This window comes from Podarcis cretensis (assembly GCF_951804945.1).
Source record: "Podarcis cretensis genome assembly, chromosome: 1".
NCBI classification, from domain to species: Eukaryota; Metazoa; Chordata; class Lepidosauria; order Squamata; family Lacertidae; genus Podarcis; species Podarcis cretensis.
Window position 1 is genome coordinate 43888532 of NC_137170.1, and position 121896 is coordinate 44010427.

General features: G+C 43.3%; 6 protein-coding genes across 19 annotated transcripts in view; 4 read left to right on the forward strand and 2 right to left on the reverse strand.

Annotated features, from left to right (window-relative positions):
* The window catches only part of LOC307209680 (prolactin-releasing peptide receptor-like), a 24845-nt gene extending 1908 nt beyond the window's left edge, over positions 1 to 22937 (reverse strand). Inside the window, exons 1-4 of one of the 9 annotated variants that reach the window (XM_079965005.1) lie at positions 22584 to 22937; positions 20775 to 20835; positions 3327 to 3392; positions 1 to 1156 (exon numbers count right to left, since the gene is read on the reverse strand). The exon at positions 1 to 1156 is cut by the window's left edge and continues 1908 nt beyond it. In XM_079965005.1, coding sequence (XP_079821131.1) covers positions 9 to 1130 — 1122 coding nt within the window. In that variant the 5' untranslated portion in view covers positions 1131 to 1156; positions 3327 to 3392; positions 20775 to 20835; positions 22584 to 22937 and the 3' untranslated portion in view covers positions 1 to 8. Of the gene's footprint in view, positions 1157 to 3326; positions 3393 to 20774; positions 21194 to 22381; positions 22420 to 22583 lie in introns of those variants that run through there. The other 8 variants (XM_079965008.1, XM_079965003.1, XM_079965002.1 and 5 more) reach the window with 8 other exon arrangements.
* A 21022-nt stretch (positions 22938 to 43959) lies between these two features.
* Positions 43960 to 53949, reverse strand: CCDC32 (coiled-coil domain containing 32). The gene is made up of 4 exons (XM_079965263.1): positions 53806 to 53949; positions 49400 to 49655; positions 47605 to 47761; positions 43960 to 46101 (listed from the first exon to the last, which is right to left on the reverse strand). Exons 2-4 carry the CDS (start codon positions 49641 to 49643, stop codon positions 45960 to 45962), a joined length of 543 nt encoding a protein of 180 aa, XP_079821389.1. The 5' UTR covers positions 49644 to 49655; positions 53806 to 53949; the 3' UTR covers positions 43960 to 45959.
* Positions 53950 to 54313: 364 nt separating this feature from the next.
* Positions 54314 to 66269, forward strand: LOC307209764 (protein-L-isoaspartate(D-aspartate) O-methyltransferase-like). Of its 4 annotated transcripts, none has more exons than XM_079965135.1 (9): positions 54314 to 54494; positions 56562 to 56703; positions 59052 to 59156; positions 60199 to 60230; positions 61085 to 61189; positions 61879 to 61999; positions 63409 to 63494; positions 63977 to 64146; positions 65755 to 66269. In XM_079965135.1, exons 2-9 carry the CDS (start codon positions 56592 to 56594, stop codon positions 65765 to 65767), a joined length of 744 nt encoding a protein of 247 aa, XP_079821261.1. In that variant the 5' UTR covers positions 54314 to 54494; positions 56562 to 56591; the 3' UTR covers positions 65768 to 66269. The 4 variants fall into 4 exon arrangements, with proteins under 4 accessions (XP_079821261.1, XP_079821259.1, XP_079821260.1 ...); XM_079965133.1 differs by lacking the exon at positions 54314 to 54494 and adding an exon at positions 54539 to 54947; XM_079965134.1 differs by lacking the exon at positions 54314 to 54494 and adding an exon at positions 54539 to 54932.
* Positions 66270 to 67767: 1498 nt separating this feature from the next.
* On the forward strand, positions 67768 to 73606 carry RPUSD2 (RNA pseudouridine synthase domain containing 2). The gene is made up of 3 exons (XM_079964844.1): positions 67768 to 68315; positions 69525 to 69821; positions 70572 to 73606. Exons 1-3 carry the CDS (start codon positions 67797 to 67799, stop codon positions 71319 to 71321), a joined length of 1566 nt encoding a protein of 521 aa, XP_079820970.1. The 5' UTR covers positions 67768 to 67796; the 3' UTR covers positions 71322 to 73606.
* Positions 73607 to 75899: 2293 nt separating this feature from the next.
* Positions 75900 to 107804, forward strand: KNL1 (kinetochore scaffold 1). Its single transcript, XM_079970561.1, has 26 exons — positions 75900 to 76549; positions 79663 to 79714; positions 79993 to 80032; positions 82075 to 82134; positions 83274 to 83335; positions 84490 to 84536; positions 84646 to 84682; positions 85505 to 85542; positions 87959 to 88011; positions 89439 to 92378; positions 92726 to 92864; positions 94824 to 94891; positions 95222 to 95317; positions 95740 to 95855; positions 97996 to 98086; positions 99219 to 99335; positions 100289 to 100376; positions 101030 to 101113; positions 101593 to 101632; positions 101747 to 101848; positions 102408 to 102508; positions 103605 to 103673; positions 104008 to 104117; positions 105112 to 105230; positions 106932 to 107054; positions 107161 to 107804. The coding sequence occupies exons 2-26, from the start codon at positions 79680 to 79682 to the stop codon at positions 107273 to 107275; spliced, it is 4890 nt and encodes a 1629-aa protein (XP_079826687.1). The 5' UTR covers positions 75900 to 76549; positions 79663 to 79679; the 3' UTR covers positions 107276 to 107804.
* Positions 107805 to 111252: 3448 nt separating this feature from the next.
* Positions 111253 to 121436, forward strand: RAD51 (RAD51 recombinase). 3 transcript variants are annotated; one of them, XM_079988483.1, is made up of 10 exons: positions 111253 to 111405; positions 112026 to 112139; positions 112652 to 112789; positions 113017 to 113134; positions 113801 to 113892; positions 114720 to 114814; positions 115666 to 115779; positions 118057 to 118186; positions 118347 to 118468; positions 120647 to 121436. In XM_079988483.1, exons 2-10 carry the CDS (start codon positions 112038 to 112040, stop codon positions 120768 to 120770), a joined length of 1035 nt encoding a protein of 344 aa, XP_079844609.1. In that variant the 5' UTR covers positions 111253 to 111405; positions 112026 to 112037; the 3' UTR covers positions 120771 to 121436. The 3 variants fall into 3 exon arrangements, with proteins under 3 accessions (XP_079844609.1, XP_079844608.1, XP_079844610.1); XM_079988482.1 differs by having other exon boundaries at positions 111260 to 111405; positions 112007 to 112139; XM_079988484.1 differs by having other exon boundaries at positions 111267 to 111405; positions 112029 to 112139.
* Positions 121437 to 121896: the final 460 nt, after the last annotated feature.

Here is a 121896-nt window from a genome sequence, read left to right on the forward strand (position 1 = left end):
GGCTCTTTTTACATTTGTAGGGCTGCTGGGTTTGAGCTAAAAGGAAACTTCTCTTGCAGTGCTATTTTTTCACTGTGGCCCACAGGATGATCTGCCAAAGTGGAGCAGGTATTCAGCCGGGAAGCCTTGCGGCACATGGTGCTTGACCTCTTCCTTTGATGAAAGTAGTTGCTAATGTGGAGTCGGAACTTGTTGTGGAGGGAGGCATAGATGAACGGATTGAAGCACGCAGAACTCATGGCGACCACATGACAGGACACTTGAATGACGTTGACATATCTCTTGTCTAGGACGACAAACTCCTCGTCTATATCTATGATCAGATTAACCACCTGAAGAGGGAGCCAGCAACAAGCAAAGCACATGACAGAGATGACGAGGATCCGGAAAGTCTTTTGCTTCTTTTTAGTCCATTTCTCTTGGCCGTGGTAGGCAGCCCCTGGGACGCTCCTGTTCCGGAGGCGATAAGTAATGGCGCAGTAGGAGATGGAGACGGCAGAGAGCGGGAGCATGTAGGACAAGAGGAGCATCAAGCAAGAGTACAGCCACCTCTCGGTCTTGTGGTGCTTCCAGAATTCTTCGCAGATGATCATGTCGTGGCCAATGCTGTTGAGATCCAGGTAATGGGTGTGCATGGATGTGGGGACTGAGACCACGATAGAGAGCAACCAAATGAAGGCCACAATGTAGGCACAGGACTTGCATCTGACCCTTTTGCGAATGGGGTAAGCGACGACAATATACCGGTCCACAGCGATAGCAGTGAGGGAGAGGACGGACACAAACACTGTGGCCACTTGCATGAGGGTGACAAAGTAGCACATGAACATCCCAAAGAGCCAGCCACGAATCTCAAACGCGTACGAGGCAGTCAGCGGGACACAGAAAATGCACATGATCAGATCGGCGGCTGCCAAGTTCCCAATGAGGAAATTGGTGGTGCAGTGCAACTTTTTGGTGGTACCAATGAGGAGGAGGAGGAGAAAGTTCCCCGTGCAGGCCACCGTCACCAGGATGGCGTAGAGAGGAATGAAGAGTGGCTTCAGTTCAAAGAGAAGGTCCAGGCCTGTGAAAACGGGAGCTGAGCTATTGGAGCAGGAGTCGTTGAGGAGCTGGTTTTCCACTGCCATGTTGGTTTTCCCTTGTGACAATGCTTCTGCAATAAGATAGAAAGGAAAGTTAGGTGGGAGGGAGAATTTATGAGATGTGGGGGACTGTTACATTCAGAGCCAATCTGCACACAGAATTCTTCTCCCCACAGTTCCCAATATGTTAAATATCACTGGGGAATGGGGATAAGTTGTAGGTAAAGGTATAGGTAGAGCAGCCTTCCTCAGTCTGGTGCCCCCCAGACATTCTGGAGTAAAACTCCCATCAGAGCATGCAAAACGTCTGTATAACACCAAGTTTGGGAAGACTGTAGCAGCATGTGGCAAAGGGATGTGAATGCCATGCCTAAACTTCCAGTCCCTATCTTTAAAATCCCTGCACATCTTAGCCTTCATCTTCTATCACCCGTAGCACCTCCCACTCTTCATAATACATCCCTTAGAAGTCCTGAGCAGATCACATTTCATTGCGCCTCTTCTAAGTTTATTCCCTGCTCCTCAGGCATCTTTACCTTAAGCACTTTTTCTCCCAAAGCTATGGAGTCCTTCGGGAATTCTTATTTGCAACTGTAAAAGTGTCCTTAACTTCTGTCTCTCCTCATCTTCTTTCTCCCGCCTACCATCTCCAATGGCTAATCCTGTGTTGCAAATCAATTTCAGGTTGAGACTTGTTTTGTATTTTATGTTTGAACGGTGATGGGCATCACAGCTGGTCTTTTAAAAATAAACACTAAATTGCAGGATTACTCCCATGATGGCAAATTAGAAAGTGGCACCCTTTCATGTCTTATTTGTAAAGCCTTATGTCATTTTATCTTTGCAGCAGCTTGCAGATACTGTTTGTCAGCTCCAGTAGTTCTTTAAGAGCGCTTATCCCATGTCCTTCCTTATCTGAGCATTCACAGCATTGCATTGTAGCACCTCCGGTCCATCCACTCTCAGGACTTTAATCTCCTTTCTGCTATTCAGAACATGACCCTGGTCTTTTATTTGCCATGCTCTTCGGCTATGTCATGGTCGTGCATAGTTTACAACTGGGAGAATAAGAAGAAATGAACATAGGCTAATGCAAAGAGCATTTTCATTTGGCAGTGGCTGATGTCCACTGATGACATAGAATCTCTTGAGGCAAGAAACGTGTTGGCTGGAAAGAGCTTTCTTCATTAGTCCCACCACCCCCTGCCATCCTTGATACAGTGTGTCTTTTTTAAAGGAAGTTCACATGGTGCCTACTGTGATGCAATTTAGCCACCAGTCAAGGGTATTTTAGTTTCCCCAGGCTTCTATTCCACTTGAACTTCTCCCTTTTTAAACAGTTGAACTCAGCTGTTGTTGCTGTGTTTGATGCATTTTGCGGGTGCTAGCTCTGTGTGCATGTGTGTGTGATAGTTATGTTACATATTCATATTATTTGTCATCTTAGGAACTCTTGGGAGTTGAAGGTGCAGGGTACAAATGTATTAAAGTCAATAAGTACTGGTTTCAAGATATTGCTGAAGAGCAGTGTTAGAAACTGAGATATGAAAGCTAGGAGCTAAAATGCCAGCTTAAACCTAGGTTATGGGCACAACAACGGAATGTCTAGGCACACTTTTTTAATATAACAATAATACAAAGCAGAAAATGAATGAACTGCAGCTAAAATATTATGTTAATTTTTCACATTGTCCGGTCCTTCCCCTGCCCACTCCCCTAATATTCTTAAGAGGGTCTCTTCTCCAGTCTTCAGTAACTGGAAGTGGGGAGGCAGAAAAAGGTCCTCGTTTCCTTCCACTCTGCAGTTTTAATCTGAAATCTTAGGTGCAGTACTGCGCCCAGAGCTCAGAAACTGCTCATACTAATGAAATTCCCTGTTGCAAAATGCACCTAGAACAATGGGAGTTTCGAACACTGCTGAAGAACTACCTGACCTGTGCTCCCAATTTCTCCATGTCTTCTGTACCACGTTCAGATGCTCTGTAGTTAGCCATCATGTTGCTGCAGCACAACCCCCCTGTCTAGCTTTTAAAAGCTCTCTTCAGCCAATTCCATTGTGCCTTCTTCTCCCATATCCTGAAAGTCTCTTGCTCTCCAAAAAAACCCCTGCTCATTTCCACTTGCTGATGCATGTGCCTGAAATCCCCTTCTCAGCATAACACCTCCCTCCCTCTCTCTCTCCCTCCCTCCCTCCTTCCCTCTCTCCCTCCCCGCCAGGTCAAACCCTTTCTTAATACTCACCTTTTCCTATGAAGCCTTTGGCTTAACCCCTTGGTCTTCATTAAATGTGCATTCATACATGATGGCCTGTGTGCACATAAACAAATGACACCAGCAATGTCAATAGTGTCACTTGTATGGATTTAACAAGAATTAGACTGAATTTACAAAGGCTGCTTCTCCCCAATGACAACCTTCCATTTCCAGTTAATGTTACAACTATTCTACTGCCATCCAATATAAAATGAACTCTGCAATATGTAAAATAAAGGCATACACATCATCCTCATCCCATTTAACTGTATTGCTTATTCCCCCCCCCCCTTGTTTCAACTACAATCAGTACACCATTATGGGTACAGAACAGACTCACAGAGAAACAAGGAGGGGCTGCCTTTGCACCATCCTAGTCCTTGCCTGGTCTGCTCTCCCAAGTCAGCAAGTGTGTGTGTGTGTGTGTGTGTGTGTGTGTGTACTGCAACTATTGCTTGTGTAGCATCTGGTTACAGGTAAGGGTGTCTGTCCCCTTCATGGATCACTGCCTTGCCGTGGCGAAGGGGCTTGAAGAACTCAGAGAAGCTATGAACTATGCCAAGCAGGGCACCCAAGATGAACAGGTCATAGTGGAGAGTTTTGACCAAACGTGATCCACCTGGAGGAGGAACCGGCAAGCCACTCCAGTATCCCTGCCAAGAAAACTCCATGGACAAAGACAACAGGCATATAAAAGTTATGACGCTGGAAGATGAGCCCCTCAGGTTGGAAGGTGTCCAACATGCTACTGGGGAAGAGCGGAGGACAAATACAAGTAGATCCAGAGCTGATGAAGCGGCTGGGCTAAAGCCGAAAGGATGCTCATTTGCGGATATGCCTGGAAGTGAAAGGAATGTCCAATGCTGTAAAGAAAAATATTGCATAGGAACCTGGAATGTAAGAACCATGAACCTGGGTAAGTTGGATGTGGTCAAAAATGAGATGGCAAGAATAAATATTGACATCCTGGGCATCAGTGAACTAAAATGGATAGGAATGGGCGAATTCAGTTCGGATGACCATCATATCTACTACTGTGGGCAAGAAACCCCGCAAAAGAAATGGAGTGGCCCTCATAGCCAACAAAAGAGTGGCAAAAGCTGTACTGGGATGCAATCTCAAAAATGAATGAATGATCTCGATACGAATCCAAGGCAGACCTTTTAACATAACAGTAATCCAAGTTTATGCACCAACTACTGGTGCTGAAGAAACTGAAATTGACCAATTTTATGAAGACTTACAACACCTTATTGAAGTGACACCAAAGAAGGATGTTCTTCTCATTATAGGGGATTGGAATGCTAAAGTAGGGAATCAAGAGATAAAAGGAACAACTGGCAAGTTTGGCCTTGGGGAGCAAAACGAAGCAGGGCAAAGGCTAATAGAGTTCTGTCAAGAGAACAAGCTGGTCATCACAAACACGCTTTTCCAACAACACAAGAGACGACTCTACACGTGGACATCACCAGATGGGCAGCATCGAAATCAGATTGATTATATTCTCTGCAGCCAAAGATGGAGAAGCTCTATACAGTCAGCAAAAACAAGACCTGGAGCTGACTGTGGCTCAGATCATCAGCTTCTTATAGCAAAATTCAAGCTTAAACTGAAGAAAGTAAGAAAAACCACTGGGCCGGTAAGATACAATCTAAATCAAATCCCTTATGAATACACAGTGGAAGTGAGGAACAGGTTTAAGGATTTAGATTTGCTGGACAGAGAGCCTGAAGAACTATGGATGGAGGCTCGCAACATTATACAGGAGGCAGCAACAAAAACCATCCCAATGAAAAGGAAATGCAAGAAAGCAAAGTGGCTGTCCAATGAGGCCTTACAAATAGCAGGGGAAAGAAGGCAAGCAAAATGCGAGGGAGATAGAGAAAGATACAGGAAATTGAATGCAGATTTCCAAAAAATAGCAAGGAGAGACAAGAAGGCCTTCTTAAACGAGCAATGCAAAGAAATAGAGGAAAACAACAGAATGGGAAGAACCATGGACTGGTAGAAGATCAAATCTATCCATTCTTAAGGAAATCAACCCTGAGTGCTCACTGGAAGGACAGATCGTGAAGCTGAGGCTCCAATACTTTGGCCACCTCATGAGAAGAGAAGACTCCTTGGAAAAGACCCTGATGTTGGGAAAGATGGAGGGCACAAGGAGAAGGGGACGACAGAGGATGAGATGGTTGGATAGTGTCTTTGAAGCTACAAACATGAGTCTGACCAAACTGCGGGAGGCAGTGGAAAACAGGAGTGCCTGGCGTGCTTGGTCCATGGGGTCATGAAGAGTTGGACACGACTAAATGACTAAACAAAAACAAAAGTGTTTGTGCTATTTGTAACGGAAGTTACTGTTTAATTTCTGCCACTGGGGTTGAGGTGTGGTCCACTGCCCACCTTACTATAACAACAGGCCGAGGGCTGACCCCCCCCAAAGGGGCTGACCCCAAAGGAAATCCTGGGCCAGGGGTGCACAATGCTGCCAGTCAGGCTATAGAAGTGTAGGCCAAGCACTGCATGGGACACTTTGGATTGGGACAACTATCGGGCAGTTGCTTTGGCGGGAAGGTATTGAAGAGGGCCATGGCGGGGCAGCTGCAAGCATTCTTGGAGGACACAGATTATTTAGATCCATTCAAATCTGGGGTCAGGACTGACCATGGAACTGAGTCAACCTTGGCTGCCTTGATAGATGACCTTTGCAGATAGTGGGACGGGTGTGTGTGTGTGTGTGACCTTGCTCCTCCTTCTTGATCTCTCCTTGACATTTGATAGCCATTGTTTGTGGTCTCCTCTTCGACCAGCTCTGGGGAACAGGACTCGGGGACACCGTATTGCAGTGGTTCCAATCCTATTTTCCGGACCGAATCCAGAGAGTAGCATTGGGAGAGCTTCTATATTTTGTTTACGAGTGATCCTTGCATCAGGCGAAACTGTTTCCTTGAGTGGTTTAGGAGTTGGGACACTAATATACCAGAACTATAAGGGAAGAGGGTTATATATCCACAGTTTCCCACACCTGGTGAATAATACGTTCCTGTTGATACTCTTTTAAAATATTACTATCAGCTGGGAACATAAGGCATTCACCTGCCTTCCACTGAGTCAGCCCATTGGTTCCTCTACTCCAGCATTGTCTACCCAGACCTTCTGATGTCTCAAACAAGAGTACTGGTATTTCCTAGCTCCACCTGGAGTTTCCAGGGATTGAACCCAAAGTTCAGCAAAGTTCTTCTGAAGCTCTGCAAACTACATCAAGAGATCTATCATTCGCTCAGTTGGCCACTTCTGTCTTCAGTATGATTTCTCCTTTTATAACATTATTCAAGACATGTTTTTATGTATGTCTTTACTCAATAGGGGCTCCATCCATAATGATCTAGGGTAGCCTGCTGTGTAGAAATGGGTGACAGATTGTATGGCCTCACCTTTGGAGCTCTGGCACCTTTTCATTTTGGTGTTAATTGGATTTGGCAATTAGCAGGATATAAATTGTACAAAGGCTTGAGGTCAAAAACCAGGAGGAAGTGTAAACCAGCTTATCCTGACAGAGTTTTATCCTACGGAAGGACTATCTAATAATCTCTAGTTAGGAACAGCTCTTGGTTCAAAACAAACCAGATCAGTAGTTGGCATAACCAGAGCAATCTTCAGGGGCATCATTTCAGTTTTCAACTTGGGAGGGAAGATATTTCAATAGGGGGACAATATTCACAGCCAGCTTTAAATGTCTCTTTCACTATATTCAATTTTAAACTGCAAATAAAAATCAGTGCATTTTGAGATTGTGTTGTAATTTCCATTTACATCTTGTCTGAGAAACAATCACACATGGACAAATAAAGCTGCCCTCCCTCCGTCTCTCCACACATAGCACGTTGTACCACTTCAAGATTGGTGCCATACCACAGAACCAGTAACATAGAAATTGGGGGTGATAGCATTCATTGTTAGGTTCCAGGGACAGGGAAGGGGATACACAAATGGTGTGCTTTGGAGTGATGGTGAAAGCAGGGTGCTGATTCCTAGCACTGGCATTGTTGGCCAGCTTGGAAGTGTCCTGCATGAATGACAAATTACCCCAGTCGGGGGTACAGCATGGGGATGGGGCTGCGGGGTGATGGCCCCAGGCACATTTTTCTTGGGAGAGCTGCTCATGCCGCCCTGTCAGCCCTGTGTCGCTTTGCGAGGCAGAGATCTGATCTGAACGATTCCCTGCCAGCTTCACTGATGTACTGGAGACCAGACATGAGCATATGGTGTAGGTAAGATCCTCCACTTTATAATTGTCAGCTTTATAATTGCCTCATTTTACAGCAGTTACATTGAAAACGGCTTATGCTGAACCTCAGATCCAATTACACTCTGATTGATGGCAACTCCTCTCTTCTCTTTCTCTCTCAAACCTCTTGGTGCTTTTTCGGAGTGGTTTAGATTTTATTTCCCTTCTCTGGAAAAAAAAGGAAGTTGTTGTTTTGACACTGAAAATCTTCTAGCATTTTTCATTTCTATGAAAAATTGTGTTCTTTGTCTTCCATTCACCAGAGATTGCAAGAAAATTTGCAGTTATCATCCCTATGAAATTGGCAAAATGCCCATACTCTTAAGATGAGCTGCTGAAATTGAAGATTTATCGGCAAGCTGTTGGTAGGTTTGAGAGTAAACCTATACTTATAGAATGGCTGTTGTATGGAAATTGGAGAGTAAATTAAGTTTAGAGCCAGTTTCTATAGTATAGTACAACCACCACCACTAGGAATATGGATTGCTTCCTCCTCCTTGATGATCACTTGTAGCTGAGTAAGATTGTCTTCCATGAACATGGTCTTAACAGTGAGTCGATAAGTGACTGTGGAGGCCAATTCTGGATCCACACGTCCTTCCACAGTGAAGACATAGGTTTCCAGGCAGGAGTTGATCTTGGTGAAGGTTTGCCAAACCTGCCTTCCTTTTAGCATGTCTCTCCCTTTCGTCCTGAGTCTGAGCATCTTCAAAGTCCGTGATACCTTTGGTAAAGGCTGTTCTCCAATTGGAGCACTCGCAGGCCAGTGTTCCCAATTGTCAGTCTTTATACTACAATTTTTGGGATTTGCCTTGAGAGAGTCTTTAAGCCTCTTTTGTTGACCACCAGCATTACGCGTTTCATTTTTAAGTTCGGAATAGAGTAGTTGCTTTGGAAGACAATAATCAGGCATCCGAGCAACATGACCAGTCCAACGAAGTTGATGTTGAAGAATCATTGCTTCAACACTGGTGATCTTTGCTTCTTCCAGTACACTGGCATTAGTTCGCCTGTCTTCCCAAGTGATGTGTAATTTTTTTCACAGACACCGTTGATGGAATCTTTCAAGGGGGTGGAGATGGCGTTTATAAGTGGTCCATGTTTTCACTTCATCAAAGACATGGTCACAAGCTCAAAATATTAAAAAAAAGAAGTTGTGGGGCATCCAAAGTCTGGTAGCATTGTGCAATTGTCCCACTCACCACCAGGGTCCAATCCCAGCATTTGCTTTTCATTCAGACAGGGCAGGGACGTCCAACCAGTAGATCATGATCTACAGGTAGATCCCTGGCTGATCCTGGTAGTTCGTGGGATCCTTATGTACAAAAAGTTACAGGGAAAAAGCAAAAAAAAAAAAAACTCTGTGCAATTCTTCTCCAAAAAAGCTCAACAACTCTGGGCAATCCACCCACCCCACGCCCACTCCTCCCCCCTCCAATGACAATGGGTAGATCATTGCCAGTTTTTTTTATACTGGGAGAAGATCACAGTCTGTTGGGAGTTGGATATGCCTGAATAGGGCATAGTCAGATGATGAGCTTAGTCTCCAAACCTGTCAAGCCCTGCATGACACAAGAGGGTTATCCTGATTGAACAATGCATAGTCTATTCAATACCAGAGGGTTAAAGGTGGGGGAACACATTGTGAGTGCTTAACACTGGGATATTTAAAGGTCTAGCAACCTATATTTCCCCTGCTTTGCAAATGCTACATGTATTTCAGTTTTAAACTCTGCTGGAGGTTCTTTTGGCTAGAGAGTGAGTCAACCCCACACTTTTGGAATTCAGGCAGTCTGCTGTTTTGTTTAATAGTTTCTCACACACAAAGGACTTCAGAATTTATTGGTATTCACCAGTTCTTTCCCAACACCCCTAAACTACTCTACTGCCTTCAGGTTTTGTGAAGGACACTATCCCATTACCAGTTTTGAAGAAAGATCTGACGGCCATTGTGGTTGGCACCTGTTTGGGGAATGGGGATGGGTGGAAGGTATCTTGTTCTTTTCCTCACAGACAGCGGCATTCCCCCCCATCTGTTGGGAAACTGTGTACATGCAGCTACTCACACAGTCTCAATTAAGGTTTAGCAGACAGCCAGAAGGCAATCTGAAGGAGTAAGTCTGCCTGGTGATAACAAAGGCATGGAGACATCTCCCTGATTGGTCAAGCTCTTTCAAAGGAGTGATAATTAATGGCCTACTGACTGGAATGTGTTAGTTCAGAGTTCAGTAGTTCAGTTGTTCTGTGTCAGTGTAGGAGTTGTGAGTCGTGTATCAGAGAGCTAGCTAAAGATCCGTGTTCTGTTCCTGTAAATAGTCCACTGTATATAAAGGTAAAGGTACCCCTGCCCGTACGGGCCAGTCTTGACAGACTCTGGGGTTGTGCGCCCATCTCACTTAAGAGGCCAGGGGCCAGCGCTGTCCGGAGACACTTCCGGGTCACGTGGCCAGCATGACATCGCTGCTCTGGCCAGAGCCAGAGCCAGAGCCAGAGCCGCACACGGAAACGCCGTTTACCTTCCCGCTGGTAAGCGGTCCCTATTTATCTACTTGCACCCGGAGGTGCTTTCGAACTGCTAGGTTGGCAGGTGCTGGGACCGAGCAGCGGGAGCGCACCCCGCCGCAGGGATTCGAACCGCCGACCTTTCGATCGGCAAGCCCTAGGCGCTGAGGCTTTAACCCACAGCGCCACCTGCGCCCACTGTATATAATAAACACCTAACTACAAGTTCCTGGTTCCTGCTTTGTCTATCCTGTCTGCAGCCAAGTTGCCAATTGCTTCCGTGGATTCTGCATTTACTCTGCTAGGTCTGGCTAAGGTCCTGCAACTAGTCAGAAAGTTGCGAAACACCAAATAGGTTTTACCAGTACCTTCTTGAGCAAAACTGTCTTCCAAGCCATCTGGGAGGCTACTGGGAGGCAGTCCTGTTTAGGGAAGTTTTTAATGTTTGATGCTGTATTGTTTTTAATATTCAGTTGGAAGCCTCCCGGAGTGGCTGGGGAACCCAGCACATGGGTGGGGTATAAATAATAAATTATTATTATTATTACTGTGTCACACTGAGAATTTGGAAAGCACAGCCTTCAGCATAACCAATGGATTAAAGGGGGAGGGGACACAGCAATCCCAACAGCAGTCGATTCAAGAATAACATTTCCCACCTACAAAATATTGTGACCTGAATGAGAATCCTCACAGCGGAAACCTGTATAGAGCCAAAATAAGGGTCTAGCACCACAAATGAAGAACCACCATGTACGTTTATGGGGGTGGGGGAGAGAATTATTGCGTAAATAAAGCCATCAATAAAGCAACCACACACACACCCATCCCTGTGTGACTAGTTACCCTTTGAATAATAGCTTGTAAAATTCAGGTTTTAGATTCCACATGATAAATGCCAGAATGCTTTTTTGGTGGGTAAAGGTAAAGGTGCCCCTGACCATTAGGTCCAGTCGTGGATGACTCTGGGGTTGCAGCGTTCATCTCACTCTATAGGCCGAGGGAGCCGGCGTTTGTCCGCAGACAGCTTCCAGGTCATGTGGCCAACATGACTAAGCTGCTTCTGGCAAACCAGAGCAGTGCACGGAAACGCCATTTACCTTCCCACTGGAGCGGTACCTATTTATCTACTTGCACTTTGATGTGCTTTCAAACTGCTAGGTTGGTAGGAGCTAGGATCGAACAACGGGAGCTCACCCCGTTGCGGGGATTCAAACTGCCGACCTTCCGATCGGCAAGCCCTAGGCTCTGTGGTTTGGACCACAGTGCCACCTATGTCCTTTCTTGGTGGGTAAACTCTGCTGGTACCCCTGACCGTTAGGTCCAGTCACGTACAACTCTGGCGTTGTGTGCTCACCTCGCTCTATAGGCCAAGGGAGCCGGCATTTGTCTGCAGACAGCTTCCAGGTCATGTGGCCAGCATGACTAAGCTGCTTCTGGTGAACCAGAGCAGCGCATGGAAACGCCGTTTACCTTCCCGCTGGAGCAGTACCTATTTATCTACTTGCACTTTGACATGCTTTCGAATTGCTAGGTTGGCAGGAGCTGGGACCGAGCAACAGGTAGGTGTAAGCAAAACAGGAAAAAACAAATTGCCTCAGAAAACAGCAGTGAGGTTGTCATCCTAAATCCATTTGCATCATTTCTCTGTATGTGACTGGACTCCAGGGACTGACTACAACTCAGATTAGTAGCTCTCTGCCAAGAAGGTACAATATGAAACAAAGCTGAGGATCTGCCAATGGATAATTTGGAGTATTTCATATCTTGCCACAAGGAGGAGCAAAATGCCCACTGAAAGAAAAGCACTGGGGAACTGATTCTTTTCACAGGGAATAGTGAGTTGTATTCACTATCCAAAGCTTTGCAGAGGAAGAAAACTCCCAGTCTATGCCAATGAATTATGCATTATGCTGATGTTTTCCATCTGGGGGGAAATTGGAAATGTGTGAATGGTTTTTAATAGGCACTCTAATAAGCAGTGGCTTCTTTACATAGCTAGGGATAGCATGAATCCCATAATAGATCTGCTTGTCGGCTCCTTCCGAATCTTCCCCCCATCCCACTCCTGATGTCAGCACTCTGCTCCTGGGGGTGGTGAGTGCAACACTGGAAGGGGATCAGACCAAGTCTGCAAAGTGAAGCAGAAGAGGGTCTGATTGTAAGAGGGGCTTGTGGAAGGAATTCCACATGGAAACAGTTCCAATAAAGGGTGAGGGATTGGTGAAATGTGGGGAGGACTTCTATGAGGGAAGAGCATGAGCATGGCCAATAAGCACACATGTTGTGGGAGGGAGAGATTATCCATGCATGTGAGTGAGAAATCAAACCTTTGTTTTCTTCACTGCTATACATTTTCTTAACATTCTTTGCTGTTTCCTACATCCAGACTGGTCCTGTTCAGTAGTGAATTCTGAGCAGATTGACTGAATGAGGATGACAAGAGTTTACAGTGCAATCCTAAGCATGTTCACTCAGAAGAAGCTCCTGCTGAGTTCAATAGGACTTACTTTCTAGAAAGAATGCTTGGGATTGTATTTTCCATGGGTAAGTCCTACATTTGTGTTGACGACATGCTAATGTCAGCAAAACCCAATCTAACATCTCTACTGGCTTAAATGTGCAGTTTTACTTCCATGTTCCATCCGGCATCGGTGATGTTCTCACATTCCACATCAGCAACAATCAGTACATCAATGTGAGATGCTTTTGGATATCTGGTGTGGAAACACTATAAGGAGCATGCCTCCTCTTGTAAGCAGCTTAGTTCATTTCTTTTTCTTCCCTCAGTCAAGCAGAAACATGAGTGTGTTAGCTCCTGTGTTTGAATGGGAAACGGTTTTTGCAGGGAGTTCTCCTGGTATCTGCTTACGTAGGATCAATAAAATGTGTGTTGCTATTACTTCTGTTGTCCTGTGTGCTGCAAAATGCACAAGGAATCAAAGAAGCTGCCAAAGCAGATTTGCTTCATGTGTTATATTCAAATTATGCATGGAAGCGGGTTTGATGAGGCCCTAAGCTACTGAAGGTAATGGGGCCCTTTATATGTCCAGCTGTCCTTTGTCAACAACAAATTGTAGCTGTTTTTTGTGTTGAATATATGCTATATGGTAATTTATGAACTTAATAGGTCTCTAAAGCCATTTGCACATAACAAAATATATATATTATCATAAAATACATATTTTATGTAGGCACCCTATATATAGAAATGAGCAAACCAGTGATATTTTAGGGAGCAGGCTAGCAGGTGGGGCCCATTACTTGCATCACAGGAGCCTACACAACACAAAACACTATTGCTGTATGTGGGTTTTATTTTATTTGTTTTTTATCTTATATTTTGGAAATGTACATCCAGGTGTTTTTTCCTTTAATTCTTTTTTGGGGGGCCCCAAGAGAATGGGGCCCTAAGCTATAGCTTGTTTAGCTTATACATAAATCTGGCACTGAATGGAAGATACTGTACATAGGAACTAACACCCAAACTGCACATGCACTATAATCCGACATGTGAGGGCTTTAAAAATGTGTATGTGTCAGGGGTTCAGGAGCAGAAGCACAGGGAAGAGGGGAGATGGAGAGCGAAGGGGAAGAATCTGAGGGCAGCGTAGGAGAAGATGACAGTGGCCCGAGAGATTCCATGAGCCTCTCCAGCGAATCGGAAGATTCACAGAAGGGGGCGCCGGTGGCCAGGGCAAAGGGGGTCCCAAGGGGGACACCCCAGAAGCAAGGGGCCAGCAGGGACTCCCAGAGCAGCAGTTGGAAATCAGGACCAACTTCCCCACCGGAGCATAGTGGGGGGGAAGAGTCACAGGTATCGGGAGTAGCGTCTCCCCCAGCAGGGAGAGGAGAGGAGTCAGGGCTGACCACGCCTCCATCGGAGAGTCAGGCAACGGAGGGGAGGTCAGATCCGGCCAGTATCCCGGAAGAGGGAAGCAGTGACAGAAGTAGTGTAACGGTCAGGAGGAAGGTCACTGGGTTGGCGCGAGAGGCAAGTTCAAATGTACAGGAGCGTGGGACAGCAGAGAATGAGGATTGGGAACCGGGTCCTAAAGCCCGCCGGAGGCAGGGGGAGGAGCTGAGCGACTCAGCGTCTGAGGAGTCCAGAAAGGGGAATGCCCCAGCGGGCAGGAGGACCCAGAGGAGAAGAGAGCAGCGGAAAAGGTGGAGCAGGGCTAGGATCTTAAACTGGTGTCATAGGGGAGGAGACTCAGACAGGACTTCGCCGGTCTAAGGTTTAAGACGTAGAGCTGCGCGCTTTGAAATGGAAACTGAACCTCAATAAAGACTTTTGTACATAACGACAACCTCGCGTTGGTCCTCTGTGAGCTAGGACCTAGGGGCAGCTCTGACAGTAAGTCCTGTCTCTCTAAAAACCTCGCAACGTGAGTGGACGCAGCGAGGGGCGAAGATTGGTACTTCGCGAGCTCACGAAAGCAGCACAAGATGACTACCGAAGAACAAATGGCAGCCCTGCAAAACGCAGTGACACAACTTAACGCAGAAATACTAGCGTCCAGGAGGAGAGAAGAGGAAGCAGCTGCTGTCTGCAAGGATCTGCAAGCCAGGTTGGAAATGTTGACTAAACAGGGGCTACCGGGAGCCAGACCAGAGGGGATTGGGCTGGGAAAGAGAGGAGGCAGCCTTGTGTCTCATTTCGATGGGAGTCTGCAGCACTATCCTAACTTCAGAGCAGACGTGGTTTTTGCGCTAAAGTTACTGGAGAAGGAGATGAGCAGGAGAAAGTAGGCTTCATACTAACGCATCTCCATGGAGAAGCTAAAGCGTGGTTGCGCAATCTGTGGAGAGATAATGATCCAGCCCTCCAAAACGCGAATGCCTTCATTAAGGCAATGGATGCTTGTTTTTTATCAGCGATAGATGTAGATGTCGCCAGAAAAGAGATACATGGATTGAAACAAGGCAGAGCCACTGTGAGGCAATATCACTCCCGCTTTTTTGCATTGGTCAATGCGCTGGGATGGGAAAAAGATTCAGCGGCCGTCAGGGACCTGTTCTGGGAGGGGCTGAACGGGGCTGTGAAAGACGAAATCGCAAGGGGGGAGAGACCCCAGAGCACTCAAGAAGTTGTCCAGAGAGCGCTGACGATTGGGGTGCATCTGGAAGAACGTCCCTGGAGCCAAGATGAAGGGCGTTGGGGACGCACACCAGCGAGAGCACCTCCCTTCTTTCCCAGGGACTCAGCGCGCGCTCAATCCACGCCTCCACTGGGAGGGGGAGAGGAGCCGATGGAGATAGGTGGTGCCAAGGCTCAGTCAGCAACCAGAGCGCTAACACCAGGAGCAGCCAAAGCGAAGCCTCCTAGAGGGAACAGGAAGTGTTACATCTGCGACAGTGCTCAGCAAATGGCAAAAGAGTGCCCCCAGAGGCTCCACAAGCACACTGCAGCCTCAGCAACAGTAACAGAAGCAGTTCAGCAGAGAGAACCACAGCAGGGAAACGACAAAGTCTGGCTGGAAGCAGAGCCACTGGGGCCCAGCCAGACGAGTCAGTGAAGCAGTCCCCAGGCATCTTACAGCCCACAGACCCCCTCTCGCCCAAACCAGTGGTGCAGCTCACCGCAGCACTCCAGCTTCCCAATGGGCTCACCATGGAAGTCCCTATTACCATTGACTCTGGTAGCAATGCAGACTTTATAGGAGTGGATTTCATCAAGCAACATAGCATAGCGCTCCTGCCTGCCACGATGCCCCTGAAAGTAGTGACAGTCGCTGGAAGAGAATTGCTGGGGGGACAGGTGGTACAGCAAACGCCGCCAATGGTGATGCGGATTGGAAATCACCGGGAAGTCATCAGCTTCAATGTCACCCGCCTGTCAGACACGCCCATAGTATTGAGCATGAGCTGGTTGGACAGGCACAGCCCGGCACTGGCATGGTACCAGCATAAATTGACCTTCTGCTCCTCCTACTGCGCAGAACATTGCATCATGACTAACCAGGAAGACGAGGGGCAAGAGGATGACCCACAGCTACAACTGGGCATGCTGCAAGCGGTACCAGACAAGTACAAGGTGTTATTGGAGGTCTTCTGCGAGAAGGAAGCAGACAAGCTGCCTCCCCACAGACCCTACGACTGCAAGATTGACCTCCTGCCGGGGGCAACGCTGCCGACTGGAAAACTGTATTCCATGTCTGAAGACGAACTGCAAGAGCTCAGGGAGTTCATAGATCACAACTTGAAGCGGGGATTCATCCGGGAATCCAAAGCAGTGGGGAGCAGTCCTGTGTTCTTCATGAAGAAAAAAGACACGCCCCAAAAGAGGTTGATAGTTGATTTCAGAATCTTGAACTCGAAAACCAAGCCCACGGCTTTCCCGATGCCCAAGATCGACGACTTGCTCGCGACGGTGAGGAAGGGACGCATCTTCACCAAGTTGGATCTACGAGGGGCGTACAATCTTATACGGATGCGGGAGGGCGACGAGTGGAAGACGGCCATGTTTACGCCCTTGGGCACCTATGAATATAGGGTTATGCCGTTCGGTTTACAAAATGGCTCCCACTGCTTCCAAGCCTTCATGCATCACGTGTTAGTGGGGCTCCTCTACAAGAAGTGCGTCTGCTTCCTGGACGACATTCTGATCTTCTCGGAATCGCAGGAGGCTCACGAGAGAGATGTCAAGGAGGTCCTGCAAAGACTACGGGAGCACAGACTTTACGCCAAACTGGAGAAGTGCCAGTTCGACATGACGGAGGTGGATTTCCTGGGCTACAAGCTGTCCGACAAGGGAATCGCCATGGACAGCGCCAAGGTACGCTCGGTACTGGACTGGAAAAGCCCGCGCAATCGGAAGGAGGTCCAGAAGTTTGTCGGCTTTGCCAACTTTTATCGCAAGTTTATCAAGGGTTTCGCTATGCAGACGGCGGCCATCACGGACACCCTCAGCTCCAAGAAGAAGAAGTTCATCTGGACGGAGCAGGCGGAGCAGTCCTTTCAGAAACTCAAGCGTCTCTTCGCTTCCGAAGAACAACTGCTACATGTGAACCCCAGCAGACCTATGAGGGTTGAGACAGATGCCTCCGACAGAGCCGTGGGGGCAGTCCTGTTGCAGCAAGACCCGCAAGGGGATTGGAGGCCGTGCGCTTTCTACTCCAGGAAACTCAGCAAGTCGGAGCAGAACTACACCATCTGGGACAGAGAGTTGCTGGCCATTCATGCAGGCTTCAAGGCGTGGCGGCACTTCCTCATCGGAGCCAAACACACAGTGCAAGTTCGCACGGACCATAAGAACCTGGAATACTGGCGCACGGCGCGGTTCCTGAACCAGAGACACATCCGCTGGGCGGAGTTCTTTGCGGATTTCGACTTCAAGATAGAATATATCCCCGGAGACAACAACATCATGGCTGATGCGCTATCCAGGAAGCCGCAGTATCTGGAGGAAGCAGCACCGGTAGTGGCCAAACACATTTTCGCACCTAAGGCGTGGGCATGCGCTTCGGCCACCGTGGACCTGGAAGCAATACGGCGTGAGCTTCGAACAGATTCCTTCGCACGATCCAAGATGGAGGAGGTGCGCAGTGGCACAGCGAAGGACGACGAGTTCCAGATACGCGACAGACTGCTCCTCCGCAAAGGGGCGATCTACGTGCCGGGAGATGAACTCCGCGCGAGAGTACTACAACAGCTACACGACGCACTCAGCGCCGGACATTTCGGCAAGGACAAGACGGTGGAATTAGTAGCCAGAGACTTTTGGTGGCCCAAGATGCGGGGAGAAGTCGCGGATTATGTCACGAGGTGCGACACATGCCAAAGGGCCAAGCCAGTACACAGACCGCCGGCGGGACTGTTGGAACCGTTACAGACACCGTCCGAACCGTGGGAGAGGGTGGCCTTGGACTTTGTCACTGACCTGCCCAGCTCGAGGGGCAAAACAGCAGTACTCGTGGTAGTCGACATGTTCACCAAGATGGCGCACTTCATTCCTTGCGCGAAGGTGGCCACAGCGGAACAGACAGCCAAGCTGTTCATAGACCACGTGTTCAAGGTGCACGGCCTGCCACGGTCTATCCTGTCCGACCAGGGACGCCAGTTCATCTCGAGTTTCTGGCAGAAGCTGATGGGAATCCTGAACGTCAAGGTCAACCTAGCGTCGGCAAGACACCCGCAGACCAACGGACAAGCGGAGAGGGTCAACGCCATCATGCAGCAGTACCTGAGATGCTACGCGAACCAGCAGCCCTCGACCTGGGTGGACTACCTACCGCTGGCCGAGTTTGCCTACAACAACACGAAACACGTGTCCACGGGGGTGACACCGTTTTTCGCCAACAATGGGCGACATCCCAGGACCTTCCCGGGCTTAGAGAAAGAGAGGGAAGGGGAGCCGCAGGGAGCAGAGGCATTGGCAGAGGAGTTACAGGAGGTCCACGAACAGCTCCGAAGGCAGTTGGAGCTAGCAAAACACGTGTACAAGATGCAGGCAGACAGACACAGGAGAGTTGGGGAGGACATACGGGTAGGGGACTGGGTCTGGTTAGCAGCCCAGGCAGTGCCGGCCAGATCCTTAGCTAAGAAGAAGCTCGGACACAAGCAGCTAGGCCCTTACCTAGTCGAGGCACAGATCAACCCAGTGGCCTTCCGGTTGACACTACCGGAGGGCTCCAGAATGCACCCGGTCTTTCATAGATCGGTGCTCACGCCCTACAAGGCACCTCACAGGTTTCAGGCGCCAGGGACAGCTCCTAGCCCACTTAGAGACACACCCACGACAGGGGGGGTCACCGAGGGCGGAGCCGCTCAACGAGGTCACGGAGATTTTGGACTCAAGATGGGGGGAAGAGGGGGTTGAATATCTCCTCGCAAGGGAAGGTACCCCGGCCAGCGCCAACAGCTGGGTACCGTACTATGCGGTGGAGGAGCACTACCTCAAAGATGAGTTCCACGCACTCTTCCCACACAGGCCCATGCCGTAGGATTATTTCGACGAATATCTTTTCACACCCACACTTTCAGCCAGCACGTTCCGGGGTTTCTCTTCAGCTGAGGACACGGCGCCGGAGACTAGCTCCCCAGAGGGGTCCCTCTCAGGGTTTGGCACAGGCGACTCATATTGGTGGGAAGATCAACCTGAGGTGGGGTGGCGCAGGGGGGAGAGGGGGTCATGGACGTGTTGGGGGAGGATCCAGGGTTCGAACACACTGGCAGAGAGATGGAAGCAGAGGAGATCGACGTCGACGAGCCCATTGAGGACTGGCCGGATCCAGCCGGCTGGCTGCACACCACGGGGGAAGAACTGTATCCTGCACTCACCCCCACAATACTGGAGCACCCAGAACCCACACCAGAAGAGGGGGAGGGGGGAAGGGGGGGCTTCGAGGGGGGATGGATGTCAGGGATTCAGGAGCAGAAGCACAGGGAAGAGGGGAGATGGAGAGCGAAGGGGAAGAATCTGAGGGCAGCGTAGGAGAAGATGACAGTGGCCCGAGAGATTCCATGAGCCTCTCCAGCGAATCGGAAGATTCACAGAAGGGGGCGCCGGTGGCCAGGGCAAGGGGGGTCCCAAGGGGGACACCCCAGAAGCAAGGGGCCAGCGGGGACTCCCAGAGCAGCAGTTGGAAATCAGGACCAGCTTCCCCACCGGAGCATAGTGGGGGGGAAGAGTCACAGGTATCGGGAGTAGCGTCTCCCCCAGCAGGGAGAGGAGAGGAGTCAGGGCTGACCACGCCTCCATCGGAGAGTCAGACAACGGAGGGGAGGTCAGATCCAGCCAGTATCCCGGAAGAGGGAAGCAGTGACAGAAGTAGTGTAACGGTCAGGAGGAAGGTCACTGGGTTGGCGCGAGAGGCAAGTTCAAATGTACAGGAGCGTGGGACAGCAGAGAATGAGGATTGGGAACCGGGTCCTAAAGCCCGCCGGAGGCAGGGGGAGGAGCTAAGCGACTCAGTGTCTGAGGAGTCCAGAAAGGGGAATGCCCCAGCGGGCAGGAGGACCCAGAGGAGAAGAGAGCAGCGGAAAAGGTGGAGCAGGGCTAGGATCTTAAACTGGTGTCATAGGGGAGGAGACTCAGACAGGACTTCGCCGGTCTAAGGTTTAAGACGTAGAGCTGCGCGCTGCGGCTTTGAAATGGAAACTGAACCTCAATAAAGACTTTTGTACATAACGACAGCCTCGCGTTGGTCCTCTGTGAGCTAGGACCTAGGGGCAGCTCTGACAGTATGTATTGGAAGTCATAGCTGCATGGCAGGCAAACAATCTATATCTATATACCAAGATAGGACTATCACATGCTAATATCTACAGATATGTTTCATAGTTATTCCTACTTGGAAGTACTTTCTGTGCAGGAATTGTGTGACTATCAAAGTGGCCCTGAGTTCCATTAATTATTTGCTCACAGTTGAAGTTGCTTGCAAGGATTACTCTTGCGTCTGTAGGAATCTAACCAAACTACACAAATCCTCTTAAGGTACTGACTAAGATGAATGCTTCAAACATGACACCAATGTTGCCTTGAGCTCCTTTGTCAGGAAAGGTTGGTTATAAACGTAATAGATAAAATAAACATAAATGTGATCAAATAGTGTTTTGCCCTGATTTTAATCCCCCTCAGATTGCAGGTGGGTGTGATTGCAGAAAGGAAAAAAAAATGATGATTTGCCAACAAGAGGATGGGCCACCTTGTTTCTGCTTCCCAGCCTGGTTCATCAGGATTCTCTTCCAGGTGGTGTGTACAGCAACCTGCAAACATTTTACTTACATATGACCAAGGCAGAGTTCACTCAGCCTTCCATCAGTAAAACCAACTTTGTAGTCTTACCACGTTGCTTGACCATTTCAAGGGCACTTGCAACAAAGATTGTGCTGTCTGTTAATAGATCCTGGATTGGAGCATATCTCTTTCCCTTCTGATTCACTGCTAGGGAGACTTAAGGCAGCCTCATGTCATTCACACACACACTTTGTCACCTGACGATAGAAAGCTGCTGGGTAATTGCCCTTCTCATTTCAAAAGGTAGTGTGCCAGCAGCATGACAAAAGAGGGCACAAAACCTATCAGGATCTGTAGAATGTTAATTAACATCACGACTTTTCCCAGTGCACTTTTTCTATAGAGAAAGCACTTCAGCTATAAGAGAAAGCAGGTAACCCACATGAGGTTTGGCTAATTCCAGCTGCTTAGCATGCAAGACACAGCTGCTTAGTAGCAAGACACAACATGACAATAGGCACTTTCCTCCTGCATGGTAGTGTTTTCTGTGGAGGGAAAGTGTAAGGTGTGGTACAGCTCTTCACCCTTCACTCCCCAGCCCTCGCCACCAACGGGTGGGTACTTGTGCACTTGGCACAGAGGGCATGCAATAGGGATCTCCACAGGGGGTGCCTGGTTCTGTGCACCTGGGGCAACAGCCCCCTGCCCCCCCCCCCACTATGCCACTGCTTGGAGGATTCAAAATACTTCATGCTGGTGTAGCATAGTAGCTTGTACAAAAACAAGTGGGGCAGTGGCTCAGAGGCTGAGGCTGCATATACATGCCATACCTTTAAAGCACACTCAAAGCACACATATATGCAGGGCTTTTTTCAGCCAGAACTCACTGGAACTCAGTTCTGGCACCTCTCAGGTGGCTTCCATTGACACTCTTAAGAGAACAAGGAAAGTGTTCATGGTGAATTCTGGCACCTCTTTTAAAAGGGTGGTGTGTGTCTTTAGCTACATTCAAGAGGTGCCAGACTCTAATCTTTCCTCTTCCGTGAACTCACTAGGCGGCTGTAGTCAAGCCACACACTCACCAGCCTCATCAACCCCCCACAAAAACAACTACAGTATGGGGAATAATAATATTGACAAACCAGTGGTGAGAACAGGGCAATTTGCTTCTGTTCTAATAAGATGCTTGGCAATTCCCACCCACAGAATCCATTATTTTACTACAGATCTGACAGTCTATGATTCAGACTTCACCTCTGCCATGAACTCACCAGGTGGCCTTAGGCAACCTACTCTTTAACCCAGTAACGTCTCAGTCTGCAATATGGAGAATACTGACCTACCCTATTGGGGATTACAACTAGATAAGGCAAGTGACGTAAGCACAATTAATAATTATCATCTATTATTGTTATTGTTACTATTGAGGGATTTTGGGAGAGAGAGATGTGTTTGAACCCCTCTCCCCTGCTCCCAAATAGGTGACTCCAAGGAACTTGAAACAGGCAACTTGAAAGAATGAAGAGAGAATAGCTAAATGCCCCAGAGAGCCCCGGGAGAATTCAGGGCACTCACATTTGTTTGCTCTCTGAACTTCTGTGGTCTTCAGCGATAGTCTCACACACACCCAACCCTGCCGCGTTGCTCACTACTCACTTGCCGCTTTAATGAATCCCGGACACTTATCCCGATCCTCAGTCTAAGCTCAGGGCTGAGATTTTTGCGCACAGAGTCACGCTAGGGGAAAATAAGTTATAAAAAAGTAAATTTCCCAAACCTTTTCCTCCTGCCTTTAGGCTGCTGGCTCTTGCTTCTCCGCGAAGGAACACTTTAAATCCCCTTGAAGTAGAAGGAGAGCCACAAGTGGCTTTCGGCAGGCGGTTAAGTGTCTTCTGTAGATCAGTCTGGAGCTGCTGCGAAGACGCGGTTTCTTAACAGTGTGTTGGCTGCTCCTCTCTCTGCTCCCCTTGTCTTTCCGCTAGATGTTTCAGAGAAGATTCAATAGCCTTCCTGGGCTCTGGGCTCGTCCCTTTGCTCCGCAGCATCGTCCAGGCTGGACCAAGAGAGCCCCACGGGGAGCTGTCCGCGCCTGGTGGTGCTGAAGCAACGCGCGCACTGGCTCTGGCTTGCAGAGCGAGCCGCAGAAGCAGACCCTCGCCCCCCTCCGACCGCCGTCTTTTATTCAAATCAGCGAGCTCCTCTTCTCCTCCCACTTCATCCCCTTGCATCAAATTTTATTCCGCCCTTACCGGAGAAGAAGGGTGCTCTGATGACTTCTTCCTCCTGATCCACCAGCATTCACCTTAAATGACCTCGGTGGCTTTCCATCTATGCAGATATTCCAAACGAAGCCTGAAAGCTCTTTCACGCCTAAAGCATCGAGATTTTAAACCCCACTGGTTTCTTTCTTAAAAAAAAAGTTTTTATTTATGAAAAACAACCAAAGCACAAAATTGCAAAACGTAGGAGCAGAGCAGTACAGAAGCCATGTTTTCCAAATAAGTAGAGAGCAGATATTGTGGAAAGATGCGAGCTGCAAAACACACGGTAAAAGCCAAATTTTGCAATTTGGTGGGGGAAGAGAGCTTTGTATATCTGTATTTGACACGTAAGAAATGCAATCTCACCAAATGGTATAGGAACGTTCTGGGTCTTCCCTACTCTTAGAAACACATAATATGTGAGTTACAGATAGGTAGCCGTGTTGGTCTGCCATAGTCAAAACAAAAAAAATTCCTTCCAGTAGCACCTTAAAGACCAACTAAGTTAGTTCTTGGTATGAGCTTTCGTGTGCATGCACACTTCTTCAGATAATATGTGAGTTATTTTCTCAGCAATAGTCAGAGTCCACATATTCTTATACCACAACGAGAGTCTTGAAGCATCTTTGACTTCTGAGCCAAATAAGTTCTTGCTGCAGTCTGCATCCATGTAAGATGTTCCTTACAGTGGAAAACATTTTTTTCAATCACCCCACAAGTTCAAAGGACCAAGTTGTGGGGAGGCTTAAATGGGGCATTTAATTAAAACAATAATAATTTCAGAATCATCAGCCCAAAATGTGGATGCCAAAGAGCATTCCCACCATTAAGTGGGAAAATTGCCCCCTGCTACCACAACTATGCTAACAATCCTATAGTATGGGTTATTTAATAGCTTATTAGAAAGCTGCAAAGCTTTGTGGTACTACCTGTACATAACTTTTAAGGAATATTCCATTCCATAAAATGAGGTGATTTATAGGGCTTAGACCCCCAAAAGTCTTTCCACTTACATTCATCTATTTTCAGTTGTGAGTTCTTCTCCCAGGTAAGTTTAAGATCTTCTAATGAAACATAACCAAAAGTTGTTGTTGTTTTTTAAAAAATAAAGCACAAATATTAATACTCTGCCCCAATGACCCAGATTTTATTTTTATTTTTTATTTTTTTTAAAGAATTTATAAAATTCCAGTGTCATCCATACTCATGAGCCTTTATACATGTTTTGCATATAATCTCCAAATTCCAAAGTTAAGGCCAAGGGATCATTGCCATGGAAACATAATATGGAAGACATTTTTTAAATCCTTCAGATTTAGTAAGGAGTCCAGCAGTGTATGCCTTAAAGACAGAATTAGCCAATAAATGTTGAAACTGACAGATATGCAGCCAATTTAGCCCTGGGTCTCCTACAACTAGTCTGACTTGTTCAGTAGAAATTGAAGCATCATTGTTATAAAAGTTTCATAACCTGAATAAGTTCTCCCAATATAAAATGATATACTGCAAGCTCATATCCCCGATCTGTGGGTGGTAGTTTGTGGCATGAGTGCTGAACAAACTGGAGAAAGATGGTGCTGCCATTTCCCCCCATATCCTCAGTGTATAGATTGTAATGCAGAAGGAGTTAGATTAAGAAATGGCAAGACCCATACATCTTTTTCTTGTGACCTACCCTATTCTAATGAAATTCATTTCTTATTAACCTTCCTAATAATAAAACAAAGCTGTCCTATTTGAAATGTGTCTTAATATCACAACAGATATGAAAGCTTCATCCCCTTCCATCTGGCCTATAACAATAATTATAAATTAGATTTTGTCAATTTTTAAGAACGCCAGGATGGAGGGTATGGAGAGAATCTGAAAGAAATACCCAAAAAAAATTGTATTATTACAATTTGGCCTAACAAAGACAATTGGGGACTGTTCCATTGACCAGTATCATTTAAAACAACCACAACAAGAACAGCCGTTGGGAATAAAATTTACGGTATACAAGTTGTTTATATTTTGTGGAATTTGAACTTGTAAAATTTATTGCCGTTTGGAATATCGGCTGCTTCTTTTAGCTTTGATTGCATACCTGGGGCTACATTAAAATACACGATTCGGGATTTGTGAAGGCTAATAGGAAGACCTGCCATCTGTTCAGCTTGAAGAAGCTCCCTTGAACTAGGCAGAGCCTCTTGTGGGTTACTTACCATGCAGATCATGTTGTCTAAAAGTTTAAAAGATGCTCTTCTGCCTCTCTCCAGGACTCCTTTATATTGGGGTTAGAACAGAAAGTGATAGCTAATGGCTCCAGGGAGAAGTCAAAGAGCAGTGGAAACAAGGAGCAACAGGTGGATGCCCCTGTTGATAGATATGGGGCTTGCTTCAAAGGGAAAAGAATTCCAGAGAACTGTTGCCACAACGCTAAAAGCATCTGCTCACACTAGAGTGTTTCTGACCACAGAGGTGTGTGGCACCATTACTTCAGATGGAGTCCCCAGTCAGAATATATGCTATCTCAGCTTCCTGTTATTTTTTTAAAAAAATCAGAAATGATGTCAGTGTCTGACAATACCTGGTGCTTTGTGCCACTTCCATTTTTCGCTCCCTCAGGTGATTTGATGATTATTTCCTAAGGAACACGTTGCTAAGGAGCACAGACTTACTTTGACTGGCTTCAGGACGTTCCCAGAGCCAAATGCAGGGAAATGCAACTGTTCGATTCTTAAGGGGGGGGGGCTCTCTTAAAAAATAATAAGAATCAAGGCAGCCTGAAGCTGTCAGAGGAAAAAAATTTCCCAGAAAGATCAATATGCTTTCAATGCACCATGCTGAGATGTATTAATTATTTCCTGAGGTTAGACTCTGCAGTGAGTTGCTACACAGATTATACAATGGCAACAATACTGAGAACTTGAGCAAAAGCCTACTGTTTCAGCTGCCATGTATTTATTTGGGAAGCCCTGGATTTTGTATTTTGTGCATGTAGATTGATAACAGATAATATTGTTTCTGGGAAATACTGAATAGCTTTCACCCAATAAACTGTACTCCAGGATGATAGCAAGCCACCAAGTTGCTATCCCCATGCATTAAAAATTGCTATGGACCAAGCTTTTCCTGGTGCTACTAATATACCACATTTCCTACCCTCTGGTGATCAGTGTTGTTGATTTTATTTATGTTATTATTATTATTATTATTACGGCTATTAGCCCATAAAATATATACAAACATAAAAGCACAGAAGCATAAAAAACCAATACATCTAACAACAAAAGGGAAACACCACGATGCAAGGGTGGGTCATTGAGCAGTGACAAATAACAGCTTGGGGCCCGGAAAGATCCAAGGGACGGTTCACAGAAGGGACGGTTCTTGATGTTGTTGGGTTCTTATAACAACCAGCTTAGATGGCAACAGCTCAGTGAGAGAAGAAACCTAAAACATCTGCAGAAAGGAAAACTGGAGGCGAGATCCGTCATGCACTCTCATCATAACTGTCCGATTAGTTTAGTTGTTGTTGTTGTTTGGTGGTTTTTGTGTGTGAAATAACCGCATTCAGGAATCTCGCCACCTGCAGAGTTACAGAAGGGTCTGTGTCCTGCAAAAGCAGTGCGGCATGTGACTCAACAGGCCTGCCAACCAAGCGCAGTAAAGCAGGACCCAGGAATTTAGTCCTGGCTATGCTATGTAAGGGACAGTTGAACATTATATGTGGAAGAGATTCAACTGTTTTCCCGTCACACTCGCATAGCGGAGACACCAAACCCTTGGAAAATCTGTGGCTCAGCAGGTTCAATGGGAAAACATTGAACCTTGCACGAATAAATGCAAGTCGGTGTGGTACAGATGAAAGAGATGACATGTATGATGGAAGGCCAAGTGGTGGGGTTATTCCGTGATACTTGGGGGAGCAGATACTCCCACCCCTGGAGAGGTTGTGTTGATTTTCAATGTCTGCTAATCTTTGCTCGATAAGGCTTTTGGCTGAGCGTAGGTTCATCTTTAAAGAGTCCGCTGGGGAAATTCCGATGCTCAGAAGTTTGGCATGGATTTTTCCTACCCACGGGTTAACAAAGTCATCCCACCAGAGACACTGAAAGAGGTAATGGTCGGGAAGCCTATGCCAGCTGGACAGCCAATAGCCAAAGACTCGCTTCCAGATGACAGTCTCCAATGATGCAATCCTTAACTCCAGATGTATGGCTGCATTGCTCACACACATGGGGAGTTTCAGGAGGCGACGGAGAAACTGATTCTGCAATGTCCCCAATGATGTTAAATTGGACCCTGGGGCCCAGAGCGGGGCAGCATAACAGAGGGTGGAAACCACTTTTGTGTGGTACACCTTCAATGCAGAAGGGATGTGGGAGGCTCCGTCGACCGTGAAAAATTGGAGTAGAGTGTAAAGTATTGTTTTCCCTTTGTTCAGTAAATACTGTATCTGTGGCTTCCAGCTTAGGTTGTAGTGAAAAAAGACTCCCAGGTATTTAAATTTGAAAACCTGTTCTAATTGGACTCCATCTAACTTCCAGCTGTGAGTTTTCCGAGACCTGGTAAAGACCAGTACTTTAAATTTTCCATGATTAATTGTCAGATGGTTGAGTTTGCAATAAGCCGCAAAAATCTTTAGAGCTCTGCATAAACCGACTCTAGAGTAGGAAAGGATCACTGCATCGTCAGCATATAAGAGCAGAGGGCAGCGAAAATCAGCTAGGCGGGGGGCATGAATGTTGGCTTGAGACTCACTCAGAAAGAGCTTCATGTCGCTAATAAACAAGTTGAAGAGGAGTGGGGCCAAAATGCAGCCTTGGCGCACACCTCTATTTATTGGGACCTCATTGGATAGGTTTCCCGCCGGTGTGAGTCTCACTCTAGCTGACGACCCGTGGTGTAATTGGGTTATAAGCCATAACAGCCTTCTATCTATGCCCCATCTCTCTAATTTCTTCCATAGACAGTTTCTTGGGATACTGTCGAAGGCGGCCTTTAAGTCTATGAAAGCGACACATAGGCGCCCCCGACTCGGGGCAGAATATTTTCTGGCAAGATGATACATAATTACCATATGGTCAGTGGTTGAATAATTGTTCCTAAAGCCCGCTTGCTAGTGGCCAATCAAATTTGAGTCGTATGCCCAATGGGACAGCTTAGACAGCAAAAATTTTGCATAGATTTTCCCGATGATAGACAAAAGGCTGATGTTCCGATAGTTCTCTGGGTCAGCAGGGGGACCCTTTTTATGGACTGGTACGATCACGGCCTCCTTCCATGACCTAGGGATAAGCCCCGTAGAATTAATTGCATCAAAGACTTTGGCCAGAATTTCAGCCCACCACCTCGGTTGTGCAACAATAGCCTCAGCAGGGACTAGATCCGGCCCAGGGGCTTTGCCCGTTTTCAGATCTAGTATCAAGTCCATTATCAGTTCTGGGTCGGTAGAGGGCCACAAAGGTAGATGGTCGGCTCAGAAGCCCAGAATTAAGTTCAAGATACTAACTGATGCGAAAGAAAGAGGGGGCTTTGCCCTGCCAGACCTAAAGTTGTATTATGAAGCCGCAGCCTTTTGCTGGCTAAAAGACTGGCTACTTCTGGAGGACACTGACGTATTGGACTTGGAAGGGTTTAACAATGCCTTTGGTTGGCATGCATATCTATGGTACGATAAGGTTAAGATTAATAAGGTCTTTAAGAACCATATTGTCAGGAAAGCAGTTTTTAAAGTCTGGACAAAATACAAAGACTTATTGGAAAATAAAACTCCGAGGTGGCTTTCACCTCTGGAAGCTAAGGCCCGAAAAAGACTCAATATGGAGGCCAACTGGCCAAAATATTGGGAAATATTAGAAAAAGACGGAGACAATTGGAAATTGCAGAGTTTGGAGAAAATGAAGGATAAAGTGCGAGACTGGTTACATTACGCTCAGATTAAAGAAGTTTTTAAAAATGACAAAAAGCTAGGGTTCCAGGTGGAGAAATCGAAGTTGGAAACAGAATTGTTAGAACCAAAAACTAAGGTTTTATCAAGAATGTATAACTTGCTGCTGAAATGGAATACACAAGACGAAATGGTTAAATCGGTTATGATAAAGTGGGCTCAGGATATTGGGCATAATATTATGTTTGAGGACTGGGAAAGGTTGTGGACCACTGGGCTGAACTTCACTGCATGTAATGCTTTGAAGGAAAATGTAATGAAAATGATATATAGATGGTACATGACCCCAGTTAAACTTGCCAAAATATACCATTTGTCTGATAATAAATGTTGGAAATGTAAAGAACACGAAGGAACATTCTTTCACCTCTGGTGGACTTGCCCTAGAGTGAAGGCCTTCTGGGAAATGATTTATAATGAGTTGAAAAAGGTATTTAAGTATACATTCACTAAGAAACCAGAGGCCTTCCTTCTGGGCATTGTCGGCCAGAAGGTGTTAAAGAAGGACCGAACATTTTTTATGTATGCAACAACGGCAGCAAGGATACTCATTGCCAAGAGTTGGAAAACTCAAGATCTACCCACACTGGAAGAGTAGCAGATGCAGCTGATGGACTATATGCAACTGGCCGAGATGACTGGCAGAATCCGAGACCTGGGAGAAGAGAGGGTTGAAGAAGACTGGAAGAAATTCAAGATTTATCTACAAAAGTATTGTAATTTGGTTGAAGGCTAAGAAGGATGCTAGATCATAAATAATTGCCTACCACTGAATTAGATTTGAAATTGACGATAAGTGAGATTGAGGGAAATATAAAATTTGTGGAGAATAGATCAAATTAATTGAACAAAATTTAAGAATATAAACAAGATGATAAATTGCTGGGAAAAATTTATAACGATGTAAGTGGGAGTGGGAGACGTGAGGGAGTCCAAAGAAGTTCTGAAAAATGTGTTATGATCCATGTTATATTGTTTATTATTTTTGCATTTTGTATTTTAAAAAATCTTAATAAATACTTATAAAAAAAAAAAAAAACAGAATTCCGTGGGTGAGTTGGATTCCTCTGCCAGAGAGAAATATTTACTCAAGAATTGTTCCCATGTGGGCGCAGGGATAATCGCCAGTGGGTACTTCCTTCCTCTTTTGTTTATCAGAGCCCAAAATTCCTGTGGTCTGCGGGATCTAGAGGCCGCAATCAAGGCTCGCCAACGCTTTTGGTACCACTCGCGTTTGGCCAGCTTTAAAGTCTGTTTGTAAGCTCTTTTGGCTTGTAAATAGGAGGGTGGTAGAGCCTGGGCGTTAGAGTTTTTGTATTCATTGTAGATAGAATGAAGAAGGGATCTTGCTTGTTTGCAAGAGGTGTTAAACCAAGGGGCCCCAGTACTGCAATGCGCCACTTTTGCCTTTTGAGGAGATGATGTAAAAAAAGTGGTAAGGTTTGTTATAAGAAGGTTAAAAAGTTTCAAAACCGAATTGAAATCTTGTAAATCAGTAGTTATTTGAGGTAGATAGGCAATGATTTCCCTATGAAAAAATTCCTGGTATTTTTGGGCCACAGCCTCCGACCATTTGATCCCTCTTATTTTGGTCGATGATGAGGTTTCCAGATGGACTGAGTGTTTATAGTCCTTCTGGCACCGGAACAATGACAAAGTGGTCACTATTGGAAGGTGATCACTAAAATGTTGGTTTTCAACTTGGAAGGAAAGTACATTAACGGCCAAATTTGCAGAGATCAAGAAGTAATCGATAACACTGTTGGATGCTAGTCCCAGGTGAGTGAACTCCCCCGGTATGTCGGGGGGGAAGGTGCCGTTCAAGAAGACTAGATTCAAGCGAATGGCCATTTGGTAAAGGGTCACTCCTGCTTTGTTTACTCTGTTGTCCTTTGAAGTTCTAATTCTGGCATATTCCAAGTCAAAGTTGTCCAAGCATGGGGGAATCCACCATTTGGACTTGGTTAGTAGGTCCCAATTTGTGGCAATACGGGCATTAAAGTCTCCCCCAATTAGGGAGTACGAGTTAGGGCATTTGGTATGACATGACAATAGGTGATTTTCAAATAATTCCCATCTCCAATCAAAATCAGGTGCAGAGCCTTCAGGGGGGAGATAGACATTAGTAATTAGTAATGAGAACTTCCCTTCTGCGATCAGTCCAGATAGAGCAAAAGGCGGGGAAGCCCGTACCAGAGTGAATTTGGCGTGAAGTAGGAGTGAGATCCCAATCAGAAGACCCCCTTTGGGGCGACCACCTTTCAAGGAAGGAGAGGCCGGAAGAGTTAGAAGATCGAAGCCGTCTATGGTAATCTCTTCCTCATCCCATGTTTCTTGGAATAAAATGATATTAAATGAATTTATGTACTTCCTGAATTCGGGGTCTGATTTTTTGGTTCTCCAACCAACAATATTCCAGCTAAGTATTGATAATGTCAGATCCTTGTGCTGTCCCGGTAATTGTCACTTTGAGTTGTTTAATAGGTTCTTGGAGGTAGAAGGAGGACCCATAAAGAAATCAGTAATTTTAGTTTGTGCGGGTAAGGTCTTCCTCTGTGTTGATCGAATCCAAGATTTAGTAACATTAACAGGCAGGGAGGGCTTTGCCGGGGAGGGGGAATTAAGCAGAGTTGGTGAGGTCGGATGCTGTTCATTGAGGTGAGTAGTAGTAGGTCTTTGATGGGCTATACTAGTATATCCGTCAGAGTTGTCAGTCTTAACCAGGGTAGCGCTAAGAAGTGTTCCAGCCATCACTTGTAGTTGCTGCGCAGATGGAGAAGAATTATCACGCAGATGTATAGAAGGACGTGAACGTGGGGATGGTGCATGCATAATCATTTCCTGGTGATCTTCAGACAGGGTAGATTCTAGCTCTGGCATTGAAGCAAAGGATTCATCAACTTCCATATTTTGATTGGACATAAGGTCTGAGACGGGAGTGTTGAGTTTATCGACTTCCTCCACGGTAGAATGGTGCTGTTGGTCAACAGGTGACTGCTGGTTCAAATCAGTAGGGGGTAACAAAGTAGCGGGTTGAACACCCAGGATGAGATAGTCAAATCAGCCATGATAAAATGGGCTCAGGATATTGGGTACAACATTATGTTAGAAGACTGGGAAAGGTTATGGACCACTGGAATGAAATTCACGGCATGTAATGCCCTGAAGGAAAATATTATGAAAATGATATATAGATGGTACATGACCCCAGTCAAACTTGCAAAAATATATCATCGGTCTGATAATAAATGTTGGAAATGTAAGGAGGCTGAAGGGACATTCTTTCATCTTTGGTGGACTTGTCCAAAAGTGAAGGCCTTCTGGGAAATGATTTATAATGAGTTAAAAAAGGTGTTTAGATACACCTTCCCTAAGAAACCAGAGGCCTTCCTCCTGGGCATTGTGGACCAAAAGGTGTTAAAGAAGGATAGAACTTTTTTTATGTATGCAACTACAGCAGCAAGAATACTCATTGCAAAATATTGGAAGATACAAGACCTTCCCACGCTGGAAGAGTGGCAGACGCAGTTGATGGACTATATGGAACTGGCTGAAATGACTAGCAGAATCCGAGATCTGGGAGAAGAGACAATGGAAGAGGACTGGAAGAAATTTAAGGACTATTTACAAAAACATTATAAGTTGTATGAATGTTAAGAATCTGCATGACTTGGAAATTTTAGCTCCTGCAATTAGATTAGGAAAATAGAAAGTTAAGTTATAAGTAAAAAAAAGTTGAAATTTAATGTTATTTTATGTATTATCTTAAGGTATAAATATTTGACAAAAGGTACTTTAAATTTAGAAGTAAAACACTCTGAAAGATATAAATAAGATACGAAACAAGGTAATAATTTGCTGATATGTTTATTGTAAAGAACGCAGGGTGAGGGAGATGTGGGGAAGTCCAGTTAGTAACCTAAAAATGTATTTTGAAAGTTGGATTGTTTTTCTTTCTTTCTTTTTTCTGGTTTGTCCTTCTTTTTCTTTTCTGTAAACTGAAAATGTAATAAAAATTTTAATAATAAAAAAAAAACAAAGTAGCGGGTTGAAAGCTTATCAAGGCATTTGATGGAGACGCCTTGTGGGACGTGGAGCGCCTGCTCTCCTCTCTCGTCGGCATAGAGGGGTCCCCTTGCGATAGGAGTCGTTGTTTGAGTAGATCCAATCTGTCGAGAATAGCCTGCTGTTCTTCTGAAGGGAGTTTTCCATAAGAGGAGATAAGATTTCTCTCTTCAGGGATATTCCAATCTCCGCTTGCAATTGGATCATTCCTCAGCGTAACTAAATGTACACTTGGGATCGCAGGTGGAACAGGGGGTACCCGGCTAGGTGTTTTTTCCTTTATTATAGGAACAGAAGGAGGTAACGAGCATTCATTGCCGGTTAAGATGTTGGCAAAAAGAGGTTTGACACTCGTGTCCTTAAAGACTCTTGTTGTTACAATCTCCCAGGCTGCCAGCCAGTCTTTTTGTCTTGCTAGAAGATGTGGGATCCTTGCAGACTGGAAGGAGAGCATAAATTTCCTTGGCCAGGGCGTGACATTTAGGGGTACTACAGATATAAGATCTATCTGGAAAAAAGGGATACTTAGCAGATCACGTAGGTACCCTTTAGCCATCCTCAGGTTATTCCACCTAAGTCTGGGGGCGTCACGGGAAAAAATGGATAGACATATTTTATTAGGTTGAAAAATCAAGGATTGCTTGTTCCTTTGGGGCAGTGGCAGCCTGCTTCTAGAACCCTTAAGGTGAGATTTCTGGTCATGTTGTCTCTTTAAGGCACTTACAAGCTGCACAGGAGATTGATGCAAATTAGCTAGCTCAGTTGAGGAAGATGGATGAGTCAGAAGGGCTTGTGAAAGTTTATTCAAAGATAAAGAAATCCCTTTCGATTCCTTGAAAATGAAGCTTAAAGTCCTGATTACTAGTTGTATTTGTTCAGGTACTGATTCATGGGCAGTTTGCCCTGATGCGTCCTGTTTTAGTGACAGCGAAGGTGTAATTAAGGTGTCAGGGAGGAGGGCTTCCCTATGGCTTCCATCCCCCCCTGGATCAACTGGCTTTTCCAGCTCCCCTTGACCATACAGGGGCCAAAAGCGGTTGTATGTTTCGACCGCAGAAACAATTGCTTGCTCTGTTTGGCTGTTATTGTTAGTAGGCGGTGAGGGAGATTCAAGCTTTGGCTGCTCTACTCTTGGAGGTGAACCACCTTTCTCAGCAGATCTTGGTCGCTTGCCATGACCCATTGGTCACTGTTTCACTGACTACGGAGGTTAAAAGTAGAGATAAACGGAGTTAAAGGAGAACTTATCTTTTGTGGACACAACTCCTCTGCTACTCCTCCTCCACTGCTCAACATAACCCAGTCTTCAAGGCGGCGTTTCTAATCAGCAGCAGGCTTTCTCAGCAGAAGGTTTGAATATCCTTGTTAGTACGTATATTGGCCACGACTGGCCAACAGTAGAGATAAAACGGTTAAAACTTCTAACAGAGGTAAAATAATTAAAAGACTAATAAAAACAGCTGTAAAAACGTCTATAAAAGGCTGTAAAAGGCTGTAAAAGGTTTGTAATCTAGAGAGTTCACGGAGGAGAAGTTGTTACAGCCGCCATCTTGAGGGAGTATCTATTTATGTATTTTACCTGCCCCATTTGTACAGTTTGGATTGTTAATTTGTGTTTTATTGCTGCTAGGTAATTTTGAGCACCTTTTGATGGAAAGGAGAGATTCAAAGTTAACAACCAAACAGCCAAACATTAAGACTAGGTATGTGCGTGTAGAATTAGAATTTAAAGACAACCTGAAGTGTTGGGACGTCTTCATTTTGGAAATGGCAGCTGAAAGCAGGTAGGCTTCTTATAGTGGCTCAGATTCAAATGAACACACAGTGTTTTGAACCTGGAGCTTCACACTAGGAAGTGGGAGCTCTGTTGCGGCAAGTCACATCCCAGACCATCTCTGAGCCTAGCTATGTTAATTGCAGGCAAGCAAGAATATCAAGATTGTCAGCAGAAAGCAAACCACCGTTACAGCCTCACCCCCTTGAGGCTGTCCGGGTACATCCCTTTTAAAATGCACAACAGTATTAGGAAAATTTGTAACTTTTCCTTTGTTTGTCTCACTCCTATCCTTCCCTTCATCAGTTCATGATCTAGGGGTAGTGAGGATAACCTTTTTCTCCCTTGAAAACAATGCAGAGCTGAAGGAAGAAGTTGGAAGAATAGGCCACTTTCCCACTTCTTTCAGTCCTAGGTACTTGTCAAAGTTCAGATAATTCTAGAGGCTCTGAGTTTTACACAGGTCTCTGGAAAAGTGAAGGGGTGTGGGTGTTTTCTCTCTGCCTACTCAAACATCCAAATGACCCATAGACCTGAAGAAGGTTGGCAGCCCCTGAACTAAAACATACATGCATCTCACTTGTTAACAGAACAGCAGTGTTAGTATTAATTTAGAGCTGGCTGGGCTCTAAATTACATCTTCATGTACATCTTCAACTCTTGCAAAAAAAAAAAAAAAAAAATCAGTACCAGGGGCAGCTGCATGCCAGAGTGGAAGGCCTCACTGAGATAAAGAATGTCCCTTTACTTATCGTCAACAGGTTTACCACACCTATCAGCCAATCACCCATTCCCACCACCCTTTTGAGTAATACCCCTCCCCACCCTCTCACTATATATAAGGGTCTGGTGACTTCTGTTTCAGTGTATCTGAAGAAGTGTGCATGCACACGAAAGCTCATACCAAGAACGAACTTAGTTGGTCTCTAAGGTGCTACTGGACAATTTTTATTATTTTTTATATATATTCCTTTACCTATGTGTCTCTCTTTCTGCACTATGTCCACTGAGAAGTCCCACTGTCTTCACTTGGGCTTACACCCTAATATGTGTGCTTAAGAATGCAGTTTTAAAATACATTTCTATTTTGTATGCTTTTTTATTCATTTTGCTTTTTTCATTTTTAACCGCTGCACCTGCTTCTCTCTCCCTCTTTGTCTTTCCTACTACAAACATACGTTACAAAGATTGGACACCAGCCAATCTCTGCTGACTGGTAGCAAGATTCCAGGAGGTTCCAAGCACTCACCTGGGGTCTGTGTTCCTTTGAGAATCAAGAGGTAGCTTTAAGAAATATGATTTCACAGATCAGATCAGAAGAATCTTTATTTGCATCAGCCACTACCCATAGCAATAAAATAAAATAAAATGTATTGAAGGTAGAGGTAAAAACTTAACTATACAAAATACATTTTGGAGGTTTACATCAATAATCAAATAATAGAGATTTATTCACATATTTACACCTGAATTAAGATGGAGTGAGTGACCATCTTATGACATGGTCATCTCAAGAGGGGCTTGCTCCTCACAGCGATGCAGCACTGAAATCCAAGACATCTCTCCCAGTCTCCCTTCAGCCAGCCTGCCAAGATCTGTTCTGTCTTAGTTCTCCTCCTTCTTCCTCTCACCCAAACAACTCCTTCCCTTCCATTTCCTATCCCAAGCATAGTTTTGTAGAAGCACATTTTTCCTGTGAACGCAGCCTGCCTGCTCCCCATCACCTTGGTAATCCCACAGTCCTGAGACCCTTCCTTAGATGTCCAAATGACCAGTAATTAGCACTTTTGTCTGTTAGTGGCTTTGCTCTTAACTAGCCCTGCCAATATGGTTTGCATAAGCCAGCTCAGGGATTCCTTGTCTGGTACAGTTCTGCAGCTTGTATTTTTCATTCATATTCCAAATAATAAAAATCCTACCATTTGTTAATTTCTTAGGTTTAGGGGATCCCCCTCAATTTATAACAATACCAGCCCTCCAGCTATTAACTGGGTTGTTCTCCGTGGGGACTGCAGGAACAGCTAGTATTTCAAGTCTATAGCTTCCATTAGAACTGCAGTCTGTTATTCAAAAAATTCTGTAATTATTTGTGAAGTTTGTACAATTCAAAGGCACAAAGAGTTAGGGCAGGCATAGGCAAACTCGGCCCTCCAGATGTTTTGGGACTACAACTCCCATCATCCCTAGCTAACAGGACCAGTGGTCAGGGATGATGGGAGTTGTAGTCCCAAAACACCTGGAGGGCCAAGTTTGCCTATGCCTGAGTTAGGGCTTATCTCCATACCTGTGGTGCAACAGATAGTCCATTAGCACCTTCTAACCAAAGCACCAATCCCCTTCTGCTTTGCTTCTTGCGTGTACCAGTGCAAATTCCATTTCTAAAGCAGTTTTCTATGACATAACTTAAACATGAGTCATTTTGGGGTTGCAGCTGAATTACTTGTATTAATACTATGACATTAAGGTGCACATGTGATGTTTGCCTTCTAAGACAATCAGATGAAGGTGGCCCTGTGGTCTAAACCATTAAGCTTCTTGGGCTTGCTGATCAGAAGGAGGGTAGTTCAAATCCCCATGATGGAGTGAGTTCCTGTTGCTCTGTCCCAGCTCCTGCCAACCTAGCAATTCGAAAGCACACTAGTGCAAGCAGATAAATAGGTACCATTTCAGTGGGAAGGTAAATGGCATTTCCATGCACTCTGGCCTCTGTCACGGTGTTCTGTTGGGCCAAAAGCAGTTTAGTCATGATGGTCACATGACCCAGAAAGCTGTCTATGGACAAATGCCGGCTCCCTTGGCCTGCAAAGCGAGATGAGCGCCGCAACCCTATAGTCGCCTTTGACTGGAGTTAACCATCCTGGGGTCCTTACATGTGGTGTTTTCCTTCTAAGGCAATCAGCACTTAATTTTGAGTGCTCTTGTTCAGACATACTCAGCACGACACAAAACAGTCTCTCCTAAAACCATAATTTAAATTACCATTATGTCTGGAGACTCCAAGTGTGTTATTCAACATAATTATTCCATATTCGTGTAATTGGCTATTCATGGGGAATCAGGACTAAGTCTTGCTGTCTGAATTTCACTGCCAGATACATCTTGTGTGCTAACTTCCTTTGTTGCCTTTGGAGAAAAACAAGTGGGTCCTGCAACAAAATGTTGCAGCATGGGCTGCCTGTGTTCATTGTTCTAATAAGACAGCCATGTCCTCCTCCAGGATCATCCTTTCCAAGCCCTGCTTAAAATGACCATGCTGTAAGATTCGGATTCCCTCTGTGGTGTCAATATGTGAATAAATCATACTTCTCAAAGCTCCAACAGTCACTGTCACGCCTTCAGTTCTCTAAAGGAGCACAAGCCCTGGGTGAGCACCTTGAAACCCCTGGAATCTTGCTACCACTGGGCAGAGAGTGAGGATGGCGCCCAACTTTTTAAACATGTTTACTCAGAAGTAAGTCACATTGAGTTCAATGGGACCAACTCCCAGGACAGTATGTATAGAATTGCATCCCAGCTCTCCAGTTGAATTTGGTGGAGTATGAGCAGCTTGTGGATCTAACATATAGAATAAGAGAACAAGAAGAACATTCCTTTAAAGAAGATTGGAAAATGTTTATTGAATATATGATAAATTCAACAGTGTAAATAAGTTTTGATGGAAGTAATAATCGACTACTGAATGGTTTAGTTGATATAAAATATGCCGGGATTTATGCTATGCAAAATGAACCATTGAAAGAGAAGAAAGGAAGTCATTGATATGTTAAGGTTGTATAAATGAATATTCTAAATTGTAAAATAGAAAATTTAATTAAAATTATATTTATATATGTATATATATAGAGAGAGAATTTGGTGGAGTCTAATAGTGTCCAATCTGCATTTGAATTTATTTTTTTCAGTCATGTTCCTTGAGTACAATACATTAATGTCCAAAACAGAAGACCAAGAAGAGGAAGTTGAACAATCTTTTCTAAAAATAATATAACAGATTCCTCAAATTATTCCAGGAACATTCTCAATGTTCTTTCATCTCCCTACCTCCACACCAAATTAACATACAAAGAGATGGCAGATAAACTATACAAAAATAAAACAGAGTCAAAATCAAAACATGCCTTTCAATTAAATATGTCATTTGTGTGGTCTTTAGAAGTCAGTGGTTACCATGGCAATCCATATCCTTTAAAAGCACTCAGCACTGCAAATCTCCTCCTTCATACAATAATGTTGTGGAAGGAAACTGAGGCTTTATAAGTCTACGCTGCTTTGGAAATGCCAATTTTTATAGTAGTGAAAGAAAATGCAAAAGATAAACACTGTTATTTCACAAAGCAGCTATAATTTCATTGAATAGGGAAAAGAAAAGGAACAGATTCTGTTTTTCTGCAGATTTCATTTGTAGGCAAAGCATGTCTCCATCATCACCAATGAGGTGACAATAGGTATTAAATAGAAATATGAGGTCCCTGAAGACTGGAGATAGGCAAATGTTGTCCCCATCTTCAAAAGAGGGGGGGACCCAGATAACTACCAAATGGATACTAGGAAAGGTCTTAGATAAAAGCTTTAGATTACAGTCCTGTACCCACTTACCTGTGAGTAAGCTCCATTGAACTCATTGTGCCTTACATCTCAGTAGACATGTATAGGATTGTGCTATTACATCTCTGTCATTGAAAAAAATGAGAACTAAATATACTAGAGTTTAGCAACAATCTGCTCTAAGTTTTTTAGTTATATATTTCTGGTTGCTACACATAATTCTCCCCCTGAGACTTCAGGGGGAAAGCTGACAGAAAATGCAAATAAATAGATAAATTCATCGCATGGCCCCTTTGTATTCAGGAAAGATTCACAGGAACACTTTATGAAAAATGCAATGGAAGAAGCAGGTTTCTGATACATAAACATAGGATACCATAAAGTGGCATTTATGCTCATTAACCTCAGTGGAAATTCTTAAATCTACAAGAGGGAGTGCCAATATGATCAGACAGGAGATAATATTTAAATACAGCATTCTACATTACCAGTGCCAGGCAATGCTGTAATTACATTCTTACCCATTTTTAGAAGATCCTATCTAAATTTCTCTTTCTCACTGATGCATACTATTCCTTGAGGAGGTGCAGGGGGGAATTGAGTAACAATATGTTTGACCCTTTTGATGCTTTTGAATTATGGTGATGAAGGAGACTCTTGAGAGTCCCATGGACTGCTAGAAGATCAAACGTATCCATTCTTAAGGAAATCAGCCCTGAGTGCTCACTGGAAGGACAGAGCCTGAAGCTGAGACTCCAATACTTTGGCCACCTCATGAGAAGAGAAGACTCCCTGGAAAAGACCCTGATGTTGGGAAAGATTGAGGGCACAAGGAGAAGGGGATGACAGAGGACAAGATGGTTGGACAGTGTTCTCGAAGCTACAAACATGAGTCTGACCAAACTGCAGGAGGCAGTGGAAAACAGGAGTGCCTGGCGTGCTCTGGTCCATGGGGTCATGAAGAGTCGGAAACGACTAAATGACTAAACAACAACAACATGTTTGACCCAGTGTAGGACCTCTTGTTAGGATACTGAATTTGGACATTCATCCTGAGGTAGCCTACTCACCTCTATCTTTAAGCATTTACCCAGGTTCACCCACCAAATTAATACAGTTTCAGACAAACATCTGGGACATAGATGAATACCTGCTCTAAACAAAGAAATGGATCTTCCAGGATGGTGAAGACATGGCAAGGCTGAAAAGACCTATTCCTACTTTATCTGGGAGTTGGCCCCATTAAACTTAATGGAATTTACTTCTGAGTAGGCATTACAATGTTGGCGTTTCTCTGCTGTGCAGCCTTGAGTAGCTTACCACCAGGTGTACCAGCACACAGACCCAGAAGCCTTCAGTTCCAAGTCTCAGTAGATTGAGTTGTTTGCTATGAAATACGTAGCAGGTCATAATAAGGAAGGGAAAGACCCATCTCTCTCATTCCCCAGTGCCTCCAAGATGGGAACCTGAAGGAATCCATTGTTGGAGTCTCCAATAATACTGTGTGGCTGTGTTTTTGTATCTATGCATGTGTGTGCATATGCACACACACATGCACGCATGCACACACACACACACAAACACACACACGGTTATTAATGGATATAATTTGCCATTAGATTTCAGTAAAAATTCCTCATTCTATTTTGTTTTGTATTCGAATTATAGGATTGGATAGGGTCTTCATAACCTAGAACAGTGGTTCCCAATTGGTGGTCCGTAGACTCCCCAGGTCCACATAACCAGGGGGTATGTGGCCCCATTTACATAACAAAAACTACCATAGAGGTATCAAAATTTTCAAAAGTAGTCCATTGCTGGGCTTTTGAAAAACAGGGGGTCTGCAGTAAGTACTTAGCTGGTACTTAGTAAGTACTCTGGCCTAGAAGATAAAACAAACAATAAGGTAGTACTCCATTTACCATCCCAATATTTCACAAAATAAGGCTATGTTCCAATAAAAGCATTCATTGGCTGGCTGGCTGCCTCTCCTCGAACAAAACTGGCTGGTTTCTTCATTTCCACATTATGCCAAGTTCTTTTTAGACAAATAGGATGGTGCCATCACACTCTTCCAGTTAGCAGCATCTAGGTTTCCATGGTACCTTGGGTCTCAAACTTAATCCCTTCTGGAAGTCCGTTTGACTTCTGAAATGTTCGAAAACCAAGGTGTGGCTTCTGATTGGTGCCGGTGCCCCAGAAACAATAGCCGACAACCACATCGTTCAGCTTCCAAAAAACGTTTGAAAGCTGGAACGCTAACTTCCGAGTTTTCGGCGTTTGGGAACCAAACCAAGGTACCACTGTACATATAATAATATATGAAAGATTCTAAATCACGCGTGCACTTTTTCCAGCCACAATAAGGATATTTTGACAAGATCTCGTGGTAAATTATATCCTGAGAAACAGTTTCTATCCAAATGCAATTTTGGTTTTAAACGCAGTGTAAGGTAGTCTCTATTGGAGTATATTGTATTTAATTATGGGGTATCAGAGTTTTTAGGGGGCTAACCAGGCTGGGATAGCAGGCTTGTTGGTTTTTGAATGTCTGATGTAGATTTTTTCAATTTCGTTGTTCTGTATGGGACAATGACAATAAAGATTATCATATTGTATCATATCCAGTAATAATGTTATGTGATGTATGTGTGTGCGTGCATATAGGAATATTAAGAAACAAAAACAGAGCAACAAAACATCATTGGAGTAGCATGTTGCCAACAATAGATCCCATCTCCACTTCAAGCAGACATTTTCATGGCCAGATGTTAAGGACGTTCCTGTAGCTCTTGACTTCCTCCACTTAGTGTGTGGGCAGGAAATCGGAGCATCCTCAGTATGTCTGTCCAGCCTCGAAGACCTCCTCCAGCATGGGAAAAAGCCCACCATCCTGGCTCCATTGTCAAGCAGCTCTTACTTGCAGACTTTTCTTTTAATATTCTACCAATCTCTTTCTCCCTGCTCACTGGCCTGCTGTGGGACGGATAGATCGCTCATGGAAGATATCTAAGCTGATCACATGCTTTTGAAATTGGGCAGGCATAATGAAATACAAGGAGGCATGCTGCCTTTGTGTTCCGCTTCTGTTCCTCCTTGAAACATCTGGCTGAATCCAGGTGACATCAAAAGGTACAAAATCATGTATATTATATATTTATGCAAAAAAAATCTAGGGGGTTCATTTTCACCCTCTGCATGCTGCACCAGTGAGACTGTGTTATTGGTTACTGGGGCCAGATGTCAGACAACAATGTCCAAGGCCATGTTAGGGAGGAATATGTGTGCTGTCTGGGAGGAAGCAAGATCTACTTTTCTCAGGCAAAGTGTTCCTCAAGAGGTATCAGAAGGAAATGTTTGAAAATTGATGAACGACCACTATAGATAAAGAGGATTTACTCCACACATCTATTTTGAGGACAGGTTATAACAATATATAAAAGCCATAGCAGAAATTGGTAATTGAACAGGCGATGTGTAGGGAGAAGGGATGAAAGTATTTTGAAATGATAGTTGGAAAAGTTATTTTATTGGGAGCAGCAAAGAGGGGACATCTGTGGGTGGGTGGGAAGTCAGCTTTTAAATTTGTATTGAATTTGTTTTAATTTGGTGGCAATTTGTGAAAAATTATGGAAAATCAATAAAAAATATTGGCAAAATCAACGGAGAGGCCACAGAGGAAATGGAAAAGTGTTTTAATTGATGCTTCTTCAGTCTAGGGCAATTGCTGTGATTAGCACTAACAGTACATTTTAAAATAGAAACAATATGATGTCACACCCACACACCCAGGAGTAGTTTGACCTGCCAGGATAGCAATTGCTCCATGGATTTGTCATTTAGCAGGAAATAATATTAACTGTGTGATGAACCCAGGTTTTGTGCCCATATACTGCATCATGCACAGGGACCTAGTTCTGCTTCTCTTGTCTCCTGCTAAACAGGGAACACAGGCCTGGTTCACATGACATGGTCAACCAAATTGTGCCTTATGGAGACCATATAATCGTCCAGGCTTCCAGAGATGGGCTTGCAGGTGCTCTGCCCCAATTCTTCTTGCTCCCATGCTGAGCTTAGCTGAAGTTTGGCTTAGCATGTTATCCTAAGCAGGACTCCCGGTTAAGTTCTCTCCTCTAACCAGCATAACTGAGTATAAATAAGGAAGGCAGGTAGACTTGGAGGAATCTGAGGTTGGTGGGGCAGCACATTTTCCCTAATGGATCAGCCTCCACTGGTTCTTGCTGTTCCCTAGTTTCAATTTGCCTGTTCCTAATCCTACCCACTTAACCGTTCCCTCTTGCTACTTCTTTCTCAGGTCCCGGTGTCTCCTTTTCATAGAATTATAGGACTGTAAAGTTGCATGGGACCCTGAGGATTATCTAGTCTGACTCTTTGCAATGCAGGAATTTCAACTAAAGCATCCATGACAGATGGAAAACCAACCTCCAAGGAAGGAGGGCCCTATCCTTTTAATTCACCGGGAAAGGGTGTGGGTGTGTTCCTAACTCCTCCATACTCTGTGTAGAGCCTAATGCACTGACGACACTAAATAAAGACAGCAAACTTTAAAAGCCTCAGTTCTGAAACCGCATGTTCTTCTATCACAACACAAAACCATGTGAAGAGCCACAAAGGGACATCATTTATACAACAGGCAAATATGTTTTGATGGATCAAGACAGAAGTCAGTGAAACTCAATTTTGAAAAGGCATATTAACTACGCAAATAGACAACCTAGAGACTATCCCACCAATGTGACAGCAATATATGCAGTTCATCATCCATAACATATTACCAGAGCAGAAAACTCAGAGGAAAGTGAAACATAAAATGATGGGAAATAATAAAATGTAAACTTCCCCAATTTTGAGATGTTTTGTCTAACAAATTTCCGGATAATTTCAGCAAAACTGCAGGCAACCACAGCACACATTTCCAAATATTTCAGAAACACATATACCTACCTGCATACTTTAACAGTGCTATGCTAATTTTTTTCCAGGTTCAGTATTTCCTATTTTGCCATCTTGGGTTGCCAGCAGTGCCAAACCCAATTCAGCTATTGCTTTGTTACCTTTTTCAAAAAAAGCACTCTGAGACCAGTGAAGTCACTATATGGCCATTCAGACATAACATATCACCAATGGCAAAAAAAAATATTCAAACCAAGTTTGCTTTCAATGATATCACCATGCAATCAGATCCAGTTGTTTGCATTATTGCAACTCCACTGTCTGCAAGAAGCAGAAAGTCAGTGAGGGGAAAATGGCACAAAAGCAGCAACTGGCCTGGGCTGCTACATATGTTGAAAGGTATCAGGGAAGGGAGCAGTGAAGGGCTATGGATGGCCACGGAGTGAGGGAACGTAATGAAAATGAAGTCAAGGCATGACATGTGGCTGCAGCACAAACATTTTCACCTCCTTTTGCATGCACTGACACACACGAAACACACACACATAAGTGAATATGCCACAGGGAGTAAAAAGGTTAATGAACTACATCCTCCTTATCCAGCTCACCACTGATTTCATACTTGGTCTTATTTATGCCAACTAAATTCCTACAGTTTTAATTCCATATTGTTTCGGAATACATTTTTCTTTTCTTCTTTCAGCAAGGGAAACTGAGAGTGAAGAAGAAAGCATGGATATTCCATTAGCTGGAAAAGATGCTTGGGGAAATCAGATCTCATGAATGGCAAAGCAAAGTAGCTCCATTCCAGAACAGTTTTAAATTCAGAGTTTTAAGAAAATAACTACATGAAGTGCTACACTTTTCAATTCAAGACCTGCTTGCTTGCAAGGACAAAGACAACAATTTTAACAAAAAGAGGGCTGTGTGGGTTTTTTCTAGTAGAAGACGCTTCATCTCTTTAAGACTGAAACTGAACGTAAAATGTAGTAGTGTGTATTTTATCCCCCCAATTTTTTTTTCTTCCTAAAACCAAAAGCAAAGGTTGCCAAGATCACTCAAAACTGCACCCATGGTTGCTTTTCACTTCACAGAGGAAAAGATACAGGCATGTTTGGGCTTAAAAAAAAAGTTGGGAAAAGAGATACACACGAGTTTCAGTCTTAGAAGTCATACATTTGGGGATTATATGCTGTGAGGAAAGGAATGTTTTCACGTCCTGAAATTTGAGAGTACAATGTTTTTGCACAGTCCATTGAAGTGTGAGGTGACGAATTGTCTGAAATAATGCAGTTTACAGGATCCATGTGCATGCAAGTCCTCCAAAAAGAACACAACAAAAACCTCTGGGAATGTTGCAGACCCAAAGAAAAGAGACCATAAAGGAGAAGAGCGAAGCAAATGGATGAACTCTTCACTCCCATGCCTGACTCCAGTCCATCTCATTATCCAAAGATTATATCCACTGCCTTTTATGTTCAGTCACCTTAGTAGATTCTTACATATGACTAGATTTAAATCTGCAACTTCAAAGCCACTGAAATTTAAGAAGTACAGTGGAAAGTGTGGTCTACTATCACCAAGCACTGTCCCTTCCCTCCTCTTGCTGTTTTAAAAGAAACTGCACCAGTCCCTGGACTGGAGGCAAAGGTCAACATTTCACTGTTCTACAGCCATCATCAGTTCTTCTTCTGTCTCTTGCTTCTCTATACGAGCCTCGAGCGGAATCAAATACTGCACTTCCTCGGTGCTGACGGCCACTTTCTCAGGCTGTAGCCAACGCCTCAAGTGTTCCAGAGTGCTGAGAGAAAGCAGAAAGGGCAGGGAACAGTAAAGAAAGAAGGCAAAAGAGCAGGACCAGCCCCCACCCCATCCCCACTAATCATTTCAACTATTTTCTAACTAAATGTAATGGAAGGAACTTTTGACTGTCAGATTAGGTAAAGGTAAAGGGACCCCTGACCATTAGGTCCAGTCGTGACCGACTCTGGGGTTGCGGCACTCATCTCGCTTTATAGGCCGAGGGAGCCGGTGTTTGTCTGCAGACATGTGGCCAGCATGACTAAGCTGCTTCTGGCAAACCAGAGCAGCGCACGGAAACGCCGTTTACCTTTCCGCCCAAGCGGTACCTATTTATCTACTTGCATTTTGATGTGCTTTCGAACTGCTAGGTTGGCAGGAGCAGGGACCAAGCAACGGGAGCTCACCCCATCGCGGGGATTTGAACCGCCGACCTTCTGATCAGCAAGTCCTAGGCTCTGTGGTTTAACCCACAGCACCACCCGCGTCCGACTGTCAGATTAGAGAGGCCCAAATTCAAATCCCACTCAGCCCTGAAGCTGGGTGAGCCTGGGCCATTCACTCTCTCAGTCCAAGCTACCCCACATCTTAGAAAAGGTTTGAGTTAGGGCTAAACTCCAACGGTTTAGGGAATTCTGTGACAAGCAGCTATTGAGGAACACCTATCAGTTCAGCACAGGTCCTCTCCAGAGAGGGCACACTGCAGATAGGCGAGTCCCTTGTTCCCCTATGAAGAAACACACAGAAAACTAGCACAGAGAGAAATGGCTCAGCTAGAACAGTTCTCCAATGGACTAGTTTTCTACATGAAATGAGTTTTCGACCTAGAGCAGAAACAGAAGAATACACAGATAACAGGAATTGGGGAAAAGTCTCCTCTAGGGTCAGACTAACAGGGCAATCCAAACCCAGACCAGGCAGTAACAGGGCGTGGTAAGAGTGGTAGAGACACCACTAGATCTGCAGCCCTGTCACTCACATCAGTTGGGGCAGGAGGCAGTGCGGGGGGCAGGCAAATTGTTGCACCAGGCCATTGGCCAACAAGTGATGGCAATGGGGCTGGCTCAGGATCCAGTGGGTCTTGGTTCAGATCAGCCCATCTTCTGGGATGCCCCATTTGGGGGCTTTTGGGGGCTACTGCAGGCAGTAAATGCACAACACATGCACATTTGGCGAGTGGAATGGAGTTCCAGGCCAGCAGAGTGATGCTGTTATCACTTTATGGGGGAGGTCTAGGAGGGTGCTGAGCAGAGGGACGACTCTGCCTAATCCAACCCTGCTTCCCCACAACACAAAGGAGTTTTTCCAGTCTGCGCATGATGCAGTCTGCATGCGATCAGAAAAACACCCTAGTGTGTTTTGACCTGAGCCCTGGCACTGAAAACAGGGCTGAGGGCAAACCGTGGCTTGAATTAAGAACAGCCCTCACTCCATAAGTGGTAGGCACTTCGATAAGATGTACACTTCAAAAGCCATTGCATGAATAAAAGCCTCATTGAATTACCTCTCATCAGATTCAGTTCCCTCCGTGTAAAATTCAGACTCAGACTTCTCCTGCAGAAACCTGTCCCAGCATTCTTTCTTCGCCTGAGAAAGAGTGTGCAGCATGTCTTTGGAGGTCACCTCCTGTGACAAACCCTTTATCCTCATCAATCTTCTCTCTAGAGGCGGGGAGGGGAAATCACACAAGTGTGGCCAAGGTATAGTCAGGAATTTTCAATCCAAACCATTTCATGGGTTTTCATATGAATTGTAAATCACCATTTAAGGCAGGGTGACTCACCAGTGGCTGTCCGTTGTTGCTGGACCACAAACTCCCATCACCCCTGACTATTGGCTGCGTTGTGTGGGACTAATGGGAGTTGGAATCCAACAACATCTGGGTTGGATGAGCACAGGTTGGGCTAGGGCTGGGTGATATACCGTCCAAAACTGGTTTGAAGTCCATATCGTGATATCTAGGGTTGCCACAGGTCCAGGAAAACCTGGACATGTCCTCTTTTGGGGGCCAACATGCCCATCTGGGCAGATTTTTACATTTTAAAGGAAATGTCCAGGGTTTTTTGGTTTTTCTGGGCTTCGGCTTGGGCAGCCCAGGCTCGGACAATATTTATTTACTTACTTACTTACTTACTTACTTACTTACTTACATCTTTATTTCAGACATCGTGATATATTGGTATATTGCAATGTTTAGGTATCGCCCAGCCCAGTATCCATTTTACCACAGTGCTATATTAGATATTTCTCTTCCATGTCCTGACTTTTGCTCATTTTAATTTTGTCAGAGAATCGGTAAAAAAGAACTAGCATGCAATGCCTCACTAAACTACTTTTTCCTCCACTGCCCACTCATGTTCTCATTCCCAAACCCATAATAAAAATGGAAATCAGAAATGGTTCTGCATTAAATCTGTATCTACACTAAAATAAACAATGGAAGTACATTTCATTCTAGGTTAAGGATCACTGCTCACCCATCTGCCTAGAAATATTTGAAAGGAGAGACTCAATTGAAATTATTGTGTGCAGAGCACACAAGCAAGAAGTTTAATGGAAGTCTTCAAGTTCTTGTTCTGGAAATTTAGCTGCAGCAAATTCTTTTCTTCTCCCAGCAGAACGCTAGATGGATTATATTCCTCTCTCGCTGCACAAAAGTTATTGGAAAGAACAATCTAATATACTCTTCAGAGTTTTATGTAGGAATAAATTAGATAAAATTGGTCAAAGGTTTTCTCTCACACATTGCCTGCTTCTGTAGTGACAATTATCTTGTCATTCCAGTGCTCTTAAAAATAAATTGTAGAACCTTTCTGAAGTCCTGAGAAGATCCAAAAATGTACAGGAGAGACTGAGATCAATGATTTACACAAAAAGTAACAATGGTCACAGATTTTCAGGCCACGTCCACCTATTGTGGAACAAATCCATTGTCTTTAATAGGCATAGGCAAACTCGGCCCTCCAGATGTTTTGGGACTACAATTTCCACCATCCCTGACCACTGGTCCTGTTAGCTAGGGATCATGGGAGTTGTAGTCCCAAAACATCTGGAGGGCCGAGTTTGCCTATGCCTGGTCTTTAACATATAATTTTGGACTGAATGGATTTTTAGTCCAAAAGCCTTGATTTTCAGCTGATCAAAACACTAATACTTGCTGTTTGGGATTAAATGCATACAGATGAACAATTCCCCCCCTCCCCGCCATGTTACAGTAATAATAATTACAATTACTACTCTCAAAGGTTAGGTATTGACTGCAACAAATTCTCCAACTCAGCAGCTCCCAATATACTGACCTAAAGATGCCAGATAAGCATCTGAATCCTTCAGTGGTGCCCAGGGCTTCATGCTTTCTTGGAAAGTGGTGTTCATGACTTCGTTCTGACTTTCCACATGAACGTGAGCATCTGTGAATGAATCTGCAAATGCATTGCTTGACTCATCATTCTTGTCTGGATGTGGCAGGGATGAGCAGATTTCAGCCCAGAGCTCCTGGCTGGAAATCGTGACTATGGAGTCAATACTTTCAATCATTATCATGATGGAGAAATCCTGGGGAAGAAATATGTAGTTTATATATTTCCTCCCTCTTCTATCCTATAAAGTTGAGAAGCCATGGGATTTTCAGTTCTCATTTAAAACAAAACTAACAAAAACAAAAACCAGAAGTCAAACTGCTCAAAGACTACTGAGTGCTTGTAAAAATCCAGGCACCTAAACATTTTGGCCTAACCAGTGGCACCCTCTACAGAGGTCAGCTTCATCTCACTAGCTCCTAGAATGCCCAGCTAGTGCCTAATTTTTTGCAGATTTTACGCATTCCTGTTTCCATGCAAAGGATTAGGCTGTACAGAGTGGATTTTTATTTATTTATTTATTTTTGGTACAGTTAAGGCATCATGCTTATGTTTTAAATCTCACGCTTAAAGTTACAGCTTGAAGTACTTTTCTGAATTTGCAATCCCATACCCACTTACTTGGGAGTTAGGCTCAAGAAAGTCAATGATACATAGCTATGGGTAGACATGTGTAGGATTGCACTATAAGTGAACTTGCCTTGATTCAGTAAAATTACTGATGCTATGCCGCAATGTCCTGCACAGAGGTTGTCCCTGTTCACCTTCCCTTTTAAAATCTCTAAAACTTTTAAAAATCTAAAACAAGACCTGTGTCCCAGGTAATAGTCTCTTCAGGTCCAATCTTCATCAGTTCCAAATATAGAAGAAGAAGAAGAGTTTGGATTTGATATCCCGCCTTTCACTCCCTTTAAGGAGAGTCTCAAAGCGGCTAACATTCTCCTTTCCCTTCCTCCCCCACAACAAACACTCTGTGAGGTGAGTGAAGCTGAGAGACTTCAAGAAGTGTGACTGGCCCAAGGTCACCCAGCAGCTGCATGTGGAGGAGCGGGGAAGCGAACCCAGTTCCCCAGATTACGAGTCCACCGCTCTTAACCACTACACCACACTGGCTCCAAATATACCATGTCTAGGGAAAATGTTACGCATTTGGAGGGTGGATCTGAGAAGACATAGCGGATGTGTCACAGACCGAAACAAAATAAACTGTGGGATGGTTTAAAATATGTATTAATGAACTGCTGTGGTTGCTTAAATTGTTGAGATATAATGAATATTCTAATGCACTGCAGGGGGTTGGCTAGATTGGGGTCCCTTCCAACTCAACAGTTCTATGATTCTAATTCTCTCAGTTAAGGCTGTAAGTTAAGTGATTGGGAAATAACTTAGAATCTTTCACCTGAATCTCAAAAGCACCACACCAGTCTTGCACACAGTGTGGGAAATGTCTTAAGAGGCATATAAATGGTTTAAATAAATAAAAGCGTTTAGAGACTTGGGGTGGGTTTGGGTATCAGTTGAGAAGCATCAGTTTGTAGGGGAGGGAGGGGTGTTGAAAGGAATAACAAGTAAAAAACAAGATTAAAGCTGGGGTATAGGAAAAAAATGGGGTTATGCTAAAGAACACTTAATGTAACAGCCTAGATGGTTGTCAAGCCAGGATATTAAACCAACTTCATACGATGAAGGAACAAAGGAAGGAATGGAAGAGCTGAGTGGAAGGGCATAAGGCTTGTTCATATATTGGTTAACAAGCCAAGATACAATCATTCAAACTCTCCCAACATTTAGACAGAGGAATAGTTTGGACAGAGAAAAGGACATGTATTTCACCATGTATTTTTAAGCGTTTGAATCCCACGGTTCATGTTGCTGTGATAAATTTTATTAGTGATTTGTATTTTAATATTGTGTAGTAGGGGTTGTGAAGAAAACCAGCTTGCTAACCTTTATTGTCTTATAGATACCTACCAACAAGATGACAGGAAGCTGTTTGTTCTTTAATGTAGGAAGTTACAGCAATAGTGATGGTGGCGAATGCACAGGATTGGGGTGGGGGTGTCAGTGAAGTGTCCTACCTCAGCAAGGTGGGAAGTCATTGAGAAAATTGCCAGTGTCTGTTTCACCATACAGAAACATAAAACTGGCACGGGCATGTAAAAAATATCCAGGACAATTCTATCATTAGTGCCCATGACTGCTAGAAAAAGGACTACAACAAGGGAGCATAAAAACTCTGACCGTTCTAAATTAACAACATGGTTTAAATGTCTGGCCAACCAACCAACCACAAGGTTCAGGGCCAGTTCACATAAGCATGTATAGGAAATAGGGGGTATTCCATAGGCAGGCCATCAGATTTGGCAAACCAATCCATCCTACGTACCAATAGAGAAATCACTCTCCAAGTATGAATATTTAGGTAGGCAAAAGAAGGAAGGTATCAGCAGGCTTGGAGGAAACTTCAAGGTGTGCAGCCATACAAAAAATATTTAGGAAAAAAAATCTAAAGGGTGGGAATAACAGAAGAGGCTTTATTCAGCATTGTTATGTACTGAGTTGAATAGGATCCAAAATGCAGCAGTCTGATTGGTCCACAGGAGCCACCCAATCCAGCTCCAGGTGGAAGTGAATCCGCAACCTGATTGGCCTACAGGAGAATCCTAGAATTAGCCAATCACGCGGGGCCCATTGTGTAAATAATGTATATAAAGCAGACATTCTGGGGGAACTTCCATTCCTCCTCAACACAATGAGCTGAATAAAGAGCATGAAATCCACTCTCGACTCAGAGTATATTTCAAGCACAGACCTCCGCAAGTGTAATTGCCACATTCTGGGCAGAGTTAGCAGAAGTGATAAGTCTACACATATGCAGAAGGGGCAAACTAGGTATGTGCAAAGCAGAACTGTCTTTAAGTCGCTGCTTGTACTTCTTGCAACAAGGAACCCAAAGAAAGCCCAACAAAGACTGATCATGCTCAGTAGGCACACTTAATACCATAGGAGTGGGAAGGACAAATAGAAAACTAGCAGAATGGATTATCCTGAAGGGGGTGGGTGGCAAGCACCCTGATCAGTATTCCACACACTGCTGCAGTGTTAAGAGTTTTGCTCTTGTATGCAGCGTGTACCGGGAAACCAGAATTAAACACAGAACAGGACATCTGCTACCGGTATTTCTAAAGGACGATCGAGCCTGTCTATGTGTGGTGTATCCTTCGTGTGTGTGAATGTTTTCATGACCCGCGTTTCGCACGTACATCTTACAGCTACCGTCAAAACAGTCAACTGTTAAGCGACCGGCTCTTTCCAATGGTGTGAAGCAGCAGGTTGGGAGTAAGGCCTGGGGGGGGGGGGGGGTCGGAGAAAAGCTACAGCAGCCACCTCCCCTGGTCGCTGTGACCAGGCCAGGCTTCTGCCACTGGATTTCGGGCACACGACCCTCCAAGTCCACAGACCTGGGATCCCGCTGCGCACGAGATAAAAGCAATAGGACACCAGGGACAATAAGGCAAGGGGATAAAATCGTATTTCCCCCACCACCAAGAAAAAGTGGGCGCTTTTGCAATCATAAACTGGACACACCTCCTGACTCTGAATTGATTCTAGAATGAACTGATTTTACAATGTACAGTATTTCAATTAAATGGTTATGATTTTATGTAAACGGTGTTATTTTTTACTGTTGTTAGCCGCTCTGAGCCCGGCTTAGGCTGGGGAGGGCGGGATAAAAATAAAAATTTTATTATTATTTATTATGTGTGTGAAATATACTCAGAGTCGCAAAGTGATTTCATGCTCTTTATTCAGCTCATAGTGGTGAGGAGGAATGAATGAAAGTCCCCTCAAGGTATCTGCTTTATATACATTATTTACACAATGGGCTGCACATGATTGGCTAATTCCGGAATTCTACTGTAAGCCAATCAGGTTGTGGATTCACTTCTATCTGGAGCATGATTGGGTGGTTCCTGCCAACCAATCATACTGCTGCATTGTTCTAGGACCAATCAGACTGCTGCATTCTGAATCCTATTGTTCTAGGACCAATCAGGCTGCTGCCTTTTGGATCCTATTGTTCTAGGGCCAATCAGACTGCTGCAGTTTGGATCCTATTCAACCCAGTACATAACAGTGTGTTTGTGGCGGCGATGACATTCGGAGCAATCCTGAGAGTAGCTCTTGGCGTTAAGGTCAGGAGAGCAAACGTGCCTGGCGGGAGAGGCCTCTCATGGTGGTTTTTCCAGGTGGTCCCCTGCCTCCCCCGGGGCCTATGGGCTCCCATGCACCCGCATCCCCCCCCCCCGCCGGCGTCCCCTCCTGCGCCCCTCCTGTTCGCCTACCTGGAGCGGCTGAGGCTGCTCTGCCCCCTCCGTCGCTTTCAGAGTCCACAAAGGGCAGAAGTCTCGGGAGCCAGGAAGGGCGGGGCGGGGAGCAAGGAACCGACTGTTGTCCCAAACTGGCCAATCAGTGAACAGAGCACAGCTTTCCCGCTCCCATAGGCTGCGGAGGGTTACCAATCACCACCGAAGCTTGGCAGGTAGCAAAGGAGAAGGCTGAATGGTTCGCAAACAGGACTTCCGGTTCCCCTTGACAAACTTAGGAGGTGCGGGGTAAGAACGGTGGAGAAATCAAGAAGAAATAACCTCTGGAGGCAGGGCGCGGCAGGCGTGATTATTTCAGAGCAGAGAAACCAGAAAGTCCTGTCAGCTTTATCGCTACGTCATTGGCAATTTTGCACGGACATGTGCCCCACCCCTCAGGCCCCTGAGCATGGAAGTGCCTAAGCAGAACCGGAAGTGAGGATATCTTCATTTTATACGATCTCTTTAGGAACCGTCGCGCGCGACATCTTAAAGCCGGGCGGAAGTTACTGATCGGCGGCTTCTCTCTCCCGCTTACGCAACAGCGTAAACAACAGCAGGCCTCAATTCCCCCAGTTGCTCTCAAATGCCGTAATAAGCAGCTGCTGAAAGAGGAGGAGCTAGGAGGGCGAGAATGCGAGTGCGGAGGACTTAGTGCGGCTGCGCAGGTGAGTCCGCCTTTTTGTGGGAGGGGTGGGATCCTGGGGACGGGGTCCTGGGTCTTGGTTCTCTCTGGGAAGCGGGAGGGCTGCTCGAGACTGAGCTGCCTTTGGGGGGACAGCAGTCTGCTCTCTCTTCTCCTGGCGCTTGGGAGGGAGGCGTCAGAGGGGATCCTCAGAAAACCCTCAGAAGAGGAGTTGGAGCCCAGCCCAGCCCACCTCCTCTTACCACTAAGGAGCCTTGCATATACAAGGCTCTTCCCCACCTTCCCCGTCATAAGACACCAAGAGGGGAGGGGGTTGACTCTTGAGTTGAAGTGCCTCTTTCTATGCTCATCTTTTAGTGGGGCGGACCTTTCCTTTTCTTACGATTTATCAAATTCGTATACTGCCCTTCATCCAATGCCTTGTTTTTGCTTTGAGACACATGCTTTGAGGAACAAATATGTATGTATGTCGATGGTAACAACACTGGTACCATTAAAGGCTAGCCCATTTATTATGGCATCGGGTTTTGTGGGCAGTAGTCCATTTCCCTCATATACATGAAGTGTTGTCCTAAGTTACAGGTAGATATTTATGTGGGTGGAAATTGCAATCTGTGGTCAGAAGGAAATGCAATGCAAAAAAACAAAAAACGCCAAGTGAGATAATTGTTATTTATGTTATTTGTGTGACCACTCACAAGTAAGTTAGCAACCCATACAAATGGGTTGGTAATGCACGTAATATTTTATACATGTAGTATTTTAAAAATCCATTTTCCCATTTGTTCTACAAGTTGGTGTGCTGTAAGTCAGTGATACAGCTTTGCAGACAATTACAGTCACAGCCCAGTCTCTACAAAAAAGAATAGATAAGCACTATTGCAAATTATTTCACTTGTTAGCTTAACCTGCCCACTCCCCTTTACTGGCCCTCCCTGCCCACACCTACAGCCTTGGCCGTGTGAGGCGGCTGCCTTGGACAACACATTTTGAGTCCCATTAATAGGCAGCAAAGTGTCTGTTGTTCTATTTTATAATTTTATTTTATAATGTTACAATTATTATTGTAGTCTTGCTGCCAGGAAGGAGGTGTCTGTAGGGTTTTCTGCCTCATGTGCCAAAATAGCTTTGATTGCCATTGGCTGCAACACACCCTGATTGTAGCGAGGAGGACATGCCGTGCACTGCTATGTGCCGCTTGGCCACAGACAGTAAAATATCTTGGCCAACTCCTTACGTTTATCAATGTCCTTAAGGTAAAGGTAAAGGTACCCCTGCCCGTACGGGCCAGTCTTGACAGACTCTGGGGTTGGTGCGCCCATCTCACTCAAGAGGCCGGGGGCCAGCGCTGTCCGGAGACACTTCCGGGTCACGTGGCCAGCGTGACAAAGCTGCATCTGGCGAGCCAGCGCAGCACACGGAAACGCCGTTTACCTTCCCGCTGGTAAGCGGTCCCTATTTATCTACTTGCACCCGGGGGTGCTTTCGAACTGCTAGGTTGGCAGGCGCTGGGACCGAGCAGCGGGAGCGCACCCCACCGCAGGGATTCGAACCGCCGACCTTCCGATCGGCAAGCCCTAGGCGCTGAGGCTTTTACCCACAGCGCCACCCTTGTCCCCTTATCAATGTCCTTAGTTTGTATTTATTTTTGTCACTGTGATAACAAAATTTATTTATTTATTAATACATTTGCATTCCACCTTTCTTTCCAAGGAGCTCAAGGTGGTGTAGACCCTTCTTTATCTACATACTCAGTGAGTTTCATAACACAGTGGGGATTTTAACCTGACTTTCCCTGAACCTAGTCCAATGCTCTAATATCTCTCTTCTAACTTCTTGGACTGGTGGTTTTTTTTTTTGGTTTTTTTAAACTTATCAGCAGTACTTTTATTGACATCAAACAGTCTGTTAGTATTTGACTTAGATGGCAAATGTGTTCTCCAGATTTCCCTGTATTGCATCTGTGCATCTGTTCTTAATCTTGGCGGCTCCTGCGTGTGGAGGATTTGGTTTCTATGAGGTGTTACATGATCTTGCTCTAAATATAAAAAAACTTTCTCTCTTTGGTTCATTGTGACTGGCTGGTCAGGCTTGGGAATCCCCTGCACATTTTTATGGGATGAGCTGTACGCTGCCTTTTGCTACCTTGCTCATGGGACTCCTGCTGACAAGAACCATGGCCTGGACCTCGACTGGAAAGACACATGCGGAACTGATCAACAATCTTTACAGTAAGTACAATACAGAGCAAACAGAACCAAGGACCAGCAGCAGCCTGATGTTCAGGGCTCACCTCTAAAACAGCTGATGAAATGTTTGGATACTGTCCAAAATCCTCACTTATTTTTAGCATTGTTGACTTGACACCTATTTCATGGAGTGGATGTCAGTGTGAAAACCTGTTTTAAAATTCTACCTGCATATGAGCTTTAAGATTCTGGGCTCGTGTCTGTCTGCTCTGCCAATGTATTCAGCTATACAAGCAGCCACAAATGATGCAATAGAGAAATCCATCCTAAGCATCTAATTTAAGAAAGGTTATTCAGAGCATGCAGAGGCTCAGCTCCCCTACAGCTGAGGCAGGTAGCCATTTCTTCTAATGAGTTTCTTTGGGAATGCAATAATCCATAATTGTCATCCTCCTCAGGCTGCCTGTTTTAGATGGGAGCTTACTCAGACAGTACAGAAACCAGGAGAGTCAATCTGCCAGTGGCTATGATGGCCATAAAAAAGCAAAACAATTAACTGGGAACCTTTCTGTATTTGTCCATCCAACGATTGTTTATTTTTTAAAAAAGAAAATGAGTATATTTTGCAAGTTACAGCCCTGCCATTGCACCTGTTTTTCCTTGGGCTCACCCAGGGCACAGCTGCAATGTTAGGCCAATTGTGTGGATCTTTTCTGTGGAATGGATGATAATGTGTAAATGACATCCTAAGAGAGCACAGCATAATCTGTCCAGTTCTAGAGGTGAAATCTTAAGTCAAGTTCATTTCCCCAGTCACACTTTCCCAAGCTGTTTTATTGAACGTCAAACCCAGCTTAAAGCACTGTCTCTGAGAACAGATCTCTTTGTGTTTGGTATTTTTCGGTAAAGCCCTCATATGAAACAGGACTGGTCAGGGTTTATTTTTACACAAAGCTATTGAGAGCAATTGCTTTTTCTCTTATTTTACATGAAGTGTAGCCAGAGACCTGAATGTGAGCCTGTACCCAAATTGTCTAGATGAGCTGATTTCTATTTTGTGGCTCATGGGAACAGAGGGACTAATTATAATCGGGGCCAAGGACGAGCAGAACCTCCCCTGCATCCAAATCCCAGCTTGCTATTGCTGCTTAGGATGGAAGGTAGGGAGGGTGGTCCATTGGTGCTGTGCCAGTTCCTTGGGCCCCTTGGGGAATTTGTGGGCTCTGGGTCTGAAACCTCTGTTGCCTTACTCCTATAATGCCCTTTTTTGGGGGGGGGGGCGTTTCTACTGGCTGCCTCTGGCAGGAGACCCACTGGCAGTAGTGTCCCACTATCTCGGGTGGAGCTTGGGCTTGTTATGTAATGGAGCCACACCGCAAGCAAAGACGTGATGCATCCTAAACTGCCCACCTCTTAACACCAGAGGGTTAGGATTGCAAACCTGTACCAGCTTTTCACAGGCAGTAGCAGGGTGGTCTGCATATGTGGACTTATTTGCATGAACTGGAGCTGAGCAATGTGGCTGGGTTTCAGCATCAAAGGTTTATTTGCTGAATTTGGAGTCTAGAACAATAACCCCCTTTCCCTCTCCCTGGTGTGTTGCATGCATGTGTATGGATAGATAGTGGATACAATGAGAGCCTGTGTGGTGTGGTGGTTAGAGTGTTGGACTAGGACCTGGGAGTAAAGGTAAAGGTAAAGGGACCCCTGACCATTAGGTCCAGTCGTGACCGACTCTGGGTTTGCGGCGCTCATCTCACTTTATTGGCTGAGGGAGCTGGCGTACAGCTTCCGGGTCATATGGCCAGCATGACTAAGCCGCTTCTGGCGAACCAGAGCAGCGCATGGAAACGCCGTTTACCTTCCCGCCGGAGCAGTTCCTATTTATCTACTTGCACTTTGACGTGCTTTTGAACTGCTAGGTTGGCAGGAGCTGGGACTGAACAACAGGAGCTCACCCTGTCACAGGGATTCGAACTGCTGACCTTCTGATCGGCAAGTCCTAGGCTCTGTGGTTTAACCCACAGCGCCACCTGCGTCCCTTGGACCTGGGAGACCAGGGTTCAAATCCCCACTTGGCCATGAAGCTCACTGGGTGACCTTAGGCTAGTCACTGTCTCAGCCTAACCTACCTCACAGTGCTGTTGTGGGGATTAAATGAGGAGAGGGAGACCCATTTATGCCACCTTGAGCTCCTTGGAGAAAAAAGTGGGATAGAAATGCAATAAATAAATATTAAATAAAAAAAAGCAGTGTAAATGTATGCCTGTCTTTGGACCACAGTGCAGTAAAATTCAGTATCAAACAACATAAAAGTGATACTAAATATAAATAGTAATAAAAAGTATGCTGCTGTCAGCCTTATTATCCTCTCTCGTGTTTTTCTGTAGAAAATGGTGTGATTAAGTCTCAGCAAGTCCTTAAAGTGTTGTTGGCAACAGACAGATCCCACTATATCAAGTATTTTCCATATATGGACTCTCCTCAGTCAATTGGTAAGAAATGTTGCTGCAGATTGCAATGTCAGTTAAAGGAAATACTGTATATTTTAGAGACCGTATTGTCCATAGCATTGTCTTTTGGGAACTCTCCAAATCCTAGAATCTAAAGTTGGGAGGGATCTCAGAAGTCATCTAGCCCAGCTTCTGCTTAGATATCTCCAGCTCACCACCTCCCAAGGCAGAACTGTTCTACCCTTGAGCCATTAAGAAGCTTTCCTAACCCTTTCCCAGCATCTGCTTCCCTGCCACTTCCACTTGCTGATTCTAGTCCTGTTCTCTGGAGCAAATCCCTGTGAACAAATCTACTCCTTCTACATGACGGCCCTTCAGATATCTGAAGGTGGCTGTCAGGTCTCCACTTAATCTTCTCTAGGCTAAACGTACTCGGCTCTTTCAAGCATTCTTCATAGGGCATAGTTTCCAGATCTCTTAATGATCCTGGTCACCCTGCTCTGGACACCCCCCTAGTTTCTCAATGTCTTCCTTAAAATGTGGCATCCAGGACAGGACTCTACCTCAGATGCAGCCTGGCCAGTCTAGAAAGCAAGTGAAACCATTATTTCTTCTCATCAGGACACTATGGCTACTGTTCAGGCATTGGCTTTTTAGCAGCTGCATCACACTACTAACTCATTCAGCTTGTGCCAAGCCAGGTCTCCTCCACTCTATCCTTGCACCTTTATTTTTGTGTTTTGCACCTAAATGCAGGACTTTGCCTTTATCTCTGTCAAATTCCATCGTGTTAGTTTCAGCCCAGCGTTCTAGCAGCCCAAGATCATTTGAAGTCTTAATTCTGTAAGACTGAGTGTTGTCCTTTGTTTATGGGCTGCAAAAGTAAGCTCTGAAAACTAGCAAAGTGGACAAAATATTCTACAGATAGTATGTCAAGCTGAAAGCTGGAAATCCTTAGGTCTTTGAGTTGTCTAGGAAAACCGAAAGGGCGGATTTGTGGTGAGAAACGTACAAATCGCTAGAAAATGCTCCAATTGTTGTAGTTATAACATGAAAAGCAAACTTATCCACAGCTTTCTTTCAGGGTACAAGGCAACCATCAGTGCTCCTCACATGGTAAGACATACTTTTACATCCAATAATATACAGTATTTGCATTGATAGCATTCAGTGGTTGAGGAAGCACAAAGGCCATGAACCATCGCAGCTGCCTTATGCAGAGTCAATTCATTGGTTCATTTGGCCAAGTGCTGCTTTCTCTGGCTAGCAATGGTGCTGGTTTTAGGCAATCTTCTGTGGTCCTGTTGCCTGAGATCCCCTGAATTGGTGACGATGGCGAATTCTTTCTGCTAGGCATTGGCTGAACAATCCTGTGTGCTGGAAATGCGTGTAAACAAGCCCACCGGTTTTGGGGTGGTCCCAAACCCCTCAGAGCTTAGGACAGCTGTTCCTTGCTTCATTCAGGAATACAGGTTGCACTCGCTGCTGGCTGGCTATCAGGTCAGAAATGTCCTGCTCATCATGGGGCAGAAGTAGGTATCTTGGCCTACCGCTTGACATCACCTCCTTTATCCTGTCTCAAGAGACAGCATCTGCCTTCTTCAGTCTCAGGCCCTTCCCCTCCCTTTCCATGACTGCTACTGAGGCTTTGAAGCCACCAGGAGGAGCTGGAAAACTTGCAGGCCCTCTCAGTCTCACCCCACCCCTTGCATATCATCGAGGATCCTTGGGAGCAGGCAGTCTAGTCGTTTCTTCTCCACACCTTGTGTGTGCTTCTATTGCAAACTTTAACATGCCTTGGAGAAATTCCTCAGCTGAAATATCTGTGGGCGTCAACTTAACAGAAGCAACCTCAAAATCTTTAGTAAGACTGTGTATCTTAACCATCCTGCTTCTTGTTGCCTTTTGGCAAGGGGATCATGAAAGATGCCGGTGTGGGAAGAGTGAAATATAGTTGCTTTCTCCCACAGCATGCTCATGCCCTTGAGTTACTGAAGGACCAGCTAGTGGAAGGAGCAAAGGCGCTGGATGTCGGATCAGGAAGTGGATACCTCACAGCTTGCTTTGCAAGGATGGTAAGCAGAATGGAAATTGAGAGGAAATCCTTTTTTTTCTGTTTGGCTAAAAACATCTACTTGTAAAGCTTACCTTCTTAAAGAACAGATGATCTTATGCATATGTTTGGTGTTGCTTCTCTGTAGAGCAGGATTTGACTGCTGAAAATGATTGAATTTGGATAAATTGCAAGGGGTCTGCTAAAGTGAATTTTAGTTTTAACACAATTTTAACAAAAGCAACAAGAAACGCCTCTCTACATATAGAATTCTGAAACTATTCCTCCACTGTCCTGCCAAGTAAATTGCCTAGCACTGGGGGGGGGGGGGGATAGAATGAGGCTGCAGTCCTATACACAGCTACTTGGGAGTATGTCTCATTAATTCAACATGACTTACGGTAGTTCTGAGCAGGCATGCATAGAATTGTACTATAAGATTTTCCTCCATTGGAATTGGCCAATTAGTATATTTAATGATCATGTGGAACACGGGACAGGTAAAATTGTAGGAATAACTGCAAAGGGACTGTTCATTTTCAAGGTAACTAGTCATTGGAACTATCCCTTCTGTCATTCTAAAACTGGATGGAGAAATAATTGGATAAAAATTATCAGGCATTGCAAAAAAGGGAACCTCTCTGCTCTTCTCAGATAATTTTGTTTGTAGTAGTAACACAGATTTGAAGCACATGTGGTATCTCTTGACAGGTGGGTCCCACAGGGAAGGCAGTGGGAATCGAACACATTGAACAGCTGGTTCATGAGTCCATCAAAAACCTCAGAGAAGATGATCCCTCTTTGTTGAGTTCTGGCCGAGTGAAACTTCTAGGTGAGCATCGGTATCCTTTGCAAATTTGATGCTTTTGAATTATGGTGCTGGAGGAGGCTCTTGAGAGTCCCATGGACTGCAAGAAGAACAAACTTATCCATTCTTAAAGAAATCAGCCCTGAGTGCTCACTGGAAGGACAGATCCTGAAGCTGAGGCTCCAATACTTTGGCCACCTCATGAGAAGAGAAGACTCCCTGGAAAAGACCCTGATGCTGGGAAAGATGGAGGGCACAAGGAGAAGAGGTCGACAGAGGACGAGATGGTTGGATAGTGTTCTCGAAGCTACCAGCATGAGTTTGATCAAACTGCAGGAGGCAGTGGAAGACAGAAGTGCCTGGGGTGCTCTGTTCCATGGGGTCACGAAGAGTCGGAAACGACTAAACGACTAAACAACAACAACAACAAAGCTAGAACCCCTTCACACTTGTGAAAACTTTACTTAGCAGGAACAGTTTCAGCCTAGCAATAACCCTAAGATTTGTTTCATGAAAATAAATGAACAAGCTACTGCAGAGGATTGCACATTTAGAGCTAGTTTTCCGAGCCTGCAGTCTTAAGCACACTTACATGGGAATAAGCACTATTGAGCGCAATTCTTACTTCCAAATAACCACACACAGGATTGCAATGTAGAAGTATATTTTTGTAATGCAGTCTTCCCAGCCTGAAGCCCTCCAGACTACAACTCCCATTGGTCCCGGTCACACGACCATTGGTCAGGGATAACGAGGATTATGGTCTGAAACATCTGGAGAGCAACAGGTTGGGGGAAGCGAGAGTAATGATTTCTGAGCATCTAAAAAGTAATGGTAAAGGACCCCTGGATGGTTAAGTCCAGTCAAAGGCTACTATGGGGTTGCGGTGCAGGAGCCAGTATTTGTCCATAGCTAGCTTTTCCGGGTCATGTGGTCAGCATGACTAAACCACTTCTGGCACAATGGGAAATCGTGACGGGTGCCAGAGTGCATGGAAATGCCATTTACCTTCTTGCCTTAGTGGGTACCTATTTATCTACTTGCACTGGTGTGCTTTTGAACTGCTAGGTTGGCAGAAGCTGGGACAGAGCAATGGGACCTCACCAACGTCACATGGATTCGAACCACCAACCTTCTGATTGGCAAGCCCAAGAGGCTCAGTGGTTTAGACCACAGCGCCACCCACGTCTCTTCAGCTCTGCTTTCCCAATTCCACCTAACCTTGGTAATATCAAAGAGCACAGTTCTCTTTTTTAGGTCTCTCACTAGGGTTATTATACTTCATTTTGATACCCCCAGTGCCAACATAATCTGCATACAAGTCTTCCTTGCACGCAGATGCCAAGTGAAAGGAAAGGCAAAGGAGAAGTGTATAGGAGAAGCTGCCATCTGAACAAGAACCTTCACTGCACATTCTCTTTCTCTCTCCACAGTTGGGGATGGCAGAAAGGGGTACCCTGAAGAAGCCCCTTACGATGCCATCCATGTTGGAGCAGCTGCACCCACAGTGCCAAAGGAGGTAAGAGAGAAAGTTGCCTGTCTCTTTCCTCTCGGCTCTGGCTTGGAACCTTTTTGAAGCAGTTAATTTACTAAGTCTAGAAGACAGTTGTGAAAAAAGTGTAACAATATGTTTCAGCTGTTATCATAAGGAAAGAGAACTAAAATTGAATAGAACAGAGACAATGTTTTACGTTCTGAAATCTCTGATGGCCTGGAGATTTGACCATGTTTCTATTGACATGAGGTGTAGGAAAAATGGTTCACTCTTGGCATTTCTCAGCAGGCAAAACATCACACAGAGAGTGTTTAGGTATAAGTGAGTAGCAAATGTGTTGCCATTTTTAATTTTTATTTTGGAAATGGCCGCTTTTCATGGACTACTTCAAGAGCCAGAGAACAGTGTTCAGTTTGTCTTTCTTCCCTTTTGTCTGTACGTGGAAACTGAATTTCTCCATTTTGTTTCTGTTTTGCCTTATTGCTCTTATTGATTCTTACTACTAGTTGCTGAATGAGCTGAAACCTGGAGGACGACTAATTCTGCCCGTAGGGCCAGAGGGTGGAAACCAGGTTTTGATGCAGTATGACAAAACCAAAGACGGGCAGATTGTGGAAAAGCAGCTGATGGGTGTGATATATGTCCCTCTGACAGACAAAGAGAAACAGTGGCCTCGGTAAATTATTAATAAGCTCCTACCCTCTTGTGTTCCAAGGCATTGCTGGATAAAAGCTCACTTTCCCCACAGTTACAGCACTACTAAAAAGAGAATCCCCACAGTTATAACACTACTAAAAAGAGAATCCCTATCACAGGGTGTGTTTTATTAGGCAAAGATATTAATATGCTGTGAGCAACTTCGTAGTGAAACCATTTTTAAAAAACTGTGTATTCTCTTAAAACAGAGAGTAAATGTCTTGGGAAACATACAGGGAGTGGGAACCTTTGTCCCATGGACCAAATGTGGCCTGGCCTGGGTCCGTTTGTCCCTTAAGTCCATTTTTTCCAGATCACACCCACCGGTTAAACCAAAAAGTTTCCCCACCCCAATATAGAGGTAACTTAATGTTCTTTTTAAGGCTATGTAACGCTGTGATAATAGGCACTTTTGCAAGAAAGCCCAATTGAACAAAGCTAAGCTTATTTTTCAGTAGGTTTGTAGGCTTCTCACAGGCATTCGATTGTGAGAACATGATTCCAGACTAGATGGGCCACTGACCTGATTCAGCAGGCTCTTTTTATGTGGATTTGTTTGTTTATTTATTTATTGCATTTACCACCCAACCTTTTCTTCAAGGAGCTCAAGGTGGTCTTTAATTTAATCTCCATAGCAACCCTGTGAGGCAGGTTAGACTGAGCGTTTAAAAAATAATATTCAACTGCAGTCAGACATAATGGCCAATAGTGGTTTAATTAAAGCAGGATGTAAACGTCAATGAAGTGGGGAGGACGGGACACTGAACAATGGCAAGCCAAGAGCTGAGTTTCCAAACCAGGTTATTATAGCTAAACTGATATTGGGCAAGAGAAAGCCAGTGTTTCCGTTAGCCCTTGTTCACGGGGAAAATATAAGACCAAGTAGTGATTGTACTGTGCCTCATGATACATGGGATAAGGAAAACTCTATTGCCTCTTGTAAACACAGATGAATAGGTAGAGTCTATGTTAAAAAAATCAGTCAGAATGTATATTTAAAAGGCCCACAAACATCAATTTTGAAGGTCAAAACCTTGAAACAGGTCCATAATATTTGGCCCAAGAAGATCCAGCATCTGCTAGGGGCATTTAATGATGCTATTGGCATGATCCTTCCCTGTGTGGATGCTTTGCTTGCATGCAGAGACAACACCCACAAATGGCTATTTATTCCTGCTTCTATATGTAAAAAAATGTTTTTATATCTGAAGTTTAGAAAATCTACATTGCCCTTTCCCAATATTCATGTCACTTCCCAACATTAAGGTCTTATTTTTCTAAATGAAGAGTAAAACTCCTGAATCAAATGAATTGCAGAGCCATCATTTTCCTGGAGTGATCAAATCATCATAGATATTTGCATGTTAACCTAATGGCATTTCCCTTTTTACCTGTGATTTCATTAACTGCTTATATTATGGTCTCTACCACTTAGCTGTATATATTAACTTTGAGAAAACTCAAGGCAAGGAATACCATTTCACTTTGGGCAATATTTTCATCTCTCCAGCTAAGTGCGAACACTTGATTTTTGCGAAAATATATTATGTATGTTTATATTAATTGTCAATTGTCTCTTTTTCTTTAGGGGTGAACTTTAAAGATCTTAAATCACTTTTAAAGGATCTTTGGAAAACCTGTGAACTGTGTTTGGAAAGAATAGGCATTCTTATGCTGTGCAGATAAATGCATAGGGCTCTGCTTCTTAAATGGACTTCTTTAATACTATTAAAGATAACAACTCTTGTAATGTGAGGGAAGCTAGGATCAGTCCTTCCACTAGGCTAACAGATTCATTTTCTGTTAACTCCAAGAACTCTTGGAATTGGAAGGCAAAGCAGAGTGATAGGTTCAAGACTGATAACTAGCATCAGTCCAGCTATTTCATAGGATACAAAAAAAATCCTGCATGCCAAAGCAAAAGAAAAAGTTAAGGTGGGTGTTTGTGCACAATATGCCTTTTTATTATGCAAGGAAGCAATGCTTATGTGGCCGCCTGCTGTTGGGAGAATAATTTAATTGGTCTTCTACTTCTGAAAAAGGACATAACTGAAAATAGCCCACAATTGTAACATCTCAATCTAATAAACTCATGAACTTGGATCTTGCTTTTCTTCTTTGTTTTTTCTATTACACTCATAATACAATTTGTCCTGCTGGATGAGGACTCTCCTCAAGCATCTGTTTTCATCAGTAGCCACCCATCTGTTTAAAATCTCACATGTAAGTCAGAATACCTGTTTGTTCTTACCTTTTGGTATTTGAAGGTGTACTGTCTCTACTCATGGAGGGAATACTGCTACCCACCAAGCTAATACCGTCGCCCTGCAGCTTGTACATATTGTCATCTGTAAGATTGGATCTTCTTGCTATTTAATACTGGATAGCAGTGGGCAGCGTTTCAGCATCTTGTGCTGTGCCAGAAATGTATGACTCAATACAGAAGGGGGTGTGTGTATTTCTTCTTTTTCTTTGGCAATCACTCATAGCCCAGTAAGATTGTCTTCCGTGAACACGGTCTTAACAGTGAGTCCATAAATGACTTTGGAGACCAATTCTGGATCCACAAGTCCTTCCACAGTGTTGGACATAGGTTTCCAAGCGGGAGTTGATCACAGTGAGAGTTTGCCAAGCATGCCTTCCTCTTAGCATGTTTCTCCCTTTCATCCTGAGTTCAAGTGTCTTCAAAGTCCATGACACCTTTGATAAAGGCTGTTCTCCAACTGGAGCACTCGCAGGCAAGTGTTTCCCAGTTGTCAGTGTTTATACTACATCTTCTTAGCTTTGCCTTGAGAGAGTCTTTAAACCTCTCTTGTTGACTACCAGCATTACGCTTTCCATTTTTAAGTTTGCAATCAAGTAGTTGCTTTGGAGGATAATCAGGCATCTGCACAACATGACCAGTCCAATGAAGTTGATGTGTAAAAATCATTGCTTCGACACTGGTGATCTTTGCTTCCTTCCAGTACACTGGCATTAGTTCGCCAGTCTTCCCACGTGATGTGTAAAAAAAATTGTAGTCCCCGATGATTCTGATGGCGTTTATAAGTGGTCCATGTTTCACAAGCATACAATAAAGTTGGTAGTACAATAGCTTTGCAAACCAGCATTTTGGTTTCCCTGCGAATGTCCTGGTGTGGATGTGCAAAATAAAATGGAGCATAAAATTGTATGGAAGTATAGATCTGAAATTGTTGTTTATGGTGAACACTTTTTTATTCCCTAAATTTCTATTTTTAACTTTTCTTTCCTCTTTTATTCTCTTTTCCCCCCTTCTTCTTCTTTTTGAATATTGCTTTACAGATGTATAAATAATTATGTTCATGTGTACATGTATGAAATTTGTTTATTTCTTTTCTTATTTGATATTCTTTTTTTATTTTGTATTTAATAAAATTTAATTTAAAAAAATGGAGCTAGCTGGCTATAATGTCCGCGTAAGCTTATCGGAGCCGTTTCCCCTGAAGGGCTTGCTTTACATACAAGCGAACTTCTGGCAGACTGAGCAGTCGCTCGTCAGGTCTGTCTTGTCGCGCGACTTATGCGTCACTGGGAGCGAGCTCGATTGGTTTAAGTGACGACGCGTCACCGGCCAGCGCCGAGGAGCCGTGTCGCCGCGACGCGCGGATCATGCGGCTGACTGTGCTGCGCTCGGAGCTGTGCTGGCGGTCGCTCTTAGCTGAGCCGGGCGCCCGGCGCTGGTTGGCAGCCGCCGCGGCCTCGCTCTTGCCCAGCAGAAGCATGGAGGAGAGCCAGGCGGGCGGCGAGCAGGGGAGCTCCCCTCCGCCCGTGAAGAGGCTCCGGCTGTGGACCGGGAAGGGGAAGGCGAAAGGGAAGCGGGCCGGGCCGGCCGAGGAAGGCGAGCAGCGCTACGTGCCGCCTCCCAAGAAGCGCAACCCCGGCGTCAGCTTCGGCCAGAGCCACTTCGCCGAGACCAGCTACTACTTCGAGGGCGGCCTCCGCAAAGTGCGGCCCTACTACTTCGACTTCCAGACCTACTGCAAGGGCCGCTGGGTGGGCGAGAGCCTCCTGCACGTCTTCGGCACCGAGTTCCGCGCCCAGCCCCTCCAGTACTACCGCGCCGCGGCCCAAGCGGGCCGCCTCCGGCTCAACGAGCAGCCCGTGCGGGACCTGGGCGTCATCCTCAAGGTGAGGCCGGGACGGAGGGAGGATGTGGCGCCGGGCGATTCGGGGAAGCGACGGCGCGACCCTCCTGCTTGGCAGTTTGCAGGCGTGGAGATGGCATGTTCGTATGCTCCCAAAACAGGCGATGAGGAAGTGGGGAACCACCCACAGGAAAGTAGTATAGGTGGATCAGTTACCTTGCTTTCTGTTTTGGAGTTGACATGCACACCTAAGTGGTAATAATAATTTTATTATTTATATCCTGCCCACCTGGCTGGGTTTCTCCATCCAGGAACAGTTTTGCCTCCTTGCCTGTCGAACAAGTTGCAGAAACCTACATACATGGTTGATGCCCGGAGGGAGGGGAGTTATAAATAGTATGGTCAGGAGGAAATGGCATGCAAGTAGACAGTGAAAATTTTTCTGTTTAAAGTGATGAAAACATATCTGTGAATTGTCACTGTTAATAAGCTAATTACCACTCTCTGTACTTACCTGCTTATCATTTCCATCTGATCTCACTATATTCAATTCTCTCCCCCCACCCTCAAACACACACACTTCAAAGTCATGAATATATTTGCCTGCAAGTCTGGACCATCATTTCCTGCATCTGACAAAGTGGACTGTAGTCTACATGCAAAAGTTTATACCATAATGAATGTGTTAGTCTGTAAGGTGCCCTAAGACTCTTCATTATTTTTGCTAATATTCTTACTATTTCATGGGAGCATGTCATTATGTACATTAATGGCAGAAAGCATTTTTGTTTTAGTTTGTAAAGATGTAAATTAGAATTCACTTTGCTCCCTGTTGTTGTTGTTGGAACAAGACGTCATAGAAATTGACATAATATGAAGGCCTTTACCTGACATAGGATAATGTATTTTCGATACAAGAAAATATTTTCAATGTTTTAGTTAGGATGCAAGCCTAACCATCTCTACTAAGAAGTAAATCATAGTGGCCTATTCCCAGGAAGTGAGGCTAGGATTGCAGTCTTAGCTAAGTGCTAGAGTTTTATATATAAATTACACTGCTATATATAATGTTACCCACCTTGCGCATCCTTGGGGGATATATAACCAATAGATAATAATATTCCCTTTTATTATTTTTCCCATTTTTATTTATTTTTTAGTAAATGGAGCTAATAACCATAATTCTTCACAAACAGGCTATTCTAGGAAGTTTCCTGCTCCTGCTAACGTACAGTAATTGTTTTGCTTTCAGAATAATGACTTCATCCGGAACACCGTACACCGCCATGAACCTCCAGTCACAGCACAGGCTATTGAGTTCCTGGAAGAAAATGATGAGGTTGTGGTTGTAGACAAACCTTCATCCTTGCCTGTCCATCCATGTGGCAGATTTCGGCACAACACTGTCATTTTTATTTTGGGTAAAGAGCACAACCTGAAGGAGTTGCACACTATTCATCGGTTGGATCGCCTGACGTCAGGCGTCCTCATGTTCGCAAAGTCTGCAGAAGTGTCCAAGAGGATCGATGAGCAAGTGCGACAGCGACAGGTGAAGCCCCGAAGGTTTTTGTTCACATTTATAACCCACCCTTCCTCCAAATAACTCAGGGAGACATACAAAGGTGGAGTTATACTCTCCTGTTGTCCTCACAGCAACCCTGTAAAGTAGGCTAGAGTGACACCCATGCAGCGTTTGAAATTCTCCAGGCGCATTTTGCACCTGGCTATTGGCCACTTGCAACCAAATGAAGATGCCCGGGTGCCAGGATGGCACCTGATGTCTCTCCTCCATCTGGAGGTGCATGCCTGGGGATCCTTGGATTTTGACTGTTTTCACACACTAGCAACACATCCTGTAGAATTCTATCTGTTATATTTTATCAGCACAATCAGAATGAATTTCAGGAACCCAAAAGTTATATGACTTTCAAGCCATCTGGCCTCAAAATGACAACTAGGCATTTTATTTGGCAACTGTAGCCCTGGTTTAAGGAGTCATTTGGCACCTAGCTTATATATTTGAGTTTCTAACACTGGCTTCATGGTAGAAGCAGGGATTCAGACAGGCCCAACACTCCAACCACTATGACACATTATTGTTATCTATAGAAAAATTCACAGTGAAATGAAGGGATTTGGTGGACATTACCCTTGCATAAAGCACTCGGATAGGCATAGGTACTGGTTCAGACCCTTGCCAGATACCATGCAGTGGTCTTTGTGGGGCTTCTGCATTCTATAACTTAAACAGATTCTTATTTTTGTTTCCTTCACCCCACTTCCCCATACCCCGCAATAGCTGGAGAAGGAGTATGTGTGCCGTGTACTTGGAGAATTCCCAGAAAATGAGGTGACGTGTGAAGAACCCATCCTGGTTGTCTCTTACAAAGTTGGGGTGTGTCGAGTGGATCCCAAGGGTAAAGTCTGTAAAACGGTCTTCCGGAGGCTCAGCTACAATGGCAAGACTAGTGTGGTGAAGTGTTTTCCTTACACTGGCCGCACCCATCAGATCCGTGTCCATCTCCAGTTTTTGGGACACCCTATTGTTAATGACCCCATCTACAACACCGATGCCTGGGGTCCCAAAAAGGGTAAAGGTGGCCATATTAATAAGACGGATGATGAGCTGCTTCGGGCTTTGGTGGAGGAGCATCTTTCAAAACAGAGCTTGGGTATCCTGGACGTTGCTGAGGAAGATTTGAAACCCATTGTAGGAGACAGAGTGCAGGAGGCTGTGTTGGACACCGCTGTAAATGTCAGTTCTGGCACTCGTGAGGAATCTGCAGGTGGAGAAAAGAGCAGGATATCGGCATGTTCTCGGAATTCTGTTCCTCAGGCAGAGCTGCACAAGACGGAAAGTGGAGAAACTTGCTCAAATGAGTCCTGGGACGAAAAGGACCCTCTCTGTGGAGAATGCAAGATAGTGAGGCCGGACCCATCACCCAAAGATCTAGTGATGTATCTCCATGCTTTGCGCTACAAGGGAGCAGAATTTGAATATTGCTCTAAGATGCCAGCCTGGGCACATGATGACTGGGAAGAGACCTGAGACTTTTAAAATACTCTGTAAAGACTGTGTGTTAGTGTGTGTGAGAAAGAAATGGAAACTTGCATTCACATTTTACATATTTAGATGCACACTGAATTGGTCAGTTCATATGTAATAATCCTGGTTTAGTAGATGATTTATTAAGCTGGGAACAAGGGTCAGACCTGCATGCTCCCTGTTCCCTTGTGGTTTCTTTAAACCAGTTTCCCATTACATCTGAAGTAGGAAACTGTGGGTTTACTACCCAGGACCTGAAATCATGGTTAGTAAACCAACCTTGAACATGTTTTCTGCTTCAGCTATAACAGGCAACTGTAAGAAACCATGCTGAAAGTGCCAAACAGTATTGGAAGAGGAGAGAACAGTCCCACTTAAAAAAGAAAAGAAAAAGCTGTGTCCATGTTGATCCATTTTGTCCTAAGTATACGGGGGGTGGAATGTGTGAAGATGCTTTTAAATAGGCTTCCTTTTTAAGATCTCTTCTCTGTGGCCAGTGACTTCATTGCTAATCCTGGTTCCTTTTCTATGAATGGGCCAATGGGTTTGAATGAGAGTACACTGCAGTGCTTGAAGCAACTGCCTTTATATCAAGAGGTGGTTAATGACTAGACACTGGGCCAAATATGACCCATAGTATATTCAGTCCATGGCTGCCTCTGCCACATTTCCATGTTCTCCTTGCCCAGCACAGAAGCCAAACAGGTTGTCTAAGGAGGAATAGCTCAGAGTGTCTATCTCTCTGTGTGTAGTCAGTTGGGCCGTGTAGTGCTTAAGTTTGCATCAGCAACTAGCACTTCAGCTTTCTTGCAGACACAGCTGCACCTTATAATTGCTGAAACCTTATCAAGCATCTTTAGGTCTGTGAAAAGTTGCAGAGAGAGTGCTTTGAAGCAGCAGCTTGGTTTTGGGTTTCTAAATGGGTGCAGGTGAGGGGTGTGTGAATGGGGTGAATTGAGCAACAGTAGCCCCTGGCATACAGCTCTGTAAATGTTGCCCCTGATGGAATGCATCCTTCTGCAGAAAAAAAAAGGTTCAGCTCTGTTTTATAAGAAGGAATGTGATGACAGAGCCTTTCAGATGGTTGCAACTACTAATCAAATGTACATCTGTGTAGGGTTGAAGCAGGGTGTTTATATGAGAACAGTTTATTATATTCTTGTCTACGAAACTTTTGAGCCTTCTTCCCCTTGGGCTTGAGAGACAATGGAAATGTCTTCATTGCGTGGGAGGTGGGAATGCTTTGCCTTGTCTAGGACCAAGTGTTCCCCTCCCTCTCTGAGAATAGAGGGCTTTTACTCGCATTTTCCTAAACACTGTCTGGTTCTTGCTCATGAACTGCAGTCATGATTATCTACCTAAGACAGTAGTACTATATTTTAATATCTAGTGGCCCTATTTTAAGTTTTCGGAGCAACCAATATGACAAAAATAAAGGAGGCTCCTATCTAGGTGGCTTCCTTCCTATACAAAGCTTAATTGTAGAGATTACAAGAAAATACTTTTACTATTGAACTGCATGTATACAGTCTCAGCTTCCAGTGCACTCACAACTCTGACCACCCATCCCCTTCCCTTTGGTGATCCTGTCATCAGTTTTTCTAGCTCTGCTGGGTTGAGCAGGAGTTTTGCACCTGCTATGGTACACCTCTAAGGTCCAGGTATCAGCCCTGTTACCATACTGCGGGGTCTGGAATGTGAAACACTATAAATAGTAAAGATGTTATAATTTGGAGTTCACTGGGAGTGCTTAAAAAAAAAAAAAGTTTAAAATTGCTATTACTGCAGAGCAACTCATTTAAATATTGACGAGCCCAACCCTGTACTTAAGGCAGCCACTATATATTGTAATAAGCCACATTTTATTTGCCCATGGTAGGCTTTAAAATTGATTTATTCAAGCATGCAGTGGACTTGCACCATTGAGGTAAGTACAGATTGTAAGGTCTGGCTGTCACAGTTTGGCAGTTTTTTTCACGATGCATGTTTCTATACTCCATGCTCAGTTTTACTGTGGCTGGCTTCCATTCAGCTAATCTGTTCCTTAATGGTTCTGTGTTAACCATTCCAATAAATTACCGTAACTGTACAAGGAGGCTCATTAAACAGTTACAAAGATAGTTAACCTGAGGAACAGAATTGCCTTGAGGGAGCCCTTTGCCACCTACTTCATTGCTTGAAAAAATCTCTGTAATGAATAGAGCTCATTCTGGTCTCTTCAAAGCATTCATCTGTGGTTATAAAATCAGGAGGAAGTGAACCATTTCTAATAAAATACACACATTAAACTTCTCTTTGTAATTTTTGGGACAAGGTCAGTATGCTTGAAAGTGCCTGCATTATAGCCTCTGCCTATGCTTGTTGAATTTGGATTTTCTCACCTGAAGAAACAGCACTGTCCAGAGGTGCCAACTTGAAAAAAGTATTTTGGGGGAGCAGGCAAGTCACATAATCACAAGATGCAGCACACACACCATTTGAATGGCAATGCCCATCAAGTTGGGGGTGGGACCCCTCAAATATTTATTTGGGGGACTGAAGAGACCTAGGAGTTGAGTCCTATGGTACTGTCAGAGGTCACATAGAGGCTATATTGTTAGGGAGGGTTTTTTTTATTTAAAACCTTTATTTTGCCTTAAAAAAAGAAAAGGCTCAGCGGGTAACAGAATTTAGCAATTTAATAGACCTGTTATTGCAGAAATATTCCAACACTTTTTAAAAAGCACTAGTTCACCCACACCAGCAATTTGGCAAATTAAAATAAATACAGTAAAACCACAGACTACAATGTGGAAATCTTAAAAGCAGGAAAGTTTAATTTCTGGAAGACCATTAACAAATGAGGTTGAATTGTGCCTGCCTTAGGAGGGAGTTCAAGGATCTTGACACAGTCCCCAAACCCTAGTTTAAGAGTGAAAGCAAACACAGTGATGTGAACATGAGGACAAACGCAGCTGAAGAAAAATGAACACAAATTTCTACAATAGGAAATCTTTCCTCAGCAGGAGGATTTGGCCCAAGGTGCTTAAGTATAGACTTCCTTCAGATTGTTTTATGTTTTATTGATTTAATATGCTGTACTGTAAACCGCTTTGAAATTTATCTTAAAAATATAAAGCGGTATTTTCAGGGGTTCAAGAGCAGAAGCACAGGGAAGAGGGGAGATGGAGAGCGAAGGGGAAGAATCTGAGGGCAGCGTAGGAGAAGATGACAGTGGCCCGAGAGATTCCATGAGCCTCTCCAGCGAATCGGAAGATTCACAGAAGGGGGCGCCGGTGGCCAGGGCAAGGAGGGTCCCAAGGGGGACACCCTAGAAGCAAGGGGCCAGCGGGGACTCCCAGAGCAGCAGTTGGAAATCAGGACCAGCTTCCCCACCAGAGCATAGTGGGGGGGGAGAGTCACAGGTATCGGGAGTAGCGTCTCCCCCAGCAGGGAGAGGAGAGGAGTCAGGGCTGACCACGCCTCCATCGGAGAGTCAGACAACGGAGGGGAGGTCAGATCCGGCCAGTATCCCGGAAGAGGGAAGCAGTGACAGAAGTAGTGGTATGTTGTTGTTTAGTCGTGTCCGACTCTTCGTGACCCCATGGACCAGAGAACGCCAGGCACTCCTGTCCTCCACTGCCCCCCGCAGCTTGGTCAGACTCATGCTGGTAACCTCGAAAACTATCCAACCATCTCGTCCTCTGTCGCCCCCTTCTCCTTGTGCCCTCCATCTTTCCCAACATCAGGGTCTTCTCCAGGGAGTCTTCTCTTCTCATGAGGTGGCCAAAGTACTGGAGCCTCAGCTTCACAATCTGTCCTTCCAGTGAGCACAAATTTAAAAAACAAATAAATGAAAATATTAAAATAAAAAGCAGCAGTTGCTATCTTTTTTCTACAAAGGGTAGTTAGCCTGTTGCAACATAAACAGCTAAGAGATTTGTGCCACCTAAATACTGAAGGCTGACTTATTCAACGCTGGTCATATGCAGCGCAGATCTATTGAAATCAGCTGGCAAATAATGTGGACCCTTAAGTTCAATATGGGAATAACATTGAATGTCACCTTGTCTCCTTTGGGGGGGGCGTGAGCTCTTTTAGGGGGCTAGAATGAAGTTCATTCAGCACAGTTGTCATCCTGACTTTTACGATTTCAGGGTAAAGCTTCTTAGGAAGAGAGAAAATTGCCTTCTTTCACATTCAGAAGTTCCGGGGAAAGCAGTGGCCATCCTCTCAAGCGCAGTACAATGATAATGATCATAATTGTATTACTATTGTTTCTCCCCCCCCCCCCCAATTTTTTAAAATTGATTTTCACAAAATTAAAAACACACTAACAAATAAACAGACAAACATAAATCATAACCTTATTAAAACTAATCATTTTAACATTGTTAAGTGACTTCCTCGTATCCCCCTAGTTGAATTTCAATGCATATATATCATTTAAACGGTTTTCCAAATGTATTACTATTGTTTCTATTGCACGGCGGCGGTGAAAGGGTTTTGCATTTCGCTTCTCAACTGAAGTTTCCCCACCACAAATAAAGAGTTTCATCAAGTAAACCTCATTAGTGGATGAATAAGTCGGGATTCAGATTCTCACCCCCGACACACTTGGCTTTGCATTACTGCGTGTCCAGCACATATTAAAGAATTTACCCGCTTAGTAAATAAAGATCAGAAGCCGCCACGCCGAATTGTTTTACGTTAAACAAAAAACTTCCGACGAGGATGGGATTCGAACCCACGCGTGCAGAGCACAATGGATTAGCAGTCCATCGCCTTAACCACTCGGCCACCTCGTCACAGAAACCTCCACTCTCTCCAAGCCTATAAGGAACTGTTCCAACCGCAAACCTTTGTCTCGCCACCCACCGGCTTAGACGAATATACCGTCGCCCCTCAGCAAACGCTACGCCGTGTGCGTTACAACGAATGTCCTGAAGAATGACAACAACTCTCCCGAGAAGCCACAGAACGTTTCGCGGGTTCCTGCCTACCCCTTTCTCGGCGGTGGCTCCGTAGGCCTCACCGCACGGAGGCTGCCATGTTGTACGGAACGAGGGCGCTGCCGCGCCGCCAATCCGAAACCGCCATTTAGGCCTTGAAGCGAGGTTGGCGGTTGGAGGCGCATGCGCGCGGTCTGGCGGTTATTTTGAATCCCGCGGAGCCTAGTCGGGCGCTGTGCCTTCAGTCGCGGGGAGGCCTCAGAGGAGACGGGTGCGTGGCTGGAGACCGGACCCGGGAAGGTGAGCGGGGAGCCAGGGCGTCGCGCCAGAAGCGTCGGCGTGAGGGGAAGGGAGCGAGGCTTAGTCCGGCAAGTGGGGCGGGGGGCGCTTCGCGGCCTCCCCAAATCTCCTTCCTCGCGTGGCTCTGGACTCGGCGCTGGCGGCCCTGAAGTGGCTCCGGCCGGGAGTGCTGCTCCCTCCCTCGCCCTCCTGCTCTCCACCCGCGCCGAGTTGCTTTAACCCTGGTTTCTTTTTCTTTTTAAAAATTATTTTTCACATTTTGAAATTTACAAACAACCAAAATAAAAAGAGAATTCCATAGATTCCGCTGAACTTTCTCTCCTCCCCTTTGTGTACGTTAATTTTTTTCCTCCTGTGTCTTCTCTATTAATCCAAATCTATTAAATCTCCACCACAACCGTTAAACTACAAGTCTCATTCCAATCCTACTAATATTTTTAATTGTTTGCAATGATTTTTAAGGTAAATTATATATTTTTCCCTATCTTTATTAAATTTTTTGGTCTTCCTGGTTTCTAATTCTTCCGGTCATTTTTGCTATTTCGGCATAATCCATCCGTTTAATCTGCCACTCTCCTCTCTGGCAGGGACTGTCTTCTTTCAGTCTCTGGGCTAACAACATCTGAGCAGCTTTCCCCTAATTTCTTTCCCGCCTTGACCCATTTCTAGCGCGCGACATTGACTTAAGCGGGGCTTACTTCCGAGTAAACCGTGCACTGCGGGGCAACCTGGAGTCAGCGCATTTCTGCTGCCGCCTTTGTTGGAAGTAAGGAAAAGGCAAGCGAGGTAGTATTTTATATAGCACTGCCAGAAGTTTCTGCCTCTGGCTTGCTAGATTTAGGCTGGAGCCCTGGAGGCCCACTTTCCTGGGAGTAAGCCCCCTTGCTTTTGAGTAGACGTTTATAGGAGTGTGCTGCTAAAGGCCCAGTTTAAAGAGTCATTTGTGATAATTGAATTACATCATGGTGGTGTTTCCCCCCCCCCCCTTGGAGATGTGCTTTGAAGAAGGAATACTTTCAAACTAACTCACCTGATCATGGGGGGCGGCGGCAGGAAAAACTAAATGACAGCAGAAACTGGAGGAGAAGTTTACTGGAAAGATGACAGCTGGCTTAAGATTTTATGTTGTGAACCATGGTATATACTACTACTACTACTAATTTTCCCCAGGGTTTCCTCAGCCACTCTGGGCGGCTTCCAACAAACTATTAAAAATACAATCAAACATTAAAAACTTCCCTAAACAGGGCTGCCTTCAGATGTCTTCTAAAAGTCAAATAGTTCATAGAATCATAGAGTTGGAAGAGACCACAAGGGCCATCGAGTCCAACCCCCTGCCAAGCAGGAAACACCATCAGAGCACTCCTGACATATGGCTGTCAAGCCTCTGCTTAAAGACCTCCAAAGAAGGAGACTCCACCACACTCCTTGGCAGCAAATTCCACTGTCGAACAGCTCTTACTGTCAGGAAGTTCTTCCTAATGTTTAGGTGGAATCTTCTTTCTTGTAGTTTGGATCCATTGCTCCGTGTCCGCTTCTCTGGAGCAGCAGAAAGCAACCTTTCTCCCTCTATGTGACATCCTTTTATATATTTGAACATGGCTATCATATCACCCTTTAACCTCCTCTTCTCCAGGCTAAACATGCCCAGCTCCCTTAGCCGTTCCTCATAAGGCATCGTTTCCAGGCCTTTGACCATTTTGGTTGCCCTCCTCTGGACACGTTCCAGTTTGTCAGTGTCCTTCTTGAACTGTGGTGCCCAGAACTGGACACAGTACTCCAGGTGAGGTCTGACCAGAGCAGAATACAGTGGCACTATTACTTCCCTTGATCTAGATGCTATACTCCTATTGATGCAGCCCAGAATTGCATTGGCTTTTTTAGCTGCCGCATCACACTGTTGGCTCATGTCAAGTTTGTGGTCAACCAAGACTCCTAGATCCTTTTCACATGTACTGCTCTCAAGCCAGGTGTCACCCATCTTGTATTTGTGCCTCTCATTTTTTTTTGCCCAAGTGCAATACTTTTTTTTGCCCAAGTGCAATACATTTCTCCCTGTTAAAATTCATCTTGTTTGTTTTGGCCCAGTTCTCTAATCTGTCAAGGTCGTTTTGAAGTGTGATCCTGTCCTCTGGGGTGTTAGCCACCCCTCCCAGTTTGGTGTCATCTGCAAATTTGATCAGGATGCCCTTGAGTCCATCATCCAAGTCGTTGATAAAGATGTTGAATAAGACCGGGCCCAAGACAGAACCCTGTGGCACCCCACTAGTCACTCTTCTCCAGGATGAAGAGGAACCATTGATGAGCACCCTTTGGGTTCGGTCAGTCAGCCAGTTACAAATCCACTGAGTGGTAGCATAGTCAAGACCGCATTTTACCAGCTTCTTTACAAGAATATCATGGGGCACCTTGTCAAATGCCTTGCTGAAATCAAGGTAGGCTACATCCACTGCGTTCCCTTTATCTACCAGGGTTGTAATTCTGTCAAAAAACGAGTTCAGGTTAGTCTGACATGACTTATTTTTCAGAAATCCATGCTGACTATTGGTGATCACATAGTTGTTTCTTTAAATACAAATTCAATAAATAAATAATAAAAAAGATTTGGGGGGGGGGAGCATTTCTGCGGTCCTGTGAAGTTAAGTGGGTGGCTACATGGGAAGTTATGGAATAGCTTCTCCAGAGAGGCTCGCCTGGCATCTTCTTTATGGTCTTCCCACCCATTGAAGACCATTTTATTCACTCACACTTATGAATTTGTGTTTTAAAACAAATCCTAGTCTTTCAGTATTTAAATGTGGTTATAACTAAACTATACACTTTTGCTCTTTCAGTATGATTTTTATTCTGGCCTGCAAATTGTGTTATTCTGTAGTAGAAGTAACATCTTATTGTTTTTATTGGGTTCTTTTTAAAAATTACTGCATTTTTTAGGTTTAATATTTTATAATGTGTGGTTTTGCTTTATAAGCTGTCTAGAGAGTTTTATTGATGGTAGCCAAATACTGTAGTGTACATCATTTTTCATTTAATTTTGTCTCAAAGAACACCTGTGGCAGCTTGTTGTACTGTGCTTTCACACAGTTTTAAGACTAATTTTGCACTTGTTGTAGGAAACCAGTCTTCCAAAATGGACAAGATTTATTCCGAAATTAATGATGAAAAGTAAGTTGTGCTTTCAGTGCATGCCTTTTCTATGATGACAATTTGTTGTTTTTTATTTGCTGATTGTTATGTCTCTATCAGCTGGTGGCCTGTGAGATTACAATGCATGTGCTTTGTATTTCAGTAATGACTGTTACTTTCATAAAAGTTCTGAAATTTTAAACCTGTATTTTACTTTTCAGAAAGTTTCTTGCTTTTCACTGGAAACAATTTTGCATAAGGTGTGTTGAGGAGGATTGAGGTTTAACTTTCACAGAGTTTTCCTTTTTCTTTTTTAGTGACTTCACAGAGGGCAGAAAGAAAAGGAGGATTTCCTCAGTAAGTGTAACTTTGAATAAGACCTATATATATAGATTTTCTTTTAGAAGAAATGTAGCAATTGGTTAGGCCAGTCAAATGACCACGCAACAGTCAGAGAAATAAAGCAAGAAAGTTTTAATTATTTGCTGGCAGCAAGCAATGGCGCAGAGGAATAAGTTCCAAAGTCCGGCCCCTCCAAACAGGGGAGGCTTTCCTTTATACAGTACATTCTTAAATCAGGTCTTTATCCAATCAAAAGTTACAGCATTACACATACTGTACAGTACTCAGATAGATACATTAGGTTCCGCCTGGAGATAAGAACTGCTTTGCCTAGAGATTGTGTTCCAGATAGATACATTAGGTCCTGCCTAGAGATAAGGCATGAGGAGTTGGACATTCATGTCTTCCATGTCCTTATGTGGTAATCTTTATCAGCCTATCTCTGGGTAGTGGGTGTCTGAGTGTATTTACTGGATATGGGGGCCTGGCCAGATCAACAGAATGGCTTCCTTGCTTAACATTTTAACTCTCAAAATGGCTTCCCTGAGCACGTTGCCACAGTAGATCGTAGTAATCCTGACTTCACTCGCTTGTACAGAGAGAAATTAGTTCATTGGTCTTATCCTCCTGTTAGTGATTTTGTATTCGTTGTGCTAATGATTATAGTTGGCCTGATTACATCCTACATTTTGTCATTTTATTGTGTAACCCACCTGATGAACAGTGGGAAATAAATGCATAAAATAAATAAAATGAAAATAAATGCAATGCAAAACCTTTTCAATTATCTATGTATTATCCACTTTATTCCTGTCCTAGGGATAACTTTATTCCTGACCTGCAGCTACATACATACATAAATTTATTTGTGTGCCACCATACCGCAGTTAAAACCATGCTCAAGGTGGCTCACAACATGAAAAATATATAATTACAAATATAACAAAAGTAGTCATAAACAATAAAACATCAAAAGGTATACAACCAAACTAAAACAATTTCCGCATAAATCATAACATCCAACATAAAGATACAAAAAATTAATAACAGCAACACCCCTGCTTCCAAAATGGTGTCCCCGCCCCCAAATAACGTAGCAGCTGGAGTCAGTCAGGTCTGCACTCTCCTAGGCCAGGTAGAAAAAGACCTGCACGGCAGTGAGCAGGACTTCCCAGACTCGAAGAATGTATCATAATGAAATTCTGAATATTCTGTTCAGCAAGCAAGACTCTAAACATTACATATATATTGTGCCTCTTTCTGTAATGGTGGCAAAAAAGAGAGAGCTAATTTTCTGATACTAAATGTACTCTGCTCTTATAGAGCTTCATGATCTAAAACTCTGCATTTTGTGACAATTCTGTCAATAATTGGCTAAAACATATTTTTTAAACAATAGTTTAAGCTGTCATATGAACCTATATTTAATACATATTCCAAGTTTTCTGCTTTCTGAGGTATCTTGCAAAGTGAAACTTCTAGAACAATCTGTAGACTGAATCTTAAGCCATTTGTGCGTAGGGAAGGGGGAAAGCCTCAGATTTTATAGAAATTCTTGCTACTGCAGCTCTGCAGACAAAAATGCAAGTGACTGTTTAGTTCCAAGTGTCTTGCAGTGTTATCTATGGAAATAATGCTACAACAGTGTATGAAGTTCATTTCCATACATGAAAATGTTTATTTGGATTGCAGACATAGCAAATACATTTGGAAATTTTCTTTAGGACAGTTCCATTCTTCTTTTCAGTTGGAGTGTGTTCACCTGCCTTTGACATGAAATAGTCAGACTGCTAGTCTTGGTTATTAAAAATTACAAGGATAGTAAGTAATGAATTACTATCCGGAGCGACAATTCAGAAATCTGCTTTAAGTGCATTAGTGCATTCTGAAAGGCTTTATCTTGGAGATATATGCATACAGTACTACTATTTTGAATAGCAGAAGTTGTTCCACAAACCAGAAATCTGTTTACTGTGTAATATGCAATGTTGCTTTAAGAAATAGTTTTGTAGCTGCTTCAGAAATTGTTTGCTCAATGATGCCTATTTCCTTTGTAGATTTTAAAAGCTCCCCAGACCCCTCTCCGTGACTTAGGGAGTGGAAATGAATTAACTCAGGTAGGCATTACATTACATATAAGTGAGGTCATCTCCAAATATAAGTCAGTGTCTGTAACCTACCACTGGTTATTTTTTTAAAAAAAATGTCTATATTTTAAAAAGTGTATAACTTCTTGACATATTTATTTTGAAGTAGCCTTGTCTCAAGTTAGTGGGTGAAATTCACTGCTGCCATCCCACTTGCGGAGCAGCTTTCGATGCAGTGGAGTAGCCTGGTAATGTAATGTTGGGGAACCTCTGGTCTGCATGCCTAATTAAGCCTGTTAGGGGATCTAATTTGGCCAATAAGGCCCAGCCTACCAGTGCTACATCTGACGACATATGCTACCTTCTCGGCAGTGGCGCCCGCCCTGTGGAACGCCCTCCCATCAGGTGTCAAAGAGATAAAAAAACTACCTAAAATTTAGAAGACATCTGAAGGCAGCCGTGTTTCAGGGAAGTTTTTAATGTGTGACATTTTAATGTATCTTTAATCTTTGTTGGAAGCCGCCTAGAGTGGCTGGGGAAACCCAGCCAGATGGGTGGGGTACAAATAAATTATTATTATTATTATTATTATTATTATTATTATTATTATACGCCTGTGCAAGAGCCATCTATCAGTTGATTGGCTTCAATTAAGAAGCCCAGTTCCTTTGCCCATAAAGTTTGATTTCATTTCCAGTGGACAAAAGAAAATGGCATGTGATTGAATCAAAATGGCTCACAGGGGTTGGAGGAGGTTTCTTCCACTTCCCCATTCCTGCTACAGCTCCTTAAATCTGCTTGGGGGACCTTTCAAAGCAGCATGAAAAATGTGTGGATGTGTTGCAAAGGGACCAAGGAATCAGAGAAAATTGCCTTCCTTCATTCTACATTAGCAGATTGCTCTGCTGGATCAAAAGCATTGGATTTCACCCAACGGGTTAATTTGTATGTATGGGTGCAATCCAAACTGTCTGTGGTACTGGGTGACTTGAAAACCAGCTCCATGAGCATTGGGTATTCAGCATGTTTGCAATTTAAATGTGTTCAGGTACCATAGATATATAAGTCTGTTCCTAAAGGTTAATTTTCAATAATATCAGGTATCCTGGTTGAAAGCTTTCATATAAAAGTTGCTGCCTATGCATTTAATTTCTGTGTTGCATATTCAGGACTGCAATGTTGAAAAACGTCAGAGAAACTCCAGGCGTGTCAGTTTTGCAGCTACTATCAGGTAAGCTTATTCTTATAGTAGCAGATCTATAAAACTGGTCTTGAATGCAAACAGCCCCAAACTCCACTTAAAAAGCTATCGATCCTTATCAGCTGTCTACATTCTCTCTTAGATTGATGAGTGAAATGCTTGTTAAGGCAAGATTTAAAAATATCAATTTAGCTGTTCTTTACTTAATGAAAATAGGGTATGGGGTATTTAAAAATCCCAGCATGCTGTTCTGACGGTCCTAAACAATATGCACTGTTATGCTACAGACTAGTATTACCACTTTTTAACACATTTGGAAACAAGTTTGGAAGATGGATCATTGCTTGTGGTGCGTACTGACATCCCATTTGGTCTCATTGCATTGCAGATTTTTTGCTATTGTCAGAATATACGAAATAGTGCTATTTGTGGAATGGAGACAGTTTCTATGCACAAACAATAGAAACATATTTATTATTTTATGCTAGCATGGCTTAGTGATTAGGGTCAGCCTAGGACTGGGAGACCCAGGTTCATATTGTGCCATTCATTCTCGCTTTTAGCATGACCCATCTCCCAGGGTTGTGAGAAGCAAGGGGAGAGAACTGTTTTTAATTATTTAAAACATTTCTGTACTGCTCTTCATCTAAATCATAACAAACCAATTCACAATATATGAATATAATGCATTTTAATATGTGGATTGTAGTGTAAGAAAACACACCAAGATACAAATGACTGTATCCAACAATACATTACAACCAAGCTAGGAATTAAAAGCAAATGAATAGATACGTTTTAAGAAAGGGCCAAAAACTCAGCCTGTCAATTATAAAAAGTTAAATCAAGTTTTAAAACTTTTATGTTATAAAGGCTAACTGCTCTATCCATAATTAACTTGTGCACTCTCCCAATAGCATACTTTAGTTCTAACTTTGCATGAATGCAAGGGACTCCTTGTATCCTGAGCTGTGACAAAATCAAAGTTGGTGCACATATAGGGTTTTATTTAGGGGTTTTTTTATTGGGTTGTTGTATTTTGATTTTATGTATTTGAACCGCCCTGAGACCTTCGGGTATAGGACGGTATAGAAAATAAATAAATAATATGAATGTTTGTTTTCTTTGCAGCAAATATTTCCAAGTTAGTAAAATTGTAATTCCTTTTGTCTCTGTGTTTTTAGCATCTTCCCATCAGATCCTCCAGCCACTGAGGTATCAGACCATACTGGTGAGAACTTTTGTTCATTTTTATGTTTTGGGATGATAACAAGAGCCTTATTACATTCACCAACATCAATGCTGATGTTTCTTTCATGATGTTTTTTGTTTAATTTTAGGAACAGCAACAGCAAAGAATCAAGACACATTTAATCAGTAAGCCTGAAATGAATTGCCTAATAGAACAGATTTCTCAGTTTTAAAGTACAGTGGTACCTTGGTTTAAGAACAGCTTAATTTATGAACAACTTGGATTAAGAAACCCGGAAGTAGGTGTTTTGGTTTGTGAACTTTGCCTTGGAATAAGAACATTTCGCTTCCTGTTGAGTGTGTTCCATTTGTAAATTGAGTCCCCTGCTGGTATGGGAAAGCACACCTTGGTTTAAGAACACTTTGGTTTAAGAACAGACTTCTGGAATGGATTAAGTTCGTAAACCAAGGTACCACTGTAGTCTGAGACATGATTTCCGGTCATATAATACTTCTACCAGTGTTGACTGCTTAATGCAGTGTTTCCTAAACTTCTGGTAAATGGGAAATAATTTTTCATGGACTGAAATTCCACCTGATAGGGTTTGTTCCTAGAGTGTGCAAGATGGCAATAGTCAGCCTCCTCTGAGGGCATAAATTCTAACTCTGGAGTGATTGGGCTACTCAGTCTATTGCTTTCTCATGGCATGCTGGTATATTCCAATAGACAATGTAAGAATGATTGACTTGATGAAGGGATCTACTGCATAGGAAACTTTATTACATGCCTTTAGAGCTGGAAGAGTGATTTAACTAATAACTACATTTGTAATTGATCTTAATGCTGGGTTGGATTTCAATTAAAGTGCTTGTAACAGGGTCATAGTATAATAGAAGTAGTGGTATAATTCCAGCAGTTATACTTCTGTTAATTGCTAGTTTTCCTGTTGAGATAATCTTTGATATAAATTAAATCAAGTTATGATTTATTGTTACTGCCTTTTTAAGGAATGCAGAACTGGAGGCCGACCTGTGTAATATCACTGGTACGTATGAAAACAGCAATTACCTTTAAATATCCACTGCTTTTTAATAATATGTTAAAATTTTGTATGATATGGTTTTGCAAATATATTTGCTACTTGGAAGTGACATAAGTAAAGGTAAAGGTACCCCTGCCCGTACGGGCCAGTCTTGTCAGACTCTGGGGTTGTGCGCCCATCTCACTTAAGAGGCCAGGGGCCAGCGCTATCCGAAGACACTTCCGGGTCACGTGGCCAGCGTGACATCGCTGCTCTGGCGAGCCAGAGTCGCACACGGAAACGCCGTTTACCTTCCCGCTAGTAAGCGGTCCCTATTTATCTACTTGCACCCGGAGGTGCTTTCGAACTGCTAGGTTGGCAGGCGCTGGGACCGAGCAGCGGGAGCGCACCCCGCCGCAGGGATTCGAACCGCCGACCTTTCGATCGGCAAATCCTAGGCGCTGAGGCTTTAACCCACAGCGCCACCTGCGTCCCTTTGGAAGTGACATAGATCATACTTAATTTGTGGCAATAAAGCCTCAGATCCCATGTGGTGACATAGAAAGTTTGCTGGAAGAACTAAACATTCCAGCTGCTGTGAAGGATGAAGAAATTGTCGATTTTGGATTAGAACAGCAATCCAACACCAGTGCCCCTTACACCAGACTGTGAAAGATTTGGATTGGGTGGAAGTGTACCTTTGCTACTGGCAGTATCCCTGTTGGTGGGGGCCAGCAGAAAGTCTCAAAATCGGGTATTCTGAGAGAGAAGGCGGGTCTGAGCTGGCCCAGGTTCCAATGAGTCCTGAGCTGGTTTTGCTGCCATCATGTGATGGCATTGGGCCTGATAAGACCTGACTGATGCACAAGCCTGGAGCTGACACAGGGATCAGACCTGATCCTGCCCTACCTTCCACTATGGCCACTGAGAGCAGACTGGGTGGGTGTGGATGCAGCAGTGGCTCTACTTCTCTGTAAAACCACACCAGTGGGAAGTTGGCTTGCACCCTGAAGCAGTGGTTTTCAACCTTTTTGAGTCCACAGCTCCCTTGGCCACCTTCTTTGTGCAACTCTCCTATGTGATACAAGTGAGTCCTCATTTATGTGGGGGTTCCATTCTGGACCACTGTTCACATCACCTAAACACATAAGTGGGGATTCCCCTGTTCTGTTCCTGCCCCATAGCTGAGCAAGTCTCAATGTCCCTGCTGCTTGCGAGCAGGAGGGACCTCAGGGTTTCTTTGCAAGGCTTAGCTGGGGGGGGGGGGGGGGGCGATAGCAGCCCAAAGAAGCTGGGAAAGGAACAAGCTGTATTGTCCCAGTGATACTCCTCTCTCTGCAGTGTGAGGGGCAGAGCGATGGCAGCTTCACCTGACAGTATATCACAGGTGAAACTGCAGCTGCTTCTGAGTCCCTCTGCTGCTACCAGCGGCCGAATGTCGAAAGCAGCGCAGGTAGCAGAGGGACTCAGGAGTGGTGTCAGTGTCACCCGCAATATACTGCTGGGTGAAGCCGCCATCACAGTCCGCTCCTCATACCAGTCCTGCTCAGTGTATCGCTACGTTGCCCAGGCCTAGGCAGACGTGAAGTAGCTGGGGGGGGGTGTTAGGGCTACTAGGGCTTGTGAGATTTTGACCAGCTTCGGCCCATCTGAAGCTGAAGCTGATACAGGCTCGTCATATCTTGAGCCCAAGCAGAGCGTCGTCACACAGCAGAAGGATAAGCAGTATGTGCCACATTCTCAACTTTATTTACACTTCTATGCTGAGAGAATACAAACATGCATCTTGCCTCTGCGAGAGCAGAGAAGCAACCCCTCTCAGAAACAAAGAACACCGAGAGAACAGTGAAAAACAGGAAACCAGTGAACATCACATCCAGTCTCCCATTCCCATGGGAACCCAACAGTAACTCTGACTGTGGAATGCAAAACAATGTCCCGTGACTGCAGTTGCTGCTCAGTGAGGGAAATAGAAACCAACAGGGCTAACCTTTTCCAGATCATGGTCAATTCTCGAAGGGCCAAAGTGAAAATGGCCAGTTTTTACTTTGCGCAAAGTTTCTGTGATCTTTTTCATCAGTAAAATAATTTATTTTTATTTTTTTTAATGGACAGATTTAGGGGGCTCTGAGTTAGAGTTAGGCCAAAAAAAGTTTGGATTCACAACATGGGAATAATTGGTTCTTTTAAAAAAATGGACAAACCTTGATGGAGGCACACACAAGATCTCTTGGTCAGCCACCCCAGTCTGGAGTCTGATAGAATAATTGTGGCAGTTATGGCTCCTATGACCTAGCAACCCCCAGGTGGCAAGAAAAGCCAGGAAGCATGGTACGTCTGAAATTCATGCATTAATTTGAACTAACCAGCCATTACTTTGGCTTCAGAATGTCTGTTGCGTAAATAAACAATTTTTTGATTATTATTTTTTTCTCAAAAGGGATGAACACCTTACTTCATGCTCCCATCAGGACACCTTTGCAACAATTGGAGGTAAAAAAAATATACATTTGTTCCTCTAACATAATACCATATATACTCGAGTATAAGCTGACCCGAATATAAGCCGAGGCACCTAATTTTAGCACAAAAAACTGGGGGAAATTATTGACTCAAGTATAAGCCGGTTCACCACACCACAAACCTGGCGGCGGCAGCAGCGGAGGAAGAACAAGCAGCCCAAAAGGGCTGCTCTCAGGCTGCTCATTCCTCCGCCACCACCTCTGCTGCTCACAAGAGCAGGCATAGGAGCCGCGGTTGGGAGCAGCGCAGCGCCTCTCCCAACCACAGCTCCTGTGCCTGCTCTTGTGAGAAGCGGGCGGCGGCGGCGGGACCAGCAGCAAGAAAGGGCTCCTTTCGGACCGCTCGTCCCTCTGCCACCACCTGCCTCACTCAAGTATAAAATTCTGTATACTAGCTTTCATCAATCAGATGTTCTTGGGCCTGCCCACCCCCCATGTTGTTCAACTACAACTTCAATGATGTCATGGTGGCTGAGGTTGATGGGCCTTCTGGTCTAACATCTGGAGGACACCAGATTGGCAAAGACTGCTGTCAACAAAATGAAGAGCAACACACTGAAGAATACAGTGGTAACCTCGGGTTACATACGCTTCAGGTTACATACGCCTCAGGTTACAGAATCCGCTAACCTAGAAATAGTGCTTCAGGTTAAGAACTTTGCTTCAGGATAAGAACAGAAATCGTGCTCCGGCGGCAGCAGGAGGCCCCATTAGCTAAAGTGGTGCTTCAGGTTAAGAACAGTTTCAGGTTAAGAACGGACCTCCAGAACGAATTAAGTACTTAACCCGAGGTACCACTGTACAGTGGTACTGTACAGTGGTACCTCTGGATGCGAACAGGATCTGTTCCGGAGCCCCATTTGCATCCTGAAGCTAACGCAACCTGCGTCTGCGCTGGTCGTGATTCGCCGCTTCCGCGCATGTGTGTGATGTCATTTTGAGCGTCTGCGCGAGCAGCGAAACCAGGAAGTAACGCGCTCCGTTAGTTCCGGGTCACCACGGAGCGCAACCCGAAAATACTCATCCCGAAGCTACTTCAATCCGAGGTATGACTGTACTTATTTACTTTAGAAGACCTGGTTCCTCCCTGCCCCCAATCTTTGCATTGTTTGTTTAGCTAGTCAGTAGTGTAATCTGGCCTTAACATTTTGGTATCTGAAAGTTAGGTTAAATGTGCTTAGCAGTTAAGTATAGGCGGCAACCATTTTGCATGGGGGCTCTATTCCTGGACCCCACATGCATCAGTGGAACATGCATGAGCCCGTTCCACCCCCATTCCTCCCCTCCAAAAGGGACCCGCGTGTTGGCAGTCGTGTGTCAGTTGGATGTGCTTAAAGTGGTCGCTGCCTGTACATAAATTTCAGTAAGCAGTTTGTTTCTTTTTCTTTTTTTTAATAGGATAATGTAAACACCAGGCAAGAATGGAGCAAAATGGATAGGACACTCCTCTTCTCAGATGAAAATGAAATGGATATGACGTCTGGTCACACTATAATAATTAAGCATGCCACTGAATTGAAACAAGAAGTTATACAAATGAATGATCTCAGTTTTAATAGCTGCGCTACAAAGGGGAATGAGTCCTGTTTGTCTCAACAGAAGACAAACACTGAAAACACAAAGAAAATAAATTTTGATGACTTCTTGAAAAGCTTGAAGTCCACTAAACTATTTCCTTCACCCATTGCTTCAGAGGCTTCAGAAAGAAATGTGTGTCCTTCAAAGGAGAATGTATACACCTACTTAGAAGGGGGAAATAGCAAGAACACAGATTTTGGAAGACCCGCTAACAGGGAAAACTATGCAAACGTTAATGAAGGGGGTGTTAGCATAAAAAATGCTAGCAGTGATGCCTCAGTGTCTTGTTATCAGGGAACTATTCCATTTTCTATGCCCTTTGGATCTGTTACTTCTATGCCTGTTCTGCATGGTAACACTAATAGAAAAAGTGGGGTTTTAAACAATGCAGCATCCTTAAATTCTGCAGATAAAACTTCTATATTTGGATTTGCTGAGGACATGGAAATAACTAAACCCGCATACTTAATTGATAATCCTATAAATGCTGCTGGATTCCAAGATATGTCATCTCAAGAAATGGGAATTGGTAAGAAAGGTATAACTCTATTAGATAAGACAGTTTTATCTTCCCTGAATGAAGACAATGAAATGGAGTTTACCAAGAGCTGTACAGTAGCAGCGCAGTATGATATACAGCAGTATGAAAGAACATCTCAAGTGCCCTCCTTACAACCTTTGGATAAAACTGTTTATCATAACAACATGGACGAGACTAAAGCCATAACAACCATAATAGATCAACCTGTAAAAGCTGCTGGTGCCCAAGCTATGCAAAAACAAAGTGAGTTGGGATCAACTAATGTAACCAGACCAGCTTGTGACAAAACTCTTGTATTTCCCCAGAGTGAAGACAATGAAATGGAGTTTACCAAGAGCCTTACAATGGCAGTAGAGGAAGCTCCTCTAGCACAATCATGGATACCTGCAGGGAGTACCAACATGCCTGTATTTAGCAGTAACATGGCAATAAGCAAGTCCACAGCTTTTCCAGAAGGTAAAACGATTATGTATGTGCACAATAACGGCATGGAAGTAACTAAGCCTATAAGTCACATAATCAATACATCTCGAGAAGATACTACTTTCAAGCCTTTGCAGCTGAAGAAAAAAGAGATGGACAAGGTGATTCGATCAAGTTCAGCCAAGGAAGGGACCATGTGTTGCTTGAATAAAGACAATGAGATGACGTTTATGAGGAGCCATACAGTGTCAGTAAACGGTGATATTATCCCATGGGCCAAGGTAGCTACTCAAGTACTGTCCTCGGCTCCAGTAGATAAAAACAGTATGTCCACACACAGCAGTGATGCAGCAATAACGAAATCCACTACTTTTGTTCCTGCAAATAAAACGATAATGTGTAATAACTCAATGGAAATAACAAAACCCATATCAAGTGCATTTTTAAACAGATGTTTCAAGTCTTTGCCGCAGCAAGAGATGAGCAATCCCACAACACCAGGCTCAGTTACAGATAATAATGTTCTTGCCCTACATGATAATGAAATGGAGATGACAAAGTGCCATACAATAACTGTAAATGTTGATAACATCTCCCAGTCAGAAAACTCCCCCTGTATACAATTTCATCAGGATGATATGAACATTGCAGGATCTTATTCCATTGCTAAAAACCCTAAGGGAAACTTGCCTTGGAAGGTGATGAAGCTGGAAATGGATGCTGGATGGGAACCCTCGTCAGATCAAATTGCAACATTAGCTATGGCTGGCACAGAAATGGTTAAAAGGCAGACAATGCCATTTGACAGCAGAACATCCATGTATTGCCAGCCAGCTAGCCAAGCTCAGCTCTTAGGCCACCCCAATAAGACTGATTCATTTGCATTTTACCAGGATGGCACAGAAGTCACAATCCTGCCACCTAGTGCTGCTGTTAATGGGAACCTGGAGGCACCTGAGAAACAAGAAATGCTAACTAAAAACTTAAAACAGAATTTAGGTAATGTACCTTTCCCTACATGTAGGGGGACATTGCAAGATATAGAAGCTACTAACATGGACCTTCCTCCCATCAATAACGTTACTTCAGAGGAGGAACCAATCCTTTTGTGTAAACTATCTGATGTCAGTGATTGTTCAAAGCTTAATGATAATGGGAAGAAGTCTGAACTTTTCCTACCCTCTCAAGACATTGGGAAAGAATTGCCCCAAATGGCAGTGAAGCCAGCTGATCATTTGGAGTTGAGAGAAGATGTAAAAAAAGTATCTAATATTCCTACTGCTTCTAATGAGTGGACAAACAATGATTTTACAGATGTTGCTCCTCTCTCTGTGCCCTTAAATGCCATGTGGAATGATAGCTGTAAGATGAAAAAATCAGCCCTGGGTATCTTCCCACCTAAACTGCCAAATAAAAGGAAGCCTACTATTTCTAATGTAGAATATATTGGTGCCAGATCAGAAGAGAAGGTAGAAACTCAAGGTTCAAAAATCACTCAGTTTCTCAGGAGATCCCTGGACAAAGTTACCCCCAACTTGAGTCCATCTCATTATATAGATGAAGAGCTGCTTCCTGCATGTGCAGGTGAAATGGATTTTGATGAGTCTTTAGGTTGTGAAGTGCCAGAAAAGCTGATGAATGAAAAGGAGCTTGCTGATACGGAAGGCTGTCTGCTTGAAGTGTTTGAAACAAGTAACAGGAAAAGAAGATCTTGGAATCAAGATGATGAGAAACTTCAGCAGGAAAAGAAGCTCAAGACAGACGAGGGCTGGAATGATGCAGTAGAGTTCAAGCAGGTGGGTTTAAGATGATTGTTTGGCACTTGGTCACATAAAATTTTCTCTATAAAATCACCTATGAATTAATGAACAAAGTACATATTTAACAGTGGGTTTTATCCTAAAGGAAGCTGAAATGGTATAGTAGCTATAAATTCATTAAGTGGTTTGGGGCAACTGATTATTCTTTCAGTTGTAGTGCTGTGCTCCTGAAGTGTGGGTAAGAAATAACTTTTTTAAAAAATCAGCTGGTCTTTCAAATATTTGGTGATCCACATCAAACAAAGAAATAGTTGAGTTGCTGTATCAACAAAATAATCTTGCTAATTTAACTTTTATTGAATAATATTTTTATTTTATTTTAGCCCCTCTCCAGCACAATGTTAGCTCATGAAACACAGGAAGGTGAAAATGTTACCGACCTATTAGCTACAAATATGGAAAAGAAGCAAAGCAGCAACAGCAGCTCTTTGGATTCGGTTAAGGCTGATACAGACTTCTCTAGTAAGAATTCCTTCTTATCTGATTATATTGATTTCAACTAATTCCATCAGTAAAGAACACTACAGTATCTTGTATATGTTAGAGGTATTCAGGAATGAATGGCTTCACAAGCACACCTATGCAAATAGGATAGACAAGCTTCTAAATGAGATACTCTTGTATTTAGTGTCATCTAAGGGTTCCAATGGAATTTCTCAAAATAACTTGTCAAAAGATTATACCTGATTTGTGCCCATATGCATAGTCTTGCTTCGTCAGGTTACTGTTCTACTTTTGCAAGTCCAAGTAGACCCACCCCTGCCCCCTTTGCATTTCAACAATATCTTAGAGCAAGAAGCTGCTGGAGGAGAGGACAGTGAATTGAGGTCTACTTAGTTTGGGGCAATTTTCCTTTCTCAGCAGCCCTGTATCCCTGCCCCACCCACTCCAACCTTCTGGTGAAACTTTTGAGTGGGTGCAGATAGCTATAGTGGTGAGTTAAGCCAGTAAAAAAATATCCTGTAAACTTACTTAACCTACCTGGAATCCAAACTATCACCTCTGATTAGAGTCTCCTCTGAGATGCTTCTTCAAAGTGGGAAGCTATAATGGAAAAAAGTGCCAGGTCCTCTGTTCTCTTACAGTTTTCAGTCATACTCTTACCACAATTCACCCTTTCTTCCTTTGGCACTGCTAAGAACGCAGCTGCCTTGCTGGCTAAGACTAGAAGTCCATCTCCTTCAGTGTTCTGTTTTCAAAAAGAGCCAGCAAGCCCACACACAGGGTATGATGAATATAGATAGGCTATTTGCCCCAGTATTTATGGAAGTCTATTGACACTAATAAGAAGCTTATGTTCTTAGCTTTTAGGGCTGATTGCTATTGATAGATTGATCCTTAATAGCTATTGGTGGTTGATCCACCCTAAACTTGTCTGTGTTAGGATATTTCCGTTCCACCTTAAAGGGAACAGGATGTTTGTGTCACAGCCTGCGTATTTCCTGTTCACAGGATGTTTCTGTTTTGATTGAGCTGTTGTCTCTCTCTGCCTGAGCGGACCGAAGCAGGCAGTCATGTTTTTTCTTTGTTCTGAATGATACTCTCCTGAGTGCAACTTTCGCTGTGCATTATCTGCTGATAGAGCGTGCATCAGTTCTGGAATGTGGAAAGCTATTTTCTGGAGCTCATGTCGCTAATTGCTGATACTGCGTTTCTACGGGAGGTCGATGGACGCCCGGAGACGGCTTGGGAGCCATGATGGACTTTGTCTCCCTGGCAGTATCCCAACAGTCTGATGCTGTTGAAAACTCTCTGGCATTGTTGCATATTGTTTTGGTAAATTCTAGAAGATACCCATGTATTAAATTGTCTACCGAAGGCTATTGGATGGTGCCTCCTCTCTCTGCCAGGAGGAACATAAGGGCAAGGGGAAAACTAGCCAGGCTCCGGCCATTGGTCAGAAATGAGCAACTGCAGAGAGCTGCTCTTCTCTCTCTCTCCCCCCCCCCCCCGGAAAAAAACTGTTCCAACTGCCAATTGCCCTGAGATTTAGAAGCAAAGGAAAATGCACATGTCCTGCATTGGTCAGAGCATCAGGAGCTGCTGCGTGTAATCTGCCTTGAATAGCATTTGAATCATCTAAAGATTTTACATAACATTTTTTATGCTTCTAGTATTTTGAGAGCAGCATTTTGTTATTAACTACCCTATTTGTATTTTTTTTTAAAAAAAAAAAACCACCTCCGTATTATGAATTGGGGGTGCAGATCTACTCGGTTACAGGCACTTCATTGTTAAGATCTCAAAGACCACCAGGACTTGATCTAACAAAGATCACAATCCTAAATCACATATAATAAAAATCACTTCAGACCACTAGTCTAGACTGAAGTGGCCTTTACATAACATTGAGATATTGTGGGTATTCTGTATATAATTGGGACACAATTTCTTGTTTAGCACGTCTGTTTTTCCCCCTAGTTCAACAAAATAGTGAAATGGAGATTCCGCTTCTCACGAACATTATTTGTGACCAAAAATTGAAGGAGGTATGTAAGAAGCTTAAAGCCCTTTAATTCTCTTTTCTGTGAACAGTGTATTTATTGCTGCAATTATAGAATAACACCCTTAGTGATATTCAGCAGGCTTCCATTTTAGATGTGAAATTTAAGACATTCAGATAGTCTTCTCTCCATTACCAGATGCCTCTGAATGTTACTGCTGTTGATTTGTTGTGTTTGTGTTGTTTCTGCTGAGGCTGTTTTTTATTAATTTATCATTTTAATCTTAGTATTATGATTTGTGTTTGTTTTTGATCTAGAACCTCAGGTAATACTAAGCCTATTTTAAGTAGCTATGTGTGAACACTTCATTTTCAGAAACTGCAGGATGGTACTATCACAGTCGGTGAATTTTTCACACTCCTCCAAGTTGATGTGATACATTCTCCTCACCAGAGTTTGGTCTCACCCAAAGTAAGCATAGAAACATACAGGTCTGCATTTAATAACATATGTAAAATATGTGTTTGGAAATCGTTACAGGACCCACACTATATATACTCATCAACTCTTTTTGACTTTTTGCTTCAGTTTCAGAATGAGCTTGGTGATGACTTGTACCATATATTAACTGAGATCCATTAGTACTGTACGTGCGTTTGTAACTCTTCATGCAACCATTACAGTCGGCGACAGCTTCATTAACCATGAGCTTGGCCAAAGTTTGCTTTTGTCTTTCTTGCTCTTGGGCAATTTAAAAAGCCTCTATTCAGAACTCCTGCAGCAATAAAGACACACTTAACATCTGGCTGTAATTCTTCTATTTGAATATACATCATGTCTTTTGGACTCTTAAATATATGAAACCCTGTTGACTTTTATTTTCCTCTCTACAGCATGCAGTTAACACAGCTCTTACCCTGGAAGATGACTTTTTGAACGAGTACGTTTACTGTCCCAAGTTCCAAATTTACAAAGAAGATTGCCAAGCTCTCTACCAGATAATAGAAGAGTAAGATACTTGCAAATTTTGTTCATAGAGTATATTTTTGATTACTGCAACTTCTGTCAGATGTGTGTTTTCATTGATATAAGTTGATCTCTTCAGTAGGGTTTGCATGACATTTTTGCTGGGAGTTTCACAAGCTCTTTTAAATGCAGGTATTGAAGTTGTCTGTGCGCCTCACAAGTATGCTGGAGAATGCAGGCACTTATCTCTTCCATATTTAACTTTTCCTCCCTCCCACCCTTTGCTCTCAATTTTCTGGGATAGTGGCCATATCCATTATCTGAACCCTCTTATTAACTAGAAGAGGTTGAAATTGGTGATAAAAAATCAGGCAACTATAAATGGTTATCTCCCGCCCCCCCAGTAGAAATGCCTCCACAATTGTTTTATTGTTTACGTATGTATACAGAAAAGAAGTGAATGAAGAAAGATGTGGCCTAGGTAGAGATGCTGGAGGATTTAATTTACTCTTCCTTTTAGAACAAACTTGGCTTATTCACTATACTTCAAGAAATGCTCTAAGAAGCAACTGGATGTCATTCATTACATGTTGCCTCTTCCAGGGTAATTGTACAGAAAAAAGGAGGCTGTCAACATTGGCACAACCATTACACTTATACACACACACACACACACACACACACCACTACAATTATTTAGGAATAATTATACACATAATAATATATGGCTGCTTCCTGGAGCATTTTCACAAATATTTTCAACCTGTGTAGAAGGAGCTGTATTTTCTAGCTGTTCTAATTAGAATAAAACTGAACAAGAAAAGAACTAAGAGGCATCCTTCAGTTCACCATATTACAAACCTAACATTTGTTTATTTACTAAAATGTTTTTAGTTGTGAAAAAAATTAAGGTTGTTTTAAATTCACACAGAAATGGGGCTTAATGGTGAACATGTGCAGAACAGAAACGGTTATGATAAAGTACATTACTTCCATCTCTAGATATAAGGTGCCTTTGATCATGATGAAGGGAGCCCAGCAGTTAAATATGATTGAAGGTCAAAGTGAGCTGAATTAAATGTAGCTAGGTAGTAGATCATCATGTTCTACAGCAGCTAAACCTCATTGAGGTATATTTTCCTGTAAGAGCTTGGAAGGTTTCATACAGATACCTCAAAAACCCTTAAGCAGTGAGAGCGAAAGGCCCATATGAGGTGCTGCTACGTCTGCATTAGGGCACCTCAGGCCCCTTTTTCAGAGGCACCTGAAAACCGTGCAGTGACCTCTGACACAGCAGAATTAGCTGGAGTCAGAAAAAGAAACAGGATATTTAAGTGACACAGATGGGGCTTTTTGGATCCTAGCCAATGTGTTCCTGCATTGGCTTGGATGCTGTCAACAGCATACTGTAATCCAGTACAGTGGTGCCTCGCAAGACGAAATTAATTCGTTCCGCGAGTCTCTTCGTCTTGCGGTTTTTTCGTCTTGCGAAGCACCCCTATTAGCGGATTAGCGCTATTAGCGGCTAAGCAGCTATTAGCGGCTTAGAAAAGGGAAAAAAAGGGGAAAGACTCGCAAGACGTTTTCGTCTTGCGAAGCAAGCCCATAGGGAAATTCGTCTTGCGAAGCGCCTCGAAAAACGGAAAACCCTTTCGTCTAGCGAGTTTTTCGTCTTCCAAGGCATTCGTCTTGCGGGGTACCACTGTACACATAATCTCTAAATAGGACAAATCCTACTGGATGAGACCAAAGGACTATCTAGTCCAGCATTCTGTTCCTACAGTGCCTAGGAGTTGGCCATAAGTGGTGGCCACAAGTGGAGTTGGACCAATGAAATTACGTTCTCAGAAATGCTAGCTTAGAATAGTTTCAACATTAAAATCTATGAAGAGCAGAATATATTCCAGGCCAGAATCACAGGTCATTTGAAGGCGCTGCTTATTCTCTTAAGATAGAAGCACATCAGAATGCTAATATTATAATATATTAAAATGTTATATATATAACCAGGGCTTTTTTTCAAGCTGGAACTCACTTGAACTCAGTTCTGGCACCTCTTAGGTGGGCACCATTGCCATTCTAAGAGAACAAGGGAGGCATTCATGGTGAGTTCCGGCACCTATTTTTCTAGAAAAATTGCACAATATAATTATTACAATCATTATTTATAATTAATATTTCAGATTAAAATTGTATGCCGAATACCAGCATAAACTTCTGGTGAATGTGAACAAAAGTCTATGGGGAGTAATGAGAACCTGTTCGGATGAGGAGGTATGGGCAGCTGACTCATTCTGAATAATTAAATGTTTGTTTGTTTGTTTGTTTGTTTGTTTGTTTAGAAAGCTACAGACTTCTAATGCATTTGCATCTCTCATGGCAGTCTGCAACAATTAAAAACAACAATCCCATACAGTGGTACTTCGGTTCTCAAACGTAATCTGTTTAGGAAGTCCGTTCAACTTCCAAAACATTCGAAAACTGAGGCACAAAGGGCTGGCTTCAAGTTCAATTGGAAAACACGCAGCGGAAGCCGTTCAACTTCCGAGGTTAATTTGAAAACAAAAGCAATTACTTCCGGGTTTTTGGCGTTCGAAAACTGAAATGTTCTGCTTCTGAGACGCTCGAAAACTGAGGTACCACTGTAATAGAAATAAAACAATTTAAAGGCAGAAGCAGGCTTGGCAGATCAAAACATTAAAAAATGAAAGACCAGTGATTGCCAAAAAAGTAAACTTTGTCAGTTAGTGGAAAACTGTAAGAGAAGGAGCCAACTGGATCTCACAGGAAGGGTATTCCACAATTTGGGCACTGGAAGTTCCTCTTTTGTCTCATCAACCATACCATGGTCACAAGTGGGACACAGTTAGTATAGGCCTCTGCAATATTTTGTACAAAGTGGTCAGGCTAATGTAAGAGGAGATGGTTTCTCAGTGATGTTTCTAAATCAGTATAATAAAACACTGAAAAAATGGCTGTTTAGTTGGTGGAGGGAGGAATAATGCAATAAAATCTAGATCTGTGGCATTGAAGGGTACTTTTAATCAAATGGGGTGTTGTCTGCATAAACTAGTTTTGTGGTATATTCTTATACAAATAATGAGCACACACAGAGAGACATCTGTTGCAGACATGCACCAAGGGCCAAACTACACATTGCAAATGAAGGGTGAAGCAACTTACTCTAGGGACACCTCCATAAAGAACTTAATTTTGCAGCCGGTGAGCAGAAAAGCAACACATAGGGGTGGGGAAAGAAGGTGTTTCCTGGGACAATTTGCCTTTGAGGTGCTTCCCACTGCCAACCAAGGTGCGCTTGAGAGGTTCTGTCATTAAAAAATAAAATAAAACTATCATGTTCACTTCCAGTTCCCTTATTCTGCTAATGTATTCTATTTCACTGCAGCTGAAACGCTTTGGAGAAGGGCTACGCGAAATGAAATCCAGTTTCCTCAAGAAGAGTAAAGTTCTTGCTCACAAAGGAAAAGCAACATTATATAGAAAGCTGGTGCAAAATGGACAGGTAAATTTTTGAGGTAACCAGTGAGATAATACTTGGATGCCTTTCCATGTATAGAGATGTCTTCATTTTTGCATCCTGCCCTCCTTCCAATGAGTTCTGGCCATTCTACAAAGGACTGTCCTGATTTTTTCCTCACAACAACTATGAGATATGTTAGGCTGAGAGATGAGGTGAGCTTCATGCCTAAACAAGGATTTGAACCAAAGTGTCTCTGGTTAAAAGTCCAACACTGTAACTGCTGCATATGAGAGAGGTTGTCTTATTTCCTCATGTCCTTAAACACAGTTTGGTTCCTGGATTTAGCTTCACATTTATATTATGGAATAAAATGGGGAAACAGCATGGGTGCTAGAGGAGTTGTGTATCTTAGTTTGGAAAGCAGCGGGAAAAGATAGTTTCAATGTAAACTTTTAGCTCTATGGCTAAAACATATAATCCTGTTCGTTGGATCTGCTTGTTTGTAGTATTCTTTATAATTCTTATTTTTGTTTACTAACGTATAGGTTTAGACTTTGAGATAAAGGCTACATAGTGAGCGGATTCCCTACTTGAACAAGACCCTGCATCAAAATATAGTAGTTCATCTAGTGTACTAAACTGTCTCTATTCTAGTCCTTCTCCCCTACAAATCAGTAAAAAGGCATTGGTGTTCTCTCCTGCGTGTTTTAATCTGATACTGTGAACTGATTTCATTTGGGGCCCAATAAAAAGTCTGGGATACCTACTGTTGTCATGTTGCTGAAACAGCTTCTGTGGGCCAGAGCCCATCCTTTGGTGGAAAGACCATTAGGAAATATATGTAATAGATAAATGTTTTTTTAAAAACTGGTTTTATTTAGTAGCCAGAAATGCCCTTTAATAATATTTGCTTGCTAAAATAGAATCTAACCATATTTTACATATTATATTATTACTACTAATAATAAACAATTAACCACATTTTTACCTTTCAGCTTCAGTGGGAAAAACTACAGTCAAGACTGGCTAAAGTAGAAGAACTTATAAAGGAAATGGACAGCTGTCTTCTTGCTCTGGAAACAGGTACAGTCTCAAAAATTACTTTTCCAGTAAAGCCAAATTCTTTGCAGACTAAAGAAAGCAAAAAATAAAAAATAACACCCCTGTTGACATAATTTGGGCATACTTTGGTGTCAAAAAGAAATCAACATTCTTATACACATTAAGATCATAGGACTAATAAGCTAAGAGCCATGCAGAGAAACAGGCGACGTAGAATAAGTCCTCTTAGACAATGGAAATTATTTGGCTTCTGAAGCTTTTGTGGATACAGTCAGCATGTTATTAGTCTATATGTAAATGGATGAACTGCTTTTTTAGAAAATTGAGCCTCACAGGAAGTAAAATGTTCTGCTGTGGTGATTTACAATGTCCACTGGCCTTTGTTGTAGGATGTCTGTAGAAAGATAACTAATATAGAGTTTTCTCTTTTTCTCACTATCCTGTCAAATCAGTGAGCATGACTTGAAACAAGAAGTCTTTGAATGTTATCAACTGTGTACCAAAAGTGTAGAGCAAAGCCAATCTCAAACTACAAATATATCATTTTTGGGAATACACCTGAAACTCAAAGTTGGGAGCATAATTTCAAAGGTTGTATTTCCTGCTAAGTTGACCGGAGTATATGTATAGCATTTTTTAAGTGAATGTTCTTATAAAACACTGCTTAATTTTAGAAACTTCTGCATTGGAAGAGTCTGAGCCAGATGTCAATGATGCCATGGCAGAATACAAGTCTAAGATGAGAGACACTGAGAAAGGTACTGGAGCTGTTTTGAGCTGCATGATACAGAACGCTGTTAGGACACTGAAATTGCTGTGGCTGTGTTTATTATATAGTCTCCAGATCTCCAGAACCTGAGTTGTAGAATGCATCTTTCTGTCCTGCCATTGCTGACGGATATTTTCCTGTACTTGGGGCTGTTTTGACTGATCTACATGGAGATTACTACATGTATGAGCTCTGGAAAGCTATGATTGGCTGCATCTTTTCAGTGCATGTACTGTACATGCTGTGAACAGAACACCTATAGGTTCTTCATATACAATATCCTGTATGTAGGATTCACTCAATTCTACACAAATTACATCCATGTAGGAATTTAACTGAACACCATTTGGCCTTGGAGAATAAACCTAATAGCGTGTTGAGGACTAGACCTGCTTAATCAGACAGAATGAACAGTTAATGCTTTTCATCAACATTTTGACTCTTACTGTGTATTTTCTCATTTCTTAGAGCTGGAAAACTACAGAGCCAAAGAGGAGGCACTTCAAAGGTAGAATTAAGCATTAGTGTTTGACATGTATTTATGTGTTGTGAAAAACTCTTGGCTTTTAATACTATTCAGGGTATTTGGCAAATGCGTTGCACTTTTGTTGTACTCCTTCAGAGAGCAATCGAATATCAGAGACAAAAAGAAACAGAGAGCTTCTGAAATAAGCCATCTCAAGGAGTATGCAAACAGATGTCAGGAACTTATGAAGAAATACAAGTAAGTAAATTCAGTCAATTAATATCTTGCTGTAAAGGGAATCCAATTCAAGTAATATATTGTCTATGTTTACGTGACATCAGTGGTATCTTCTAATTTTGTCCCCATGAGCTGGCAATCAGAGTAGGCGTGGGAAAATCATGGTTTCCAGATGCTGGCCATGTTGGTTGGGGCTAATGAGAGTTGTAGTCCCAGAAAATCCACAGGTTTCCTATCCTTGCTCTAGAGTATAACCAAATTGTTTCAACATTCCTCTTCACCTTCAAACAGAGGATGGCATGGTCCTTATAGGAATGGCGTTTACTGCTTGGGGAAAACATTTACAAATAATTACATTTAACATCTATATTCTAAGTAAAAAGAACAAGTGGGCACACACAAGCAGTTTTTATCTTTCCTTCTTTAATGCTTTGTTCCGTATGGTCCATGTGGCTCAAAAAGATTAAGAAATGGGTCCTCAAATACATGTTTTGTTTAAAAGTGGGTCCAATAACTGTACATGCACTATCCTTCCCATTGTCTTTTGGTGAATTCATTTTTGATAATTTTCTGTTTGTAGCTTCTCTGAGTGGGCAATAAAAGAGTGGAATGATCACCAGGCTGTTTTCACCTTCCTTTATGATTCTGTTGAGCTCACTTTTAGCCTTGGGTGTCCTGTAGGTGAGTTGCAAAAATACTAAAAACTCTATCTGCTATAAAAGCACCACTATCTACTCTAGATGCGTTTTTTGATATTTTACTATTGCCAAGAGCTCCCAAAAGAACTCAGGTCTCCACACCAACATCATAACGTGATTTTTTTAAAAGTTAGAAAAACACTAAAGCAGGCTACAGGCAAAACTGATTAATTTGATAAGAACTGAGCTGTAAAAAAAATTGCATGCAGACTGAAAAGGCATTTGGTCTTCAGTTTTATTGAGTGACATAAATTTAGCTCTCTAAAGTGGTAAACCAGTGTTTGGACTATCTAGATTACAGGTATTTAATATTTATTACAATTATTCCTACAACTATTCAGGATCCAAATTCTTCCAAGCCTGTTTACAACATAACAAAATTAAAATATTAAAATAAGTCTGATTCCTTCCCACAGTTGGTGGGAAGCACAGTAGGGAGTATAGTGTAGAAGGAGCATACAGTGATCTCTTTGCCAGCTTCTGTCCCTTGTCTGAAATCCTCCATCCAGAGCTGCTGGTAGTGTATGGATCTAATCACCTTATAAAATTGTGTTACCATTCACTGCTCCAAATTTGGGTCAGTAACTCTTTGCCATGTCACTGTGCAGGAAACTTTCCTCAGTGTTCCAGGAGTTTGCAGGGGTAGAGCTGGGAGTAGGATCTCATACAGATGACCACGGATGGCTAGGCCTCATCCTAGCAGTTCCCACTCTTGGTGTCTGCAAAATCAGATCATCAATCAGATCAGTGAGAAATGGAGCGTGGATCTTTGCACGAAAGTCTGCAGAATTGTGTCTTTAGTACAATGGTATTATAAGCAGCAGGGAGGGACTTGCATGGTTGACTATTCCACTATACAAAAAAAGTATTTGTATATATACATCTCCCCACTTCATCCTGCACATCATGGCAAAGGCTGGACCCTGGCATGCAGGTTTTTTGTGCAGAATGATTTATCTATTTGAATTCTGACCTATATGAAGAGGGACAACCCAGACACAAGTTGACCATCTCAGTGAAAACTAGACCTCATTCTGAAACAGAATCATAGAACTTATAGTATGTCTGCTTTCTCATAGATGGTGCTGTTTTCAGCAACAGGTTCTGCGTGAATATTGTTGGTGTGAACCTTGAATCGCTGTTGGATGGTAAGGCTTTGAAGCACTTTGCTTCTGTGATTTTTTTTTCTGGAAGGAGATCTGCATTTTCCAGCTTCTCTTGTGAAAAGTATTGCTAAACTTCAAGAAAACATGAAAAACAGTCTTCTGTGAAGAACCTTCCTTTTTCTCGGATAAAATTTTCAACTAACAATGAAATTCCCAGTGTGAAGCAAAAAGCAAAGCAATTAAATGAAACTAAATATCAAATGCCTTCAAGGTTTTGAAGGCATTCAAAATCATCCATGAGTTGAATAGAATGAAATGACTTGAATATAACTTAAACCCAAGACAGAGTTTGTTGTTTCTTTGTTGTCCTATACAGAAGCAAAGGCTTTGCCATCTTCAAAACTAGTGCATAGACTCATCTTCCAGTTTATAAACAGTCAGAGTTCATTGAAGGAAAAATGTTCAACAGTGCATCATCTTTATCAGGTAACTTAACAATGAAAAGCAAAAAGGGTTTTTTAAAATGTTGCTATAATTTGTTCTATGCTGCTTTCATTGCTTGGAAGAGTCAACAAAGAAGATCCAGAAGTACAGGAAAGTCTACATTTTGGAGAAATTCTAGGTGGAAGTAGCTTCCCAGCAGAACTTTTTCACCTGCTTGAGTGACACTGTAGTGACACTTAATGGAGGCTATGAAGAATGAATGGAATTCAGCATCACACTCTTCCAATCATTGCAGCTTGCCAGATGGAACAATCCCCCCCTCCTCCCCCTGTGCGCAGTTCTGGGAGTTCTCCCAACCCCTCCCCACAAGCCAATTGCGGAGGAAGAATGGGGAAGCCCTGTTGTGTAAGCAGAAGTCCTTGCAGAGTTTCCACTGATAAGGCTGATTAGGTGAATCCTGCCCAGAGAATTTGTGTTGTGATTTGCTTTATTGTTTTTCTGCATTTGATGACCATTTTCTAGGGTAGAAAAGCAAATTATAAAGTGATTACATTGAGTGTAACTTTATAGGAATGCAAATAAATGACAAAATTATAGAATAGGTAAAAGTCAATGGTCTAGTTCAGGGGTAGGCAACCTAAGGCCCAGGGGCCATATGCAGCCCAATCACCTTCTCAATCTGGCCTGCGTACGGTCCGGGAATCAGTGTGTTTTTACATGAGTAGAATGTGTCCTTTTATTTAAAATGCATCTCTGGGTTATTTGTGGGGCACAGGAATTTGTTCATTCCCCTCCCCCCCAAAAAAATAGTCTGGCCCACCCTGGTCTGAGGGACGGTGGACTGGCCCACGGCTGGAAAAGGTTGCTGACCCCTGGTCTAGTTAATGTTGCTTTGTGTCTGGAGAAGGTTTGCACACATCCTCCTCCTTGCTGTGAAGAAAATGTAGAAGAGGAGTGGTGCACATTTCTTCCCATCCTATCTCAGGAAATCTGGGACCTAAGTTGTCATCATTATTTGCTCTGATTGTCCAATCAGGTGCTGCGTGACATTTCTCTTGTGGTGAGTCGTTGTGAACTTCTAGGAGAAGAGATCGAGTATCTAAACAGATGGGGTGGAAAATTCAATCTGCTGAAGACAGATGTGAATGATACAAAGTAAATGCTTAACAAAGTCTATTCTAGTTCTCTAAATGTATTTGTTTGGTGTACAAGTTAGGATTGGTGTAAAAGTTAGGATTGGTAGAGGGTGTGTTACAATCCTTCCAAAATCTTTCTGGCAAGAATTTAATACTTATAGCACAAAATTCTGGTGTGTTTCACCTCAGCAGGATTTTAAAAAGCCATTTCCCCCCATATAGTACTCAAGATAGCAAGCAAGGAATGAAGTATCTTAAAATATACAGTACAGTGGTACCTCTGGTTGTGAACGGGATCCATTCCGGAGGCTCGTTCACAACATGAGCAGAACACAACCCGCAGCGGCACGTAACCAGGTCGCCGTGGGACGCAACCTGAAAAAACGTATCATGAAGCAAACGTAACATGAGGTATGACTGTATTAAAAATGCATTGCATGAACAGCAGTTCAGCTAAAACATGATAAATAAAAGAGCAGAACCAAATTAAAACATTGTACTTCCAGAGTGAAAGATGAAACAAAACCAAGTTAAAGCAACTTCTAAACAAAAAAGAGCCTTGTCAAAACAAGATGGGCCGCCTGGCACCTAGAAGATAACAAGAAAGAGTGGATCTCCCTGACAGGGGGTCCTGCAGGCTGGGTGCAATCATAAAAAGGGTCCCCTCTGTAGCAGCTAGCTACCTAATCTCAGAGGGCAGGGGTACCCAGAAAATGGCCTTAAATGAAGGTAGATTCACGGAGGGAGCAAACAGTCATCCAGGTGGCTTGGACTAGGTGTTTTAGGCCTTTATAAGTCAAAACCCAGCTGCTTCAGTTGGCCTTGGTAGCAAGCAGAAGGTCTTTAAGAGTTGATGTAATGTTTGCAATGGAAGATCCCTGCTAACAATCTAGCTGCTGTATTCTGGACCACTTAAAGTTCTGAAGACTTTTCAAAGTCAGCCTGAATTGTTACTAATCAAGCCTGAATTTTTATTGAAGCATAGGTAGATAGTAAGGTCGTTTTATTCCAGGAGGAGGCACAGACATAATCTGGAATTGGAAAAAGGAAGTCAAAGGCAAAACTATCACATTGGGATCCCAACAGCAAAGCTGGATTCAGATATATCCCTGAGTCACCAACCTGATCTTTAAGGGGGGTGCAATTCATCCAGTACAAGCTGAATGCCTCCACCATGGTCCATTCCATCTACCCACAGTACCTCAAACCTGTCTGCGTTCAGTGTCAGTTTATTAGCTCTCACTGTGCCTTTTAGATAACTGTTTAAATATCAGTGCATCACCTAGATTTGATGAAAGGGAGAAATAGATCACGAATATCATTCAAACTGATTACCTCTCCCAACTGTTCCATGTAGAATACTTAAGTGTGCATGCACACGAAAGCTTATACCCAGAACAAACTTAGTTGGTCTCTAAGGTGCTACTGGACAATTTATTTATTTATTTTAACATTCAACAGTTACTGAGGCATAACACAAATAATTCTTTGGACAGTGGAACCTCGTGTTACGGACGGGATCCGTTCTGGAGGCCTGTCCGTAACACAGAACTGACAAGCACAGTGCGATTTAGTGCTTCTGTGCATGCGCAAGTGGCGAAACCTGGAAGTAACCCGTTCCGGTACATCTGGGTTGCTGCAGGACGCAACACGAAAACACGTAACCTGAAGCGGACGCAACATGAGATATGACTGTATCTATATTTTGTTTTATACGTAGAGTGAAGCTCTTATTCTCCAGTTCTGTATCATTTGCAAAGTTTGAAGTTGAACTGTCTTTATCTGCCAGCTATCCTGCGTCCCCAATAGCTTTCACCATTCCAAAATGCACCGGCAACCTTAAGTGAGTAAAATAAAACAGAAGGTGTGAGAGCAATAATTTTTACCATAGTTTTATGGGAAGGTTTTCATTTATTTGATCCTCATATGTATGCATTTTCTCTTCACAGCCAAGAGGAAATTTCTGTTGTTTTATCCAGTGTTCCAGTGGGAGCCAACTACTTGAAGAGAATGGTCAATCAGATTCATCGTAATCTGCTCCAGGGTCCTTCAATGCAAAGATAGCAGAGCAGCGGGGGGTGGGGGGGTGGAATGAGCAATCAAGTAGTCAAATCTTTGCTTATTTTCTTAGTAAGGATCACCACTTAGTCCTTTTTGCCTGTTGAAAAGTGTATAGCTAAGGGATATTGCATAGTTCTGTTGTTTTCTAGCACTTCTTAAGGCTACTCTTAATTTCCGATAAATTAATTTTACTGCAGAACTGATGTTGCAATTCTGCTGCAGTCGTTAGTGCAATTTCATAGGTCAAGTACTGCAGTGATGTGTATCTTCCAAGGCCTACATGTGTATTAATGGCTAGCAGTAGCTTTTGACCCCTACAAAAATAAAGAAGTTCTATTTTTAGAAAGTTGCCCCAAGATTGATTAATTACAACTACAAAAATTAAAACATTGCACATAGAAAAGTAGGTGTGCCATCCAATGTTTCGGACTTGTAATGAAGTGAGTATTGGTGCATCCATGCTTCTGTTGACTGAATTATTTGGCTGCCATTGTCACTAGTCCAGTGTGACTGTTAAGATTTTTAAATTATTCAGATAGATGTGGTTGCATCTCATATCTACAAAGCTTATATTATTATAATAAGGCATCCATATTTTCTCCACTGTGATCTCTAGTTGCTGGACGATGTATGTATATGTGTAAAGTGTAGCATTTTTAATGCTTTTTGAATTGTTTAGGTTTTTTAATTTTGTTACTTTTTGTTAATGGGGGAAGTATAATAAACCCACCTACACTAAAAAAAATTATCTTAGTGGTGACTTGTAAGTTAAAGTAATGCTGCCAACAATTCCTCTAAATCCACTATTTACTTTGGTGTTGTGTGTGTGTGTTTGTGTGTTTGTGTGTTTTAAATCCGTTAAACGGTTTGGCCAATTTTGTTTTTGCTGTTTCTTTCCTCTCCTTCAGAAATGGTTTCATATCAAAAGACTGAAAAAACAAATTACTCATTAGAAAACATCAATGGAATAAATGCAAAATATTACACATTCAGTTCTAAGAAGATTGTAAGTTATATTAATCATGGTATTGTGCTCATTTCTCCCTGCTTTTCCTTTCTATAATGTGGTGGTTGTGGTAAAATAGCTTGTTTTGACAACCTATTCCTTGTTTAACTTTCTAGAACTGTTTCAGAAAAATTCTGAATATTTTGGATGAAAGGATTCATTCTACTCTTCCTTTCAATTTAATAACCTCACAAAATAAGAAGATAAATAAATGTTATTTCTCAGACAAGATGAGGCCAAAGTGTATGCTTAAAAAGAACAGCATACAATGGTACTTCAGGTTAAGTACTTAATTCGTTCCGGAAGTCCGTTCTTAACCTGACACTGTTCTTAACCTGAAGCACTATTTCTGGGTTAGCGGAGTCTGTAACCTGAAGCGTATGTAACCTGAGGTACCACTGTATACCATTTTATACTGCCCATTAAAGGTATCTGAACACCATAAACCAGACTAGCAACCACTTGCTCAAGCTCCTTGCTCAGAAAGGAGATGTTAGCAACCAGCTATCATTTATATTTTCTGGGTCCAGCTAGGTTTTTTTAGGAGTGCTTAATTACCATTTTGTTTAAGGAGGTTAACACTACTTCTCTGAAGGAGGTGCTTACAACTCTTGGCCAGACATCCCCTTCTTATTAGATGAAATAAGCTGCAAATGTCTGGTTTTTGACAGGTGGTCAGCTGGTGTTTGCCAAGCACCTTGTCCACATCCTTGGTCCTCAGCAACTGGAAGTCACCCTGCTGTTGCTCTGTACACCTTTACTAGCACAAAGGCATTAATTGTGGAGTCCAAGTCATGATGTTCCAGCTGACAATCAACTGAGGCTGCAAAACCAAAGAGAAGCAGACCAGCCTCTGTAACCAGCTAGGGATCACTGGAATATTACACTGCTTGCCTCCCAGAGACAAGCCAGAGCAACTGCAGCTTCTGGTCCTCTGCTTACTTGACTACTGAGCCTTGCTGGGGTTGCACTGGGCTGAGCAGATGAAAGGGTTCCTGGCTCTGCCTTGTTTATTTCTACATCTATCAAATTTACTCTTATCAGTACCAATCAGTAATCATTTGATAACATTTATTAATGAAAGTAGAACAGATATCTCATTGCTTCAGTTCATTTGTAAAGAAGTTTGCAGTTGATTAATAATTGCCTCAAGTTAGCACTGTGCTGTTATAAAAGTTCCCCAACCTGTAGCTGCTTTTTCAGCGCTGTAGTGGCTGTTCTACATAGATAGCATTTTCTGACAAGACAATTACCATTGGTAGAAGAGCCATGTAGAATTGAATAAAGCAAATGCCAACCACCTTAGGCCCATGGGTTCACTGGGATTTTTGAGTGAGTGCTCTTGGTACCACCTCCTCTGGTTCCTTGTGTCACTCCCATGGATCAGCCCCCTACTTGGAAGGTAGAGAGTACATGCACACACTTTTGCACAGATCCCTTAGGAAAGCAAATGTCATTGGGAGGGACTTAGAGGCTTCCTATGCACCAGGGTAAGACATAAAGGGTGCCTATGGGGGCTACATGGGACTAGGAAACTTACTGTTTTTATGTTATGGCTGTGCTTCACCGTCAGAGGGCACTCCTGCTGCAAGTTTTTGACAGCTTTCAAATTCCCATTTGTTTTACTGGCTAATTAAAATGGAAAGTTGCTGGTTGGAACTGTAATGTATATTTGTTTATTAGAGTAGCCCATTGCATCTGCTTGGCTATCTGTTCCAGAGGATAGCAGGGTGGATTGGTTTTTAATTGGCAGTATAAAAAAATCCAATGTAAATCAAGTTTCCCATTAATATCTCTATATACCCTCACAGCAAAATTTGGATCTCACAGCAATCCAGCCACCATTGTTGTGGTCACCTGGCAAGAGGCGATCAGGATGAATGTTGGCATCCATCTGTCTGGAAAGACAATGGAGTGCCTTTGGGGGTGAAGTCAAGCTGCTGTATTAGCAGCACCGAAGTGACTTCCCCAGGGCGCAAGCCCCAGGTCCTGGGCTGCTCATGCAAGACCCCCATTCTCAGCCTGTTCACAAGCAGGGAAGTCTAACTAACTGAGGTTTTGATACCCATTGGCTACTCTCACCTAGTTTAGCTGGCCAGTCGAAGCCATTCTGAGGTGTGGGTGCTATCTATCCCATGTTGACAGCATCTAGGACACACATCTGCATCTAGATGAATGCAGGGTGGGGACCAAAGGTGGACAAACTCATAGGAGCCAACTCCTAGGGGCCAAGAGGTCTTTGCCTCCCAATAAAAAAATATCAGAGGGAGCTGGGCCTCCCAACGTTGATGGGCACTGCCATTCAAATCATAGCTATTAACGTTTCCCTTTTTTAAAGGGAAATTCCCTTATTCCGAATAGGATTCCTCGCAAGAAAGGGGAAAGGTTGACAGCTATGATTCAAATGATGTGCATGCACGGCATCATCTGATTAGGGCAGGGCTTACCTCCCACCCCCATATTTTGTTCAAGTTGGCATTCCTGGGACAAATTACCCCAGAAGGAGCACGATGCGTCCCCCACCAGAGGTACTACCCCTTCTTTAACACCCCATATACTATATTTTAAAGCCATGTGTGCACACATGTGCCAGTGCATCAACATTCCAAGAGTGAATTGTGTGAGGAGAAACGACCAGGGTTAGCGTTTGGGTTTCAAGTGCCTCTCTTCCCCAATATGTGTTCCGCAGATGCGGCCACTGAGTCCAGACCTCTTCAACCTGCTGTGACTACACCCTGAGTGGACCCCTGTCCCTCGAAATCTACCAATGCCCCCAGATGTTGTTGGACTACAACTCCCATCATCCCTGAGGTCTGGCCTTGCTAGCTAGGGTTGATGGGAGTTGTAGTTCAAGAACATCTGGGGACCCACAGGTTGAGAAAGGCTGCCTCAGAACTTTTGAAGGGAGCGGGACGTGGCTTAAGAGGAAGGCACGCGTAGGCCCCGCCCCGCTACAATCCGCTAACGAGCCCCGGACGAGCGCCAAACCCGGGAAAGGGAGCATGCGCGCTGGAGGCCTCCGCCCTTCCGAGACGTCGCTACGCGCGTGCGCGTCCGTTGCGTCACGCAGTGGCGGGCTCGTCTGAATCCGGAACGGGGACGGAGGGACCGGAGTGTGTGAGCGGAGGTGAGTCTGTGGGCCGCTCCTCTCGTCCTCCTCCCGTTCGCCCTCGCGGGACGTAGAAACGGCCTTTCTCCGCCACCCCCCCTCCGAATGGCGTCCGTCGTTGTTGGGTCACTGAAAGGCCCAGGGAGCGGGCTGGGCTCGGGCTTCCCGGCCTACCTGAGAAGCGGAGAAGCTAAGGAATAAGGAGCTGCTCGCGAGGCCTCCTGTTCCGTGTGCTTTTGCCTCTGCTGCGCTACCTTGTTTGCTTATTGCGGTTTATGCACCGCCTTTCTTCCCCGAGCAGCCCAGGGAAAGCGCAGTTAACAAAGCAAAAACACCCTGAAACGATTTAGGCTCTCTAAAAACAGAGGCAAGCTTAAAAACAAACACGTGAAAGCAGTTGCAGTTGAAAACTGTTACGTGGCAGTTCGCCAATAAAATGTGAATACAAAATGTGGGAAGGTGGCTTAAGCGCACACCTACTCCAAAGCGAGTGAGCGAACCTCTCTGGTGTTACAGTAGTGGTGGTAGCGTCCTGTGTGACCATAAGGTTGTAGCAGTAAGATGAAATCGTTGTTTACAAAAAAATTACATCACTGAAATTGCATAACTCCTGCATTAGGTACTTCCTGTTTTGATAGGAGAATTGACTGATGTGCGCCATGGCCATGCAATTGCAACGTGAGGAAGATGAAAGTCTGGAAACATCAACAGAGGAGGGACGCTTTGGTCCTCAGCCCATTTCACGGCTAGAGGTATGTGACCAATGGGGAACTTAAGGTTATAAAATGCACGCTTGCGATTAAATGTCTATAGTGGCCCAAACTTTCTGTAACTGAATCTTTAAAATGTTAAAGTACAAGATTCATTGCAATTGCTCATATCATTTTTAATAAAATATACAGAGGCACAGATATACACAGCAATATGTACCTTAGAGACCTGCTTTTTGCCAATGACAGCTTTATTAAAACTTTACTGAAAGTTGTTTATCTGATCAGTCTATGAAGGAATGAAAACATAGCAATTTTAAAATCAATTGTATCCAACTCTAAAATGTAATGTTTTTAGAAGCAATATTTTGCATGAAGTGAGATTGTTAACACTTAAAGCAGAACCCCATGTGTGTCTACTGCACCTGTTGAGTTCAATGCTACTTACTGCCAGAGAAGTACAAAATTATGTTAAAATGTGATAAGCTGCAACTGAAGTGATTTATTCAAGAATCTAATGTTTCATACTGAGTAATATATATTGTCTTGTATAGCAATGTGGTATTAATGCCAATGATGTGAAGAAGTTAGAAGAAGCGGGATTTCACACAGTTGAAGCTGTTGCCTATGCACCAAAGAAGGAATTGCTCAATATTAAAGGCATAAGTGAAGCTAAAGCAGATAAAATCCTGGTAATTATACTTAACGCTGTTATAATGTATATATATTGTTTTCAAGAGGCTATGGGAATACAATGCTCTTTGAAAGTTTTTCAAGTAAGAGATGAATGCATATTTTTTCTAAGTCTTATTATAGTATAGTTTGGAATAAACAATCCTAGCAACAAAAAGAGTGGGAGTTTTAATATAGGGATGCAGGTGTTTATTACTCAGTCTTTTGATCTTACCGTGTTTCTCAGGCAGAAGCAGCAAAATTGGTACCAATGGGATTCACCACAGCAACAGAGTTTCATCAGCAGAGGTCAGAGATCATTCAAATCACGACTGGGTCCAAAGAACTTGATAAGCTGCTTCAAGGTATATATATTGGTGTAACCCTTGATTTTTTAAATGTAATTTTATCACACATTATAAATACAAAACCAAATATGGAATAGTTGCTATAGGCGTACATATAAAATGCAAATTTAAGTGTTTATGGGCTGCCTTTCAGGGCATAGCCTTCATAAGTTGATGTAGAGAGCTAGCTAATATATATAAAGGCACATTATAAAGATCATAACAAACACTCAGGCAGCAGCTTATAAAATAAGATATGCACATAGCACACTTATATAGCTTCAAAGTGCTATGTAGGCTGGATCCTTATAGACACTTCACCTGAGAGTATGTCCTGTTGAAATCAATTGAGCTTCTGAGTAAACATGCCTCCTTAAAGACTAGGGCGATCTGTATCCCTGCTTCACAAAACATTTATGATTTGTTCATTATAAAGCACATTCCATAGCTGGGAAACCAGTTCAAAAATAATTTCAATAGTAACTTCACAAAGAAATGTACATCTAGTTGTTGAATACTTTTTCTTCCCATTTTATTATTAAAAAGTGGCTGTTATATAATTTATTTGTCATTTAAGAACTTTAATCTAAATTCTGTCCTCAAGAGTTCTGTAATACTCTGATATCTGCTGTTTATATGATTATTGATAAGAATCTGAAGTATGTTGCATTTTTTCTTGTAAAGGAGGAATAGAAACTGGGTCTATTACGGAGATGTTTGGGGAATTCCGCACGGGAAAGACTCAGTTGTGCCTCACACTGGCAGTAACGTGCCAGGTAAGTGGCTTACATAAGTACTGGACAAAAAAATTAAACTCTCCCCCCCCCCCCCCGTTTCATGCATTTTTTAATGAACTGAAGTATAATTTGCATGATTAGAAAGACAATGCATGAGATCTTGTGATACTGAAGGCTGAGCTAGACATTTAGCGTCCTATGGGGTGAATGCAGGCTTTCGCTGAAGCCTGGAGAGTGAGAGGGGTCGGTGCGCACCGACTCCTCTCGCTCTCCAGGCTTAAGGAAGCTATCCGCAAGCCTTGGGAGCCCGCGGGAGTTCCCGCCGGGCTCCCTAGGCTTGCGGATAGCAGCCTGCACCCTGAAGCCTGGGGCGCGCTGAGCAGCGTGCTCCGGGCTTCGGGCAGATATCCGCAAGCCCGGAGAGCCTCCCAAGGCTTGTGGATAGCATCCTGTTCTGGGGGCTGGGGTCGGGGGAAGCTCAGGCTTCCCCAGCCCCGCGCCTGGGGGGGGGGGAATTCTTTATCCCCCCCCCCAAAAAAAACCTAGGTGCGCCCTATGGGCCGGTGCACCCTATAGGGCGAAAAATACAGTACCTTTTTCCTCACTATCTTTCTAACTGTCCTTGTAAAAAAATATATTAAAAAAAATCTAAGCATTGCTGGCAAAATCACCAATCTTTACTTTTGTCTCCCAGATGTTCTAGAATTGCAGACATGTTTTTCCCTGTTCCTGCATGATCCTGAGAGAATACTTTAATTAAACATATTAAGCTGTATGCACATTATAGAAAGATGCTCTTAGGTTTAAGTTTCCCAGAGATCAAAACGTTGTTGTGACTAACTGGATTCCCACCCTTTTTTTGTTAGCTCCCTGTTGATCGAGGCGGTGCTGAAGGGAAGGCCATGTACATTGACACAGAGGGCACATTTCGTCCAGAGCGATTGCTTGCTGTGGCTGAGAGGTCTGTAGTTGGAATAATTGGTGTTGCATCCAGAGTTCTGTAGAAGATTGTATAACAATACTGCCATCTACTGACAGTTGATTAAATAAATGCATGGTACTCGGTATCAAGTCCATAGTGAACTTGATTTATTGTTAAACATTTCCCACTGAAAGTGACATATCATTTGCTTCCATCAAATCTGTTCATTAGATTTTTATTCCATTTTTCAGATGACTCTCCTCACAAAGGGACAAGCATAACACTAACAGTACAGAAGCACAATTCAAAACATTTAAAAAACCTCAGAACATTACAAATAGCCACTACATTAAAACCACAGTCTACCAAGCACAGTCATATAAACAGAATTAATTAGATTAAATGTGAAAATAAAGAAAACACAGGGCATCAGATTTGGCTACATACTTCTACAAAAAATGGACTTGGAGAAGTGATAGTTATATTAATTAACATGATAGTTACATTGCTCCCTGGGCAAACTTGAAAAGCTTGAGTTTTCTTGAAAGGGAATTGAATGAAAGTGCACATTGTAAGCTTGAATGCAACAAAGCAGAGAAATCTGACAAAATTATCTCTGGTACGTCACTTGCAGAGAGCAGCAGGAAGGGTAATAAAGAAAAGCTATTCAATATAAATGGAACATATAACATGGAAATATTTTTTTAAAAAGCAAAGTTTGCTTTATTAAAAGTTCATAGTACAATATGGTGGAAATGGTGTGGGGGAGAAGTAGCAATAGATACTCTTTGTCAAGCAAGCTTTGATCAGATTTATTTAAAAGGTGTCTTATAATGCCTGCCACTTTGTTAGGCAGAATCACATTCTCTTTTGTTTGGTTTATTTCCTAGGTATGGCTTATCCGGCAGTGATGTGCTTGATAATGTGGCATATGCACGAGGATTTAACACAGACCATCAGACCCAGCTTCTTTACCAAGCATCTGCTATGATGACTGAATCAAGGTAACCTCAGTAGAGGGGACTTTATTCTTTAAGAAAGTGTATCTGCTAAGCCCAACTCCAACTGACCGAGCAGAAGAATACCATGGTAAAGGCAATGATCAATTTACTTGCAACTGCACACATCGCGGCAACCCAGATATGGCCAGAAGAGTGGGTGGGGTGGGCTTATGTGTCCTGCCAACACACACACAGCTCAGGAATGTAACCCCCGTGCAAATTCACCATTGCCTGTAGTATCAGAAGCTGCTGATTGGGGTTGAACTAATAGTTTTGAGTAGAACTAATAGAATTGCACTCTCACCATCCAGATGCAGACCGTAGTCATGTACCAGAGGCACTCAAGGTTGTGTTTCTATTTTAAAACAGGGTAGGGTCCGGACTAGAATGGGTCTAAGGCAGAGGTTGTCAACCTTTTTGAGTCCACGGATGCCTTGACCAACTACGTTTGTTCTGTGGCACCCCTGTGGAGCTCAGGAGCCCACTTATATCAACCCTTGCCTGCAGAGCTAGCAGACCCTCACCGCTTTTCAAACACCCTCTCTTGTGGAGTTTTGCCTCCTCTCTTGTCCCCTCTCCTTGGGAGTCCTCCGGGCAGTCACTGCTGCTCCCCCCTGCCCCAAAGAGAGGTGCTTCCTCACACTGCCCCACAGGGGCTTGGGACTTGTCTGTCCATTCCCAACAGCAAGGGCTGGCTGGTTGGGCTCCCTTGTCTGCTTGCTTGCTTACTCCGAGGCCATCTCAGCTCCTGGCAACCAGACCCTGACCAGCCCCAGAGGCACCATTCACCTGGGGAGCTTGTAGTCAGGGTTGCTGCAACAAACAGCTGTGCATCAGAGGGAAGGAAAGAGGGACTGAGGCCATTGTTACCCACAGCACCCCTGACCATCATTCAAGGCATCCCAAGGTGCAGCGGCACACTGGTTGAAAACCACTGGTCTAAGTAATCAGCTGAGGACCCTCTGGAACAGCATAGGAAGTAGTACTGGGGCTGCATGAGGAAAGGGGGAGAACTGGCAAAATCCAGTTGGATAACCAATTCTCTTCACAAATTAAAGAATGTGTATTATCCAATAACAAGGTTAACTGGCAAACAAAACTTTTAGAATAACTAAGAACCAAAGCAGTTTCTAGTAAATAAGATTATTGAAGGCATACCTTGGTGGAGACACACAGTTATTGAACTCGCTCTCCCTAAAATGGAGTTTCACCAGTGTTCTCCTCCTCTGCCCCCATTTTTCTTTGACATATATAACTGCATCTATCTTTTAAGCTGGCTTTTAAGATCTGATCTGCAGTTCTTCTTAAACCTAGTGTATTTGTTCTATTTTTATTGCTCTGATTTATTATTATTATTATTTCTATTTTTAACTAAATGATTTTTACTCTGGTTTTATTGTATTTTTGTTGTAAGATGCTTTAGTTATAAATAGAAGAGCTGAGTCTGCATTAAATAAGGGTAAATACAAAGTTAGAAAGCTGTTTTTATGGGGGGATACTTAATAACACTTACATTTGCTTTCTAAATAACTGTTTTAACTAAGTGGCTCACTTGTGCAAAAAACCTCTTCTCATGCAAATGTGATTCCCCTTACCCACCCCCACCCCCCATCACCACCTCACCTTTTCCAGAGGGTTGGGGGACTCGGGAGCAAATTGCTGGGGGAGGAAGAGGAAGTCCCAACACATCCATTAGTGTGGCACTGGATCTCACAGAACTTACTGTATTTAGTTAAAATAGTTCTTTAGAATGTTGCCAGCTGATTTGTCGATAAGCCACATTCTAAGCAGCAAAATAGATAACACCCCTTACTACCACTGACAAGATGAATTCCAAGTTGGCCGTTTCCTTCTCTCCCAAATATTTCATGGAACAATGATACCTTTTTTACAGAAAGAAAACTACAGGTATTGATCCTCATATTACTTAGCCAATTACAAGAACTTGTTTCATCTTTTATAGTTGTAAATTAGTATTACCGTGAGGGAAGATGATGGGTTGTTATCAGTAAGAATTTCTGCCAAACAGTAAGGTTTTAGAATTTAGTGAATACAAAGAGAGAAAACAAGATGGCAATTGAGCTTGAGTTTGTTTCAACCAAATATGATTTTAGGTAAAGATTGTGTGGTTACAGATACATCTTTTCTCTGACAGATAAATTAGTTGTTCCATTGAATTTGCTTAAGACAGGCCAAGCTGCACACAAAAGTAAGATTAATCTCTTCCAGCCAGGAGTGGAAATCTATGCATAGTAATGCCCACCTGTTGCATTCTTTCAGGTATGCTTTGCTGATAGTGGACAGTGCTACAGCCCTTTACCGGACAGATTACTCTGGCCGTGGTGAACTGTCAGCCAGACAGATGCATTTGGCCAGATTTCTACGTATGTTGCTTCGAATTGCAGATGAGGTAAATTAATAATCTGACCTACCTGTCATTTTTGTTCCAGTTGCAAAGTTCAGGGCAAGTGTTTCTGGACACGCTTATACTGGTGAATAGGAACAGACCACTGGAAAATATTTTTACATCAAAGAAATTAAAAATGATCACATTTCTTTTTCTATGGCAGTTTGGTGTGGCAGTAGTAATCACGAACCAGGTGGTAGCACAAGTAGATGGAGCTGCAATGTTTGCTGCAGATCCCAAGAAACCTATTGGAGGAAATATCATTGCACATGCTTCAACAACTAGGTAAAATGTCAAATTATTAGTCTCTTGTCTGCATTACTTTTTCAGGTTATCCTTTGACCAAGTGTGAAATGTTTATATGGTTGGAGGTCTATATGTGGAGCTTAGTAGTTTCATTCTTGGAGCAAGAACAGGTTTTGTTCTTCAGGCAGAATTCGAAAGTTGATCTGATCATCATTTTCAGTTTGTGCCCTAGCTCAAAGCAGTTGACAGCTTTAACAAAATGTAAGATACATTGAAACATGATGGCTTAAAGATATAAAGCCACAAACTAATTCCTAAAAATGGCCAGATTTGTATCAAGTGTACCTTAAAAAAAAAGTTCCTGAGCTCAAGGATAGCCAGAATTGAGTGACTTTGTGCCAACCAGCCATCTCAATAGGTTTATAGAGGACATCGGCTGAGAACTGTTTGATGGACAGTTATGACAGGAAAATAAGGGAGGGGCACACTTTTCAAACAGTGTTGGGTCTGTTAAATTGATTTATGGTGAAACTTGATGGTAGGGATTGGGAATAGTAGTAGAGATGCAGTGCAAACTAGAAGCACTGGTGGTCGTGTGCTTCCAGTAACCCTTTCTCATCAGTAGGTGGCCAGTGTTAGTCTTTTCTCACTATGTCTCTAAAACAGCTTTCAGAGAGTAATTTGCAGATATAGCCTCAAGGTTATGTAGACAGAAAAGCAGTTGCTGAGTGTGAATGTGATAGAAAGGCCTCACAGTTGACTTGCCAGGTGGTATTGGTGAAGGTGTTTATGAGAAATTAATATAAACATAAATGCAATTATCACTAGGAAGTTGCTCCATCATGCCACCTGATGCAAGCTAGGGTGGTCCTATGATTTGGAAGCAAACAGGGCCACCCAAAATGAAGGTAGTGGTTTTTGCATTCTTGAGGCAACTCCCTTGCTATGCAGAAGTATATTAGTTTGCCAACTAAAAGAAATATTTGTAAACATAAACCAATGAACAGTTTTCAGGGCCTATAGAATGTTAAGGGCAATTGAATTCTGAAAGTGACCATTGAAATAGATACAAGTAAAAGAAAAATGGAGGGAAGGAATTGGTCCGCTTCAGCCCTTAGGACTGCAGGAGGAGAATATATGTTATGTCATTCTTGCACTAAAAAGGGAAGCAAGGCAAAAGAACATCTACAGCCCAGCCCACCCCACCAATCTCATTCCCCAGAACTCCTCAGCAATAAAACACTGGTTTCATGCTGGCTGCTAGCCTTGACCTAGTGTTCTTCAGCACATTATAGCACAACAAGAGAAGGTTTCAGAAAAGTGGAGGAGAAAAAAAAGTGTCCTTTTACACATCATGAAAGCCCCCAACCCACTACCCTAAAACACTATGAGGTTCCAGGCTGAAGGAGTTCTCCTGTAAGTGGCTGGAGATGCGCTGTAACATTCTACTGTGAATCCCCATTTGCTTGTCTGGGGTTGGGAGGAGCTACCTTTCATGGTCTCCTTAACTGTCCTGTTCCAAAATAACTTCTTCTTAAGTTATTATGAAGCAGGCTAGCTGACCAGGGAGCAGTGAGACACAAACTGCTGTGGATTATTGAATATGATAAGACTGCACAGTTGGATGTTGCGTCATATATCAATCTCTACTTGAAAGATAAAATTTGCATGTTGAATGTAACTCAGCATTTGTACATGCCTGCAAATTGCCCCTCACCTAACTGCCTGTAGAAAGAAAGAATTGTCCCCCGTTCTCTTTTCTAGCCTTAAGTTCTAGAAGACATCAGGTTGCTTCACCCCCTCAAAGAGGAAATAAATAGACCTGAGTCTATAGACCTCAGTTCCTGTTGTTCCTCTGTGAGAGAGTACTGCTCAGTTGGGGGGGGGGGTGGGGGGGAGAGGAGGAAGGAAGTAGAGAACAAGGAATCCCCACAACTCAGCAGGTGAGTTGTTATATTAATAGTCGTACCTGTTTGTTTGCCTGCCTGCTTGCCTTCCCACTCAGAAAGGAATGCTGCAACCATTTTCAACCTGCTGTGAGAATAAGCTCTTTGCCTCACTTACCCATTCTCACCCCCTTAATTCACAATAATTTATCACAGGTGGGGAGAATTAAATTGTAGATAATTGATCTGGAGTCGCATGGCTGCTAAGTATTTTTACTTTAAATAGATAAACAGTTGCAATTGAATAAATGCATTAATTTCTTCCTGCCAGGCTGTACTTGAGAAAAGGTCGGGGTGAAACTAGAATATGCAAAATCTATGATTCACCTTGCCTCCCTGAAGCAGAAGCCATGTTTGCTATTAATCCTGATGGAATAGGAGATGCTAAAGACTGAAGAATACCATATTTCAATTTGCAAGAAGAGAGTGGTCCAAAAAGGCTCTCCTTTCCATATGATCCTTCAAGATGATTCTTCCACCATGGCTTTAGGCTTCAGACTGCCAGAGAAAGCTTCCATACACTATACTTGGACTGACTACTCCTGCTGGTGTTGCTGCAACTAGTTGCAAAACCCACATCTGATGTTTGTCGGCGTGGTGGACCCTTCCATTGTTTAATACAGTAATGTGGTGAGAAACAACTTAAACATTTACAAAATGTGTGCAAAGCTTATGGATACAGAAAGTATGAAATACTGAACATTTCCTGGTTATAGGGACTGATGCCAAAGCAGAATGGAACAAGTATGTTCAGTAAAGGAGATTTGCTTATCCTAAAATTCAGGCAGCTGCCAGTTCAGATTAGAGGCTTTTTAATAAAGGCATTAGCAGAGAACCTGTTTGAACTGATAGCTCTACATCTTTAGAACAGAAACTGAAATTAACTTTTTTTATTACTCTGTTTGCACTGCTGTAAATTGAGATGTTATTTGCATCAACCCAGAAAAGCTTGGCATCTTTCTATGTAACAGCGTTGCTGAGATGTGCTCTGCATCTTTATCTTCTGCCTGTAAATACTTTCTAGACAATTTGATTTAATTAAAGTTAATCATACACATCTAGCAGTTTGGCTTTAGCAATCGGTGCCTGTTGTGTTCTTACTCTTATTCATTGCTCTGTGGCAAACACAAATGTACAGGAAATCATATTTAAACTCCTGTAAGCCCCAGATAATAAGGTCTAACAATAAGTATCTGGAGAGCACCATGTTGGCAACCTCAGACATAGATTACATGTGGATCCCAATGAAAGAATAATCTGGGCAGTTTGTTATGCTTTGCAACAGAAAAATCAAAATGATTCTAATGCAGACATTTCATTTGTATGCTTTGGATTAGAAATGTTGGAAGCTACTTTATACTGAGTCAAACCATTGGTCCCTCTAGCTCTGTAATGTCTGCACAATACTGAGCTAGAGCTTTGGACATAGAGTCTCTCTTAGATGGCAGGGGTTGAACCCAGGCGCATCTGCATGCAAAACAAATGCTCTGCTCCAGAGCTCTCATCTTTCCCTGGAGCACT

What these genes read in the sequence shown, in the direction of transcription:
- CCDC32 (XM_079965263.1), bottom strand. Translation starts at nt 49,643, where the DNA reads ATGATAATGATTGAAAGTATTGACTCCATAGTCACGATTTCCAGCCAG. An exon ending in TGCTTATCTGGCATCTTTAG is followed by an intron (nt 47,762 to 49,399) that starts GTCAGTATATTG and finishes CCCCGCCTCTAG; the next exon opens with AGAGAAGATTGATGAGGATA. An exon ending in GGAACTGAATCTGATGAGAG is followed by an intron (nt 46,102 to 47,604) that starts GTAATTCAATGA and finishes GCTTTCTCTCAG; the next exon opens with CACTCTGGAACACTTGAGGC.
- RPUSD2 (XM_079964844.1), top strand. Translation starts at nt 67,797, where the DNA reads ATGCGGCTGACTGTGCTGCGCTCGGAGCTGTGCTGGCGGTCGCTCTTA. An exon ending in ACCTGGGCGTCATCCTCAAG is followed by an intron (nt 68,316 to 69,524) that starts GTGAGGCCGGGA and finishes TTTTGCTTTCAG; the next exon opens with AATAATGACTTCATCCGGAA. An exon ending in AGCAAGTGCGACAGCGACAG is followed by an intron (nt 69,822 to 70,571) that starts GTGAAGCCCCGA and finishes ACCCCGCAATAG; the next exon opens with CTGGAGAAGGAGTATGTGTG.
- KNL1 (XM_079970561.1), top strand. Translation starts at nt 79,680, where the DNA reads ATGGACAAGATTTATTCCGAAATTAATGATGAAAA. An exon ending in CTCTACCAGATAATAGAAGA is followed by an intron (nt 95,856 to 97,995) that starts GTAAGATACTTG and finishes TTAATATTTCAG; the next exon opens with ATTAAAATTGTATGCCGAAT. An exon ending in CCTTGAATCGCTGTTGGATG is followed by an intron (nt 103,674 to 104,007) that starts GTAAGGCTTTGA and finishes TGTCCTATACAG; the next exon opens with AAGCAAAGGCTTTGCCATCT.
- RAD51 (XM_079988483.1), top strand. Translation starts at nt 112,038, where the DNA reads ATGTGCGCCATGGCCATGCAATTGCAACGTGAGGAAGATGAAAGTCTG. An exon ending in AGCCCATTTCACGGCTAGAG is followed by an intron (nt 112,140 to 112,651) that starts GTATGTGACCAA and finishes TGTCTTGTATAG; the next exon opens with CAATGTGGTATTAATGCCAA. An exon ending in CTAAAGCAGATAAAATCCTG is followed by an intron (nt 112,790 to 113,016) that starts GTAATTATACTT and finishes CGTGTTTCTCAG; the next exon opens with GCAGAAGCAGCAAAATTGGT.
- LOC307209764 (XM_079965133.1), top strand. Translation starts at nt 54,888, where the DNA reads ATGCCTTGTTTTTGCTTTGAGACACATGCTTTGAGGAACAAATATGTA. An exon ending in TGGCCGAGTGAAACTTCTAG is followed by an intron (nt 62,000 to 63,408) that starts GTGAGCATCGGT and finishes CTCTCTCCACAG; the next exon opens with TTGGGGATGGCAGAAAGGGG. An exon ending in CACCCACAGTGCCAAAGGAG is followed by an intron (nt 63,495 to 63,976) that starts GTAAGAGAGAAA and finishes TCTTACTACTAG; the next exon opens with TTGCTGAATGAGCTGAAACC.